Source organism: Tachypleus tridentatus, chromosome 3 (genome assembly GCF_004210375.1).
Source record: "Tachypleus tridentatus isolate NWPU-2018 chromosome 3, ASM421037v1, whole genome shotgun sequence".
NCBI lineage: Eukaryota > Metazoa > Arthropoda > Merostomata > Xiphosura > Limulidae > Tachypleus > Tachypleus tridentatus.
The window spans coordinates 35989070-36117274 of NC_134827.1; the positions used below are offsets into that span (position 1 = coordinate 35989070).

The window sequence follows — 128205 nt, forward strand, 5'->3', positions numbered from 1 at the left end:
CTCAACCAAAAGAAATGAAACAACTGAGTTTTTTTGGTTATTAAACCTTTGTAAGCTTAGTCTCTTTGCCTTTAATTAGAAATAAATATTAGTGTTAAGTTATCATAAATATTATAATTAATTTCGTGTCAATTTGGATGAATATTTTAGTTTCTGAAGTGACCTCTACTTCATTTTGTTCTTTAATAACAATGATTAATAATTATACGAAGTAAAATTAAAGTAAGTAACTACGTAACATAAAAAAATGGCGGTAGATTTCTGTTGACCGGTCGTTTCTGCTGACAAACTTACCCCGATAAGAAAATCTGTGTTGTAACAGCATATCCGGTGTGTAACCATAACCACAACCAATTTATTAGTGCACAAAAGTCCTTTTTGAACGAATATTTCGCCCGGTAAGGACAATACATTTCTATAAAAATTCCACGAAATGCTAGTTTTCATGTAACACGAGGGCTATCTGCGCCAGCCGTTCCTAATTTAGCAGTGTAAGACTAGAGGGAAGGCAGCTAGTCATCACTACCCACCGCCAACTCTTGGGGTACTCTTTTACCAACAAATAGTGGGATTGATTGTTACATTATAACGCCCCCCACGGCTGAAAGGGCGAGCATGTTTAGTGTGACGGGGATTCGAGTCCGTAGATTACGAATCGAATGTCTTAATTACTTTACCATGCCGGGCCTCACTTGGTTTGAAGGACTGTGGCGCTAAAAATCAGATTTTGAATAAGATGGTGGGTATAGCTCAGACAGATGTTGTATAGCTCTGGGCTCAATAACAATCATTGAGTTAATAATGGCTATTGATGGCAAAGCTAGCTTTTTTCAAGGTTTTAGGGTCAATTTTAATAAAAGTGTTCAATGAATGGTTTAAAATATTATAATAAAACTTTCGAAAAATGAAAAAACATATAACCATTACTTTAAAATTATTAAGTAGATACTGCTTGAATATTTAAACAAAACTGTTAGACATTCACTAGGTATTTTGTTTCAAGTAAACATCATTTCTAACTATAAAAGGCTTATTTCCTTTGTCACTCAGATTTTTGTTTTGATGCTCAACAATATACATTGTCGCTCAGCAACAAAATTACAACTTGATTATTGTTAGGGCAACTATTGTGTTTATGTTGAATGCGCCATATTCGTAACTGTTGTTTTAGGCTCGTTTTAATGTACAGGGTGGCCCCTAAGTCCCTACCCATCTATATATCTTATGTATCCAGTGTATCTGTGTGGTGTCGCCAGTATTCTTGCGCTCATGTACCCACGTACTTGTCACAATACGCTTTTCAAGTGTAAATGGGCTTACATCGGCCATCGAAAAAAAAGAAACAAATTTATAATACATGCGTAATTGAATATAACATAGTAACATATGGATGGGTAGGAACTTACGAGCCACCCTGTATAGAAAACTTCGTGTATAACTAACTACACAGTGCAATATTCGTGGGGATTTGTTAGAAAATGATGTTTTTTTTATTCTTTATTTTGTTTCATAAGTTCGATGATATAACAGTAAAATAGAATCCAAGTTGCGTTTCAGCTAAGCCTTATGTTACGTTTACGTATTAGTCCTAATGCTTAAATTATACTACAGTTAGGCCTACTAATACTAACAGCAGTCAGTGTTTAAGGTTTACGCGGTGAGTAAATGCTAATTGACAAATATTTAGATGTTTTAACAAATATATATTCTACTTGGTTTTAAAACATTAAGAAAAATAAACCTTTATTATTACTAACAATATCTTTTTTCCTTTCTACAGTCGAAAGAGTTGAAAATTTCTGTAGTAATGTCCGCACCAGGTTTTTTAATTACTAAGCTAAAATCCATGAAAAGCACAAGTGTTTTTGTTCATGATAAAATTTATTTTTCCTAAAAATGTGATTAAAGAATTACTTCAAGACTGATGAAATAAGTGAATTATAGGTGCATTTTGGAGGTAGAGACGAATTTGTTTCAGTTGAATTCTATATTTCTATTTAATTATTAATAATTAACCTACTAAGGTAGTATACAACGTGTAACTAATTATTGTTCAAAATTTCCTGAAAACAAACTTAGTTCATCGATGGGGAAGCGGTAAGTTTATGCACTTAGAGTGCTAAAATTCGTGGTTTTAATCACTACGGTGGGCAGAACGTAATTAACCTATGGTGTAGTTTTCCCTAAAAATAAACCATAATTATTTTTAAAGCAAATTCTGCGCCTAGTGGATATCTAGTGAAACATCTAATTTATTGCAGCATTAACAAAATTACGTAGTGAATGTCTAACATATTTATTAAAATATAACAGATGAAGAGATCAAAGAAAATATTTTATAAAAAAATATCTACCAGAATTTAAAAGATCAAAAATAAAATTTTGACAACCAAAAATAACATGAAGGTAATGTGATAAGCTGTTTTGTTTTCATATTAAACATGGTCAGGTGATTAAAGCACTCGACTCGTCATCTGAGGGTTGCAGGTTCGAATCCCCGTCATATCAAACATGTTTGCCCTTTCAGCCATGGCGGCATTACAATGTGTTGATCAATTCCACTATTCGTTGGTAAAAGAGTAGCCCAAGAGTTAGCGGCGGGTGAGTAGTGATGACTAGTTGCTTTCCCTATAGTCTTACACTCCTAAATTAGTGAGGGATAGCGTAGATAGCCTCCGTGTACTTTACCTCGAAAAATCCACGTGCACCTTCCAAGACAAAGTGATTGGTTAAAACATGAGGTTAGCTTAGGGTCTACTTGAAACGGTCTCTCATACAGATCACAATCTCAATACTTACCAATTACAAGTATTTTCAATAGCATTAAACGTTTAATTTAACTAATATTGTCTATATACTGTGAATAATATATATTTTACTGTATTTACTCAGTAGGTTGAAAAAAGTCAAGTCTGTATCAAGGTGTTGGTCGGTGAGTCAAAAAAATATTTTTTCCAAGAATTGTCTTTCCAAAATTAAGGTGCGTCTTCCACGTTGTAACGTCTTAGAAGGCATAAAATACGGTATGTTGTGTTATGTATCCATGACACATACCACTCATGCGCCAGAAACGAAAGTGACCTTATAATGCATTGTCCATTGTTCATTCAGTATTCGGAAATAGGCTTTAAAAATGTGGACAGTATAGACATGTATGTTTTAAAGTACAAAATTCAAACTAAGTAAGAGCTACTTATTTTATCATATACTTACAGAACATCATTTGCTGACCTTTTCAGCCTCCTACTTCTTGAATCCCTAAATAAGCTTTGCTAAACATTCACTGCATACGCTAAGCCTACTTCTCTTAAACTGTTGTTCTCTCGCATTGTTTTATTTTACACACATCTGTTTTGTTCTAATCCCTTCCCAATGACCTTTATTGAGGACACTAACCGGTCACAGAGGTCAAAGCTATTGTCCAGTTAAATATTTGCAATGTACTGCCCTTAGGTAGTTTTTTGGCGCCAGTGATATTGGTCATCAGCCTGGATTATTTAGTAAAGCATGTGGTCAAAGGTTATTATTTTACACTACCTCTTCACGTAGAAAATAGTACAATAGCCCCAGGATAGCATCACGAAGAAAACTGGACACAACAGAGGCTTTTAAGAAAAGCGTGATGGATAGGTACCTGAATTAATCTTTTCACACTTTAAACAGACTGACCGACGTCCACCTGTGTCCAACTGCATTCTTGATCTTAAAAGTGCTCTGAGAAAATATCGAACAACTTACGGATGCACGTGACGCTCTTAGAAATGACATGACGGCTATGAACGGACAAATTATTCACACACACACACAAAACAATAACAGTAATCAGTGATGTCCACTTGAGCATCATAACTGTTCTCAGGACATTTCTTTACCTTCCAGAGCTAGGACAGTAAGTTTTAGACTTAAATGGGATTTTGATATTTCTCACTGTTTTTTTGTGTTTTTTAAACACTCCCTTTCGCCCGCGTGGCCCGGTATCTTTTGACCCCACTTGAAGCAATACACAAAAATAAATGACATTCTGACCACGACACTCAAGTCAGGTTAGTTAATATAAACATCAGTTCGTGTCTCAATTTGTGGTCTTAATACTTAGCTGGAGAATTATGCAAACTTGATCTGCCTGGTGGTCACCTAGAGAAATATCTGATGTGATATAAAGATCAGCTAACACCATGCACGACAGAATAATAAAAACGGCAAATAAAAGCAGTTGAACTGATGGTTGGCCATATATAATATTTATCCATATTAAGAACAAATGTTTTGTCATTATCACCATATATTATTATTATTTTAGCTTCTCCCTAGCTGTTTATGTGAGATTTGTGAAGGCTTATAACGCAAAAACCCGGGTTTCGATATCCACGATGAGCAGAGCAGATACCTCATTGTGTAGTTTTGTATTTAATAACAAACAGACATGCTATTTTTGTTACACAACGTTACACTGTAGTTAAAAAAACTATGTGTTGCCTACCAGTTAGTGTGCTGGGACTGTGAATCCTAGGGTTTGCGGTTCATAACCCGTTGCTGCATAAAATACGCACTGTAGATCTGCTATAAGACTGACGTTAAAATACCATTATTCGATCAGAAAGGTGTAGCCCAAAAATTGGCGGAGGGTGATATTGAGCAATTGCCTTTCCTCCCAGTCTATTAATACAAAGTAGGGAGGGCTTCCCGGTGAAAACTAAACAATTCTGTTTGTTCTGTAGACAAAGCTACACAAGAGCTATCTGTGCTCTTCTCATCATGGGTATCGAAACCTAATTTCTAGCGTTATCAGCCCACTGACTTACCGTTAAGCCACCAGGAGGGATTAAACGTTCTCATGTTATTTTATGAGCGATTAACACATTGTTACTAACATTTTAAACAACCTTGGTTCTAAGGTTTCTTAACTGAGTTTACACCTGCCAATTTAAAAATCAATTTTAAATCACAAATATTGCCTCACATTGAAATACACGCGCGCTTAGTTATGGACGGTGACGTGGTCATATATAACATCTGGTGCACAGTAATAGACGATAAACAAAAACACAGTTACTTAAACAAGCCTAGTATACAAATACAAATAAACAGGTTGTAAGTTTTAGTTCGAAAGGTGAGCTGCGAATACATAAATACGCTTGCAGCTGGAATAATGCACTTTAACCGAAGACATAATTTCAAATACAACTCTGACTTTATAAATTACCTGTACTGTAATAAGGTCTGAAATGTATTTTGTTTGTTGTTCAGCGCAAAACCACACAATGACATTTGTGCTCTGCCCACTTGGGGTATCCCAATCTGAATCTCTATTATTATTTTTTTTTAGCGTTATAAACCATCACGAGGCCTGAAATGTAACTTCTAAATATTTATACTCCGAGAGTGTGCGAGACATTTATAGACGTTATTGTTTGATATTATGTACAAAGATACACAGGGCTGTCTCTATGCTCTGCCCATAACGGGTATCAAAACCCGGTTCCTAGCGTATAAGTCCGCAAACATACCGCTGTGCCACTAGGGGGCAAGACATTTGTAACAAGATAAAAAAAGTCGATAAATGTGGATCTCAACAGCTATTCTTTTAGAAGATTATGAATGACAACAATTCTACAACTTTAGCAAAAAAGTCTGTCTTGATAAAGTCTTAAACATTTTTGTATGTTAGTAAACAAAGATAGTAAGTGTCGGTAACGAACCTATTATCTCAGTAAAAAAAAGTCAGAAACTATCTTAATATTTTATTAAAATCATGTAGAACTATAGAAAGACAGAAACAAAAACGTGTCATTCATTTTATAACTGTTACAACCTTGTTTCTGTCATTCATTTTAATAACTGTTACACACCTTGTTTCTGTCATTCATTTTAATAACTGTTACACACCTTGTTTCTGTTAAACATTTTAATAACTGTTACAACCTTGTTTCTGTCAAACATTTTAATAACTGTTACACACCTTGTTTCTGTCATTCATTTTAATAACTGTTACACACCTTGTTTCTGTTAAACATTTTAATAACTGTTACAACCTTGTTTCTGTTAAACATTTTAATAACTGTTACAACCTTGTTTCTGTTAAACATTTTAATAACTGTTACAACCTTGTTTCTGTTAAACATTTTAATAACTGTTACAACCTTGTTTCTGTTAAACATTTTAATAACTGTTACACACCTTGTTTCTGTCATTCATTTTAATAACTGTTACAACCTTGTTTCTGTTAAACATTTTAATAACTGTTACAACCTTGTTTCTGTCAAACATTTTAATAACTGTTACACACCTTGTTTCTGTCAAACATTTTAATAACTGTTACACACCTTGTTTCTGTCATTCATTTTAATAACTGTTACACACCTTGTTTCTGTCAAACATTTTAATAACTGTTACACACCTTGTTTCTGTCAAACATTTTAATAACTGTTACACACCTTGTTTCTGTCAAACGAAATGTTATTTTAAGCTTACAACAGTTACGAGACGTACCTCGGACTTCAACGTCTAACTTGGCTTCTCTCTATTACAGCTTGACCACTACTTCTGTTATCTATTCACGAACCTGTACGTTCATATAACGAAGAACGGGAAGACTGGACAAGCATTCTTGGTATGGAGGTCACGAAAATTTGTAATAAACAATCTTTAACCTTGATAAGAACACTCTCCAATGAACTGAAGCTTGCATGTGCACGGTAAGTAAAGAAACCGTGGCCTTAAGGTCGTTGGTCAGTGGAGAAAGGGTCAGTTTCAGGTGATTCCACTTACTTTTATTGTAGGTTAGTCTGAAGCCAGAGTACGATGCAGGAAGTTAGTGTCTGTTGGCCAATCTATGTTTGATAAATCTGTCTATGATATAACCGATAAAAATGTTCAGTAGATCAATATTAATTTCTCGATCATGTTCGGTAAATCAGTCTTGTTTGTCATTCTGTCCCCCCCCCCTCCAGTGGCTCAGCGGTAGTTCAGAAGGCTTATAACACTAAAAATCGGATTTCGATACCTATAGCGGGCACATCACAGACAGCCCATCATGTAGCTTTACGTTTAACAACAAGTAAACTTTTTCAACCTTAGGGTTTTGATCAAACAATTTTTTTGGACGCTGCGAAGATTCGTGACGCGTTCGATATCAGAGCTGTTCTACACAACAACGTCGAGTTTTGTGTCAACCGGAAGCCACAATTAAATTACAAAGAAACGACGCTTGAAACCGATCCTGAGTCCACATGCACGTGCAAGTACAAGTGAATTTTACACAACTAGTATTAATTTCAGGATAACGTTTTCTCCTCCAATCAGGTTCAGAGTTACATTTATTACCCACACCGTTTCTCCTACTTATATTATTACTGTTATCTTACTTAATAATTACCTTACCTTACTTAGAATATTCCAGGTTTCCTTCTCGTTCTTTGTAATACTTCTCTCTCACTCTGGACTAAAACCTAGATTCTGGAACAAGAAAAACAAATGAAATTCATGTGTACATGCGTTTCACGTCTTGTAACATTACTTTTTAACATTTGTTCTTGTTCTTCACTCGTTTCATATCAACAAAATAACTGCTTAGAAAAGACGCAGAGTGTTTCCGTAAAAATACCACACTTGCACATGGGAAACCCCAGAATGTTACTATACAAATACCACACTTGTATATGGGAAACCCCAGAGTTTTACTATATAAATACCACCTTGTACACGGTAAACCCCAGAATGTTACTATACAAATACCACACTTGTACATGGGAAACCCCAGAGTGTTACTATATAAGTACCACACTTGTGTATAGGAAACCACAGAGTTTTGCCACAAAAATACCACATTTGTATATGGGAAACCCCAGAGTTATACCGTAAAAATATCACACTTGTACATAGGAAATCCCAGAGCGTTACCATAAAACTACCACAGATAATGATACATCAGAAATACCAAAGTAATGCCATAAAAATCGTAGTGATGAAGAAATAAAAAAAATCCTAAGTGATACCGGTCCGGCATGGCCAAGCGTGTTAAGGCGTGCGACTCGTAATCTGAGGGTCGCGGGTTCGCATCCCCGTCGCGCCAAACATGCTCGCCCTTTCAGCCGTGGGGGCGTTATAATGTGACGGTCAATCCCACTATTCGTTGGTAAAAGAGTAGCCCAAGAGTTGGCGGTGGGTGGTGATGACTAGCTGCCTTCCCTCTAGTCTTACACTACTAAATTAGGGACGGCTAGCACAGGTAGCCCTCGAGCAGCTTTGTTCGAAATAAAAAAAAACCAAAAAAAACCCTAAGTGATACCATGAAAAAGTCATGCCTAGAGAAACTCGGTGTTGCCATAAAGGTCCAAGATTGGCGCCACGAAATATCCGCGTGATACATCAGGATAAAAGAAACATTCACGGTGTTCCAGAAAGTTCAGTTTCAGACCTACGTGAACAACTGAAACTAAAGACCAACTATAGAGAACTCTCAGTTAACACAGAGTGTCTGTAATTCAACTGTATGCGACTAATTAGGCTACTAAAACAACAGACCTCCAGTGGCTTAGCGATAAGTCCGCAGGGCTTAAAACGCTAAAAATCGGGTTTAGATCCCCTCGCTGGTATTCACACATAGCCCATTCAGTAGTTTTGGGCTTAACAGCAACCAACCAAACTAGTAATAATATATAACTAAAAGTGGCTGGAAATTTGAAACTGTGGTTCCAGTATATCAGAAAACAAGGAAGGAAGTGGTCACGTTGAACCTGAATCTTCCAGTTCCCACATCGGACCTAAAGCCAGGAGAGCTGCACATGTCGGAGGTAAGAACAAGGTGTCCACGACTGCGACATCTAGTGACAAACACATTCAGATTAAACGTTTCTTTTTGTTTTCTCCAACATCGTTGTTAGTTACTGTTTAGTGAATTAAACAGAGAAAGATGTAGCTGTTTTACAGCAAGAGCTGACGTCCAAGCTTTGGACTAGTGACCAGAAGGATGGAAACTAGTCTGTGTCACTCTACCATCCTCCGGAATGGCTGTCACTCTTATCACGCAACCACAATTTAAAGAGCGGGAAATATTCTGTGGTATTGTGTGGTGGATCCGAACACGGCTCAATAGTTCCAAATGCCAAAAGCATTATCGCAGAACATATATACCCTCACAAAGGTGTTACAACGTCAAACGGAGATACAAATTTCAAACTGACACAAGAACAGCGACATGGATTTTTTTACCATGAAATACTGAATTTCCTGATAGAAACTTGAAAACCTGAGAACAGACAGAAAATAAAATGAAATCAAAAGTAAAATCGTTTTTAATTTTTTTTAACCCCTGTATCTCCATCGAGTTCTGTCATTTTGAACTAATATTGTTTGCTCCAAAATTTCTAGCAAAGCTACACAAAGATTATCCACACATAACCATACTTAATACTGACGAGAGAGAGAAGACAGCTACTCAACGGCACACACCGCCAACTTTTAGGGTACTCTTAGCTGACGGAATATTTATTATTTATTATTGTACGCCTGCGGTCCAAGAGTTCAAATCGCATGAGGCTATGAATCACGAACCCTGAAAGTTCGCCTTAATAGTTCGAGAACGCCAACCTTTGGGCTATAACCGGGAAGTTAACTATGCATTTTGTTATCGTATATAAACACACACAAACTATCTATCAAAAACACCATTCTACAAAGTATACGAGTTTGTTGTTTTTTTAATGATTACTTTCAAATACTGTAATAAGGTTTTGTTAATTTCTTAAAAATTAATGCCACAAAACGCATGTAAACCTCGTGACTTTTTTCGTTTCTGTTGTGGTTTTAATGGACCGGACTGCTCGTGCTTGCTTCGGCCTTCACACCGAGGCCGGAAACAAGCAGGACCAGCGTATTAAAGACCAGTCCCTCGGGGGAACAGCGGTAAGTCTTCGGATTTACAACGCTAATATGAGGGGTTCGATTCCTCTCGGTGGTCACTCAGATAACCTGATGTTGCTTTGCTATATGAAAAACAGAGAGACAGACATTAAGGACCAAATTCTATCAATGCCTAACGAGAACATATAGCAAAGTTTATCTTTTCAGTAAAAATTATTAAATGTTTCATTATTCTTGCATGGCACTCCCTAATATGTAATAAACAACGAATATAACAAAACGAAAAATATTAAGGCGCGATTGAATAATCTTTAACGAGACTAAAAACACGATAGTAATGTTATGTGAATTTGATAGTATGGTTTAAATTTCGCGCAAAGCTGCACGAGGGCTATTTACGCTAATTTAACAGTGAGAGACCAGAGGGAATGCAGGTCGTTATCACCACCCGCCTCCAACTCTTGGACTATGTTACCAACGAATGGTGAGATTAATCGTCACATTGTAACGATCCCACGGCTGAAAGGATGAGAATGTTTGGCGAGACGGGGATTCGAACCCGCGACCCGAAGCTTGCTAGTCGAGCGTCCTAACCATCTAGCCAGCCCATGTGAAATTGATGTAACGAGATCACACGACAAGAAAACATCATGTTATTAGAATGAAGCATCATGGAAAGTGTCCTTAAATGTTCTTTTGCAATTTCAGCATTTGTTTTCGGGTATTGACCGTTACAAAGTAGGGAGGGCTTTGGAATGTTTTGTAACTGTTTATCCATATTTATGGGTTTGCGTCTGTAGCATTAAAAGATCACCGTGTATTCATTTATGTGCCACGTCCACGACATCTTGTTGGTAGGTAGGCTAGTGATAGAGAAGACATTGAGAGCATGGATTTATGGGAATCTTTGAGCACTGTGTCAGAAATTGGATTAGCACGTGTCAGTCGAATGCAAGCTTCAACTCATCACGGTATGAATATGAATCCAGAGCTCTGTTACGGAGTTGCACGTGCTATTAACATTATTAAGCGACAATCAAAACAAGTTGTTAACCCTTTCCTCCTCTCCCTAGTGAATAGCCACGAGATGTTCTATATTTACGAACAGCGCGTGACGAATGTTTAAAAGCACATGCACGTTACACGTGAATCGAAGTTACCAGAAAATAAAAACATATAATAACAGCAGACACGTGGAGAAGGTGGCCTATCACGAAAAGAAAACCTGAGGGAGATAAGTAATAACTTACGCAAAGAAAACAACAAAATCGTGTTTATTTGGCCTAAGTTCGTATTACGCAACGCGAATAATCGACTAAAACTGAGATGTCAGTTATAGACAGATAGATGGCTGCGGTACCAGAAATACTTTTTATACCTGCCCGAAGGTCATTATTAGCTCGGAAAAATCTAAATTATTTGTTTGTTTGCTTTAGAGCAATGCCACAGTGAATTGCGTTATATGTCCACTGCGAGGAATGGAACCCCGAATTTTAACGTGGCAAATTCGTGGACTTATCGCTGTCCCCATCGGGAGACAAAATGTAAAATAAATAATCAGACTTTACACAAAAGTCCTGCTCTGGTTTAGTTTTAGAGGTAAAAGTACAAGTAGTAAGAGGAATACCTAAGTTTAATAAAAAGGTATTTTATTAACCAAGCGTGAAACTGTAAATATTATTAAAACAGATGGAACAGTTTTTCAGGGTTAGTTTGTTTGTTTGTTTTAAGCTACACAATGGGCTATCTATGCTCTGTCTACCACGGGTATCGAAACCCGGTGTTTAGTGTGTAAGTCCTCAGACTTACCATCTGTGCCACTGGGGGACTTCAGGGTTAGTTTCAACCTTTAACCAGATAGACAGTGAAGTTGTAATTTTAGTACTTTTATTTTTCGTTTAACGTTTGTTTACTTGTTTGAAACTGAGCATAAAACTACACAATGGGCTATGTGTGTTCTATCGACCACGGGTATCGAAACCCGGTTTTTAGCGTTGTAAGTCCCTAAACATACCACTGTGCCATTGGGGGGAGGGGCACATTTTGGGTCGAGGCAAAAATAATAGACATATTAGATTTTTCCTGAGAGTGAATTTTAAAACGACGTATATATATATGCGTGAAACATAGCGTCGGGGAAAGTAAGGAAACATATTTAACACACTAAATTAACGATGAATATCAGAGTGACTCTATAGGAAACATGGGTAAATGTAACACAATGTCCACCAAACCATGTCCAATTCAACAATGACCTTCAACCTTTTAAGTGTTTTTTACTCGAAAGCTGAACGCGGTTATAGTAAAAAGTATTTTGACAACTATAACCGTGTATAAACTATTTATTGTATAAATGTTTAATCTCTGTATAACATGTTGACCATAGTCGCTAACAGACGTATGAGATATCTTTTTATTATTAAATCAATAAGTTTATATTTTTATTGCGAAGAAAAAGAGAAATTTGACTTCAAGTACAGCGAACCATTAATCAAAAGAACGATTCATTAACAAAACACAAGTGTAATATCGTACGTTGAGAAACAAAATTTTGTAGCCATATTGAGAAGAAAAGATAAACAGGTTTCGATATAGGAAAAGGGTAAAAACAAACGATGTTGCTACACATAAAATTGTATAAAAAACAGTACTGAACTTATCCATTGAAAACGGGTGTTCTATACCATCAAAGAATTTATAAATCCCTCTGGTGAGTGGAAGATAAACCAGTCTCTTTATTTGGGCATATAAATCTTTAGTTCTTATCTTTACTAGCCACTGAAGGTATATTGCCCCAAGATTTCCAGAAGGCCAAAACAAATAGTTCTAAACACAACACACCTCTTTACCAAGTTTCAGAAACCAAGTTGTAAGAACAAAACAAATGTTGAAAGGTGTTGCTGGACTGAAAACTCCACATCAGAGCTCTTGAATTTATCAGCAACACGTGTTGTTTACTGCGGAAGGTCTTTAACTGGTTTCGTAGCTGTCGAGATAGCTTCTAAGCCTTACCCACACTTCGGTCGTAAAGTCAGTTCTTGAAACGAAATCCCAATACTGACTCCAGCGATAACTGTGCTTTATATCGCTTTGCGGCAATACAGCACCGGGTTTGTTCGCGCTCGCACTTTATGATTGTCCTGACGACATCTTACCAAAGCATGGAGCGCGTACTACTGCCAGATACCAATGACGTAATATTACGTAACTTACCGTGTTGTTCTCAAGCTGTGTACAAGGGTGTTTTTTTTGTTTTATAATTATCGACAGTATTACCCACAACAAATAACATGTACATTGATGAGGTGGGTAATTAAATCACTTACGGTTTTGAAACACAGATGTCTCTCTCATGTTTCTTCCCATTAACAGTGTTATCAAACAATACAATCTGCCTATAGGTTGGTACGTGGATATTGAATCTACAAGGAGTTTATTATTATTAGCACAGTACATTTAGTTATAATATACTTACAGGTTTGGTTTGTTTTGAATTTCGTGTAAAGCTACATGAGGGCTATCTGCGCCAGCCGTCCCTAGTTTAGCAGTGTAAGAGGGAAGGCAGGTAGTCATCATCACCCACCGTCAACTCTTGGGCTACTCTTTTACCAGCGAACTGTGGGATTGACCATCACGTTGTAATGCTCCCATGGCTGAAATGGCGACCATGTTTGGTGTGACGGGGATTTGAACCCGCGACCCTCGGATTACGAATCGAATGCCTTAACCATCTGGCCATGCCGGGCCACTCATATAGGAATATGGTGGTAGAAGTGTAGAAACAAAACATCACGACCACGTGGAACCATTATTGCAGCTACTAAAAATAATTTAGTAAATTCACCAGAAAAATGCAGAAGTTGTATGCATAGTTTATGAAATTATTAATAAGACCTTGAATCCGAATACATACTGGAACAGTTACGACAGAAAGTGTTCGTACCTTTGCTTCCCGAGTAGTTTTTTGCTCATAACTTAAAAAGTATCACGGTTAGGTTAATAGATGTATGGTATATTATAAATATCTACATAAATTTTTATGCAAATTGAACGACAAATAAACTGTTTATAAACAAATAACCAAACATAGGAGGGGTAGAAAGTGTTCGTGCGTCTACTTTAATGGTCAGTAGTGTAGCCTTTCAGGTGAATTACTTAACACAATCTCTCCTCATGATCGTTTAACAGTACTCGACTGGTATTTTCTTCCATTCTTCTTTACAGAAGGCCTCCAACTCTTGCAAGTTTTTCGGATGACGCTGATGAACCCTGGTCTTCAACTCATGCCAAACGTTTTCAATTGGGTTGAGATCGGGTGACTACGATAGCCATTCCAGAACGCTTATATGGTTCCTCTGCAACCAGGATTGCACATATTTCGATGTGTGCTTAGGGCCATTGTCGTGCTGGAAGATCCAACGACGCCCAAGCCGCAAGTTCCGAGCATCATTCTTGATATAAGTACCTAATATATCAACGTACTCTTCTTTTTTCATGATTGCGTTGACGCGGTGAAGGCTGCCTACACCAAAAGAGCTGAAGAAACCCCATAACATGATCGAGCCACCTCCGAGTTTAACTGTAGGGACGGTGTTCTTTGGAAGATTTCGTTCTCCCTTCTTACGGAAAATATAGCGAAAATCACTGTGGCCGAAAAACTCGATTTTAGTCTCGTCTAACCAAAGAATACTCTTCCAATAGGTAAACGGTTTATCTACATGCTTTCTTGAATACCTCAATCGTGCTTCTAAATATGGAGTTCTGCGAAGACGACATGTTTTGAACCCAGAAGAGCGTAACATGTTCGTAACTGTAGAGGTGCTTACTTCAACCCCAGTTTCTGTATATAATTACGTGTTAAACGAAGGTTCCTACTAACCTCTCTGAGAACCTTCCTCTTGGTTCTCTCTGGAATTTTGGTTGGGCGTCCGGAACGAGGGAAGTTAGCAGTTGATCCTGTAAGCTTAAACTTGGCAATTATGTTTTGAACAGTAGATTTCGGCACATGAAGTTGTGTAGCAATACCGAAAAGAGACACACGAGACTTGTATTTTACAATAATTCGGTTTTTTAAATCACTGGACAGTTGTTTCCTGTTCACCATGATGACCAAGCAGATAAAGACGGAGACGGCGCTAAATTGTCGGAAGTACATTTTTTTGGTGGCTAAATTCCAATAATTATGAACCCAGTGTCTGGTTCTGGAATGGTATAATGTAGTTTATTCACCAAACTAAACACAATGTTTACAGGAATATCAGTTTTTTTCACACGTTCTGAACTGTACGAACACTTTCTGCTCCTTCTATTTTTGGTTATTTGTTTATAAACAGTTTATTTGTCGTTTAATTTACACAAAAATGTGTGTAGATGTGTGTTAGTATAATATTTATAATATACTGTACGTCTATTAGCCTAACCGTGATACCTTTTAAGTTATGAGAAAACTACTCGGGACGCAGGGGTACGAATACTTCCTGTCGTAACTGTACATCTGTAATTATTTTGAAAATTAAAACTTTTATGTCTATGTTGGGGCGGGAGATATTTTGTAATTTGGTTTAAGAATTTCGTACAAATCTACGAACGGGCTATTTGTATATAGTCATTCCTAATTTAGAACTGATGTTCTAAAGGCAAGAAGACAACAGCATCTCTCTCCCCCCCCCCCCCCGCTAAGTTTTGCCCCATTGTTGTCCACGAAATAGTGATATTTGACCGTAACTCATATGTCAGGTAAATGGTCGCAAAGTGCAGAGTGCATTTAACAGCAACGGAATGTAAACTATAAATCGTCGAATTTGTAGTCCACGTCCGCTACAAATATTATAAAAAATTAACAGATAAATAAAGTTATAACAAGCACACACAAGAATTGTTTGTTCGTTTGTTGTTAAGCGCAAAGACACGCAATGGGCTATATTTGTTGTGCCCGAAAAGGATATCGAAACCCGATTTTTAGTATTTTAAACTTTTAAAATTACCACTGCGGAGTCAGCGGCAAGTCTGAGGGCTTACAAAAATAAAATTTGGTTCATGATACCCCTGGTGGGCGCAGCACAACTAGTCCATTGTGTAAGTGTGATGTTAGTTACAAGCTAACTTATAGACGACCCATCGGGAAGCAATTGAAAACAACGACACCAAACTGGAATTGATCAAAAACAACATGAAGACGTTATGAATATTTATAAAGACGAATAATGGACAGCTGTGATTGGATGAGACGATGAGACAATTCCCATGACGAAATATTTGATTGGTGACGTCACATGTTTAACAGATAACACTCGTGATTACTGATTCTGACAAGTTATTTATTAACAACAGTATCAGTTCCCACGACACAATGCCACAGTTGTGTGTTTTTAACACATACGAAAATACCATCGTATCTATCAAGTTGTTGAAACCCGTGATACGAAACGACAGCACCAACAATATATATATATTTTTTGTTAACGTGGTTTTCTATTTTGTTGAATATTTCTACGACAACAAAGACACGACCCATACTTGCCAAAATGATTTTTGGACTTTCTAGAAGCTTATTCTGGGGTGGACATTGTACCTAACTACGTGATGACCTTGGTTTACAGAGCGGACACATTTAACTTTTTCTATACAGATAAAGACTCGACTAAAAATAAGTTTATTTGTTGAAACGTCTGAACCATATTCACAAGAAATGTCTCTCCAACAACCGATAACTTATCATTACAATTCTAGTATGTACAACACCACACCACAGATCTGGTATCCAACATCAAATCTAATACTTACAACGTTATTTCTTAACATGTTTTAAAGACATGTTTTGAGTAAAGTTTATTAAAACTAATAGAATAAGATATTTCATAAAAGGGCAGATAAAACGAATTATAATTATACGTAAATGGATAAATTTGCTGCAAGTTTACATGAAGTTTATTTAATGGTAAAGAAAACAAAACACAGATATAACCTAGTTAGTGTCAATGTAAATATATAAATTTGTAACAATTTATTTGTAGAAATACAACAAATCATACCTCAGATTGCAGATGTCGCCACAGAGCCCTGGACGCGTGAAACTTGTTTGACGAAGTGGCACTTATAGGGCATTTATAACGAATTAGTTAACAGTATACCTTTAGTTTCGCTATTGTTTATCTCTTATTACCATGTTATACTGCGACAGGCTTCATTCCTCGTTACAACCGGTGTTAATCCTACGAATTTTATGGAATCTCTTAACCCTACAGTCCACACTGTGTCTATCAAACAATCGTAGACTTCTGTCAAGCAAATCTGCTGCTAGCGTGGCTGGTATATGATCCGCCCACTGTGTGGCGCTACCCGTAAGAATCTTGAACTATACCACAGAAACACTCACAGTCGTTCGAACATGGGTAAACAATTCACGAAAACAGCTGATTGGCAAAAGGTATTTCATCTTATTCTGATTGGTAACCGCTGAATGGAGTATATGACGTTAAACGCGCGCGCCTGTACGCAGGTTTGCAACTTGGGAAAACAATGGCTTTTACAGTATAATATATTATATTAAATTTACAGGAAAACGCAAAATTATCTTGAAATAATTCGAAAAATGTTTTTATTATTACATCAATATTCAACACAACGAACATTAAAGTTAAACCATCTATTATGGTAAAGAGCTAACAACGAAGATTGGATAATTCTATTTAGGCTATTATACAAGACTAATTATTTACTGAGTTAATTTATGGTTCTAATATGTCGAAGCAAGCTGCTTACATATAATATTATATATTTGTAACGTTTTGAATTAAAGATTTTCGTGAGACAGTTTAATCCGTGTTACTCAGAAGAAAGGCTTAGAATTGCTGAGAAATTAAAATATAGAGATTTTAAATTACGTATGTAATGAGTACAAAATATTAAAGGTTTTTATTATATTAAAATATGATTGTAGTGCAAGAAGAAGGAAGTTAAACAGGCTATAGAATCAGGTGATACCTGAATGGAACAAGTTAGTTTAATATTAGTCAGATGAGAAAGTATTAAGTTACACAAGTAGTTGTCAGATAACTTGATAACAAGTTAAGTATTTATTAGTAATTAAAAGGTATGCGATAGTCAGATGTTTGTCAGAATGATAAAGTAACAAGGTAGTCAGGAAATATGTGGATAAAGAAACAATGTGACACTCAGACAACAGTTAAATAACTAATGTGATAGTGAAACTTTGGTCAGATATGAGTATATATGATACTATATAGTATTGGTCAGGTAATATTTTTATCGTCAGATATTAGGAGTCAGGTAAAATGAGGTTATAGTCAGATATTGGGCGTGTAGTAAAGCAATGCTAAAGATAATAAAATAATGTCAAAGTTGTATACTGATCAGATAATAAAACAATATAAAGTCAGATTTTAGTAGTTCAGCAACGTAACTGTCAGATAAGAAAGTCATGTGGTAGTCAGGTTATGGTCTGATAATAATTTTAATCAGTGATGTCGAGAACACTCACTTGTAGAAAAAATATATATCTAAAAACGGCTCGTTTGGGTTGTTTACATATGTATGACAGTAATTTTGTATAGTAATGTAACGTTGTAGTCTGAAAATGTTCAGATAAAAAGTAATGGTGTAGTCAGAAATATGATCAGATAATAGTAATGGTGTAGTCAGAAGTTGGTCAGATAATAGTAATGGTGTAGTCAGAAATTGGTCAGATAATAGTAATGGTGTAGTCAGAAATTGGTCAGATAATAGTAATGGTGTAGTCAGAAGTTGGACAGATAAGAAAGTAATGGTGTAGTCAGAAATTGGTCAGATATGAAAGTAATGGTGTAGTCAGAAATTGGTCAGTTAATGAAGAAATGTTAACGCTAGATAGTGGCCAGATCAGAAAATAACATGATATTGAAGCTTCTTTGAGACGACGTCAATAGTTCATGTTCATTTTAAATTTTCGTTAAATAAAATATTTTATTTCCCTAACTATGAGCCATGAACGATTTGTTTTACTACTTTACATGATACCGTGAACCATGAAAGAGGTCGTATCCTACCCGTGCAGTCCCTGTAGCTCTTACGAACTTCTAACATCACTCTGTACATATATAATTGTTTTTGAGCGTGACGAAATAAAACTCGTCTTGATTATTTGTCAAGATAAAACGAAACCGAACAGCGATCGATGCCATTACCCATGACCCAGTGAAGATGGGATTCCTGGATGGAGGGGTTTACGAGGGAAAACGTGCCTCAATCAGCCATGCATGCTGTTACTTAGTAAAGGGTGACTGTTACTCAATAAAGAAAGAGTGTCTGAGCTCGTGCGTGCAGGAGGACATGCGTATTAAGTATATAGTATTCACAAGTACTTTAATGAGAGAAAAAAATAGGTTTGGTTTGAATTAAGCACAAAGCTACACAATGGGCTATCTGTGCTCTGCCCACCACGGGTATCGAAACCCGATTTTTAGCGTTGTAAGTCCGCAGACATACCGCTGAGCCACTGGGGGGCGGTTTGGTTTGAATTTTGCGCAAAGCTACACGAGGGCTAATTACTATAGACGTCGGTAATTTTGCAGTGTAAGACTAGAAGGAGTGCAGCTAGTCATCACCACCCACCGCCAACTCTTGGGCTACACTTTTATCAAGAAATAATGAGATTGACCCGTGGCGTTATAACGCCCTCATGGCCGGAAGGGCGAGCATGTTTGGTGTGACGGGGACTCGAACCCGCGACTCTCACATATGAGTTAATAAAACAAAAAAGAAAAACAACAACAAAAACAAAAACAAAACGCGCCCCAATCTGAAGTGTAAGAACTTGAAACTTAAACTAACACAGAGGTAACTACTGCACCACCTCCATTGTACTGTAAATTAAAACATGTTATCTTACGTGTGATAATTTTATATTGTAATTAATATGAAAATTCTGCCTTTCTAACATTTTAAAGGTTGAAAAATCTCACCATCCTGGCTTTAAAAAGACTAAAAAATCTTTACGCTTTTGCCGTTATAAATACTGGAAAAGAAACTGTTCTATAGTATTTGTAAAAAAAGAGGCTCACAATACAGGTTAATCAACTGGTCTTTAAAAGGTGTGAAAGAAAAGGTTCCTAACACAGTTTCATCAACTGTTCCATAGTATGTATGAACGAACAGGTCCACAACACAGTTTCATCAACTGTTCTATACCATGTGTGAAAAAAACAGGATCACAATACAGTTTCATCAACTGTTCTATAGTATGAATGAAAGAATAGAATAACAACACAGTTTCATAAACTTTTTATGTTATGAATGAAATGAAAGGTTCACAATACAGTTACATCAACTGTTCTATTATATGTATGAAAGAAGAGGTTTACAAAACAGTTTCATTAAATCACAGTGATGTCGAGAAACCCACTTGTAGAGAAATTTATATGTAAAAACGGCTCATTTGGGTTGAGAAAATATTTTACATAGAAGAGCGAACAACGTTTCGACCTTCTTCGGTCATCATCAGGTTCACAAAGAAAGAGGTAACTGACCGGAAGCTGACCACATGTTTGAAAGGGGTTGTGTAACTGAGTGTCGGAATGTAGAGGGCGGTGTTAGATGTTTGAATATATAATTTTATTTATTTTATTATATTAATATAGGTATAAAGGCGTTCCTTTATATTGGTTTATTTTGGGTTTAAGTTGTTGTATAAGTAAGGCTTCTCTAATTTTGCGTTTGTTTATGTTTGTTTCTTTATTTAGTATTTGAGTGTTTTCTATGGTTATGTTGTGTTTATTTGACTTGCAGTGTTCGAAAACGTGTGAAGGTGACTTTTTATGTTCTTTGAATCTGGTTTCCATTTTCTACTTGTTTCTCCAATATAGAAGTCGTGGCAGTTATCACATTGTATTTTATAAATAATGTTGGTGTGGTGTTTGTCAGTGTAGTTTTTACATAGTATAGACCTCAGTTTTGTGCCTGGTTTTTGAATAAATTTGGTATTAACTGGAATGTCATATTTTGTTACTAATTTTTGCCAAATGTTGGTTATTTGTTTGCTGATGTCAGGAATATATGGTATACAGCAGTATATGGTTTCGTGATTTTTTGATTCGTGAGATATATTTACTTTAGTTGGTTGATTTTGCTTTCTGTCTAGGTGTGTGCATATAATGTTTTCTACAATTTGTGGAGGAAACTTATTGATGTTGATGAAGTATTGTTTTATTTTGTCTAATTCATCGTTAATTTTATCTGGTGAGCATAGTTTTATGGCTGTGCTTATTTGGTTTCTTAGGATGTTGGGTTTTTGTTTTGTTTCATGTGCTGAGTCCCAAGGAATGTATAGTCCAGTAAGAGTGATTTTTCGGTGGATTTCTGTTTTGAATTGTGTGTCAGTTCTTGTAATTTTGAGGTTAAGAAATGATATTTGATTGCTTTCTTCCTGTTCACATGTGAAGTTAATGTTGGGATGTATAGAGTTAATGTGATTGAAAAAATTCAGTATGTGTTCTGTAGATTTGAATCCCGCAACCGTGTCATCTACATATCTGTACCAGTATAGTGGTGGATGTAATGCTGTGTTAATTGCTTGTGTTTCAAATCGTGCCATAAAAATATTGGCTAGAACTGGTGATACTGGGTTGCCCATGCTTAGGCCATTTGTTTGTATATAGTTTTGGTTGTTAAACATGAAGTTTGTCTTTATCGTGGTGAATTCTATGAGGGTTGCTAATTGGTTTCTGGGAATGTCTATTGTTGGGTTAGGGTCTCGGATATAGAGTTCTAAGGCTATCTTGCAGGCTTCAGTGGTTGGAACTTCTGTAAAGAGGGATATAACATCGAAACTGGCCATTAAGGCTTTATGATTAAGTTGATTTAGATTAGACTTGAAATTAAAAGAGTCTTTGATGAATGAGCTGGCTGATGTTACATATTTGGAGAATGCCCATGCTATGTATTTACCAAGATTGTAATTAAACGATTCATATGTGGACATTATTGGTCGTAATGGACAATCTGGTTTATGAGGTTTGGGGATGCCGTATATTTGCGGTGTGGGTGAGTCGGTTTTACGTAGGTAGGAATAAAGTGTTTGTGAAATTGTGTTGGCTTTTTTCATTTGTAGTAGTAATTTGTTCAGTTGCGTTTCGTGTGTCTTTGTTAGATTTGTGTGTATTGGTTTAAATTTGTTCGTGTCTGATAGGATGTTATTCATTTTTTGGATGTATTCATTCGTGTTCATTATGACTATAGCGTTACCTTTATCTGCTTTTAGAATTTTTATGTTTTTGTCTTGTTTCAGGTTTTTAATGGAATTAATGTCTGAAGAATGTATGTATGAAGAACAGGTTCACAACACAGTTTCTTCAACTGTTCGATAGTAGGAATGAAAGAACAGGTTCACAACACAGTTTCTTCAACTGTTCTATAGTAGGAAAGAAAGAACAGGTTCACAACACAGTTCCATCAACTGTTCTATAGTATGTATAAAAGAAGAGGTTCACAACACAGTTTCATTAACTGTTCTATGGTATGTTTGAAAGAAAAAAATTCCCAACACAGTTTCATCAACTCTTCTATAGTATGTATAGAAAAACAGGTTGACAATACAATTTCATCAAGTGTTGTATTGTATATATAAAATAAGAGGTTCACAACACAGTTTCATCAACTGTTTCAAAGTCTGTTTAAACGAACAGGTTTAGAATACAGTTTCATTAACTATTCTATAGTATTTTTGAAGGAGGAAGTTCACAACACAATTGCATCAATTGTTCAAAAGTATATGTAAAAGAGGAGGTTCACAACACGGTTTCATCAACTGTTCTATAGTTTGTTAAAAAATGAGGAATTTACAACACAGTTTGATCAATTGTTTCATAGTCTGTATAAAAGAACAGGTTCACAATACAGTTTCATCAACTATTTTGTAATATGTGTGAAAGAAGACTTTCACAACACAGTTTCATCAACTGTTCTAAAGTCTCTGTAAAAGAACAGGTTTACAATACAGTTTCATCAACTGTTTTTTAGTATACTTGAGAGAAAATGTTTAGAATACAGTTTCATCAACTTTTCTACCGTATGTATGAAAGAATAGGTTCACACCACAGTCTCATCAACTGTTCCATAGTATGTATAAAGAATTGGTTCACAATACAGGTTGATTAACTGTTCTATACTATGTATGAAAGAAGATGTTCACAACACAGTTTCATCAACTGCTCTATAGTATGCTTGAAAGAAAAGGTTCAGAATACAGTTTCATCATCTGTTCTATTGTTGGTGAGTTAATTGTTAGTGAGTTGTAGTGCTAGGTTTAGTATGCTTGTGTTGTCATGTTAAATATTGGTAAGTTGTATTGCTTGGTTTAGTATGCTTGTGTTGTCAGGTTAATTGTTGGTGAGTTGTAGTGCTAGGTTTAGTATGCTTGTGTTGTCATGTTAAATATTGGTGAGTTGTAGTGCTAGGTTTAGTATGCTTGTGTTGTCAGGTTAATTGTTGGTGAGTTGTATTGCTAGGTTTAGTATGCTTGTGTTGTCAGGTTAATTGTTGGTGAGTTGTAGTGCTATGTTTAGTATGCTTGTGTTGTCAGGTTAATTGTTGGTGAGTTGTAGTGCTAGGTTTAGTATGCTTGTGTTGTCAGGTTAATTGTTGGTGAGTTGTATTGCTAGATTTAGTATGCTTGTGTTGTCAGGTTAATTGTTGGTGAGTTGTAGTGCTAGGTTTAGTATGCTTGTGTTGTCAGGTTAATTGTTGGTGAGTTGTATTGCTAGGTTTAGTATGCTTGTGTTGTCAGGTTAATTGTTGGTGAGTTGTAGTGCTAGGTTTAGTATGCTTGTGTTGTCAGGTTAATTGTTGGTGAGTTGTAGTGCTAGGTTTAGTATGCTTGTGTTGTCAGGTTAATTGTTGGTGAGTTGTAGTGCTAGGTTTAGTATGCTTGTGTTGTCAGGTTAATTGTTGGTGAGTTGTAGTGCTAGGTTTAGTATGCTTGTGTTGTGAGGTTAATTGTTGGTGAGTTGTGTTGCTAGGTTTAGTATGCTCGTGTTGTCAGGTTAATTGTTGGTGAGTTGTAGTGCTAGGTTTAGTATGCTTGTGTTGTCAGGTTAATTGTTGGTGAGTTGTAGTGCTAGGTTTAGTATGCTTGTGTTGTCAGGTTAATTGTTGGTGAGTTGTAGTGCTAGGTTTAGTATGCTTGTGTTGTCAGGTTAATTGTTGGTGAGTTGTATTGCTAGGTTTAGTATGCTTGTGTTGTCAGGTTAATTGTTTGTGAGTTGTATTGCTAGGTTTAGTATGCTTGTGTTGTCAGGTTAATTGTTGGTGAGTTGTAGTGCTAGGTTTAGTATGCTTGTGTTGTCAGGTTAATTGTTGGTGAGTTGTAGTGCTAGGTTTAGTATGCTTGTGTTGTCAGGTTAATTGTTGGTGAGTTGTAGTGCTAGGTTTAGTATGCTTGTGTTGTGAGGTTAATTGTTGGTGAGTTGTATTGCTAGGTTTAGTATGCTTGTGTTGTCAGGTTAATTGTTGGTGAGTTGTAGTGCTAGGTTTAGTATGCTTGTGTTGTCAGGTTAATTGTTGGTGAGTTGTATTGCTAGGTTTAGTATGCTTGTGTTGTCAGGTTAATTGTTGGTGAGTTGTAGTGCTAGGTTTAGTATGCTTGTGTTGTCAGGTTAATTGTTGGTGAGTTGTAGTGCTAGGTTTAGTATGCTTGTGTTGTCAGGTTAATTGTTGGTGAGTTGTGTTGCTAGGTTTAGTATGCTTGTGTTGTCAGGTTAATTGTTGGTGAGTTGTAGTGCTAGGTTTAGTATGCTTGTGTTGTCAGGTTAATTGTTGGTGAGTTGTAGTGCTAGGTTTAGTATGCTTGTGTTGTCAGGTTAATTGTTGGTGAGTTGTAGTGCTAGGTTTAGTATGCTTGTGTTGTCAGGTTAATTGTTGGTGAGTTGTAGTGCTAGGTTTAGTATGCTTGTGTTGTCAGGTTAATTGTTGGTGAGTTGTATTGCTAGGTTTAGTGTGCTTGTGTTGTCAGGTTAATTGTTGGTAAGTTGTAGTGCTAGGTTTAGTGTGCTTGTGTTGTCAGGTTAATTATTGGTGAGTTGTGTTGCTAGGTTTAGTATGCTTGTGTTGTCAGGTTAATTGTTGGTGAGTTGTAGTGGTAGGTTTAGTGTGCTTGTGTTGTCAGGTTAATTGTTGGTGAGTTGTAGTGCTAGGTTTAGTGTGCTTGTGTTGTCAGGTTAATTGTTGGTGAGTTGTAGTGCTAGGTTTAGTATGCTTGTGTTGTCAGGTTAATTGTTGGTGAGTTGTAGTGCTAGGTTTAGTATGCTTGTGTTGTCAGGTTAATTGTTGGTGAGTTGTAGTTCTAGGTTTAGTATGCTTGTGTTGTCAGGTTAATTGTTGGTGAGTTGTAGTGCTAGGTTTAGTATGCTTGTGTATGTTGTTTCTATCTACATCTCGTCCTCCTGAAACGAATATGGCGTCCTTTCAAAAAAGAAAAAAAAGAAGATTTATATCAGCCATAATTCACACTACTTACTGATACGACAGAGATTCGAGCGTGTGTTATCGACTTATGGGGAAGACAGGGCTTAAAAAACATGGGTCGTGTCGCTTCACTTCGCCGCCAGCTTTGTCATTGAAATAGATAGCTTCCAAAGCTGGCGAACACTGGTATGTCCACGTTCGCATATTAAACGTGATTCATATTTACCGAACGTATCCCAGCCCGTGTGTTCACATTAAAGAACACTATGTAAGGCAGTAAAATATTTATAACAGTCAAATTTTTAGTGGAACAGTGTAGTTCTCCCCAACAACAGAGATGTCTTCCATTAACTTTATTACAGGGTTAGTAGATCGTACATGAAGATGGAGAGAAACAGCGGGTGACCTCAATACAAACGATATATTCATAATTTCAGTTTCCTAACGGTGTCTGAGAGAACCTATATTTTAAAAAATATTCAAACTAATGAAGGTAGAAAGGACCTTATTAGACATAATGAACTCTCATTGTGATCAAACGGCGAGCTTTCCTTGTTCTATATAAACTAAACCTCGAACAACGGATTTAGGCTTTCGTAGGATTAAACAAACGATTGTTTGTCTAGATTTGTAAAGAAAAGCTACGAAACTTGGAATTTGCACTTAAAAACCTATTAATATGTTAATCCTATTAATAGGGCGGATAATGAAGACTTCTTTGTGTTATTTGTTTGTTTCTAAAATTTCGCGCAAAGCTTCGCATGGGAGGGCTATCTCCGCAAAGTAATCCCTAAACGTCAGCTAATAAAGTATAGAGAGAGCACAGCTAATTCACAGCACTCACCGTCGACCCATCTTTTCTCTTACCGAATAATGAAACATGATCGTCACTCGCATAATGTAACTACGGTCCTCAAAAAGTGCGGAGCACGTTTTGTTTTTACAGCATCGGGACACGAACCTCGAACTCTAGGATTCACAATCTGGACACACTAACTTTTGGGTCACACCCGCCAGAAAATAAGCGTAGCACTGGTCCTGTATCCGTCCGTTTTTAAACTAAGTTCGATGCCAAATTTTGCTCCAAGTGAAGGTAAGCTGATATATTTTTTTGGAAGATTTGAACTTGACACATTAAGATATCTGTTGAAAGTCAGAGTTCAAGATTAGTTTATAATCCTGGATATAAATTCACGTCCAGCAAATTTATATCCAGGATTATAAAATATTTTTAATGACAATGTAGTTTCAGTAGCCATTTACAGAATAGAAGCAAATAAAAACACGCGGTACCCCACACTACTCTACTGCATACCATTATAAATCCACATCGATACTCCAGGTGGAGCTTCCATTAGTCATAAAGTTACATAGATTCTGTCCAGAGAAGCGATACTCCAGGTGAAGCTTCCATTAGTCATAAAGTTACATAGATTCTGTCCAGAAAAGTGATACTCCAGGTGGAGCTTCCATTAGTCATAAAGTTACATAGATTCTGTCCAGAGAAGCGATACTCCAGGTGAAGCTTCCATTAGTCATAAAGTTACATAGATTCTGTCCAGAGAAGCGATACTCCAGGTGAAGCTTCCATTAGTCATAAAGTTACATAGATTCTGTCCAGAGAAGCGATACTCCAGGTGGAGCTTCCATTAGTCATAAAGTTACATAGATTCTGTCCAGAGAAGCGATACTCCAGGTGAAGCTTCCATTAGTCATAAAGTTACATAGATTCTGTCCAGAGAAGCGATACCCAGGTGGAGCTTCCATTAGTCATAAAGTTACATAGATTCTGTCCAGAGAAGCGATACTCCAGGTGAAGCTTCCATTAGTCATAAAGTTACATAGATTCTGTCCAGAGAAGCGATACTTCAGGTGGAGCTTCCATTAGTCGTAAAGTTACATAGATTCTGTCCAGAGAAGTGATACTCCAGGTGAAGCTTCCATTAGTCGTAAAGTTACATAGATTCTGTCCAGAGAAGCGATACTCCAGGTGGTATTAAATAAAATGACCGAGATATTATTTACGTATTGTACGTCAAACTGTTCGTATTTATTGTGTTCAGTATATCAAGTGTTTTGTTTACTAAGGACTAACCACACTATGTAACAACAGTCCATCTGATGGCCAGGGATATGCTCTATTACCACAAAAAGTTTCTGGAAAGGTATACAAATTGAATGATACACTACAAATCTTGACAAATGTTTCACAAACTGTGGACGTCGGCTTCCATCTTCAAACTAATACAAATCCATTAGAGTTACAACAGGGAAAACAACCCCATTGAAGCTGCTTCAGGAAACTCAACAGACGCGAGTGAGGTGTCAGTTTCTTCAACCATTTTTTTTCATGGAAACAGCTGTCGATTACAAGGTTTGGCTGGAAACTTACAAGAATGTTGGCTTGTAGCGTATTCGTCACTTGTAAGTTCTAGTTAACAGTACAAAAGAATATATGTCATTCAGATTTGTTAGGGGTGTGATTCTGGATCACTCTTATGTGCGAATTTCTCCATTTCTACGGTAAGGACTGGAGGAATTATTTTAACATTTTAGTCATACCCTACAAATCTACGTATGGCATCCTAGCATGGCTTGGGTGTTAAAAAAATTCAGCTGGTAAACTAGGAGCTGTGGGATCGAAACTCGTTACCCAACAAGTTCACCCTTTCAGTTGTGGGTACCTTATAATGTGACGACCAATAATATTGTTCGTTGGTAAAGAAAAGCCTAAAGAGTTGACAGTGGGTGCTGTTGACTATTTTTCCTCCATCTTGTGTGTCATCTAAACGTTATGAACGTCCATTACAATTTGTGCTCGAATAGCTTTCCATGACATTCATCACACAAACAAACCACCGGTAGCAACATTGTACAATCTAATGGGTTGGAATCCGCTGTGAACTAATTAAATATTATTCAAGTCGACCGTGGCGCCACGCCGTGGATCTTTAATGATACTAAGCTGTATTAACATATTGATGTCATTGTTATAACAACTGGTTAGCCATCTGTATTAAATGTTGTAATCCACACAAAATGGTGGTATTTGTTACATATTAAAACTATCAGTACACGAGTGTCAAGCGGGAGTTGAAGATTCAAGGTTCGAGTCTCAGTATGCCAGTATAAATTTGCACCTGTGAAGGTGTTGTAACCGCTACAAGCACACCCATTATTCGGTTACAGATAACCGTGTAGGAATTTGGTATGAGTTTGTTGACCTTACTCTGGTCAGCAGTTCGATGCCTGAACCTTGGGGTCTATGACCAGGTTGTTGAATCCACGTGACACGTAAGGTGTACTTCAAAATAAATCTACCAAACAAGTCATCAATGTTTCAGTGTTAAACTTTTATGAAAAAAACTTAGAACATAAGATAAAAAAAGAACGAAAAACATTCTCATGAATGTGTAACACCGAAACTGTGGTGTCAAACATTCTGGTGAAGACATAACACCAAAACGATAGCAAAAATCACTTCAGTAAAAGGTATAATACCGAAACGATGGTGTCAAACATCCTGGTGAAGATGTAGCACTGAAAAGGTGGCGTATACACAGTGTGATGAAAGTATAACACCGAAACGGTAGTGACAAACATTCAGGAGAAGGGGTAAGACCGAAACTGTGGTGTCAAATATCCTGGTGAAGATGTAACATTGAAAAGGTGGCGTAAAAACAGTGTGATGAAAGTATAACTCCGAAACGGTAGTGACAAACATTCAGGAGAAGGGGTAAGACCGAAACTGTGGTGTCAAACATTCCAGTGAAGGTGTAACACCGAAACGGTTACGACAATAAAGTTTATAATTCTTGATTAAAGACTGTTAATACCAAAATACGTACTTAGTAACCTGCGGTTGTACCGCGTGTAATAACACAAACACGTTTGGTTGTTTGTGTTTCTTGCTTAAATGCGTTTTTAACACCTGAAACAAGCTTTAAGTTTTAACATTCTAGTATTGTAAATTAAGTTTCAGTTTTAGCTGTTTTTGTTTTGTTTTAGTTTCAATTTCGGTTGCTGTAATTTTCCAGATGATTTTTTAACTTTTAATTTTCTCTTTTTTATTTACTTTTGCAGATGTAATTTTCACTTCAGGGTTGAGACTGAACTTACTATCAAGGTTTTGTTAAGATTGTTTGTTTTTGAATTTCGCGCAAAGCTACACGAGGACTGTCTGTGCTAGCCGTCCCTAATTTAGCGGTGTAGAACTAGGGGAAAAAAGCTAGTCATCGCCACCCACCGCCAACTCTTGGGCTACTCTTGTACCAACGAATAGTGGGATTGACCGTCACATTATATAGCCTCCACCACTGAAAGGGAGAGCGTGTTTGGTGTAACAGGGATTCGAACCCGCGACCCTCAGAATAAGAGGGCCAGGCCTTTTACTAAGGAAGATATTTTTTGCTAGTTTTGTTATATAGGCCCCCCCGCTAGTACAGCGGTATGTCTCCGGATTTACAACGCTAAAATCAGGGGTTCGATTCCCCTCGGTGGGCTGAGCAGATAGCCCGTTGTGGCTTTGCTATACGAAAACACACACACATTTGTTATATGTACAATAAATAGGGTGCTATTTTAGAAGTATTAATGTAGGCTTACGAACAATAATACTACCCAACTAGTTGCACGTAAAATAAATTAAATACTTTTCTGTATGTGAACAAAGATTGAATATTTTCTTGTATGTAAACAGAGGTTTAACATTTTGTTATATGTAAAGAGAGTTTGAATATTTTCTTGTATTTAAACAGATGTTGGATGTCTTCGTGTTTATGGGTACTGGGTATTCGTTCTATATAAATAGGGGATGAATATTTTGTTGTGTGTAAACAGAGCTTGAAAGGTTTAGCTCAGTTTATTGAATTTGTTGTTCTTTTTTGACTTCTGTGTAAGTTATTCACTTAGTTTGAACTTGTAAAGACCACATGTCTTTTCTGTACAGCATGTAGTGCGACAAACGAGTTTCTAAAGAGCTTAAAAAGCGTTTATGAAACGTCACTGTTGTTCTTTTCATGGCTTGAAAACGACCAAGTAGATATCACAACTGGCAGAGTTTGGTAGAGCACACTCTGCTTTGTTGGATTTATGTAGGCCTAACTGAGAACGGTATTGTAGTTGTTTTTTAATTGAAATGGCGTGACTAACCAAGATTACCATTAACAATGATTCACTTATATAAAGTCCAACGAAATAATGACCACTTTAACGTAATCATCGTGTTATTCGTTGCACGTGCATGAAGGTTGACAGTGGACACTTCTAAAGTTCCTCATGAGTAAGAGATTACTTCAACATAACTTTCTTCAAAATGGCCGAAACTACTCTTCTTTTATGACCAGTTCCGCTGCAAAACAAAAATTGATGGGTTATTTCTTGGCACGTGACACACTTTCTCCCATCCCTACTGTAGTGGTCAGCGGTCCGTAGAGAGGCAGAAGGAGAGTGATTTGCGTGTGTGACCAATGTCCACTATTTCTTTGGTGCGTGGGTAAAAGAAGCAAGCATTTTACAACTGTGATAGTTAGGCTTGATGACATTACATTAATTTCCCCTTGAGGAAAGAAGATTCGCGGGTTCTGTCACTAGGTGGATGTTATGGTGCACATTTTTCGCCAGGATAAACAAAATATCAAAATTAAAGCTCAAAATTTTAAATTGAACAAGATAGCAGACGACATCTGAACCTATCATACATTGACATTACTTCGACGAATAAAATGTTTTCTGAGTTTTGGAAGGTTCGAGTACGACTTATTGGTTAGTACGCTCGCATAATAAAATCGAGGTTTGCGTCTCTTTGCCACAAATCGTGTGAGACTCTGGATACATTATAAGAGTGACGGTCAAATCTCACTATTCTCTCAGACAAGAGTAGTCCAAAGATGCTGTTAACGAATAGGCTTTCTTCTTGTCTGTTATCTCAAAATTAGGGATGGCTATGCACAGATAACTGTTATATATCTTGTGGTACAAAGACTTTTTTTATGTGATTGCTGGACCTTATTTTATATCTCCACAAATTCAATAAAGATATTTCTGAAAGTTCGCCCACTTACGTGATTCTTGTTTCAAAAACAAAAATTTCCGCACGAGCACCCAGTAAAGCACATGTTCCGCCACGCAGCAGCGATCATATCCGGCGCTAAAAAAAAAATCATAAAAAACCGTGCATTCGTCGTTTTAAACGCACACGAACCAGTTTTGGTTAGGCCCATCAAGTTTTATTAAAATTCGATTATTTTTGACTGGGTTATGGAGCGGAAATAATGTGAACAAATTGGTCACCATTTTAATAAACAGGGACTTCTTTTATTTTCGTGACCTCACAATGTCTTTGAATCTTTGACCTGACACCTCCAAGACTAATCAGTTCTACGTTGGTTCATAGTCCAAATGCATACCAACTTTCTTCAAACTCCATTCGGTCGTTTTCAATAAATCTAGCTGACAAACATACACATACACACAGAGTGGTGAAAATAAATATAGGGGGCGGTAGTGTTTTCTAAAGGTAAATAAAAAGTAAGGATCGTTCCCAATGATTTGTAGCACAAGATAAATAACACGTTACACGACAAATATATGCGGTTTCGTGGAGTCAAAGGACCACTGTGCTGCGTTTAACAAACCTGGCCAAGCGTGTTAAGGCGTGCGATTCGTAATCTGAGGGTCGCGGGTTCGCATCCCCGTCACACCAAACATGCTCCACCTTTCAGCCGTGGAGGCGTTATAATGTGACGGTCAATCCCACTATTCGTTGGTAAAAGAGTAGCCCAAGAGTTGGCGGTGGGTGGTGATGACTAGCTGCTTTCCCTCTAGTCTTACACTGCTAAATTAGGGATGGCTAGCACAGATAGCCCTCGAGTAGCTTTGTGCGAAATTCAAAAACAAAACAAACAAAATTTAACAAACTAGACCCAAGAGTTGGCGGTGGGTGGTGATGACTAGCTGCTTTCCCTCTATTCTTACACTGCTAAATTAGGGATGGCTAGCACAGATAGCCCTCGAGTAGCTTTGTGCGAAATTCAAAAACAAAACAAACAAAATTTAACAAACTAGACCCAAGAGTTGGCGGTGGGTGGTGATGACTAGCTGCTTTCCCTCTAGTCTTACACTGCTAAATTAGGGACGGCTAGCACAGATAGCCCTCGAGTAGCTTTGTGCGAAATTCAAAAACAAAACAAACAAACAAATAAAATTTAACAAACCAGACCCAAGAGTTGGCGGTGGGTGGTGATGACTAGCTGCTTTCCCTCTAGTCTTACATTGCTAAATTAGGGACGGCTAGCACAGATAGCTCTCGAGTAGCTTTGTGCAAAATTCAAAACAAAACAAACAAACAAAATTTAACAAACCAGACCCAAGAGTTGGCGGTGGGTGGTGATGACTAGCTGCTTTCCCTCTAGTCTTACACTGCTAAATTAGGGACGGCTAGCACAGATAGCCCTCGAGTAGCTTTGTGCGAAATTCAAAACAAAACAAACAAACAAAATTTAACAAACCAGACCTGGAACTTTGCTTTCGTAAACCTTGAGGACTATTCTCTCTTTTAAAGACTATTTCATTAAAGTATTTGAAGTTCCAATGTCAGTTGTAGCTGGAACCCCGAAAGTCTTTCTTTTTAATGATCGCTTTAGGAGTTTAATATGTTTGTTTTTAAACTGCACTCAAAGAGTTACTCTCATATTACACTCATATGTACATTTTCAGAAACTGGTTAAAAGTCACTTTAAGTCGCTATCTGTTATGATCTTGGTAAAATCTCAGTCTCCATACACTGATTCCAATCCATATAAAACAACTGTAATTTTCATTGGTTCTGTTATGTGGCCATTTGTAGAATAACTTTGAGTATCCATATTTGAACAAAGTGTCTTTAGAGCACGTCTGGATATTCATCTTTTAATGAGTGTTCTTAGATAAAATTTGAGTCTTCATATCTTATAAAGTGCTCTTAGATCAAATTTCAATCTTCCTATCTTATGAAGTGATGTTAGACCAAACTTACATTTCATGTGTTAAAAAGTATTGTTAGATCAAATCTGACTTGTTGACTATTAAAGAGAGTTTTTAGATCGAATCTCAGTCTTCATACTTGAGTCTTTATCTTTAATAAAGTGTTTTTACACCAAATTAGTGTCTCTGTCCGCATCTATGTTTCAATTTCTGTTGTTTAATCGGAATATTTCGCCAATGGTTGTACTTTTAAAACCTCCATCCCTGAAGAAACTGTATTTTTATATTCGAATGGTAACGTGGAGCACGTTTAACAACAATACGAAGAATATAACTGTTTTTTTCTTTGTTATATAACTGTTTCTTTCTTTGTTGAACTTAGTGCTAAAGTACTTTCGAACTATTTGCTCTAGTTGTTTCTAATTTTGAAATGATAAACTAGAGGGAGGGCAGGCACTCAAAAGTGCCAACCAACACTGCCTGGGCAATTCCAGTCTAATCGTGGGATTTGACTGTTACTTTTATAACTCATTCGCAGCCCCAAAATGCGGTGATCGATTTTTATGCATGTATGTTGGTGAAGAAGGGATGGATATCCACAGGATCTAAGACTCACAGTTCGACACGTTAACCATTGGGCCAAGCTCAGCCGAGAATAATATTTGTGTCTCAGAGTTCATCGTAATAATTACATGTTTAGAAATGAGATATGGATAACCATGAGTCATTCACGTAGAAGTAGGGGAATTCTTATATTTTAAATAGAAATGCAGTCACTGAATAGTTGGAGCAACTGATGTTAACAGGGTTAGTTGTTACAATGAATGCAGTCACTGAACAGTTGGAGCAACTGATGTTGACAGGGTTAGTTGTTACAATGAGAGTGAGCTTTGATAAAACACATTATATTCTGTTCCTAATTTTGATTCACTCCACAGTCTACGTTTGGGGCGTTTTACTTCGCAAGAATAAACGAATGGGTTATATAGAAGGTTATGTCTAGTGACTTGTGGTCTGACCTATACATATAATGTAACGAACCCCATACAGCACTCAGAATTAAGTTATCTATTACATGACAGTATGAAATGCTATGTCCAGTTAGTTTTGAGGTTTGACCTAAGCATAAGGTCATATACATCTCACTGAACTAAATGATACATGGTCATACTTGTAAGGGTTACACCCTACAAGGGTCTATAAACTTCCCCAAATAAACTTAAACTGACCGATAATAGTATGGAAATTATGTCCAATTAACTCGACGTCTCGCCAAAGTAGGAAAGTTTATGAGCTCTCACACAGTACCTAAAACTGAAACATGACCTTATTAAACTCATGCTTCGTTAGCTTTAGGCTTGACCAATGCAACAAGAATTAGGAATTACCTTATGAAATGCTATGCCACATTGGCTTGAGACTTGATCAATACACCCAGGATTAGAGATCACCACGTGGACGTTAAGCCTCATTAGCTTAAGGCTTGACAACAAGAGTTAGAGATCACTCAATAGATGCCATGTATCATTAGCTTAAGGCCTATTAGCAACAAGGGTTAGAGATCACCACATGCTTGTTAAACCTCGTCAGCGTAAGGCTTAGCAACAAGGGTTAGAGATCCCCATATGAATGTTAAGCCTCGTTAGCTTGAAACTTACCAACGTGGATTATAGATCACCATATAGATGCTACGTATCGTTAGCTTAAGGCTTAGCAACAAGGCCTAGAGATCACCATATGGTTGTTGTGCCTGATTAGTTTGAGACCTGACCAATAAAACAAATGTTTTATTGTCAAGTGAAAATGTGTCTGGATCTTGCTTCGGTCTCAAGTATCAACAATAATAAATTGACTGATTTTTTAAATATAAATAATGTTTGTTTGTTTTCGAATTTCGCGCAAAGCTACACGAGGACTATCTGCGCTAGCCGTCCCTAATTTAGCAATGTAAAATCGGAGGGAAGGCAGCTGGTCATCATCACTCACCGCCAACTCTTGGGCTACTCCTTTAGCAACGAATAGTGGGATTAACCGAAACATTATCATGCCCACACAGCGAAAAAGAGTGAACGTGTTTGGTGTGATAGGAATCCGAACCCGCGACCTTCAGATTACGAGTTGAGCGCGCTAACCACCTGGCCATCTCGGGCCAATAAATGTTATTACCTTATATTCCTCTAAACTCTTGGTTTGGAGTGGTGAGCAGAAGTTGGACATATTATTATAGATGTCAATGTTCTCGTACGAACTTCTTTTAAACTGAAGAACTAGAAGACACTCAGGAGAGCAGAAACCTTCGCCACGCAGCATCCATCATATTCGACCCTGACAAAATAAGAAAATCTGTTTCTAGGTCTGCGGTTAGTAACAGATACAAATTACATTCTACACATGCCCACCAAGTTTTATCAAAATTCTATCATTTTTACTGAGTTATAGAGAGAAAAAAAATAGAGCGAAAAATCGGTCCCCTACTTTAACAGATAATATGGGGCCCGGCATGGCCTAGCGCGTAAGGCGTGCGACTCGCAATCCGAGGGTCGCGAGTTCGCGCCCGCGTCGTGCTAAACATGCTCGCCCTCCCAGCCGTGGGGGTGTATAATGTGACGGTCAATCCCACTATTCGTTGGTAAAAGAGTAGCCCAAGAGTTGGCGGTGGGTGGTGATGACTAGCTGCCTTCCCTCTAGTCTTACACTGCTAAATTAGGGACGGCTAGCACAGATAGCCCTCGAGTAGCTTTGTGCGAAATTCCCAAACAAACAAACAAACAAACAAAAAACAGATAATATTTTATCATTATTTTCTGACTTTTGTGGGGCCTTGACCCTACAAAAGCTAGTCACTTCTATGTTGGCCCATAGTACAAATTTATCCCAAATTTCGTCCAAATCCATTCAGTCGTTTTCGAGAAATCTTGCTTATAAAATACACACACACTCACACCGGGCGAAAACATAACCTATGTCCATCTTATTACTGAGAACAATGGTTGGTTGTTTTCCATCGTTTGAAAATGGCCAATGGAAATGTCTATAGCTTAAGATGGCCCAAGCTATTTGGATGAAAATGGAAGACGCTGATTTGATATATTTTCCAATCGAAATATTGTATGGTGTCAGTGGTAAATTCTAATCGCCTCGAGATACGTATGTTTTTTTTTTTACTTTCCTTTTCAGTTAAAACTTCCTACGAATGAGTTTTAGCCTAAGTTACTTTTTTAAGTTCAAAGTCTGTTCATAACAATGAAAGACTGTTTGTTCTCTGTCTGAGCTTCTCTGTATTTTAACAGATTAATTCGATCTGACAGTTTTAACCTTGTATCTGATAACAACTGAAAAGATGGATCTTTACTGATAAAATCGAGTTATCTACATAGACCAAAATTAAAACTAAACCTGCTTTAGGTTATAACTAATGAAATATACTGTTTTTTTACGTTGTTTCTTAAGTTGTGTGCTCGTATTGTTAACAACGAATCTGATTATAATATCTAAATAAATTTATCTTAAGATTATTGAAATGTTTCATTTTGTGCTGTAAGAAAATGCACAGCAATTTCAAATAAAATATTTCATATTTAGATAAATGTTTGCTTAGAATAATTCAGGGTTTCACAATATTACAGATAACTGGAATAGTAATAATTAATTAAGACGAGACACCAGATTTGTTTCGTTTGTTTAATTACACAAGGGTTATGTATAAATAGTCTGAACTGGCAAACTAGAAAGAAGGAAGCTAGTCAGTGGTACCCATCGCCAACTCTTGGGCTCAGTAAATGATCTGACGACAACTCTTATAACACAGCCCTGTCCTAAGTGCGAACCGTGACATTCGAGTTCAGGATACAGAAACGTTAACCATTAACCTACATTTGACTCAAAGCACGAGATATTTAATTAATTTCACAGAGGTCACTAACTTCTAGAGGGGCGGTCCTTTCATTGCTGTTTATATAATTTTCTCGACAAACTAAAATAATTTATTTGTGTTTGAGAGTCGACTAAGAGCGACTCAAGGCGTTCTAGCCTTTAACACTTGTATAAATAACGTGAACGTATAGAAGGATAGGTACTACTTCAAAAACGTATTCATAACCATAGAGGCGTGTTTGATAGTCAGAAGAAGAGACATTACATTAGAAATAAATCGTTGCCATAGTAACATGTTTGAAAGTCAGAAGCAGTATCACATTAAAAATAATCCGTAAAGATAGTAACGTGTTTGACACATGGAACAGGCACTACGTTAAAAATAATCCGTAACCATAGTAACGTGTTTCACACATAGAACAGACATTACGTTAAAAATAATCCGTAACCATAGTAACGTGTTTCACACATAGAACAGACATTACGTTAAAAATAATCCGTAACCATAGTAACGTGTTTGACAGACTTGAGCAGAGGTACTAATTACACGATTGGTATAAACCAAAGTGTTACCAGGAGTTTCGAGTGCTATCTATAAACCAAAGTGTTACCAGGAGTTTCGAGTGCTATCTATAAACCAAAGTGTTACCAGGAGTTTCGAGTGCTATGTATAAACCAAAGTGTTACCAGGAGTTTCGAGTGCTATGTATAAACCAAAGTGTTACCAGGAGTTTCGAGTGCTATGTATAAACCAAAGTGTTACCAGGAGTTTCGAGTGCTATGTATAAACCAAAGTGTTACCAGGAGTTTCGACTGCTATGTATAAACCAAAGTGTTACCAGGAGTTTCGACTGCTATGTATAAACCAAAGTGTTACCAGGAGTTTCGAGTGCTATGTATAAACCAAAGTGTTACCAGGAGTTTCGAGTGCTATCTATAAACCAAAGTGTTACCAGGAGTTTCGAGTGCTATCTATAAACCAAAGTGTTACCAGGAGTTTCGAGTGCTATGTATAAACCGAAGTGTTACCAGGAGTTTTGAGTGCTATGTATAAACCAAAGTGTTACCAGGAGTTTCGAGTGCTATGTATAAACCAAAGTGTTACCAGGAGTTTCGAGTGCTATGTATAAACCAAAGTGTTACCAGGAGTTTCGAGTGCTATGTATAAACCAAAGTGTTACCAGGAGTTTCGAGTGCTATGTATAAACCAAAGTGTTACCAGGAGTTTCGAGTGCTATCTATAAACCAAAGTGTTACCAGGAGTTTCGAGTGCTATGTATAAACCAAAGTGTTACCAGGAGTTTCGAGTGCTATCTATAAACCAAAGTGTTACCAGGAGTTTCGAGTGCTATGTATAAACCAAAGTGTTACCAGGAGTTTCGAGTGCTATCTATAAACCAAAGTGTTACCAGGAGTTTCGAGTGCTATGTATAAACCAAAGTGTTACCAGGAGTTTCGAGTGCTATGTATAAACAAAGTGTTACCAGGAGTTTCTGAGTGCTATGTATAAACCAAAGTGTTACCAGGCTTTTCGAGTGCTATGTATAAACCAAAGTGTTACCAGGAGTTTCTGAGTGCTATGTATAAACCAAAGTGTTACCAGGAGTTTCGAGTGCTATGTATAAACCAAAGTGTTACCAGGAGTTTCGAGTGCTATGTATAAACCAAAGTGTTACCAGGAGTTTCGAGTGCTATGTATAAACCAAAGTGTTACCAGGAGTTTCGAGTGCTATGTATAAACCAAAGTGTTACCAGGAGTTTCGAGTGCTATGTATAAACCAAAGTGTTACCAGGCTTTTCGAGCGCTATGTATAAACCAAAGTGTTACCAGGAGTTTCTGAGTGCTATCTATAAACCAAAGTGTTACCAGGAGTTTCGAGTGCTATGTATAAACCAAAGTGTTACCAGGAGTTTCGAGTGCTATCTATAAACCAAAGTGTTACCAGGAGTTTCGAGTGCTATGTATAAACCAAAGTGTTACCAGGAGTTTCGAGTGCTATGTATAAACCAAAGTGTTACCAGGCTTTTCGAGCGCTATGTATAAACCAAAGTGTTACCAGGAGTTTCGAGTGCTATCTATAAACCAAAGTGTTACCAGGAGTTTCGAGTGCTATGTATAAACCAAAGTGTTACCAGGAGTTTCGAGTGCTATCTATAAACCAAAGTGTTACCAGGAGTTTCGAGTGCTATGTATAAACCAAAGTGTTACCAGGAGTTTCGAGTGCTATGTATAAACCAAAGTGTTACCAGGAGTTTCGAGTGCTATGTATAAACCAAAGTGTTACCAGGCTTTTCGAGTGCTATGTATAAACCAAAGTGTTACCAGGAGTTTCGAGTGCTATGTATAAACCAAAGTGTTACCAGGAGTTTCGAGTGCTATGTATAAACTAAAGTGTTACCAGGAATTTCGAGTGCTATGTATAAACCAAAGTGTTACCAGGAGTTTCGAGTGCTATTTGAGTTGTACATGAAAGGATAGATTATGTCAGCTCACATATCCTGTAGTAAAGTGTTCTGAAGTGTTAACAATTATAATATTCAACAAGACAGTTTTGTGTGTTCTACAGAACAGTACCTGTATAACTAACTATACAGTCATGATGAAAGTCAGCTCACATATTCTGTAGTAAAGTGTTCTGAAGTGTTAACAATTATAATATTCAACAAGACAGTGTTGTGTGTTCTACAGAACAGTACTTGTGTAACTAACTATACAGTCACGATGAAAGTCGAAGAGTAACAAGTTACCAGTCTAGAGACATTAATGACTTGAACTCGGGTACGTCAAATATACTGGTTTAAAACATGTTTCATTTATGATAGTAGACAGAGATGGCCTTAGTGTTCTACATTCATAGACAGAGATGACTTTAAAGTTTCAGGTGCGTAAACAGCGATCACCCTAACGTTTCAGATTAGTAAACAGTGATGACCCTAACGTTTCAGATTAGTAAACAGTGATGATGTAAAAGTCATAGATGTCTATTATCATGAATGACACAATGATCAAGTTTTAAAGCTACACAACAACAATCTGATTATAGCTGTCTCTATAACTGTAAGTAGCACAGGCCACACAACAACAATTTGATTATAGCTGTCCCTAACAGCAAACAGCACAAGTCAACAACAACAATCTGATTATAGCTGTCCCTAACAGTAAACAGCACAGGTCACACAACAACAATCTGATTATAGCTCTCTCTATAACTCTAAGTAGCACAGGTCACACAACAACAATTTGATTATAGCTGTCCCTAACAGTAAACAGCACAGGTCAACAACAACAATCTGATTATAGCTGTCCCTAACAGTAAACAGCACAGGTCACACAACAACAATCTGATTATAGCTGTCCCTAACAGTAAACAGCACTGGTCAACAACAACAATCTGATTATAGTTGTCTTTAACTATAAATTGCACAGGTTACACAACAATATTCTGATTATAGCTGTCCCTAACTGTAAACAGTACAGGTTACACGACAACAATCTGATTATAGCTGTCTCTATAACTGTAAACAGCACAGGTCACACAACAACAATTTGATTATAGCTGTCTCTATAACTGTAAACAGCACAGGTCATACAACAACAATCTGATTATAGCTCTCTCTATAACTGTAAGTAGCATAGGTCACACAACAACAATTTGATTATAGCTGTCCCTAACAGTAAACAGCACAAGTCAACAACAACAATTTGATTATAGCTGTCCCTAACAGTAAACAGCACAGGTCAACAACAACAATCTGATTATAGCTGTCTCTAACAGTAAACAGCACAGGTCACACAACAACAATCTGATTATAGCTGTCCCTAACAGTAAACAGCACAGGTCAACAACAACAATCTGATTATAGCTCTCTTTATAACTGTAAGTAGCACAGGTCACACAACAACAATTTGATTATAGCTGTCTCTATAACTGTAAACAGCACAGGTCATACAACAACAATCTGATTATAGCTCTCTCTATAACTGTAAGTAGCACAGGTCACACAACAACAATTTGATTATAGCTGTCCCTAACAGTAAACAGCACAAGTCAACAACAACAATTTGATTATAGCTGTCCCTAACAGTAAACAGCACAGGTCAACAATAACAATCTGATTATAGCTGTCCCTAACAGTAAACAGCACAGGTCAACAACAACAATCTGATTATAGCTGTCCCTAACATTAAACAGCACAGGTCACACAACAACAATCTGATTATAGCTGTCTCTATAACTGTATGTAGCACAGGCCACACAACAACAATTTGATTATAGCTGTCCCTAACAGTAAACAGCACAGGTCAACAACAACAATCTGATTATAGCTGTCCCTAACAGTAAACAGCACTGGCCAACAACAACAATCTGATTATAGTTGTCTTTAACTATAAATTGCACAGGTTACACAACAATATTCTGATTATAGCTGTCCCTAACTGTAAACAGTACAGGTTACACGACAACAATCTGATTATAGCTGTCTCTATAACTGTAAACAGTACAGGTCACACAACAACAATCTGATTATAGCTGTCTCTATAACTGTAAGTAGCACAGGTCACACAACAACAATCTGATTATAGTTGTCTCTATAACTGTAAGTAGCACAGGTCACACAACAACAATTTGATTATAGCTGTCTCTATAACTGTAAACAGCACAGGTCACACAACAACAATCTGATTATAGCTCTCTCTATAACTGTAAGTAGCACAGGTCACACAACAACAATTTGATTATAGCTGTCCCTAACAGTAAACAGCACAAGTCAACAACAACAAGTTGATTATAGCTGTCCCTAACAGTAAACAGCACAGGTCAACAATAACAATCTGATTATAGCTGTCCCTAACAGTAAACAGCACAGGTCAACAACAACAATCTGATTATAGCTGTCCCTAACATTAAACAGCACAGGTCACACAACAACAATCTGATTATAGCTGTCTCTATAACTATAAACAGCACAGGTCACACAACAACAATCTGATTATAGCTGTCTCTATAACTGTAAACAGCACAGATAACACAACAACAATCTGATTATAGCTGTCCCTAACTGTACACAGCACAGGTTACACAACAACAATCTGATTATAGCTGTCCCTCATTGTAAACAGTAAAAGTTACACAAGGACCATCTGCTTACAATTGTACATAAATGTAAACTGCCAACGCTTCACAAAGACTAGTTGTCTATAGCTGTCCCTAGTATTAAGCAGCAAAAGCTACACACGGACTATCTCTTTGTTTGTGTTTGTATTTTAGAGTTTCGCGCAAAGCTACTTGTGGGGCATCTGCGCTAGGACCATTTGTCTGTAGCTATCTATAATTTTAAACAATACAAGCTATACAAGGACCATCTGCCTTTAGCTGCTTCTAATTTTTAAGAGCACCCTACAAATAGCTCTTGAATTATGGTGTTTCGTCTGATCGAATATTTTGAGGCAACGGGTTGCGAACTTCAAACCCTAGAATTCACAGTCTGAGCATGCTAAACATGCTCCGAAGCCCAGCTCATTATGTTATGACAGAAGGGACGTTAGAAAGGCCGTCGAAATGTATTTAAAACTAAATATTTCTTAATTTGTACACAAGTGTTTAGATTATTTTCCCAATCATTATTTGTTTTTTATTTTGTTTTGCTCCGACTTAACAAGAATACGTCTTTGATAAATTAAGCTACGTGGGTCTTAACCCGTAACTGATAAACATTGGGAACCAAGTTAGGGACACTTTAATAATAATAAAAGTAAAGGAAAGATAACAAGTGTTTACACAAATCTTTAGTGCTAACTACTGAAACCAAACAAACTGGCATCGTTTTACTGCTAAGGTTATGCTAAGTACGCTATGAGAATGAACTAATTCGATATAGAAACCTGTTGTATGTTATCTAGGTATATCTCAAAATTTAGAACCGTTAGCTAATGAACACTTCTTAGCGATTATTGAAACAATCTATAAGAAGTCTGCTGAGATGGGTAAATATATCGAACATAAAAAGAGCTGCAATAGTCTGAGAAAAGATGTGCTATAAGAGTGACAGTCAATCCTGTCACATAAGAGTTAGCAGTGAGTGCTAGTAGCTGACAACGTTTCCTCTAGTCTGTCAGTCCAATATCATGGACGATTATTACTTTCTACTTTAGATACAACAGAGTAAGGCTTGATTTAGTTCATGCATACAGAATATTCCTTTACAAAGTGGACACTTCACACTGGTTTACTTGGAGCAACTTCTTTATAAAATGGACACTTCACACTGGCTTACTTGGAGCAACTCCTTTACAAAGTGGACGCTTCACACTGGCTTACTTGGAGCAACTTCTTTATAAAGTGGACACTACACATTGGCTTACTTGGAGCAACTCCTTTACAAAGTTGACACTTCACACTGGCTTACTTGGAGCAACTTCTTTATAAAGTGGACGCTTCACATTGGCTTACTCAGAGTAACTTCTTTACAAAGTGGACACTTTACACTGGCTTACTTGGAGCAACTCCTTTATAAAGTGGACACTACACATTGGCTTACTCAGAGTAACTTCTTTACAAAGTGGACACTTTACACTGGCTTACTTGGAGCAACTCCTTTATAAAGTGGACACTTCACACTGGCTTTACTCAGAGCAACCCCTTCACAAAGTGGACACTTCACATTGGCTTACTCGGAGCAACTCCTTCACAAAGTGGACACTTCACATTGGCTTACTCAGAGCAACTTCTTTATAAAGTGGACACATCACACTGGCTTACTCAGAGCAACTCCTTTATAAAGTGGACACTTCACACTGGCTTACTCAGAGCAACTCCTTCACAAAGTGGACACTTCACATTGGCTTACACAGAGCAACTCCTTCACAAAGTGAACACTTCACACTGGCTTACTCAGAGCAACTCCTTCACAAAGTGAACACTTCACACTGGCTTACTCGGAGCAACTCCTTCACAAAGTGAACACTTCACACTGGCTTACTGGAGCAACTCCTTTACAAAGTTGACACTTCACACTGGCTTACTCTGGAGCAACTCCTTCACAAAGTGGACACTTCACACTGGCTTACTCGGAGACAACTCCTTCACAAAGTGAACACTTCACACTGGCTTACTCAGACAACTCCTTTACAAAGTTGACACTTCACATTGGCTTACTCAAAGCAACTCCTTCACAAAGTGAGCACTTCACATTGGCTTACTCAGAGCAACTCCTTCACAAAGTGAACACTTCACATTGGCTCACTCAGAGCAACTCCTTCACAAAGTGAACACTTCACATTGGCTTACTTGGAGCAACTCCTTCACAAAGTGAACACTTCACATTGGCTTACTTGGAGCAACTCCTTCACAAAGTGAACACTTCACATTGGCTTACTTGGAGCAACTCCTTCACAAAGTGAACACTTCACATTGGCTCACTCGGAGCAACTTCTTTATAAAGTGGACACATCATTGCTCTACCCATAACAACTCATTTACAAGTTGGACATTTAAAACTGATTCACTCAGATTAGTAAGTTAAAATCAAGCAGTAACCTTAATGTTCACACTTAACATTTAACACAGTTCAACCAGTACACTGTCTCTCAATACACCGCTAAATTCTCAGTTTAAACTGCGGTTAAATTTCCGACACCCTGAGAAACACACCCACAACATCATATGTTTGTTACCAAAATTTTCGTTTGCTTGTATTGGTAACTGTAATTTGTAACCATTAAAGTTTGTTTGTTTGTTTTATAAATTTCGTGCAAAGCTACACGAAGGCTATCTGCGTTAGCCGTTCCTAATTTAATAGTTAAGGCTAGAAGGAAAGCAACCAGTCATAACCATCAACTGCCAACTTTTTGGCTACTCTTTTACCAAGGAATAGTGGGATTGACCATCACGTTATAATGCCCCCATGGCTGAAAGGGCAAACATGTTTGGTTTGACAGGGATTCGATTCCCTGACCCTCAGATTAAGAGTCGAGCGCCGTTACTAGCTGGCCATACCGGACTACCAATAACATTTCAGTGGCAATATTCGTCTCCAACCTACGTAATACAGTATATACATATATATATATATATATATATATACAGTCATGTTATTATGTGAAGAGCAAATTCTGAAACAAACAAACACAATTTGTGTCTTAAGTATCCAAGAAGTATCTGAAATCTGTGTTTTTATTAAAGCATCGTCCCACGTTCGAATCGTAGTCGGACTGTTAGAAACTGGTGAAGGTTTCTAGCTTTAAAGTGCGCGAGTTTTGCAATCACAGATTTCCCGTTTTTATCAACATCACGCGATGTTCTTCTTGTGTTTCGAACAAACGTAACTAGTCAAAATTTCCTATAACGTAACAAAATCACTGAAATCTCTTATCTACACACTTTCTTCAAGACAGACAGTTTTAATTATTACACTAACAAATCCAACTGCTTTGTAAGAAACTGTGTCCTTTACGGATTCAGAGAATACACTGAAATGTTCGGAGCACAGTGTGTGAGATTTCAAGGGACCTCCTCAGTGGCTCAGCGGTAAGACTATAAAGGTTTATAACGTTACAAAATCTGGTTTCGATACCAGTGATGGCCAAAGCACGGGTCTCTTATTGTATAGCTCTGTGTCTAACAAGAAATAGTTCCTTTGTTTTGTCTGTAAATCTACAGGAAGTGTTACGCTGAAACGACAAAAAATAAATTCAAAACTTATTTAAAATAAGGAGAATACATCAAGTTGCATCATATATTTCGGTGGTCTTACGTAAAATAACTTAGATCAAATTTAAAAACAACGACCTGGTACACACACAGTGCAAACGAGATGTTACTTAAATGTTAAAATTGTTTTATGTTTCATCAAATATATTGTGAGTGGTTATAAAGTGAGAGTCATTTTGTGTACGACTAGATGTAGTTGTTCCATAATGGTGTACGTTTTCTCTTCTTTTCGTTTGATAATCTGACGAAAGCTGGTAGGTAAAAAGAAGGACATGAGCCTTACAAACAATATCCAAAGTTCCACGAAACTCATACTATCTAGTTGTAGGTTCTGTGAGAAAAGTACGAACTTAACACGTTCTAAAGGTGGCGCTGCTGTAGAAATTTATTGTCAGATTTGATTTTTTCAGCTTAATAGTTCCCTTTTTTAAGCATACGATTTGTTTTTAATTACAACATATCGAAGACAAACTCTGTAATGAAACCATCCAATAATTACAGTTTTTACACAGGTTTTATTCATCTTAGAGAGTCATAAACGAAAGGTATGAGTTACACACTTAGAGAGTCACGTCCTAAAGGTATGAGTTACACTCTTACAGAGTCACATTCTAAAGGTATGAGTTACACTCTTACAGAGTCACATTCTAAAGGTATGAGTTACACACTTAGAGAGTCACATCCTAAAGGTATGACTTAGACTCTTAGAGAGTCACAAGCTAAAGGTATGAGTTACACTCTTAGAGAGTCACATTCTAAAGGTATGAGTTACACTCTTAGAGAGTCACGTCCTAAAGGTATGAGTTACACTCTTAGAGAGTCACAAGCTAAAGGTATGAGTTACACACTTAGAGAGTCACAAGCTAAAGGTATGAGTTACACTCTTAGAGAGTCACATTCTAAAGGTATGAGTTACACTCTTAGAGAGTCACATTCTAAAGGTATGAGTTACACACTTAGAGTCACAAGCTAAAGGTATGAGTTACAAACTTAGAGAGTCACATCCTAAAGGTATGAGTTACACTCTTAGAGAGTCACATTCTAAAGGTATGAGTTACACACTTAAAGAGTCACGTCCTAAAGGTATGAGTTACACTCTTAGAGAGTCACATTCTAAAGGTATGAGTTACACACTTAGAGTCACAAGCTAAAGGTATGAGTTACACTCTTAGAGAGTCACATTCTAAAGGTATGAGTTACACTCTTAGAGAGTCACGTCCTAAAGGTATGAGTTACACTCTTAGAGAGTCACAAGCTAAAGGTATGAGTTACACACTTAGAGAGTCACAAGCTAAAGGTATGAGTTACACTCTTAGAGAGTCACATTCTAAAGGTATGAGTTACACTCTTAGAGAGTCACATTCTAAAGGTATGAGTTACACACTTAGAGTCACAAGCTAAAGGTATGAGTTACAAACTTAGAGAGTCACATCCTAAAGGTATGAGTTACACTCTTAGAGAGTCACATTCTAAAGGTATGAGTTACACACTTAGAGAGTCACAAGCTAAAGGTATGAGTTACAAACTTGGAGAGTCACATCCTAAAGGTATGAGTTACACACTTAGAGTCACAAGCTAAAGGTATGAGTTACACTCTTAGAGAGTCACAAGCTAAAGGTATGAGTTACGAACTTAGAGAGTCACATCCTAAAGGTATGAGTTACACTCTTAGAGAGTCACATTCTAAAGGTATGAGTTACAAACTTAGAGAGTCACATCCTAAAGGTATGAGCTACACTTTTAGAGAGTCACAAGCTAAAGGTATGAGTTACAAACTTAGAGAGTCACATCCCAAAGGTATGGGTTACACTCTTAGAGAGTCACATTCTAAACGTATGAGTATCAACTTAGAGAGTCACAAGCTAAAGGTATGAGTTACAAACTTAGAGTGTCACATCCTAAAGGTATGAGTTACACACTTAGAGAGTCACATTCTAAAGGTATGGGTTACACTCTCAGAGAGTCACGTCCTAAAGGTATGAGTTACACTCTTAGAGAGTCACGTCGTAAAGGTATGAGTTATACTCTTAGAGAGTCACGTCCTAAAGGTATGAGTTACACTATTAGAGAGTCACAAGCTAAAGGTATGAGTTACACACTTAGAGAGTCACAAGCTGAAGGTATGAGTTACACTCTTAGAGAGTCACAAGATAAAGGTATGAGTTACACTCTTAGAGAGTCACATTCTAAAGGTATGAGTTACACACTTAGAGTCACAAGCTAAAGGTATGAGTTACACTCTTAGAGAGTCACAAGCTAAATGTATGAGTTACAAACTTAGAGAGTCACATCCTAAAGGTATGAGTTACAAACTTAGAGAGTCACATCCTAAAGGTATGAGTTACACTCTTAGAGAGTCACATCCTAAAGGTATGAGCTACACTTTTTAGAGAGTCACAAGCTAAAGGTATGAGTTACAAACTTAGAGAGTCACATCCTAAAGGTATGGGTTACACTCTTAGAGAGTCACATTCTAAAGGTATGAGTTACACACTTAGAGTCACAAGCTGAAGGTATGAGTTACACACTTAAAGTCACAAGCTAAAGGTATGAGTTTCAACTTAGAGAGTCACAAGCTAAAGGTATGAGTTACAAACTTAGAGAGTCACATCCTAAAGGTATGAGTTACACACTTAGAGAGTCACATTCTAAAGGTATGAGTTACACTCTTAGAGAGTCACAAGCTAAAGGTATGAGTTACACACTTAGAGAGTCACATTCTAAAGGTATGAGTTACACTTTTAGAGAGTCACAAGCTAAAGATATGAGTTATACACTTAGAGAGTCACATTCTAAAGGTATGAGTTACACTCTTAGAGAGTCACATTCTAAAGGTATGAGTTACACACTTAGAGAGTCACAAGCTAAAGGTATGAGTTACAAACTTAGAGAGTCACATTCTAAAGGTATGAGTTACAAACTTAGAGAGTCACATCCTAAAGGTATGAGCTACACTTTTAGAGAGTCACAAGCTAAAGGTATGAGTTACAAACTTAGAGAGTCACATCCTAAAGGTATGGGTTACACTCTTAGAGAGTCACATTCTAAACGTATGAGTATCAACTTAGAGAGTCACAAGCTAAAGGTATGAGTTACAAACTTAGAGTGTCACATCCTAAAGGTATGAGTTACACACTTAGAGAGTCACATTCTAAAGGTATGGGTTACACTCTTAGAGAGTCACGTCCTAAAGGTATGAGTTACACTCTTAGAGAGTCACGTCGTAAAGGTATGAGTTATACTCTTAGAGAGTCACGTCCTAAAGGTATGAGTTACACTATTAGAGAGTCACAAGCTAAAGGTATGAGTTACACACTTAGAGAGTCACAAGCTGAAGGTATGAGTTACACTCTTAGAGAGTCACAAGATAAAGGTATGAGTTACACTCTTAGAGAGTCACATTCTAAAGGTATGAGTTACACACTTAGAGTCACAAGCTAAAGGTATGAGTTACACTCTTAGAGAGTCACAAGCTAAATGTATGAGTTACAAACTTAGAGAGTCACATCCTAAAGGTATGAGTTACAAACTTAGAGAGTCACATCCTAAAGGTATGAGTTACACTCTTAGAGAGTCACATCCTAAAGGTATGAGCTACACTTTTAGAGAGTCACAAGCTAAAGGTATGAGTTACAAACTTAGAGAGTCACATCCTAAAGGTATGGGTTACACTCTTAGAGAGTCACATTCTAAAGGTATGAGTTACACACTTAGAGTCACAAGCTGAAGGTATGAGTTACACACTTAAAGTCACAAGCTAAAGGTATGAGTTTCAACTTAGAGAGTCACAAGCTAAAGGTATGAGTTACAAACTTAGAGAGTCACATCCTAAAGGTATGAGTTACACACTTAGAGAGTCACATTCTAAAGGTATGAGTTACACTCTTAGAGAGTCACAAGCTAAAGGTATGAGTTACACACTTAGAGAGTCACATTCTAAAGGTATGAGTTACACTTTTAGAGAGTCACAAGCTAAAGATATGAGTTATACACTTAGAGAGTCACATTCTAAAGGTATGAGTTACACTCTTAGAGAGTCACATTCTAAAGGTATGAGTTACACACTTAGAGTCACAAGCTAAAGATATGAGTTACACTCTTAGAGAGTCACAAGCTAAAGGTATGAGTTACAAACTTAGAGAGTCACATTCTAAAGGTATGAGTTACACACTTAGAATCACAAGCTGAAGGTATGAGTTACACACTTAAAGTCACAAGCTAAAGGTATGAGTTACACACTTAGAATCACAAGCTGAAGGTATGAGTTACACACTTAAAGTCACAAGCTAAAGGTATGAGTTACAAACTTAGAGAGTCACATCCTAAAGGTATGAGTTACACACTTAGAGAGTCACATTCTAAAGGTATGAGTTACACTTTTAGAGAGTCACAAGCTAAAGATATGAGTTATACACTTAGAGAGTCACATTCTAAAGGTATGAGTTACACTCTTAGAGAGTCACATTCTAAAGGTATGAGTTACACACTTAGAGTCACAAGCTAAAGATATGAGTTACACTCTTAGAGAGTCACAAGCTAAAGGTATGAGTTACACACTTAGAGAGTCACATTCTAAAGGTATGAGTTACACTTTAGAGAGTCACAAGCTAAAGATATGAGTTATACACTTAGAGAGTCACATTCTAAAGGTATGAGTTACACTCTTAGAGAGTCACATTCTAAAGGTATGAGTTACACACTTAGAGTCACAAGCTAAAGATATGAGTTACACTCTTAGAGAGTCACAAGCTAAAGGTATGAGTTACAAACTTAGAGAGTCACATTCTAAAGGTATGAGTTACACACTTAGAATCACAAGCTGAAGGTATGAGTTACACACTTAAAGTCACAAGCTAAAGGTATGAGTTACACACTTAGAATCACAAGCTGAAGGTATGAGTTACACACTTAAAGTCACAAGCTAAAGGTATGAGTTACAAACTTAGAGAGTCACATCCTAAAGGTATGAGTTACACACTTAGAGAGTCACATTCTAAAGGTATGAGTTACACTTTTAGAGAGTCACAAGCTAAAGATATGAGTTATACACTTAGAGAGTCACATTCTAAAGGTATGAGTTACACTCTTAGAGAGTCACATTCTAAAGGTATGAGTTACACACTTAGAGTCACAAGCTAAAGATATGAGTTACACTCTTAGAGAGTCACAAGCTAAAGGTATGAGTTACACACTTAGAGAGTCACATTCTAAAGGTATGAGTTACACTTTTAGAGAGTCACAAGCTAAAGATATGAGTTATACACTTAGAGAGTCACATTCTAAAGGTATGAGTTACACTCTTAGAGAGTCACATTCTAAAGGTATGAGTTACACACTTAGAGTCACAAGCTAAAGATATGAGTTACACTCTTAGAGAGTCACAAGCTAAAGGTATGAGTTACAAACTTAGAGAGTCACATTCTAAAGGTATGAGTTACAAACTTAGAGAGTCACATCCTAAAGGTATGAGTTACACACTTTTTTTTTTCCTATTTTTGAGCTCAAACCACCCGTCTCTCCGTGAACTCGTGAATTGAAACCACACAACTGTTTAGATAGAAGAATGTAGAGGACGATAGAACATATAAGTCGACGTTTTGAATACGTTGTTTACTAAAGTATTTGTAGACCAAATTGGGCGTGGACACAACTATCTACGTTAGTTTCAAAGTCATTAATAATTGGTGAACCACACATACACGCGAAATATAAGCAAAAATGTTACCACATGCCCTCATATCATTTATGTATTCCACAAAGAAAACGAGTGATTTTAATCAGTACTTGGTTCGTTTGTTTCTAATTTCGCGCAAAGCTACACGAGGGTTATCTGCAGTAACTGTCCTTAACTTAGAAGTGAAAGACTAGAGGGAAGGCAGCTAGTCATCACCACCCACCGCCAAATCTTGGGCTACTCTTTTATCAACGAATAGTGGGATTGACCGTCACATTATAACGCCTCCACGGCTGAAAGGGCAAGCATGTTTGGTGCGACGGGGATTCGAACTCGCGACCCTAAGATTACGAGTAGAGCACCTTAACCTCCTGACCATGTCGGGCCTTTATCACTTCTTGTCACTAAGTTTCGTAACAAGCAATAAAAGTTTGAAATTGCACAGTATTGTGACATTGACGGTACCAAGGTGTACAGAGATGTAAGTTGTTGTTTTTATTTTCATTGTAACTTCTTAAACAGCTGTTTATCGAAAATAAGAAAACAAATACGAAAAAGTGAATTACGTATCATAACTTCAGTACAAAGACGAGTGAACTCAAGCCCTGTAAACACCTGTTTTAACTAGACTCTGTAATCTCGAACAAAGAGCAGCGGTAACCATGGTTTTGGTTTCACCCGCTGAATGGATTTTTCAGTTTGGATCAAAACTTCCGTTCCAGTTTCGTTTGCCTGCGTCTTCTGAGAACTGCCTGTGTGAGGGTGGGGCGAAGAAAGTCAGGGTGTAAGTAAAGAAGAAAGGAAGTGGATTCGGAAGTTCCATGTACACTGTCCGGTGGGGGTGGACTGAATAAATACACACGTTTCATAAGCTTTGAGCTTAAAACCATTAAACTAACTAAGATGTAACCCTCAGTGAACACATCTTGATATAAACCTTGAACTCACCATGATGTAAGCCTCAGCGAACACATCTCATATAAACCTTGAACTCACCATGATGTAACCCCCTCAGTGAACACATCTCATATAAACCTTGAACTCACTATGATGTAACCCTCAGTGAACACATCTCATATAAACCTTGAACTCACCATGATATAACCCTCAGTGAACACATCTTGATATAAACCTTGAACTCACCATGATGTAACCCTTAGTGAACACATCTCATATAAACCTTGAACTCACCATGATGCAACCCTCAGTGAACACATCTCATATAAACCTTGAACTCACCATGATGTAACCCTCAGTGAACACATCTCATATAAACCTAGAACTCACCATGATGTAACCCTTAGTGAACACATCTCATATAAACCTTGAACTCACCATGATGTAACCCTTAGTGAACACATCTCATATAAACCTTGAACTCACCATGATGTAACCCTCAGTGAACACATCTCATATAAACCTTGAACTCACCATGATATAACCCTCACTGAACACATCTTGATATAAACCTTGAACTCACCATGATGTAACCCTTAGTGAACACATCTCATATAAACCTTGAACTCACCATGATGCAACCCTCAGCGAACACATCTCATATAAACCTTGAACTCACCATGATGTAACCCTCAGTGAACACATCTCATATAAACCTTGAACTCACCATGATGTAACCCTCAGTGAACACATCTTGATGTAAACTTGAACTCAGTATCACACAGACCTTGAATGTATTATGATATAATACATACCTCAATGAAATCACCATGATACAAATATTTGATATAAACCTCAATGAACTCACCATGATATAAATATATGATATAAACCTCAGTGAACTCACCATGATATAAATATTTGATATAAACCTCAAAGAACTCACCATGATATAAATATTTTATATAAATCTCAATGAACTCACCATGATATAAATATTTGATATAAACCTCAATGAACTCACTATGATATAAATATTTGATATAAACCTCAATGAACTCACCATGATGCTACTGTTGTTTAAAGTGATGTAATTCTATTTTGGGTGACTCATTATATGATTTATATAATTTAAAGATTTATTTTAATAATAACAGTGAACATACACAAAGAAAAGCACTGTCTCGAAACCATTAACGTGCACGGTCGTTAACCTAACAAACAGCCACGTACAGTTGTTGTGTATGATAAACTAACCTAACAAACAGCCACGTACAGTTGTTGTGTATGATAAACTAACCTAACAAACAGCCACGTACAGTTGTTGTGTATGATAAACTAACCTAACAAACAGCCATGTACAGCTGTTGTGTATGATAAACTAACCTAACAAACAGCCATGTACAGTTGTTGTGTATGATAAACTAACCTAACAAACAGTCACGTACAGTTGTTGTACATGATAAACTAACCTAACAAACAGCCATGTACAGTTGTTGTGTATGATAAACTAACCTAACAAACAGTCACGTACAGTTGTTGTACATGATAAACTAACCTAACAAACAGCCATGTACAGTTGTTGTGTATGATAAACTAACCTAACAAACAGTCACGTACAGTTGTTGTACATGATAAACTAACCTAACAAACAGTTATGTACAGTTGTTGTGTATGATAAACTAACCTAACAAACAAACAGTCATGTACAGTTGTTGTGTATGATAAACTAACCTAACAAACAGCCACGTACAGTTGTTGTATGTGATAAACTAACCTAACAAACAGTGATGTACAGCTGTTGTATGTGATAAACTAACCTAACAAACAGTCACGTACAGTTGTTGTGTATGATAAACTAACCTAACAAACAGCCACGTACAGTTGTTGTATGTGATAAACTAACCTAACAAACAGCCATGTACAGTTGTTGTACATGATAAACTAACCTAACAAACAGCCATGTACAGCTGTTGTGTATGATAAACTAACCTAACAAACAGCCACGTACAGCTGTTGTGTATGATAAACTAACCTAACAAACAGCCATGTACAGTTGTTGTATATGATAAATTAACCTAACAAACAGCCATGTACAGCTGTTGTGTATGATAAACTAACCTAACAAACAGCCATGTACAGTTGTTGTACATGATAAACTAACCTAAGAAACAGCCACGTACAGCTGTTGTATATGATAAACTAACCTAACAAACAGCCATGTACAGCTGTTGTGTATGATAAACTAACCTAACAAACAGCCACGTACAGCTGTTGTGTATGATAAACTAACCTAACAAACAGCCATGTACAGTTGTTGTATATGATAAACTAACCTAACAAACAGCCATGTACAGCTGTTGTATATGATAAACTAACCTAACAAACAGTGATGTACAGTTGTTTTGTATGATAAACTAACCTAACAAACAGCCACGTACAGTTGTTGTACATGATAAACTAACCTAACAAACAGCCATGTACAGTTGTTGTACATGATAAATAAACATAACAAACAGTCATGTACGGCTGTTGTGTGTGATAAACTAACCTAACAAACAGTGATGTACAGTTGTTGTATATCATAAACTAACCTAAGAAACAGCCACGTACAGCTGTTGTGTATGATAAACTAACCTAACAAACAGCCACGTACGGCTGTTGTGTGTGATAAACTAACCTAACAAACAGCCACGTACAGTTGTTGTATATGATAAACTAACCTAACAAACAGCCACGTACAGTTGTTGTGTATGATAAACTAACCTAACAAACAGCCACGTACAGTTGTTGTATATGATAAACTAACCTAACAAACAGTCATGTACGGCTGTTGTGTGTGATAAACTAACCTAACAAACAGTGATGTACAGTTGTTGTATATGATAAATTAACCTAACAAACAGCCATGTACAGTTGTTGTACATGATAAACTAACCTAACAAACAGCCACGTACAGTTGTTGTACATGATAAACTAACCTAACAAACAGCCATGTACAGCTGTTGTGTATGATAAACTAACAACAAACAGCCACGTAGAGCTGTTGTGTATGATAAACTAACCTAACAAACAGCCACGTACAGTTGTTGTGTATGATAAACTAACCTAACAAACAGCCACGTACAGTTGTTGTACATGATAAACTAACCTAACAAACAGCCATGTACAGCTGTTGTGTATGATAAACTAACTTAACAAACAGCCACGTAGAGCTGTTGTGTATGATAAACTAACCTAACAAACAGCCACGTACAGTTGTTGTGTATGATAAACTAACCTAACAAACAGCCACGTACAGTTGTTGTGTATGATAAACTAACCTAACAAACAGCCACGTACAGCTGTTGTGTATGATAAACTAACCTAACAAACAGCCATGTACAGCTGTTGTGTATGATAAACTAACCTAACAAACAGCCACGTTCAGTTGTTGTGTATGATAAACTAACCTAACAAACAGCCACGTACAGTTGTTGTACATGATAAACTAACCTAACAAACAGCCATGTACACGGTTGTTGTACATGATAAATAAACATAACAAACAGTCATGTACGGCTGTTGTGTGTGATAAACTAACCTAACAAACAGTGATGTACAGTTGTTGTATATCATAAACTAACCTAAGAAACAGCCACGTACAGCTGTTGTGTATGATAAACTAACCTAACAAACAGCCACGTACGGCTGTTGTGTGTGATAAACTAACCTAACAAACAGCCACGTACAGTTGTTGTATATGATAAACTAACCTAACAAACAGCCACGTACAGTTGTTGTGTATGATAAACTAACCTAACAAACAGCCACGTACAGTTGTTGTATATGATAAACTAACCTAACAAACAGTCATGTACGGCTGTTGTGTGTGATAAACTAACCTAACAAACAGTGATGTACAGTTGTTGTATATGATAAATTAACCTAACAAACAGCCATGTACAGTTGTTGTACATGATAAACTAACCTAACAAACAGCCACGTACAGTTGTTGTACATGATAAACTAACCTAACAAACAGCCATGTACAGCTGTTGTGTATGATAAACTAACCTAACAAACAGCCACGTACAGCTGTTGTGTATGATAAACTAACCTAACAAACAGCCACGTACAGTTGTTGTGTATGATAAACTAACCTAACAAACAGCCACGTACAGTTGTTGTACATGATAAACTAACCTAACAAACAGCCATGTACAGCTGTTGTGTATGATAAACTAACTTAACAAACAGCCACGTAGAGCTGTTGTGTATGATAAACTAACCTAACAAACAGCCACGTACAGTTGTTGTGTATGATAAACTAACCTAACAAACAGCCACGTACAGTTGTTGTGTATGATAAACTAACCTAACAAACAGCCACGTACAGCTGTTGTGTATGATAAACTAACCTAACAAACAGCCATGTACAGCTGTTGTGTATGATAAACTAACCTAACAAACAGCCACGTTCAGTTGTTGTGTATGATAAACTAACCTAACAAACAGCCACGTTCAGTTGTTGTGTATGATAAACTAACCTAACAAACAGCCACGTACTGTTGTTGTATGTGATAAACTAACCTAACAAACAGAGAAAGGACGACATGATTTATGCGACTTAATATATAAAACAGAAATATACAGAAGATACTCTGGATGCACATAAATTCACTTTTCAGTTGAGACTACGAATGTACATAAACCCCGTGTTCACCTGAGACAGTAATGTACATAAATCCAGTGTGTGTTATACCACAATTAATATGATACATGTAAACAGAATGAACATCTTTTGAGTGGTTTATAAAACAGGAGAGCCAGTCTTCTCACAAACTTCAGAACTGTTCTGATTTAAAACCACCTTTCAATAATTGTTGTTTTTATAAGCTATTTACGTCCAAGAACCGCCGAGTAAAGTAAAGTTAGGACTAACTTTTAATACATTTGTTCTTTGAGTGAAGCGCCTCCTACCGGTAACAACAACCTTCTTCTAAACCACGCAGTGAAAGTTACAAATGGATTAAAACGAGTGTTGTAGGGTCAAAGCAATTCATTGCCTGCACACATTGCGAAGACACGTGGTGAACACGCGTGAGTTGCCCTGTTTTATGTAAAATTTGCCCTACGCTAGTTTCTAGTGTCACCCAGCTGTTTATAGTCAGGCACGTGAAAGACAGGTGCGGAGGTGACGTGGTTGAGAGACGGAAGTGAGAAAACGTCTGTTTAATGGCCTCACACAGTTTTAAACATGTCATAATTATATTCAGTAGAATCTAAAGAGTTTTTCTTTGCTTTGATAAACTAATGTTTATTAGAAATATTATTAGAAGAAATATTTTTCTTCCAGAAACCTGTAAGAAGAGTAAGTTATTATTACTTGAAGATGACCTTTGTTAAATTTCTTTCTACAGCTTGACGAAAGTTGAGTTTCGTCTGTAAGATAAAGAGATTTTACTTGATTTAGTAGTTCTACAGAGGTATGGTAATGGGTAGTTGTTCTACAGAGGTATGGTAGTGGGTAGTTGTTCTATAGAGGTATGGTAGTGGGTAGTTGTTCTATAGAGGTATGGTAGTAGGTAGTTGTTCTACAGAGGTATGGTAGTGGGTAGTTGTTCTACAGAGGTATGATAGTGGGTAGTTGTTCTATAGAGGTATGGTAGTGGGTAGTTGTTCTATAGAGGTATGGTAGTAGGTAGTTGTTCTACAGAGGTATGGTAGTGGGTAGTTGTTCTACAGAGGTATGGTAATGGGTAGTTGTTCTACAGAGGTATGGTAGTGGGTAGTTGTTCTACAGAGGTATGGTAGTGGGTAGTTGTTCTACAGAGGTATGGTAGTGGGTAGTTGTTCTATAGAGGTATGGTAATGGATAGTTGTTCTATAGAGGTATGGTAATGGATAGTTGTTCTATAGAGGTATGGTAGTGGGTAGTTGTTCTACAGAGGTATGGTAATGGGTAGTTGTTCTATAGAAGTATGGTCATGTATAATTCTACAAAGGTATGGTAATGGATAGTTTTATAAAGGTATGGGTTTTGTTATGGATAGTTCTACAGAGGTATGGTACTTCTACAAAAATATGGTAATGGGTAGTTCTACACAGGTATGGTAATGTGCAGTTCTACACAGGTATGGTAATGTGTAGTTCTACACAGGTATGGTAATGTGCAGTTCTACACAGGTATGGTAATGTGTAGTTCTACACAGGTATGGTATTGTGTAGTTCTACACAGGTATGGTAATGTGCAGTTCTACACAGGTATGGTAATGTGCAGTTCTACACAGGTATGGTAATCTGTAGGTATAGTAATGTGCAGTTCTACACAGGTATGGTAATGTGTAGGTATAGTAATGTGTAGTTCTATACAGGTATGGTAATGTGCAGTTCTACACAGGTATGGTAATCTGTAGTTCTACACAGGTATGGTAATGTGCAGTTCTACACAGGTATGGTAATGTGCAGTTCTACACAGGTATGGTATTGTGTAGTTCTACACAGGTATGGTATTGTGTAGTTCTACACAGGTATGGTAATGTGCAGTTCTACACAGGTATGGTAATCTGTAGGTATAGTAATGTGCAGTTCTACACAGGTATGGTAATGTGTAGGTATAGTAATGTGTAGTTCTATACAGGTATGGTAATGTGCAGTTCTACACAGGCATGGTAATCTGTAGTTCTACACAGGTATGGTAATGTGCAGTTCTACACAGGTATGGTAATGTGCAGTTCTACACAGGTATGGTAATCTGTAGGTATAGTAATGTGTAGTTCTACACAGGTATGGTAATGTGTAGGTATAGTAATGTGTAGTTCTACACAGGTATGGTAATGTGTAGTTCCACACAGGTATAGTAATGTGCAGTTCTACACAGCTATGGTAATGTGCAGTTCTACACAGGTATGGTAATGTGTAGTTCTACACAGGTATGGTAATGTGCAGTTCTACACAGGTATGGTAATGTGGCAGTTCTACACAGGTATGGTATTGTGTAGTTCTACACAGGTATGGTAATGTGCAGTTCTACACAGGTATGGTAATGTGCAGTTCTACACAGGTATGGTAATCTGTAGGTATAGTAATGTGCAGTTCTACACAGGTATGGTAATGTGTAGGTATAGTAATGTGCAGTTCTACACAGGTATGGTAATCTGTAGTTCTACACAGGTATGGTAATGTGCAGTTCTACACAGGTATGGTAATGTGCAGTTCTACACAGGTATGGTATTGTGTAGTTCTACACAGGTATGGTATTGTGTAGTTCTACACAGGTATGGTAATGTGCAGTTCTACACAGGTATGGTAATGTGCAGTTCTACACAGGTATGGTAATCTGTAGGTATAGTAATGTGCAGTTCTACACAGGTATGGTAATGTGTAGGTATAGTAATGTGTAGTTCTATACAGGTATGGTAATGTGCAGTTCTACACAGGTATGGTAATCTGTAGTTCTACACAGGTATGGTAATGTGCAGTTCTACACAGGTATGGTAATGTGCAGTTCTACACAGGTATGGTAATCTGTAGGTATAGTAATGTGCAGTTCTACACAGGTATGGTAATCTGTAGGTATAGTAATGTGCAGTTCTACACAGGTATGGTAATGTGTAGGTATAGTAATGTGTAGTTCTACACAGGTATGGTAATGTGCAGTTCTACACAGGTATGGTAATCTGTAGGTATAGTAATGTGCAGTTCTACACAGGTATGGTAATGTGTAGGTATAGTAATGTGTAGTTCTATACAGGTATGGTAATGTGCAGTTCTACACAGGTATGGTAATCTGTAGTTCTACACAGGTATGGTAATGTGTAGGTATGGTAATGTGTAGTTCTACACAGGTATAGTAATGTGTAGGTATAGTAATGTGTAGGTATAGTAATGTGTAGTTCCACACAGGTATGGTAATGTGTAGGTATAGTAATGTGTAGTTCTACACAGGTATGGTAACGTGTGTAGGTATGGTAATGTGTAGTTCTACACAGGTATGGTAATAATGTAGGTATAGTAATGTGTAGTTCTACACAGGTATGGTAATGTGCAGTTCTACACAGGTATGGTAATATGTAGGTATAGTAATGTGTAGGTCTACACAGGTATAGTAATGTGTAGTTCTACACAGGTATAGTAATGTGTGGTTCTACACAGGTATGGTAATGTGTGGTTCCACACAGGTATAGTAATGTGTAGTTCTACACAGGTATGGTAAATGTGGTTCTCCACACAGGTATAGTAATGTGTAGTTCTACACAGGTATGGTAATGTGTAGGTATGGTAATGTGTAGTTCTACACAGGTATGGTAATGTGTAGTTCTACACAGGTATGGTAATGTGTAGGTATGGTAATGTGTAGGTATGGTAATATTCCTTGTTTTTGAAGAAAGAAAGAAACAGACAAATATTACTGAAATTCTATAAATTATCTGTGAAACTGAGATGATTAATAGAATTAGTGATTACATTAGAACAAAAATACATCGTTTCTAGTCGGTAAAAAACATTTAACAATGGGACCCACAGGTTATAAAACTGAAAGTTACTGATAGCGTAAGTTGGATGGATTCAAACTGTAACACTGAACAGTAATATATATCTTTTAAATAGGATCAAACTTTAATATTTGATCAAATCGAGTGCTGCTCTCAGAATTCTAAGTGTTACAAAATGTTGTAGGCTCGTTAAGCTGTGAAACCGTAGCAGTGAGCCATTTTTTTAGTATTGTGCTATGAAACCTTATGGGTTTTATTACCCAACTATATTTAGCATCATTGTTCGTATAAACAGAAGTTGTTTATAATATTGATTGTTTAATATATTTCATTTTAACATGTACCACAGATCTGTGTTTACGTTTCACACCTGGTTGGCAAATAATTAAGTCGTACTTATGATTTTTCGTTTAGAAGTGATAGTAATTCTGTTCTTTATAATATATTCAGTATCTAGATTTATTTGAAATACATGAAAACAGTCAATATATATAATGGATCTTAACAATGTAAAACATTCAACATCTACAGAAGTTTCAACAATGTAAAACATTCAACATACTAAGAGGTTTTCTACAATGTAAACATTCAACATCTACAGAAGTATTCAACAATGTAAAACATTCAACATCTACAGAAGTTTTCAACAATGTAAAACATTCAACATACAAAGAAGTTTTCAACAATGTAAAACATTCAACATACAAAGAAGTTTTCAACAATGTAAAACATTCAACATCTACAGAAGTTTTCAACAATGTAAAACATTCAACATCTACAGAAGTTTTCAACAATGTAAAACATTCAACATCTACAGAAGTTTTCAACAATGTAAAACATTCAACAACTAAAGACGTTTTCAACAATGTAAACATTCAACAGCTGTAGAAGTTTTCAACAATGTAAACATTCAACAGCTGTAGAAGTTTTCAACAATGTAAAACATTCAACAGCTGTAGAAGTTTTCAACAATGTAAAATATTCAACAACTAAAGAAGTTTTCAACAATGTAAAACATTCAACAACTAAAGAAGTTTTCAACAATGTAAAACATTCAACAGCTGTAGAAGTTTTCAACAATGTAAAACATTCAACAACTAAAGAAGTTTTCAACAATGTAAAACATTCAACAGCTGTAGAAGTTTTCAACAATGTAAAATATTCAACAACTAAAGAAGTTTTCAACAATGTAAAACATTCAACAACTAAAGAAGTTTTCAACAATGTAAAACATTCAACAGCTGTAGAAGTTTTCACCAATGTAAAACTTTTCAACAATGTCTATCATTCAACAGCTGTAGAAGTTTTCAACAATGTAAAATATTCAACAACTAAAGAAGTTTTCAACAATGTAAAACATTCAACAACTAAAGAAGTTTTCAACAATGTAAAACATTCAACAGCTGTAGAAGTTTTCAACAATGTAAAATATTCAACAACTAAAGAAGTTTTCAACAATGTAAAACATTCAACAGCTGTGGAAGTTTTCAACAATGTAAAACATTCAACAACTAAAGAAGTTTTCAACAATGTAAAACTTTTCAACAATGTAAAACATTCAACAGCTGTAGTTTTCAACAATGTAAAACATTCAACAGCTGTAGAAGTTTTCAACAATGTAAAACTTTTCAACAATGTAAAACATTCAACAACTAAAGAAGTTTTCAACAATGTAAACATTCAACATCTACAGAAGTTTTCAACAATGTAAAACATTCAACATACAAAGAAGTTTTCAACAATGTAAAACATTCAACAGCTGTGGAAGTTTTCAACAATGTAAAACTTTTCAACAATGTAAAACATTCAACAACTAAAGAAGTTTTCAACAATGTAAAACATTCAACAGCTGTAGTTTTCAACAATGTAAAACATTCAACAGCTGTAGAAGTTTTCAACAATGTAAAACTTTTCAACAATGTAAAACATTCAACAACTAAAGAAGTTTTCAACAATGTAAAACTTTTCAACAATGTAAAACATTCAACAACTAAAGAAGTTTTCAACAATGTAAAACATTGAACAACTAAAGAAGTTTTCAACAATGTAAAACATTCAACAACTTAAGAAGTTTTCAACAATGTAAAACATTCAACAACTAAAGAAGTTTTCAACAATGTAAAACATTCAACATCTACAGAAGTTTTCAACAATATAAAACATTCAACAGCTGTAGAAGTTTTCAACAATGTAAAACATTCAACAACTAAAGACGTTTTCAACAATGTAAAAGCATTCAACAACTGAAGAAGTTTTCAACAATGTAAAACATTCAACAACTAAAGAAGTTTTCAACAATGTAAAACATTCAACATACATGAAGTTTTCAACAATGTAAAACATTCAACAACTAAAGAAGTTTTCAACAATGTAAAACATTCAACATACAAAGAAGTTTTCAACAATGTAAAACATTCAACATACAAAGAAGTTTCAACAATGTAAAATATTCAACAACTAAAGAAGTTTTCAACAATGTAAAACATTCAACAACTAAAGAAATTTCCAACAATGTAAAACATTCAACAACTAAAGAAGTTTTCAACAATGTAAAACATTCAACAACTAAAGAAGTTTTCAACAATGTAAAACATTCAACAACTAAAGAAGTTTTCAACAATGTAAAATATTCAACAACTGAAGAAGTTTTCAACAATGTAAAACATTCAACATACGAAGAAGTTTTCAACAATGTAAAACATTCAACAGCTGTAGACGTTTTCAACAATGTAAAACTTTTCAACAATGTAAAACATTCAAGAACTAAAGAAGTTTTCAACAATGTAAAACATTTAACAACTAAAGAAGTTTTCAACAATGTAAAACATTCAACAACTAAAGAAGTTTTCAACAATGTAAAACTTTTCAACAATGCAAAACATTCAACAACTAAAGAAGTTTTCAACAATGTAAAACATTCAACAACTAAAGAAGTTTGCAACAATGTAAAACATTCAACATACAAAGAAGTTTTCAACAATGTAAAACATTCAACAGCTGTAGACGTTTTCAACAATGCAAAACATTCAACAACTAAAGAAGTTTTCAACAATGTAAAACATTCAACAACTAAAGAAGTTTGCAACAATGTAAAACATTCAACATACAAAGAAGTTTTCAACAATGTAAAACATTCAACAGCTGTAGACGTTTTCAACAATGTAAAACTTTTCAACAATGTAAAACATTCAACAACTAAAGAAGTTTTCAACAATGTAAAACATTCAACAACTAAAGAAGTTTTCAACAATGTAAAACATTCAACAACTAAAGAAGTTTTCAACAATGTAAAATATTCAACATACAAAGAAGTTTTCAACAATGTAAAACATTCAACAGCTGTAGACGTTTTCAACAATGTAAAACTTTTCAACAATGTAAAACATTCAACAACTAAAGAAGTTTTCAACAATGTAAAACATTCAACAACTAAAGAAGTTTTCAACAATGTAAAACATTCAACAGCTGTAGACGTTTTCAACAATGTAAAACATTCAACAACTAAAGAAGTTTTCAACAATGTAAAACATTCAACAACTAAAGAAGTTTTCAACAATGTAAAACATTCAACAGCTGTAGAAGTTTTCAACAATGTAAAATATTCAACAACTAAAGACGTTTTCAACAATGTAAAACATTCAACATACAAAGAAGTTTTCAACAATGTAAAACATTCAACAGCTGTAGACGTTTTCAACAATGTAAAACATTCAACATACAAAGAAGTTTTCAACAATGTAAAACATTCAACAGCTGTAGACGTTTTCAACAATGTAAAACTTTTCAACAATGTAAAATATTCAACAACTAAAGAAGTTTTCAACAATGTAAAACATTCAACAGCTGTAGACGTTTTCAACAATGTAAAACTTTTCAACAATGTAAAACATTCAACAACTAAAGAAGTTTTCAACAATGTAAAACATTCAACAACTAAAGAAGTTTTCAACAATGTAAAACATTCAACAGCTGTAGACGTTTTCAACAATGTAAAACTTTTCAACAATGTAAAATATTCAACAACTAAAGAAGTTTTCAACAATGTAAAACATTCAACAGCTGTAGACGTTTTCAACAATGTAAAACTTTTGAACAATGTAAAACATTCAACATACAAAGAAGTTTCAACAATGTAAAATATTCAACAACTAAAGAAGTTTTCAACAATGTAAAACATTCAACAACTAAAGAAATTTCCAACAATGTAAAACATTCAACAACTAAAGAAGTTTTCAACAATGTAAAACATTCAACAACTAAAGAAGTTTTCAACAATGTAAAACATTCAACAACTAAAGAAGTTTTCAACAATGTAAAATATTCAACAACTGAAGAAGTTTTCAACAATGTAAAACATTCAACATACAAAGAAGTTTTCAACAATGTAAAACATTCAACAGCTGTAGACGTTTTCAACAATGTAAACTTTTCAACAATGTAAAACATTCAAGAACTAAAGAAGTTTTCAACAATGTAAAACATTCAACAACTAAAGAAGTTTTCAACAATGTAAAACATTCAACAACTAAAGAAGTTTTCAACAATGTAAAACTTTTCAACAATGCAAAACATTCAACAACTAAAGAAGTTTTCAACAATGTAAAACATTCAACAACTAAAGAAGTTTTCAACAATGTAAAACATTCAACATACAAAGAAGTTTTCAACAATGTAAAACATTCAACAGCTGTAGACGTTTTCAACAATGTAAAACTTTTCAACAATGTAAAATATTCAACAACTAAAGAAGTTTTCAACAATGTAAAACATTCAACAGCTGTAGACGTTTTCAACAATGTAAAACTTTTCAACAATGTAAAACATTCAACAACTAAAGAAGTTTTCAACAATGTAAAACATTCAACAGCTGTAGACGTTTTCAACAATGTAAAACTTTTCAACAATGTAAAATATTCAACAACTAAAGAAGTTTTCAACAATGTAAAACATTCAACAGCTGTAGACGTTTTCAACAATGTAAAACTTTTGAACAATGTAAAACATTCAACATACAAAGAAGTTTCAACAATGTAAAATATTCAACAACTAAAGAATTTTTCAACAATGTAAAACATTCAACAACTAAAGAAATTTCCAACAATGTAAAACATTCAACAACTAAAGAAGTTTTCAACAATGTAAAACATTCAACAACTAAAGAAGTTTTCAACAATGTAAAACATTCAACAACTAAAGAAGTTTTCAACAATGTAAAATATTCAACAACTGAAGAAGTTTTCAACAATGTAAAACATTCAACATACAAAGAAGTTTTCAACAATGTAAAACATTCAACAGCTGTAGACGTTTTCAACAATGTAAACTTTTCAACAATGTAAAACATTCAAGAACTAAAGAAGTTTTCAACAATGTAAAACATTCAACAACTAAAGAAGTTTTCAACAATGTAAAACTTTTCAACAATGCAAAACATTTAACAACTAAAGAAGTTTTCAACAATGTAAAACATTCAACAACTAAAGAAGTTTGCAACAATGTAAAACATTCAACATACAAAGAAGTTTTCAACAATGTAAAACATTCAACAGCTGTAGACGTTTTCAACAATGTAAAACTTTTCAACAATGTAAAATATTCAACAACTAAAGAAGTTTTCAACAATGTAAAACATTCAACAGCTGTAGACGTTTTCAACAATGTAAAACTTTTCAACAATGTAAAACATTCAACAACTAAAGAAGTTTTCAACAATGTAAAACATTCAACAGCTGTAGACGTTTTCAACAATGTAAAACTTTTCAACAATGTAAAATATTCAACAACTAAAGAAGTTTTCAACAATGTAAAACATTCAACAGCTGTAGACGTTTTCAACAATGTAAAACTTTTGAACAATGTAAAACATTCAACATACAAAGAAGTTTCAACAATGTAAAATATTCAACAACTAAAGAAGTTTTCAACAATGTAAAACATTCAACAACTAAAGAAATTTCCAACAATGTAAAACATTCAACAACTAAAGAAGTTTTCAACAATGTAAAACATTCAACAACTAAAGAAGTTTTCAACAATGTAAAACATTCAACAACTAAAGAAGTTTTCAACAATGTAAAATATTCAACAACTGAAGAAGTTTTCAACAATGTAAAACATTCAACATACAAAGAAGTTTTCAACAATGTAAAACATTCAACAGCTGTAGACGTTTTCAACAATGTAAACTTTTCAACAATGTAAAACATTCAAGAACTAAAGAAGTTTTCAACAATGTAAAACATTCAACAACTAAAGAAGTTTTCAACAATGTAAAACATTCAACAGCTGTAGACGTTTTCAACAATGTAAAACTTTTGAACAATGTAAAACATTCAACAACTAAAGAATTTTTCAACAATGTAAAACATTCAACAACTAAAGAAGTTTTCAACAATGTAAAACATTCAACAGCTGTAGAAGTTTTCAACAATGTAAAATATTCAACAACTAAAGACGTTTTCAACAATGTAAAACATTCAACATACAAAGAAGTTTTCAACAATGTAAAACATTCAACAGCTGTAGACGTTTTCAACAATGTAAAACTTTTCAACAATGTAAAACATTCAACAACTAAAGAAGTTTTCAACAATGTAAAACATTCAACAACTAAAGAAGTTTTCAACAATGTAAAATATTCAACAACTAAAGAAGTTTTCAACAATGTAAAACATTCAACAGCTGTAGACGTTTTCAGCAATGTAAAACATTCAACAACTAAAGAAGTTTTCAACAATGTAAAACATTCAACAGCTGTAGAAGTTTTCAACAATGTAAAATATTCAACAACTAAAGACGTTTTCAACAATGTAAAACATTCAACATACAAAGAAGTTTTCAACAATGTAAAACATTCAACAGCTGTAGACGTTTTCAACAATGTAAAACATTCAACATACAAAGAAGTTTTCAACAATGTAAAGCATTCAACAGCTGTAGACGTTTTCAACAATGTAAAACTTTTCAACAATGTAAAACATTCAACAACTAAAGAAGTTTTCAACAATGTAAAACATTCAACAGCTGTAGACGTTTTCAACAATGTAAAACTTTTGAACAATGTAAAACATTCAACAACTAAAGAATTTTTCAACAATGTAAAACATTCAACAACTAAAGAAGTTTTCAACAATGTAAAACATTCAACAGCTGTAGAAGTTTTCAACAATGTAAAATATTCAACAACTAAAGACGTTTTCAACAATGTAAAACATTCAACATACAAAGAAGTTTTCAACAATGTAAAACATTCAACAGCTGTAGACGTTTTCAACAATGTAAAACTTTTCAACAATGTAAAACATTCAACAACTAAAGAAGTTTTCAACAATGTAAAACATTCAACAACTAAAGAAGTTTTCAACAATGTAAAATATTCAACAACTAAAGAAGTTTTCAACAATGTAAAACATTCAACAGCTGTAGACGTTTTCAGCAATGTAAAACATTCAACAACTAAAGAAGTTTTCAACAATGTAAAACATTCAACAGCTGTAGAAGTTTTCAACAATGTAAAATATTCAACAACTAAAGACGTTTTCAACAATGTAAAACATTCAACATACAAAGAAGTTTTCAACAATGTAAAACATTCAACAGCTGTAGACGTTTTCAACAATGTAAAACATTCAACATACAAAGAAGTTTTCAACAATGTAAAGCATTCAACAGCTGTAGACGTTTTCAACAATGTAAAACTTTTCAACAATGTAAAACATTCAACAACTAAAGAAGTTTTCAACAATGTAAAACATTCAACAACTAAAGAAGTTTTCAACAATGTAAAACATTCAACAGCTGTAGACGTTTTCAACAATGTAAAACTTTTCAACAATGTAAAATATTCAACAACTAAAGAAGTTTTCAACAATGTAAAACATTCAACAGCTGTAGACGTTTTCAACAATGTAAAACTTTTGAACAATGTAAAACATTCAACAACTAAAGAATTTTTCAACAATGTAAAACATTCAACAACTAAAGAAGTTTTCAACAATGTAAAATATTCAACAACTAAAGAAGTTTTCAACAATGTAAAACATTCAACAGCTGTAGAAGTTTTCAACAATGTAAAATATTCAACAACTAAAGACGTTTTCAACAATGTAAAACATTCAACATACAAAGAAGTTTTCAACAATGTAAAACATTCAACAGCTGTAGACGTTTTCAACAATGTAAAACTTTTCAACAATGTAAAACATTCAACAACTAAAGAAGTTTTCAACAATGTAAAACATTCAACAACTAGAGAAGTTTTCAACAATGTAAAATATTCAACAACTAAAGAAGTTTTCAACAATGTAAAACATTCAACAGCTGTAGACGTTTTCAACAATGTAAAACTTTTCAACAATGTAAAACATTCAACAACTAAAGAAGTTTTCAACAATGTAAAACTTTTCAACAATGTAAAACATTCAACAACTAAAGAAGTTTTCAACAATGTAAAACATTCAACAACTAAAGAAGTTTTCAACAATATAAAACATTCAACATACAAAGCAGTTTTCAACAATGTAAAACATTCAACAAATGTAGAAGTTTTGAACGAGGTAAAACATTCAACATACAAAGAAGTTTTCAACAATGTAAAACATTCAACATACAAAGAAGTTTTCAACAATGTAAAACATTCAACATACAAAGAAGTTTTCAACAATGTAAAACATTCAACAGCTGTAGAAGTTTTGAACGAGGTAAAACATTCAACATACAAAGAAGTTTTCAACAATGTAAAACATTCAACAGCTGTAGAAGTTTTGAACGAGGTAAAACATTCAACATACAAAGAGGTTTTGAACGAGGTAAAACATTCAACATACAAAGAAGATCTGAACAGCTTACGACATTCTGATCAATTTGGTAGATAGATTCACATTGTAGTAAAATGTTTATTATGTAGAGATTTGTTCTGCTGTGTGTAAAACGTTTTTTACATTTAGTGAGAAAGTTGAATTCAGTAGAACCTTCCCCATCTAGAATAGGGTAGAATAGAGGAAAGCAAAATAATACTAACTCGATGATTCAAGGTAATGAGGTTAAACGAATGTAACACAAGGTTGTGTCTCAGAACGGTTGGTATGGGTATTAACACCTTTTATTGATAGGGAGAAAACAATGTTTGAACCTTCCTAGGTCACCTTTAGGGTAAGGTTGAAACCTTTTTTCTATTCTCATCAATAAAAAGTGTTAATACCCATACCAGCCATTCTGAGATACATTTTTATTTCAAGTGGGTTCTCGTCATAGAGGAACACGAGGTTAGCAAGTCACCCTCAGCGGCGTACTAATAAGTTGGAACGCTAATAACTTCCATAGACTTCCGAGGAAACAAATAGAGCAACTTGAACATCTTAGAAAGCTGACTTGACGTTACGGTAGCGATTAAAACAGATAAAACGTAAATTCAAAATGAAAGGACTTTAGAAATTTTGCTTTGGAGATTACTTTATTTCTAGCCCCTAAAGCAGTAGTAACAGTACGTTGTCTAGTTAATTAATTTGAATAGTCTACGATACGTTGGTCTCTGATTATCAGTGAAACGTGTTAATACCAGTCGCTCTGAGATATACATTTATTTCAAGTGGGTTTCTCGTAAATAAGAGTCTACAATACCTTATTTGTAGCATCGCTCTCTGTGTATCTCTTAAATGTTAACAGCAAAATACCATAATAAACTATTACCAAATAATTTGTTCCTAAGGTTCAAATTGTTTTCTTTAAAATGCGACTTGGATTTGTTTATCTGGTTGTTTTACTTCTTCAGAAAATAATTTCTAGATATAAAAGATGAACTACGTGAAGTGAAATGTGGTCCATTTATCCACACATTTTACATCCATTCTCACTTTCGACTCTAAATAGAGACAAGTATTACAGTAAGACTGTAAGAAACAGTGTAAGCCATTAGCACAGTATTGGCCAATTTCAGTATATTAATTCTGGTCTGACCAGTGTAGATGTTTTTTAACTTTTCGTTCACATTATTGTCGTATTAACATTCTAGTGACTGTAACGACAAGCCACACGCTGTGTTCTGAATTTGGTAAAGAACTTTTTTACAAGTTAATTTTCATTGGCTGTTATTCCTGATGACGTATATTCACAAGAAAACAGTTTGTGATCTATATATTTTTATCGAGAGTTCGAATAAAGTTTCTCCCGTTGTAAGACTAATCCATGTTCGAGTTTTTCTTTTCTACCTTCTACTCACTTCCGCTTGACCAGGGGCAGTGTGAGAGATTTGGTTGAAAATGAACTCCAGCCCTTTCACATTCATTTATCTTTCCGTTACCATGGAAACTTCTAGATTCCTATCGTCTCCAGTGTGGTCAGTGGTTGCGATTCACTTGCTCACGAAGAAAGATGGAAGATGGCAGAATGTCGGTTCGTAAAGTGTGATGAATCTTAAATTGACTGTGAATTAATACCGATCTTTATAAGGGGTTCCCCGATAGAACAGCTGTAAGTTTACGGACCTGTAACACTAGAATCTGGGGTTCGATTCTTCGTGATGCACATAGCAAACAGATGCACGAAGAAAGATGGAAGATGGCAGAATGTCGGTTCGTAAAGTGTGATGAATCTTAAATTGACTGTGAATTAATACCGATCTTTATAAGGGGTTCCCCGATAGAACAGCTGTAAGTTTACGGACCTGTAACACTAGAATCTGGGGTTCGATTCTTCGTGATGCACATAGCAAACAGACCAATGTGATTCTGCTCCAAAATCACACATGTAAACACACTTTACCAGATAAATACACACATAGTGTGGTAGGATTTCACATATTGTGTTACAAGATGACAGGTGGAACGTTGAACGTAACACAAAAAGCGTAATTTGATAAGTTACACAAATATACACAATAAATATAAACCAGTTCAGACCTCAGATGTGAAACACATGATGTACATAGTGATAAGTTACACAAATATACACAATAAATATAAACCAGTTCAGACCTCAGATGTAAAACACGTGATGTACATAGTGATAAGTTACACAAATATACACAATAAATATAAACCAGTTCAGACCTCAGATGTGAAACACGTGATGTATATAGTGATAAGTTACACAAATATACACAATAAATATAAACCAGTTCAGACCTCAGATGTGAAACACATGATGTACATAGTGATAAGTTACACAAATATACACAATAAATATAAACCAGTTCAGACCTCAGATGTGAAACACATGATGTACATAGTGATAAGTTACACAAATATACACAATAAATATAAACCAGTTCAGACCTCAGATGTGAAACACATGATGTACACAGTGTAATAGTTAAATATAATATAAAAACTTGACATATACATTGTAAAAGATAAATATAGTATAAAAGCTTGACGTACAGAGTGTAATAGTTAAATATAATATAAAAACCTAAAGTAACAATAAGATTTAATATATAACTTGTGTACTCAGGGTAAAGGTTCAACATAATGTAAAACTTCTACACAGAGTAATAGTTTTACATAAAATAAGATCTTGACGTACAGAGTGTAATAGTTAAATATAATGTAAGAACTTACGTAGACAATGTAATAATAAAATTTAATATATTACTTGTACCCAGTGTGATAGTTAAACAGAAAAAAACTTGTACCCAGTGTGATAGTTAAACAGAAAAAAACTTGTACCCAGTGTGATAGTTAAACAGAAAAAAACTTGTACCCAGTGTGATAGTTAAACAGAAAAAAACTTGTACCCAGTGTGATAGTTAAACAGAAAAAAACTTGTACCCAGTGTGATAGTTAAACAGAAAAAACTTGTACCCAGTGTGATAGTTAAATAGAAAAAACTTGTACCAGTGTGATAGTTAAACAGAAAAAACTTGTACCCAGTGTGATAGTTAAATAGAAAAAAAACTTGTACCCAGTGTGATAGTTAAATAGAAAAAACTTGTACCAGTGTGATAGTTAAACAGAAAAAAACTTGTACCCAGTGTGATAGTTAAATAGAAAAAACTTGTACCCAGTGTGATAGTTAAATAGAAAAAAACTTGTACCCAGTGTGATAGTTAAATAGAAAAAAACTTGTACCCAGTGTGATAGTTAAATAGAAAAAAACTTGTACCCAGTGTGATAGTTAAATAGAAAAAAACTTGTACCCAGTGTGATAGTTAAATAGAAAAAAACTTGTACCCAGTGTGATAGTTAAATAGAAAAAAACTTGTACCCAGTGTGATAGTTAAACAGAAAAAAACTTGTACCCAGTGTGATAGTTAAACAGAAAAAAACTTGTACCCAGTGTGATAGTTAAATAGAAAAACTTGTACCCAGTGTGATAGTTAAATAGAAAAAAACTTGTACCCAGTGTGATAGTTAAATAGAAAAAAACTTGTACCCAGTGTGATAGTTAAATAGAAAAAAAACTTGTACCCAGTGCAATAGTTAAATAGAAAAAAAACTTGTACCCAGTGTGATAGTTAAACAGAAAAAAACTTGTACCCAGTGTGATAGTTAAACAGAACAAAACTTGTACACAGTGTGATAGTTAAACAGAAAAAAACTTGTACACAGTGCAATAGTTAAATACAATATAAAAACTTAACGTACTCAGTGCAATAGTTAAATACAATATAAAAACTTAACGTACAAAGTGCAATAGCGACATATGATATAAAAATATAACATACACAGTGTAATAACTAAATATAATATAACACCTTGGTGTACAAAGTGTAATAGTTAAATATAATATAAAATTTACACGTACATAGTTACGTATAATAGTTATACGTAATATGAGATCTTGACTTACAGAGTGTAACAGAAAATACTGTATAAAACAATGATGTACATAGTGTAATAGTTAAATATAATAAACAACCAGAAGTGGACAGAGTAATACTTAAATACAACATAAAATATTTAAGTACAGAGTGTAATAGTTAAATATAATATAAAAACTTGACGTACATAGTGTAATAGTTAAACATAAAAACTTGTATGCAATGTAATAGTTATATATAACATAAGAACTTGTTGTACACAGTGTAATAGTTAAATATAACATAAGAACTTGTTGTACACAGTGTAATAGTTAAATATAACATAAGAACTTGACTTAAAGAGTGTAATAGTATATAAAATCATGACGTACCCAGTGTAATATTTAAATATAATATAAAACCTGGCATATATAGTGTAATAGTTAAATATAATATAAAAAAACTTAACTTACACAATGTTATAGTGAAATATAGCCTGAAACCAGACGTGCACAGAGTAATACTTAAATACAATATAAAATATTTAAGTACAGAGTGTAACAGTTAAATATAATAGCAGATGTAGAGTTAAATATTATATAAAAACGTGGCGTACACAGTGTAGTAGCTAAATATAGTAAACACCTGAAGTACACAGTTAAATATAATATAAAATATTGAGGTACACAATGTAATAATTAAATATAATATAAAGTATTGACGTTCACACTGTAATAGTTAAATATACTATAAAGTATTGACGTTCACACTGCAATAGTTAAATATACTATAAAGTATTGACGTTCACACTGTAATAGTTAAATATACTATAAAGTATTGGCGTTCACACTGTAATAGTTAAATGTAATATAAAAACTTGATGTATACACTGTAATAGCTAAATGTAATATAAAAACTTGACGTTCACACTGTAATAGCTAAATGTAATATAAAAACTTGACGTTCACACTGTAATAGCTAAATGTAATATAAAAACTTGATGTATATAGTGTAAGAGTTAAATACACGTCTAAAAACTTGATGTAAACTAACATAAGTCTAGTACAAGCCTGAGGGAAGATGAAATACGAAAGTAACATATGAAGGTAGGGATAAGATGAAATACGACAGTAACATGATTCTCTAGACAATAACTACGATAGTAACATTAGATGTTGGAGATAAGATGAACTACGACAGTAATACATGAAGCTGGAGACAAGAGGAACTACGACAGTAATACATGAAGCTGGAGACAAGATGAACTACGACAGTAATACATGAAGCTGGAGACAAGAGGAACTACGACAGTAATACATGAAGCTGGAGACAAGAGGAACTACGACAGTAATATATGAAGCTGGAGACAAGAGGAACTACGACAGTAATACATGATGCTGGAGACAAGAGGAACTACGACAGTAATATATGATGCTGGAGACAAGATGAACTACGACAGTAATACATGAAGCTGGAGACAAGATGAACTACGACAGTAATATATGAAGCTGGAGACAAGAGGAACTACGACAGTAATACATGATGCTGGAGACAAGAGGAACTACGACAGTAATATATGATGCTGGAGACAAGATGAACTACGACAGTAATACATGAAGCTGGAGACAAGATGAACTACGACAGTAACATATGAAAGTAGAGATAAGATGAACTACGACAGTAATACATGATGCTGGAGACAAGAGGAACTACGATAGTAACATACAATCTTGAAGTACAAAGTGTTATACTTAAATATAATAAAACATCTTGATGTACACAGTGTTATAGTTAAATATAATATAAAACTTTATCTACACAGTGTAATAGTTAAATGTAATATAAACACTTGTAGTACACAGTGTTATAGTTAAATATAATATCTTGATGTACGCAGTGTGACAGCTAAGTATGAAACTAAAACATGACGTACACAGTGTAATAGCTAAACATAATATCACACTTTGATGTAGGCAGTAGAATAGTTAAAAATAGTATAAAAATTACTGCACAGTGTAATAGGTAAATATACCATAAAACATAAAGTATTACCACATTGTGTTGTAACCAGTAAAGACTGATGAATCGTTACAATGGTTTATTTCGATGAACAGGATAACGTCACAACACACTAATCACCTAAGTCCATAACGTCACACGAACTGTTTAGTGTACTAGATGTTTATTCTTCTCTCTCTCAGATGGTCGTTGTTAGTGTTAAAACTTCAAGAAAGCTTCGTTTATTAAACTATAGCGGATCCCTTCTAGTGCCTCTGTGCTGGAAATGCTTTATTAAACAAACTAAACTATAGCGGATCCCTTCTAGTGCCTCTGTGCTGGAAATGCTTTATTGAACAAACTAAACTATAGCGGATCCCTTCTAGTGCCTCTGTGCTGGAAATGCTTTATTAAACAAACTAAACTATAGCGGATCCCTTCTAGTGCCTCTGTGCTGGAAATGCTTTATTAAACAAATGCGTCAGAAAGTTTCTGATCTGTCAACATTTTCCTTCCCGCATCACGATCTAACAAATTCGCAGAACAGAAGCTAATTACCAGACTCGTGAACATCGTCTCCCAGGACGAACTAACTGCGGACTTCGATTATCTAAACGCCTCGCAGACAACAAGCACATTTCCGTAAATGTTCGTACGGCGGCTCGGCAAGTGTCAAGGTCTTGTGTCGTTAGGAGTTGATTTACGTCAATCTAATGACCGTCTGGTATATTTTGGCAGAGAAAGGGATATGAACAAACAAACAAGCATCTTTAACTGACCACACTGCCCCTCTCGCACGTGCAAACTTGTAGAATAAGACAAAGATATCCACTTTTCTTTATGGACATTAAAAACTGCTTTATTTAAGCTATGTGCAGCCATTGAGACTTGCTCATAATTCACTCTCTGGGGAAATATAGCTTCTTTAAAAAGACACAAAATTCACTCTCTGGAGAAATATGGCTTCTTTAAAAAGACACAAAATTCACTCTCTGGGGAAATATAGCTTCTTTAAAAAGACACAAAATTCACTCTCTGGGGAGATATAGCTTCTTTAAAAAGACACAAAATTCACTCTCTGGAGAAATGTAGCTTCTTTAAAAAGACACAAAATTCACTCTCTGGGGAGATATAGCTTCTTTAAAAAGACACAAAATTCACTCTCTGGAGAAATGTAGCTTCTTTAAAAAGACATAAAATTCACTCTCTGGAGAAATATGGCTTCTTTAAAAAGACACAAAATTCACTCTCTGGGGAAATATAGCTTCTTTAAAAAGACACAAAATTCACTCTCTGGAGAAATATAGCTTCTTTAAAAAGACACAAAATTCACTCTCTGGAGAAATATGGCTTCTTTAAAAAGACACAAAATTCACTCTCTGGGGAAATATAGCTTCTTTAAAAAGACACAAAATTCACTCTCTGGGGAAATATAGCTTCTTTAAAAAGACACAAAATTCACTCTCTGGGGAAATATAGCTTCTTTAAAAAGACACAAAATAGTTTCTGTCTTATAAACCAGTTTTATCCCTTCCACGTGTGGTTATACTTGAAGGACAGGTTTTCAGAGTTACGTTTCAATTCTGTTTATTTTACCTAAAGAAATTCATTCCCTTTGGGATTTACCTGTATGATTAACGTCGTTAATTTGAAAACAAGAGTCAAAACGAAACACAGTATTTGTAAAGTCGTAATTCAAATGGGTCAAACACGCCTCACTTTGGTCATTTTGTTACATTCTGACGAGTTAAACACGGTTAACACAGGTCGTTTAGTGTTATATCCTGACGAGCTAAACACAACTAACATTTGTTGTTTTGTGTTATATCCTGACAAGTGAAACACAATTAACATTTGTCGCTTTGTGTTGCATTTTGACGAGTTAAACAATAAAATGTGATTGTTTTGTGTTACATTCTGACGAGTTAAACAATAAAGTGATCGTTTTGTGTTACATGCTGACGAGTTAAACAATAAAAAGTGATCGTTTTGTGTTACATTCTGACGAGTTAAACAATAAAAAGTGATTGTTTTGTGTTACATTCTGACGAGTTAAACAATAAAAAGTGATCGTTTTGTGTTACATGCTGACGAGTTAAACAATAAAAAGTGATCGTTTTGTGTTACATTCTGACGAGTTAAACAATAAAAGTGATCGTTTTGTGTTACATTCTGACGAGTTAAACAATAAAAAGTGATCGTTTTGTGTTACATTCTGACGAGTTAAACAATAAAAAGTGATCGTTTTGTGTTACATTCTGACGAGTTAAACAATAAAAAGTGATTGTTTTGTGTTACATTCTGACGAGTTAAACAATAAAAAGTGATCGTTTTGTGTTACATGCTGACGGGTTAAACAGTAAAAAGTGATCGTTTTGTGTTACATCCTGACGGGTTAAACAGTAAAAAGTGATCGTTTTGTGTTACATCCTGACGGGTTAAACAGTAAAAAGTGATCGTTTTGTGTTACAATCTGACGGGTTAAACAGTAAAAAGGGATCGTTTTGTGTTACATCCTGACGTGTTAAACAGTAAAAAGTGACTGTTTTGTGTTACATGCTGACGGGTTAAACAATAAAATGTGATTGTTTTGTGTTACATTCTGACGAGTTAAACAATAAAAAGTGATTGTTTTGTGTTACATGCTGACGGGTTAAACAATAAAAAGTGATCGTTTTGTGTTACATCCTGACGGGTAAAACAGTAAAAAGTGATCGTTTTGTGTTACATTCTGACGGGTTAAACAGTAAAAAGCGATCGTTTTGTGTTACATTCTGACGGGTTAAACAGTAAAAAGCGATCGTTTTGTGTTACATTCTGACGGATTAAACAGTAAAAAGCGATCGTTTTGTGTTACATTCTGACGGATTAAACAGTAAAAAGCGATCGTTTTGTGTTACATTCTGACGGATTAAATAGTAAAAAGCGATCGTTTTGTGTTACATTCTGACGGATTAAACAGTAAAAAGCGATCGTTTTGTTTTACATCCTGACGGGTTAAACAGTAAAAAGTGATCGTTTTGTATTACATCCTGACGGGTTAAACAGTAAAAAATGATCGTTTGTGCTACATCCTGACAGATTAAACAGTAAAATGTGATCGTTTTGTGTTACATCCTTATGGGTTCAACAGTAAAAAGTGATCGTTTTCTGTTACATCTTGATGGGTTAAACATATTTAAAGTTTTCTGTTCTATTAGAAAAATAGTCACGATTTTCTGATTAGACATATTTTTTTCTTAAAGGTTAACCAATTTTTGTGAAACAATAACAACTACTTTATTTACTTTCCTAAAAGTATGTGTTTTTGCTAGTGGTTTAGTTTAAAAAATCAAACAGAAACATGCTATGTTTTATTTAAACAAAAAACTATAATTGTTTATCACTGGATTCTTCACGTGCCCTTTGAGCCGGAAGTGGTGAGGCACGTGCCAGAAGTGTGAGCACGTGTCGTTCAGAGCCCTCTTCTAAATGTAAACCCCATTTAAAACAAGCATCTCTCCCTGGTTAGATACCAGTCTTTCCAAAGATGGCTTTCCACACCAGCATATCTCAACACGTTGTATAATAAAATATAAACAATCACCTTAAATGTGAATGTATATATACAATTTACAGACACACACACACGTGGTTAGACTTTCTAATTCGTACACGAATCTGTTTGTCTTTCCATCCATCTAACGCCTGTGTTTTTGTTGCAGTACAATGATTGAAAATAACTGGCACATGTGTTTTAGTTGTGTTAGAAATGAGCTATTATCAAATATGGTTTTTAACTGTTTCAGAAAGAACATGAACCGAATTGTTATTTCTATCAGTATGAAAAAGGAAATTTCAAATCAGTTTAGATATGTCGGATTATTGTCTGGATGAAGTGTCAGTTACAAATCAGTTTAGATATGTCGGATTATTGTCTGGAAGAAGTATCAGATACAAATCAGTTTAGGTACGTCGGATTATTGTCTGGAAGAAGTATCAGATACAAATCAGTTTAGGTATGTCGGATTATTGTCTGGAAGAAGTATCAGATACAAATCGGTTTAGGTATGTCGGATTATTGTTTGGAAGAAGTATCAGATACAAATCAGTTTAAGTATGTCGGATTATTGTTTGGAAGAAGTATCAGATACAAATCAGTTTAGGTACGTCGGATTATTGTTTGGAAGAAGTATCAGATACAAATCAGTTTAGGTATGTCGGATTATTGTCTGGAAGAAGTATCAGATACAAATCAGTTTAGGTATGTCGGATTATTGTCTGGAAGAAGTATCAGATACAAATCAGTTTAAGTATGTCGGATTATTGTTTGGAAGAAGTATCAGATACAAATCAGTTTAGGTACGTCGGATTATTGTTTGGAAGAAGTATCAGATACAAATCAGTTTAGGTATGTCGGATTATTGTTTGGAAGAAGTATCAGATACAAATCAGTTTAGGTATGTCGGATTATTGTTTGGAAGAAGTATCAGATACAAATCAGTTTAGGTATGTCGGATTATTGTCTGGAAGAAGTGTCAGATACAAATCAGTTTAGGTATGTCGGATTATTGTTTGGAAGAAGTATCAGATACAAATCAGTTTAAGTATGTCGGATTATTGTTTGGAAGAAGTATCAGATACAAATCGGTTTAGGTATGTCGGATTATTGTTTGGAAGAAGTATCAGATGCAAATCAGTTTAGGTATGTCGGATTATTGTCTGGAATAATATCAGATACAAATCAGTTTAGGTATGTCGGATTATTGTTTGGAAGAACTGTCAGATACAAATCAGTTTAGGTATGTCGGATTATTGTCTGGAAGAAGTGTCAGATACAAATCAGTTTAGGTATGTCGGATTATTGTCTGGAATAATATCAGATACAAATCAGTTTAGGTATGTCGGATTATTGTTTGGAAGAACTGTCAGATACAAATCAGTTTAGGTATGTCGGATTATTGTCTGGAAGAACTGTCAGATACAAATCAGTTTAGGTATGTCGGATTCTTGTCTGGAAGAAGTATCAGATACAAATCGGTTTAGGTATGTCGGATTATTGTTTGGAAGAAGTATCAGATACAAATCAGTTTAGGTATGTCGGATTATTGTCTGGAAGAAGTATCAGATACAAATCAGTTTAGGTATGTCGGATTATTGTTTGGAAGAAGTGTCAGATACAAATCAGTTTAGGTATGTCGGATTATTGTCTGGATGAAGTGTCAGATACAAATCAGTTTAGGTATGTCGGATTATTGTCTGGAATAATATCAGATACAAATCAGTTTAGGTATGTCGGATTATTGTCTGGAAGAACTGTCAGATACAAAAACAGCGACAATATATTTCGCAGCTTAAATCAATCAAAAAGACAATGTTATATGATCTTTCTAAAATAGTAAAATCACTGGGCTAAACGAAACGACGGTTTAAAACTATAATAATACCCTGAAAATTCATGGTTTATTATAGGTCAAAATATTGTAAAAAATTCATCTTTACGAGAGTTGTATTTTCTGTGTAATGTGCACATTACAAGTTTGAAGGGCCTGGCATGGCCTAGCGCGTTAAGGCGTGCGCTTCGTAATCTGAGGGTCGCGGGTTCGCGCCCGAGTCGCATAAACATGCTCGCCCTCCCAGCCGTGGGGGCGTTATAATGTGACGGTCAATCCCACTTTTCGTTGGTAAAAGAGTAGCCCAAGAGTTGGCGGTGGGTGGTGATGACTAGCTGCCTTCCCTCTAGTCATACACTGCTAAATTAGGGACGGCTAGCACAGATAGCCCTCGAGTAGCTCTGTGCGAAATTCCAAAACAAACAAACAAACAAATACAAGTTTGAAAACTGATTGTTTTAAGCCTTTTTCCAAAAGACTTATTATGTTATATATTGTATATATAAATAAGTAAATTGGCGACCTGAACGAAACTCGTAAGATAATAATATATTCCATATATCAGTTTGTAATCATTGGTTTGAGATTCCTGGTTGTGGATAAAGAGAAATCGAAACCAAAACTTCTGCTTGTTTTAATTCGTTTATGAGTGTCACGTGTCTTTGGTTACAAGGTCGTGCATAACCCTGTAGAAGATATTGTTTCTTTTGTTACAACAACTGTGACAAACCTTGTAAAAAATTTAAGTAAAAACACAAATTATAACTATTTGTCATTAATAGTTTTTGTATTCATAAATAAGGTTCTTGATAGATGAACTTACAACAGTATTTTAATATTTCTTCTCTTACAAACTGAACAGGTCCTCATTTTCAGTCATATTATTAGGTACTTGTTTAATATTACGGCCCGGCACGGCCAGGTGGTTAAAGCATTCGACTCCTAATCCGAGGGTCGCGGGTTCGTATCCTTGTCGCACCAATCATGCTCGCCCCTTTTGGCCATGGGGGCGTTATAATGTTACGGTCAATCCCACTACTCGTTGGTAAAAAAGTAGCCCAAGAGTTTGGGGGTGGGTGGTGATTACTAGTGCCTTCCCTCTAGTCTTACACTGCTAAATTAGAGATGGCTAGCGTAGATAGCCCTCGTGTAGCTTTACGTGAAATTCAAAAAACAAACTTGTTATAACACATTGATTCTGTTGGAACATAAATAATTTTTCTCTCTCCCTAAATATATACAAAATTGTCCGTGATTCATTTATTAAGATAAATGTTTGTTTACCGATGATATATTCCAATATCTGTGTTGTAGATTTTCTTCATAATTCCAAACGTGTTTTTTTAAATCTCACAAGTAAAGACGAAACTGCTACGCCCCCGACTACTCGTAGTGTCAGCAGGTTGCTGCCACAATAAATCCGTTAAGTTATTCCAAAGTTTCCACGACAAGTTATCAGTGTAAAGTATGCTGGCTCAATATATTTTACTACACATAATAACGGTTGGCTGATTCGTGGAACGTTTTGTTCCTCACTTCCATTTTATCAGAGATCATTTACAACAGGTCTTGTTGGCGTCGCAAAACACTCGTGTGATTACAGTCCTTGTGACCCAGGCAACAGTGGAGTTTGCTGTGGATAATTCTACTCATTCTGTGCGTTTTATTCGAGGGAAGTACAATTTTTACGCGTTCCTGTTTTATAACACCAGGAGAGGGGAAGAGCCATAAATCATAAGGGCTGGCTTAGTCCTATTACAATAATAATGTATCGTCACTGATGGCCTAGAGATCCACTTTTCTGTTGGTCTGCTCTGCTCCGATTGGCTAACTATGAACGGCCAAACTTGTATGAAAGTATCTATATTTGTAAGCTGCAGAATACTGACAAATTTTTACATTCGTATTACAAGGAAAGAATCACATAAATATCTGACATACGTGGGTCATTTTCTCATCTGTAGTAGTGTGTCAGTCTCTGATGGGTAGTGGTATTTCAGTCAATCTGTGATCTGTACTAGTCTTTCAAGATTTAATCTGTATCAATGTGTCAGTATTGCCTTTAGAATGTCTGGGCTCGATGTACTCCAATTCCTTAGTTTAATCACAGAATTATAAAAGAATACATAAGCGACGTTTGGCGTGTCCAACAGTAAACATAAACCGATGTTTGTACAACATCTATATCACTGGTTACCAAACTCTTGTAGTCTGAGACCTCCCTTGATGTGAATAAAAAACGTTTGAACCTCTCCAAACCTATAACGTGGTGTTTGAGAAACAGTGCCGTATTAAAAACAATAACATCTCCTACAGAATTAATTAATTAATTTAACACAATTCTTATCTACATTTTGCTTAATTAGAATTTAAATTAATTCAGCATCGTTGTTTACGGCCCGCTACAGACACCAAGTTAAATGATATAAAAAGTACAAACATGATTAAACGGACATGCTTGAAGCAAGTCACCATGTTATCTTCGTTTTTAACACGGAAGTTAAAGACAAAGTAGTCTGCGTGTTTAAATGTGTTTAGTGTGGAACAGATGATAAAGGCTAGTTGTGTCTATGTGTTTAGATCTGTTTAATGTGGAACAGATGATAAAGGCTAGTTGTGTCTATGTGTTTAGATCTGTTTAATGTGGAACAGATGATAAAGGCTAGTTGTGTCTATGTGTTTAGATCTGTTTAATGTGGAACAGATGATAAAGGCTAGTTGTGTCTGTGTGTTTAGATCTGTTTAATGTGGAACAGATGATAAAGGCTAGTTGTGTCTGTGTGTTTAGATTTGTTTAATGTGGAACAGATGATAAAGGCTAGTTGTGTCTATGTGTTTAGATCTATTTAATATAGAACAAAGAATGAAGGTTAAATTAATGGCCTGTGATTCAGTCTGTGTCATAAAAATGTTGGCTAGAACTGGTGATACGGGATTCCCCATACTTAGGCCGTTTTTTGTCCACCATGACCCATAATGTCGACCTATAAATTATTTAACTACAACCTCGGTAAATATAGTGTGGGAATTTTCTAAATATGTGACATCAGCTGGCTCATTTTTCAATAACTCTCTTAACTTTAAATATATTCTTAATCAACTAAACCATAAAGTCCCAACAACTGAAGCCTGCAAGATAGCTTTAGAACTTTATATCCAAGACCCCAACCCATTGGTACACATCACCAACGACCAATAAGCAACCCTTATAGAATTCACTACCACCAAAACTAACTTTATGTTCAATAACTAAAACTACCTACACATAAAAGGCCTAAGTATGATGAACCCCATGTCACCAGTTCTAGTCAACATTTTTATGACACAGATTGAATCACAATCGATCAATTCAACCTTATAACCACCACTGTACTGGTACAGGTATGTTGATGATTGGTAAAGGCTAGTTGTGTATATGTGCTTAGCTCTGTTTAATATGGAACATAGGTTAAAGACTGATTGTGTTTATATTTGTTTATCAAGGAGAACACAACAAAATTCTATTCCGTTAAACATGTCTACGTTTAACATATGTACATCATAGATGGCGCTATTTACACGTGTGAAGATCTATATTTCATATGCTGAAGCTGAAATTCGTAAGTCTTCATATTTAAGTCCACCCTTTCAAAACGCGCATGCGCTACATCGCGTGTTATAATGTCACTTATACTACGTATTTCGTTCTTTGTAGGTAAAGTGAAGAATGATTCATCATGCTCGTAAAAAACAAAAAACGAACCATTAAAATACAAGTATCTATTAGTTATCATACTTAAGCCGTTTGAGAACTGGTTACAAAAATCACACAAGGCTAACCATCAGTTTTGGATATATAACCACCAATCACATGTATTACTTAACTACGACGTAAAAAAATTGGATTTCGATACGTGCAGAGATCAGAACACAGGTAGTTCTTTGTGTAGCTTTGTGTTCAAAGTCAACCACACAAACTCGACGTAAAACCCTGTAACCTTGTTTGGTAACCTTTATAACCTTTGTTATAAAATATAACTGGTTGTTGGTGTTTAACAGTAAAGTTATTACAGTCATGTTTACAGTTTAATAGTAAAGTTAATACCGTTATGTTTACAGTTTAATAGTAAAGTTATTACCGTTATGTTTACAGTTTAATAGTAAAGTTAATACCGTTATGTTTACAATTTGATAGTAAAGTTAATACCGTTATGTTTACAGTTTAATAGTAAAGTTAATACCGTTATGTTTACAGTTTAATAGTAAAGTTAATACCGTTACGTTTACAGTTTGATAGTAAAGTTAATACCGTTATGTTTACAATTTGATAGTAAAGTTAATACCGTTATGTTTACAGTTTGATAGTAAAGTTAATACCGTTATGTCTACAGTTTGATAGTAAAGTTAATACCGTTATGTTTACAGTTTGATAGTAAAGTTAATACCGTTATGTTTACAATTTGATAGTAAAGTTAATACCGTTATGTTTACAGTTTGATAGTAAAGTTAATACCGTTATGTCTACAGTTTGATAGTAAAGTTAATACCGTTATGTTTACAGTTTAATAGTAAAGTTAATACCGTTATGTTTACAGTTTGATAGTAAAGTTAATACCGTTATGTTTACAGTTTGATAGTAAAGTTAATACCGTTATGTCTACAGTTTGATAGTAAAGTTAATACCGTTATGTTTACAGTTTGATAGTAAAGTTAATACCGTTACGTTTACAGTTTGATAGTAAAGTTAATACCGTTATGTTTACAGTTTGATAGTAAAGTTAATACCGTTATGTTTACAGTTTGATAGTAAAGTTAATACCGTTATGTCTACAGTTTGATAGTAAAGTTAATACCGTTACGTTTACAGTTTGATAGTAAAGTTAATACCGTTATGTTTACAATTTGATAGTAAAGTTAATACCGTTATGTTTACAGTTTGATAGTAAAGTTAATACCGTTATGTCTACAGTTTGATAGTAAAGTTAATACCGTTATGTTTACAGTTTGATAGTAAAGTTAATACCGTTATGTTTACAGTTTGATAGTAAAGTTAATACCGTTATGTTTACAGTCTAATAGTTCAAAACTGAAGAACATTATATGGGTCCTTAAAAACAGAGATAACAGAATGTTTGAAAAGAGAATCATCCAATCAGAGTTAGCAGAAGAAAACCAATGTGATCGAGAAGGTCAGCCCTAAAAACGTATTACGTAATTACAGCACAGGAAAGTTTCTTCCAATGGCATGCAAGTATAGAGAAACTCAAAATGAACACGTTGTTATTTAAAAATACAGTTCATAATTGACAGTATAATCTGGTTACCATAGCGTCGGACATTAGAGTCTTTTGATTGAATAAGGGAAAACAAAAAGGTACCAGAAAGTCGTGTATTCATGGTTTGTGTGTTGGTGGTAATGTTGTTTATAATGTATAAACTAACGACCTGTATCGACTACTGATACCACAACATGGTGGTAACGTTGTATTATAATTTAAAATAATTCTTCTCCGTTTGTTGTTTGTTTAAACAAACCCCCCGAGTATTAATATTAACCAACGTTCTAACTCATGGTTAGTGTCTGGTTCAACGTGGACTTTGTGTTTAATAAACAGAACTAAACACTTAGTTATCCTTCATACAAATAACCATATCTTACCGGTGTTCCACTCAACGCCACATAGTACTGACACTGTAGAAACACAACACACGTTCTACTTTCCTTCCACAGGGGTGGATCACATTCCATACCGCAGTTGAACCTCTGCCTCCGAGCACCTCTTCTTCCAAGTCCACCCACTCCGTAATCTTCTGTTATCAGGTGGCGCTACAAGCAAACACTCACGGTGCTTGGAATACCACGTCACACGCGGTGATTGGCACGTTTTGCTCATCGATTTCTGATTGGAGCCGAAACTCGTTCATCTAACTCCTAATAAACTGGCAGCGCCGGAAAACAGATTCGTTATGTTCCCATATGTAAAATGAGTGTTACAAAACACACCTAATCTTTACCCTATTCCTCATACACGTAGCTGGGTCCAGTCATACTTATCTTCCGTGATGGGCCGGCCATGTTTAATAACTCTAAAGTTAAGTTCTCAAAAATACAGAATGCACATATGATCCAGGAAACCCCCATCCTCTGCCTGGTAGCTTCTAAACAAATTATGGACTATCGTGAAATAATTTTAGCGATATTGATGTCAGCTTGCGATCATTTACGATAAACGTGCACAAGTGTTATTTGTATTCAGAAATGACGTCACAATATTTGCTTCGTATTGTTTGCACTCGAGAGAAACGTGCCTTTAACGCGAAATCCGCGCGAAGGACGTGACCGGAGACGTTCGAAAGATTGTATTGTAGCTCGAGAGTCATAAATGACCATGTAAGTGTACATAACAGTGATCAGTAGTGGGACAGATGAGAGAGTTATTACCTAATCTGGTCACAGTAATGTGGTAATTAAAATGAAGGTCAAACAAACCTGATCTTCTGACTGACAAGTAAAACTCATAATGTAACGCTAAGGCCCCCTAGCGGCCTGATGGTTTAATAAAATGATAATTTCGATGGTGAAGAAAACTGAGTTCAGATATCAACCGCAATTCTTGGAAAGTTACAGTACAACGAAATGAATTAACTCGTGATCTCACGTATTAATTTACATTTTAATTAGGTAAATATGAGAACCTTAAGTTACATATGAAACACTGGAAGAAATATACACACAACTTATACCAACAACCAAACTTACACCAGTGGCGCTGTTTAATGATCATAACATAGGTAAACTAATGTATAAATTTACACACGGACCATTTTCTACGTTGAAAAATACCGCCAGCTTTCAGTCCCTTCAACGGAACCTTCACGGAGTAACAGACGGACTCGAAAATGAAAGTAATTTAACGTAGAGAAAAGTCCGTGTAATAGTTCGCACACTTCTCGAACATTCCTAGTTTAAACTAGAAGTAACTGTGATATGTAATACTCTAACTTACTAATACCTCCTTAGAAGTTCATAGTTTTTAAAGAAACTAAATCTAAGGAAACCTCTTATAAACAGCTTATGTATGGGTTTAAACACACTGACTTCAGCCACTGATATACGAAACTACCAACTTGAGTTAAAAACAACAGCAAAAAAGTTTACCAAACTTAAGTTCTGATAAGAACGGAATTAATTACGAAAAATAAAACTCGCAGGACTTACGAGCAAACAGAAATTTTATCAATGTGGCTCAGTTTATCTTTGGTTTATCTTTAGTTTATTGTTTTTTCTTCATAGTTAGAACAATGGGCTATCTTCGTTCTGCCCACCACGATAATCGAAACTCGATTTCTAGCATTATAAGTCCGCAGACCTACCTCTGAGCTTATAGAGGGGTCGCTTGTTTATGATTAATATGATACATTATTTCAGAAATTATAAAATAGCTCTCAAGCATTTTGTATTTGGTTTTACCCCAAATATATCTTAAATATAATACTTATATGTAACGGAAAAAAAATTAAATATCCCAGACCGTAGCTTTGAAGTTCCAAACAAACATTACAATCAGTTGGTAGATATTTATTTATACCCTACTAGGTGGGGTACCTCTACTATGGATGGAAGATACGTAAATTCATGATTAATTGGTCATCATGGAAGGCCAACAATCAGTTGGTAGATATTTATTTATACCCTACAAGCTGGGGTACCTCTACTCTGGATGGAAGATACGTAAATTCATGATTAATTGGTCATCATGGAAGATTGGTTATCTTAGGACATGCAAAATTTGTTTCTCTTACATATAATTTTAAAAAAACACACTCGTGAAAACAGCTAAACACAAAATGTGAAACCGTAAATATGAATGTATCTCCTCATGGACCCAAAAACCTTCATGCCAAATTTTGTGAAGTTCCGCCAACAGGGGCGAAGTAGTGGTTAAAAAAAAAACTTACCAAAACACACATCAAAATCGCTAAATGCAAAACTAAAAATATGTGCGTATTTCCCCATAGACCTAAGGAACCTCTGTACCAGTTTTGGTGAAGATCCATTCAAACCCTGCGAAGTATTTACGCATGCGTAAAAATGTATAACGTATTGCTCAAACATAAAATAACAGATCTTACCAGAAACAAGGTCGTCTGGACCAAAGCAATGAAACTATTAGGCCTAATAATAGTAATAAAATTTGCTTTAGACTTCTATCGTAATTTTTCTAAGCCTTTTTATCAGTCAATAATGAATTGCAAACGAGAAGCGTGTAATAAACAGAACTAAACAATTTATTATCATTCTTACAAGTAATCGGTAATATTTTGAACAGGCTAGCTGACGAGTTCTGAAATTAAATTTGGAAAAAGCACTTTGGGCACTTTCATGTAGCAGATCAGAAATGAATTTAAAATATGATTTCTACGTGTCTCAAACTTAAAATTCGTTATGGAGTAACTGAGATGAAAATGTGAAATTATATTCCAGTATGTTGTGATTTTGACTGCTATTCTTAGGCCTACTGGTGTTATTGTATGCTGTTATTAGGCCTACTGGTGTTATTGTATGCTGTTATTAGGCCTACTGGTGTTATTGTATGCTGTTATTAAGCCTACTGGTGTTATTGTATGTTGTTATTAGGCCTACTGGTGTTATTTTATGCTGTTATTAAGCCTACTGGTGTTATTGTATGCTGTTATTTAATGCAAAGAACCTATAAGAAAAATATGTGATAAAATTAAATAACCCTCAAACGGGATGGCAATTTTTTTTCCATTCCTGGTTGTAATCTGTTTAATATTTCCTAAGCAAACTATGCGTATATTTATACATATATAGCAAGGACTTATCTGGTTATTTGCTGTATGTATCGAACTCCTGATTCTAGCGTTGGAAATCCATAGACTTATTGCTATCCCATCGGAGGACTTGATTAAACCACCAAGTTTATCTGATTTTGGTTTGAAGATAACTTTCAAGTGTTATTTGACAGGGTCACCCCCTGGTGGTTCAACAGTAAGCTTGAAAGCTTATAACGCTAAACACCGGGGGTGAACCCTGCTGTCAAAACGCAGATATGCCATTGTACAGTTCTGCACATATCAACAAACACAGATAGAGTCATCTCTTCTGGGTAACAGTTAGGGTTAAAGAACTTGGGGCACAAGAAGCGAAATATTGGATAAACAGTCTTAACCCATCACGATAGTGGGACTCGATTTCGCGTCAACAGGACGAAGAAATTGATAATAATGAAATTACGTGAAGATGAAATATTAGTTTCTATGGTAACACATTACGACACATTAATACGAATAAACTCGGCTGTTGCGTTGATAAATTCATCAGAAACATACTGTTTAATGAACAGATGGAGGTCACAGGCTGATATACAGAAATGATTGTTCGGCCAATAGATGTACCACAGATAATACTATCTAACTTTACTCAAATATTTTACACACATACGAAAGATTTGTAGAAAACGCACAAACACACTATTTAAAACCAACAAAAAACTTTTGTAGTGAGTGTTTTCCCAAGTGTTAGGTGCTACTCCCCTGCCCTAGAAGGACCCAGATCATCTCTTATAGGAGTGGCGAACGATTAGGGTAGAGTCTATAGTGTAATAATGCAAAGTGAAGCATTTAAATACGTTTTTATTGGTAACATATAGTAAGTGATTACTATAACAGATGTTGTATTTTAATGTGTATCACTCGTTTAAATTTAAAAAAGTCAAACTTAAGTCATTTGATGGTTCCCATTAATCTTTTTCTTTTATTAACAGGCAAAAATAACTTTCCGTGTGTCTCAGTGGTGTAGGAAGGAACAAGGAAGCAAGATTTGAAGTCTATTTCTGTTCGACCTATCGAATCAGTTTTAACGTTAAGAAACTGATTACGTCAGGAGATTTAACGTCACAAGACCAACAACCAATCATGCTCTGTTTTATTAGACGTCTTGATCACAGTACGACGTGCTGCTACTTGAATCGTAAAGGTCCCACGAAATCAACGCTAAGGTAACTGACAACACATTTAACACTTATTTCAAAACGATTAGTGAGTAATGATTATGTATTTTACACGTGCATTATAAACAGAAATATTAATTAAGCTACTTAAGAACGAAAGTGACGTCATGTTGTATCGTGTTAATGTTTCCTACTGAAAGACGCGGGGCGGTTGTTGTAGTAATTTTATTTGGGGTGAACTTTGAAAACTGCGTTTGTGGACAGAGCGGAATAACGTTCTTCGGTGCTGGACTTTATATAATAGATTATCATATGTAACAGAATTAAAGTCAGTTTATGGTGAGTGTAGTCCAAATTTTCCCATGGCTCTGTGGTAGGTTAAATGGCACAATGACGTGTCAGCCACCCCATCTACTCCAAACAGACTTTGTATCAGATGTGACCAAAACGTTATCAAGGTCCGACAGTTTGTGCTGTTGGTCAGTGTAATGGTCAAGATTTATAGTTCTTTCCTATAACGTACTGACTTCCAGTCTTCCGGTGTAGAAGCATTATCATTATGTGCCAGCTATAGTTGCTGGTACTTCTATCATACTGGCCACTGGTCAATCCAGATGATCACGTCACCATGCGGGGGTGAATTAGCATGATTTGTGTGGGACAGAACGTTCACTTTGTGCGGTAAAGCAGGGTCTTCATACCGTAGAACAAGGTTTGTTAAAATGTCCTAACTAGCCTCAATAGGTCTTCTGTAGTGTTAGTGCCAATTTTAGCCAACAAAGGGTCATGAGTCATCTTCCATTACAAATGGCGGACTTCAGGCGACTTAGGTAAATATTATAAATATTTACGTTAGTTCCTGACTTCTAAGAGTAAACTAACAAAAAAAACAAAAGAGAATGAATATTGGAGGCAGTGCCATAAGAGAAAGCCGGAGAAATGTCACTGTGACTCGAAAGGGATTCCATACCCATTTTAAAATTTACTAAACAAGTTTTCAACGTTTCAAACAGGCCCAAGGCTAACAATGTATTCTAATATATATATTTGATTAGCTGTACTGATGGGCTGATTAACTTTAACTATTTGGACCTTACTTGAACCGTAAGGTATTATTATTAAAACCACTGAATATTAAAACTATTCTTATGAAACTGGCAATAAATAAATAAAACTATTTCCCAGGAACATGCTATATAATGTTTCATAATCCACTACAGATAACAGAGTAAACATGCTGTATAATGTTTCATAATCCACTACAGATAACAGAGTAAACATGCTGTATAATGTTTCATAATCCACTACAGATAACCGAGTAAACATGCTGTATAATGTTTCATAATCCACTACAGATAACAGAGTAAACATGCTGTATAATGTTTCATAATCCACTACAGATAACAGAGTAAACATGCTATATAATGTTTCATAATCCACTACAGATAACAGAGTAAACATGCTGTATAATGTTTCATAATCCACTACAGATAACAGAGTAAACATGCTGTATAATGTTTCATAATCCACTACAGATAACAGAGTAAGCATGCTGTATAATGTTTCATAATCCACTACAGATAACAGAGTAAACATTCTGTATAATGTTTCATAATCCACTACAGATAACAGAGTAAACATGCTATATAATGTTTCATAATCCACTACAGATAACAGAGTAAACATGCTGTATAATGTTTCATAATCCACTACAGATAACAGAGTAAACATTCTGTATAATGTTTCATAATCCACTACAGATAACAGAGTAAACATGCTATATAATGTTTCATAATCCACTACAGATAACAGAGTAAACATGCTGTATAATGTTTCATAATCCACTACAGATAACAGAGTAAACATGCTGTATAATGTTTCATAATCCACTACAGATAACAGAGTAAACATGCTGTATAATGTTTCATAATCCACTACAGATAACAGAGTAAACATGCTATATAATGTTTCATAACCCACTACAGATAACAGAGTAAACATGCTATATAATGTTTCATAATCCACTACAGATAACAGAGTAAACATGCTATATAATGTTTCATAATCCACTACAGATAACAGAGTAAACATGCTATATAATGTTTCATAATCCACTACAGATAACAGAGTAAACATGCTGTATAATGTTTCATAATCCACTACAGATAACAGAGTAAACATGCTGTATAATGTTTCATAATCCACTACAGATAACAGAGTAAACATGCTATATAATGTTTCATAATCCACTACAGATAACCAAAGTAAACATGCTGTATAATGTTTCATAATCCACTACAGATAACAGAGTAAACATGCTGTATGATGTTTCATAATCCACTACAGATAACAGAGTAAACATGCTATATAATGTTTCATAATCCACTACAGATAACAGAGTAAACATGCTGTATAATGTTTCATAATCCACTACAGATAACAGAGTAAACATGCTGTATAATGTTTCATAATCCACTACAGATAACAGAGTAAGCATGCTGTATAATGTTTCATAATCCACTACAGATAACAGAGTAAACATGCTGTATAATGTTTCATAATCCACTACAGATAACAGAGTAAACATTCTGTATAATGTTTCATAATCCACTACAGATAACAGAGTAAACATGCTATATAATGTTTCATAATCCACTACAGATAACAGAGTAAACATGCTGTATAATGTTTCATAATCCACTACAGATAACAGAGTAAACATGCTGTATAATGTTTCATAATCCACTACAGATAACAGAGTAAACATGCTGTATAATGTTTCATAATCCACTACAGATAACAGAGTAAACATGCTATATAATGTTTCATAACCCACTACAGATAACAGAGTAAACATGCTATATAATGTTTCATAATCCACTACAGATAACAGAGTAAACATGCTATATAATGTTTCATAATCCACTACAGATAACAGAGTAAACATGCTATATAATGTTTCATAATCCACTACAGATAACAGAGTAAACATGCTATATATTGGTACTATTGGATAAAATTTTAAACCATACGATTGTATATACACGAATGCACTTCCGTGTCTTCCATCACGAGAGTTTTCCCGGCTTATTTTCCGTATTATACCTAGCCTGACGTCATAATGATGTGGATGATGTGGTGCAACACACAACGCTAAGCCTGATCTGATCCTGGGAATTCCCTCCTCAACAGGCTTTTATACAGCAGAAAAAGTCCCGAAATATAGGAGTTATGCTTATGCTAAGGAATAAATTCAACTAAAATAAAAACGGTCAATCAAACGAGGAAGTATTATAGAAAAAAAAAGTAGAACTGGACTCTTGTAACTCACGAGATTCAGAGAAACCGAGTCTGACCAACACTTGACTTTCATAAATGTTAATGATAATTAATAACTGGCACAAAATAAGAAATAAATTTACAAACATTCTATGGTTTGTTCTCAAAAACAATATGGTTGTAAAACCAACAAAATTTCAATGATTGGTTGTTTCTGCTACATGATAGTAAAACTAAAACCTTTATACAAGTATTTCTTTAGTGTTCCTATACGTCCCCAAGTGACTCACAGATAAATCTGAAAACATACAACGCTAAAACCGAATTTTGATACCCGCGACGGATATTACAGACGATTAACAACAAAGAAATAAGAACAGAAAGTGTTCCTGTACTACACGCTTCCAGTAAGGGGAGATGCGTTTTATAATAAATTTAAAGAAATGAAAACAACCTTTATTCTCCAAGTAATAATAAACAAGAGGGAATCCTGAATAGCCGCGACACTTCAAATTGTTTTTAGGCAGCATTAGACTAAATTAATCTATGACAACGTTTTTTCTTTTCATTAATTATATTTTTGTGCACCACCAACATCAAGCGTGGGTGCGCGTGAACCTGAATACTTGATTCACCATCAGGACCTCGACCAACCTACTCTCAAATTGAAATTATTTTAAGCAAGATTGGATTAGGATACTCTATACGAACTTGGGCGTGGTCCAATACATCAAACGAAAAGGTTTGACCTTCTGAGTCCAAAACTGTAATTAGATCTCAAATCGGTTCAAAGATGAGAGAGCTATGAACTAGAGGTTTATAATTAAAAATCAAGAACAACAACAAAGATACATTAAAACTCAGAACCATTATATGAACCAATATGTCGCAAGTTAAAAATGTTTCAGCCAACATTTCGTCTTCACGGCTTTTTCAGCTTTTTTACAACAATAGTGAGATACAGTGTGTTGTATAAATTACAAAAATAGTGAGATACAATATATTCTGTAGAATTACAACAATAGCGAGATACAGTGTATTCTGTAGAATTACAACAATAGCGAGATACAGTGTGTTGTATAAATTACAACAATAGCGAGATACAGTGTGTTGTATAAATTACAACAATAGCGAGATACAGTGTGTTGTATAAATTACAACAATAGCGAGATACAGTGTGTTGTATAAATTACAACAATAGCGAGATACAGTGTGTTGTATAAATTACAACAATAGTGAGATACAGTGTGTTGTATAAATTACAACAATAGTGAGATACAGTGTGTTGTATAAATTACAACAATAGTGAGATACAGAGTATTGTATAAAATTACAACAACAGTGAGATACAGTGTATTGTATAAAATTACAACAACAGTGAGATACAGTGTATTATATAAAATTACAACAACAGTGAGATACAATATATTGTGTAGAATTACAACAATAGCGAGATACAGTGTATTGTATAAAATTACAACAACAGTGAGATACAGTGTATTGTATAAATTAAAACAATAGTGAGATACAGTGTGTTGTATAAATTACAACAATAGTGAGATACGATATATTGTGAAAAATTACAACAACAGTGAGATACAGTGTACTGTATAAAATTACAACAACAGTGAGATACAGTGTATTGTATAAATTACAACAATAGTGAGACACAGTGTGTTGTATAAATTACAACAATAGTGAGATACAATATATTCTGTAGAATTACAACAATAGCGAGATACAGTATATTCTGTACAATTACAACAATAGCGAGATACAGTGTGTTGTATAAATTACAACAATAGCGAGATACAGTGTGTTGTATAAATTACAACAATAGCGAGATACAGTGTATTGTATAAATTACATTAATAGTGAGATACAGTGTTTTGTATAAAATTACAACAACAGTGAGATACAGTGTATTGTATAAAATTACAACAACAGTGAGATACAGTGTATTGTATAAATTAAAACAATAGTGAGATACAGTGTGTGTATAAATTACAACAATAGTGAAATACGATATATTGTATAAAATTACAACAATAGTGAGATACAGTGTATTGTATAAATTACAACAATAGTGAGATACAATATATTGTGTAGAATTACAACAATAGCGAGATACAGTGTATTGTATAAAATTACAAGAACAGTGAGATACAGTGTATTGTATAAAATTACAAGAACAGTGAGATACAGTGTATTGTATAAATTACAACAACAGTGAGATACAGTGTATTGTATAAAATTACAACAACAGTGAGATACAGTGTATTGTATAAAATTACAACAACAGTGAGATACAGTGTATTGTATAAAATTACAACAACAGTGAGATACAGTGTATTGTATAAATTAAAACAATAGTGAGATACAGTGTGTTGTATAAATTACAACAATAGTGAGATACGATATATTGTGTAAAATCACAACAATTGCGAGATACAGTTTATTGTATAAAATTACAACAACAGTGAGATACAGTGTATTGTATACAATTACAACAACAGTGAGATACAATATATTGTGTAGAATTACAATAATAGCGAGATACAGTGTATTGTATAAATTACAACAATAGCGAGATACAGTGTATTGTATAAAATTACAACAACAGTGAGATACAGTGTATTGTATAAAATTACAACAACAGTGAGATACAGTGTATTGTATAAATTACAACAATAGTGAGATACAGTGTGTTGTATAAATTACAACAATAGTGAGATACAGTGTGTTGTATAAATTACAACAATAGTGAGATACAATATATTCTGTAGAATTACAACAATAGCGAGATACAGTGTATTCTGTAGAATTACAACAATAGCGAGATACAGTGTGTTGTATAAATTACAACAACAGTGAGATACAGTGTATTGTATAAATTAAAACAATAGTGAGATACAGTGTGTTGTATAAATTACAACAATAGTGAGATACGATATATTGTGTAAAATCACAACAATTGCGAGATACAGTTTATTGTATAAAATTACAACAACAGTGAGATACAGTGTATTGTATACAATTACAACAACAGTGAGATACAATATATTGTGTAGAATTACAACAATAGCGAGATACAGTGTATTGTATAAAATTACAAGAACAGTGAGATACAGTGTATTGTATAAAATTACAAGAACAGTGAGATACAGTGTATTGTATAAATTACAACAACAGTGAGATACAGTGTATTGTATAAAATTACAACAACAGTGAGATACAGTGTATTGTATAAAATTACAACAACAGTGAGATACAGTGTATTGTATAAAATTACAACAACAGTGAGATACAGTGTATTGTATAAATTAAAACAATAGTGAGATACAGTGTGTTGTATAAATTACAACAATAGTGAGATAATGATATATTGTGTAAAATCACAACAATTGTGAGATACAGTTTATTGTATAAAAATTACAACAACAGTGAGATACAGTGTATTGTATACAATTACAACAACAGTGAGATACAATATATTGTGTAGAATTACAATAATAGCGAGATACAGTGTATTGTATAAATTACAACAATAGCGAGATACAGTGTATTGTATAAAATTACAACAACAGTGAGATACAGTGTATTGTATAAAATTACAACAACAGTGAGATACAGTGTATTGTATAAATTACAACAATAGTGAGATACAGTGTGTTGTATAAATTACAACAATAGTGAGATACAGTGTGTTGTATAAATTACAACAATAGTGAGATACAATATATTCTGTAGAATTACAACAATAGCGAGATACAGTGTATTCTGTAGAATTACAACAATAGCGAGATACAGTGTGTTGTATAAATTACAACAATAGCGAGATACAGTGTATTGTATAAAATTACAATAATAGCGAGATACAGTGTATTGTATAAAATTACAATAACAGTGAGATACAGTGTATTGTATAAATTACAACAATAGTGAGATGCAATATATTGTGTAGAATTACAACAATAGCGAGATACAGTGTATTGTATAAAATTACAACAACAGTGAGATACAGTGTATTGTATAAAATTACAACAACAGTGAGATACAGTTTATTGTATAAATTACAACAATATTGAGATACAGTGTGTTGTATAAATTACAACAATAGTGAGATACAATATATTGTATAGAATTACAACAATAGCGAGATACAGTGTATTGTATAAAATTACAACAACAGTGAGATACAGTGTATTGTATAAAATTACAACAACAGTGAGATACAGTGTATTGTTTAAATTACAACAACAGTGAGATACAATATATTGTGTAGAATTACAACAATAGCGAGATACATTGTATTGTATGACTTAATTTCTATAGTAATTTATAAATGTTTCCAATGGTATTTCGATATCGGAACAATAATAATAAAAGCAATGATTATTTTTAAATTCATGTCTTTTTGGGATGAGATGTCAGACCAGGGGCTCCTTCACCTCAACACAGATGCTGCTGTTCTGAGAAAACAGTGCTCAGCTAGTGAGTGAACTCGTGCAATATTATTTGTAAAGATTTACAGCCGGAGATGAGTTTTGATTATCTGAGAACCAGATATATTGTTTGATTACCTGGTGATGCATGAGTCGTAGCAAGCCATTAGAAGATCATATTTGTGGGAAAATATGTAAAATAAAACGCTTTTGTAACCAGTTAAAACTACAGGAAAAAATTATATTAATAATTCTTGTCATCTTGTATATATATATTAAGTTAGTGTGAACAAACTAAACGGAAGTGTGGTCCTTCTGGAATTATGGATTGAAAAGTGAAACATCTTCGAGAGATGAGGTTTTACTGAGCAGTGTTGCAAACTCAGTAGTGTATAAATTGTATACTAGTTCTACCTTATAAAGAACGTTATAAAACAACGATTTATGTGCTCTGTTCATCGCGAGTATTGAAGCCCGACTTTTAGTGTTTTACGCTCTCAAACATACCGCTCAGCCAGCGAGCTATCAATCTGAAACTTGTGGGAATTCGGAACAATGATTCGATTATTTCGCGAATTATGGATAAGTAGAAATTTCAGATTTCCTATATAATAAGTAGTCAGGATATAATGAAACATGGATTAGTGTTATGCATATTCTGCGGACATCTTAGGTGAGTGAAACTCCAAAAATACTCTTGCAAATTTTAGTCTACGTATTTTAACAAACAAACAGTAAAAAAATCTTTAAAAACTTGGAACGTTGTACTACATGTGTTGTGTGGAGAAAACATATCAACAAAATATTATATCTGAAGAGAAGACAGTGTTAAGAACACAATAAATATTTTGTAATCTTGGAACGTGTACTACATGTGTTGTGTGGAGAAAACATGTCAACAAAATATTATTTATGAGGAGAAGACAGTGCTAAGAACACAATCAACATTTTGAAAACTTGAAACGTGTACTACACGTGTTGTGTGGAGAAAACATATCAACAGAATATTATTTATGAGGAGAAGACAGTGTTAAGAACACAATAAACATTTTGAAAACTTGGAACGTGTACTACACGTGTTGTGTGGAGAAAACATATCAAAAGAATATTATTTATAAGGAGAAGACACTGTTAAGAACACAATAAACATTTTGAAAACTTGGAACGTGTACTACATGTGTTGTGTGGAGAAAACAAGCCAACAGAATATTATTTATGAGAAAAAGACAGTGTTAAGAACACAATAAACATTTTGTAATCTTGGAACGTGTACTACATGTGTTGTGTGGAGAAAACAAGCCAACAGAATATTATTTATGAGAAAAAGACAGTGTTAAGAACACAATCAACATTTTGTAATCTTGGAACGTGTACTACATGTGTTGTGTGGAGAAAACAAGCCAACAGAATATTATTTATGAGAAAAAGACAGTGTTAAGAACACAATCAACATTTTGTAATCTTGGAACGTGTACTACATGTGTTGTGTGGAGAAAACAAGCCAACAGAATATTATTTATGAGGAGAAGACAGTGTTAAGAACACAATCAACATTTTGTAATCTTGGAACGTGTACTACATGTGTTGTGTGGAGAAAACAAGCCAACAGAATATTATTTATGAGGAGAAGACAGTGTTAAGAACACAATAAACATTTTGTAATCTTGGAACGTGTACTACATGTGTTGTGTGGAGAAAACAAGCCAACAGAATATTATTTATGAGGAGAAGACAGTGTTAAGAACACAATAAACATTTTGTAATCTTGGAACGTGTACTACATGTGTTGTGTGGAGAAAACAAGCCAACAGAATATTATTTATGAGGAGAAGACAGTGTTAAGAACACAATCAACATTTTGTAATCTTGGAACGTGTACTACATGTGTTGTGTGGAGAAAACAAGCCAACAGAATATTATTTATGAGGAGAAGACAGTGTTAAGAACACAATAAACATTTTGAAAACTTGGAACGTGTACTACACGTGTCTTGTGAAGACACATCTATAAAATGATATTTACAAGAGGAAAACTTTAATGTCTTTCATAAAGTTTTCAGAGTATTGTATAAGAATACAAGCCTAATAAGAGACTATTTCTCAAACTTGTCGTAAATCCAAAGTTTTAACCGTTGTCCCACTGGGGTTTCTGGTTCTCAAGTGAAGACTGTTAAAATTCTGTACAGGCTTTTAAGTTTAACTGTATTCACTGAGATAAGCGAAACGATAGTGATGTAGAAGCTATTTAAAAGTTTGATTTTTTGTGAAGTGATTTAATAAAAAAAAATTAATTTTGTGCCGTACGGTATATTTGGATAACACTGTACACATTTGTTTCTGAATTCAGATGTTTTATTAGTTCAGAATAACTTGAGTGTGGTTAGTTATTTCTGTACCGTGTACACAATTGTGGACGTTGGACAGCTGTGGTCAATAATTGTCCCTCGCCTCTCTGTGTTTACAAAATGCTATCAACAGAGCATTTTGTCAATACTCCATGCACTTTTAACCCTGCTTAACTTTGGACATCAGACGTTGTCGCACGCACCCGCCACGGGGCACGAGCTAAGTAGCTTCCCTTTCACACCTTTAGGGACAAACACTTTCACCAGTGAGTTAGTGAAAATAGTGCAGGCGTTAAGCCTATTTTAACACCTTGTTCCAGCACTTGAACTAAGAGGTCTCACCAACCAAACTGTCCAGATGTTGGTCTGATGTACAAAAACAAGACCTTTTTTTTTTGTTGTCTGTTTCTCACATGTTACTTTCGAACGATTACAATCTACAGTGAGTGGAAGTATATGAGAAATACTATTTTATTTTAAGAGCTTTATTTATACGTAAAAGGTTAGAACATCTAAGCACGTTCATTTAAGCCAAGTACAATAAACATAACAAACCAACGCTTGTTACAAAAGCTACAGACCTCTTTGAAACCAATTCGAGAAATCAACAACAATATAAATACGTGTATTGGTGAAAATTATAAAAATTCAAGGAAATCAGCCTTTCCCAATGTCCCTCCCGCGGGTCTTTAGTTTGAATAAACCACATAAATCAGACACAAAAAAGGGCGGGAAACATTTATGCCGTAGTATACTATGCTTCCATATTTTTCCAGTGTCATATTTCCTCAGCCTTTAGTTACTTTCGTAAATACCGGAATATGAGACGAGACATAACATAACTGTCCCGTCCGGTCTCAAACAGCACCAGGAAGCCGAGTATTAGCGACTGTAATAAATCTCCGTTCCTTCTGCCGTAACTCACCACGCGAGGAGCTGGAGCCACGCGCCACGCATTTCTAATCCCGTGGTTTTGAAAAGACGACTGTCATTCGACCTCGCTTTGACTAGGATGACAGGTAATCTTTAAAATATGGTTCTGTGCTGGAAACTGTGCACATAAATTACCTTGGACATTTTATTGTTAGTGTTGGTGTAAATGTTGGCCGTGTGGTTTTCGCCGCATGTTCAATCCGCGCACCAAGGTTTGTTCAGCCGTTAGAAAAAGCCATTTTAAATAAAAAAATATGCACATGTTAGCAACACCGAGCACGCTATGCTCGTGAAAACTGCTCAGCACGTAAAGTAAAAACAAGAAGTAGACATTACTTCATTTTGTTATATTATTTACAGGCAGTTTCGCTTCCGGTATCTTTCGAAACGGACGGGAAAACTGATGTTTTAATGCTCTGGTCAAAATAAAACCAAAACTAACTTATACACTTTATAACGTATACAATTTGAACCGTTTCGGGTTTGTTTTGTTTCAGACTTACCGTGTTTTATTTCACGTGCAACAGTAGATAATATTTATCTGAAAATATCAAATAATAAAAGTTACATGACAAGTAAACACGTAAAGTGTTTTAGTATTTTGTTCAGAACCGTTCTATCAAAGGAGGCATTCAGGGGCTGTCCAGGGAGAAAATCAGCCCCTTGTAAGAAACACTCCTTCACAGCATTACTTCAATAAACAACCTATTACAGTTTTTGTATAACAAACAACCTTTTACAGTTTTACTATAACAAACAACCTTTTACAGTTTTACTATAACAAACAACCCATTAAGTTTTATCATAACAAACAACCCATTACAGGTTTGCTATGACAAACAACTCATTACAGTCTTACCGTGACAAGCAGCCCTGATGGTATTCTAAGAAACAGTCCAACATGGAATAACTGTAATTTACAGACGATCCACTGGATCATAGTGCATAAACTGTTTTATTTTAATTTTCATAATTTGTTTGATGTCAAGACGTGATTGGCTAATGTTCAATCTCTTCTTTACGTGATTCCTGTTTATCTAATGTGTTAGTTTAAATCGTGTCTTTAAACTTTTCCTTGTCCGCTAAGGTAAAAAGAAGAAAACAGAACTAAGGAGTTTTACACGAAAGGTCTCATCGGCAACACTGGATATGGCACATATGGTGCAGCTGACATAATGCATATATTTTTGTTTGGATAATAAGTTCATGGAATTACTCGTTTTGTTCTCCTACTGACATTGTGGCTGTTTATTGTTTCTAGAATAAGACGTTTCCTTGTTCGATTGTTCTTTCGAACAATAACACAATTAATTCAAACAATAATGGCATAAAATGGTATTACAAATAAATAACATTGTGCTATTAAATGGTATTACAAATAAATAACATTGTGCTATTAAATGGTATTACAAATAAATAACATTGTGCTATTAAATGGTATTACAAATAAATAACATTGTACTATTAAATGGTATTACAAATAAATAACATTGTGTTATTAAATGGTATTACAAATGAATAACATTGTGGTATTAAATGGTATTACAAATAAATAACATTGTGGTATTAAATGGTATTACAAATAAATAACATTGTGGTATTAAATGGTATTACAAATAAATAACATTGTGGTATTAAATGGTATTACAAATAAATAACATTGTACTATTAAATGGTATTACAAATAAATAACATTGTGTTATTAAATGGTATTACAAATAAATAACATTGTGGTATTAAATGGTATTACAAATAAATAACATTGTGGTATTAAACGGTATTACAAATAAATAACATTGTGGTATTAAATGGTATTACAAATAAATAACATTGTGGTATTAAATGGTATTACAAATAAATAACATTGTGATATTAAATGGTATTACAAATAAATAACATTGTGCTATTAAATGGTATTACAAATAAATAACATTGTGTTATTAAATGGTATTACAAATAAATAACATTGTGGTATTAAATGGTATTACAAATAAATAACATTGTGGTATTAAACGGTATTACAAATAAATAACATTGTGGTATTAAATGGTATTACAAATAAATAACATTGTGGTATTAAATGGTATTACAAATAAATAACATTGTGCTATTAAATGGTATTACAAATAAATAACATTATGGTATTAATTCTTACCATAATTCTGAATTATAATAACTTAAACAGACTCTGATGGTAATCACATCTCGTTTACTTAACCCAGTTCAAAGCATAGCTATTGCTAATTGTAAAAATTGTATTATAGATATTGTTTAGATGATTATGGTACTACTTACATGCCAGCTGGTATCAATGAATCCTAGAATGAAACAATATACTTCGTAAGCACATGGTGTGCAAAATGTGTTGTAGGTGTTTTTATTTGTTCTTCATTTGTAAGTTAATAGAATAATTACAACGGAATATGATTTTTGTTTTATTCAAAAAGATAACTACTTTGATAAATTTTCAACTAAAATAGAAAAAAATATTGCTCGTTTCGGAATTTTCAAGCGGAACTACGCAAGGGACATCTGTGAATATATATATTCGTATTTTGAACGGGCAGGCTAGATGGAAGGCAGCTGGTCACTAGCATCCACCCACAACTTTTGGGCTACTCTTATGTGGTCAGAGAGTGGAATTTGCCAATCATTCTTACACTGACAGCCTTAAACAGCGAAGCGGATTTCTGCGTTTTCGTGCTGTAAACCATGAACCCCCGGGTTGCACAGACCAAGCACACTAATGCTCTAGATCACTCCCTATTTTAATAACAGAAGAAAGGAAAATAAATTTATTATTCCCCCTACAGAGCTGGAAGTATCGTGGTATATTACTAGAAAACAATTATTGAAAAGATATTTATCTATTTATTACTATGAAAGCCTTTGTAGTTATTGTGCCAAAGTTTTGATTTACGCTAATTGTTAATTTATTATTCAGATCCTACTTAGCCTGTCACCATAGTGATTCGGATGATGTGGTGTCAATACTATGCCTGGTCTGGACCCAGGAACTCCTTCCTTGACAGGCTTTTACATAGCATAAAAAGTGCCAAAACTTAGGGCCTATTTAGTCTGTGTTAGTGTTTAAATTGAACTAAACAAGGAGCATTGTAGGGTAAAAAGTGAAATTAGATTCGTGTAACTCACGAAATTTGGAGAAATCGATCGTGTCTAACTGACTGCCCGATCACCATTTGGCTTTTGTATATATCTGTTGTTTATTATTTTCTTAAAGATAAAATAAAGTTGGTCCTCTTATTATTGTATTTAAGAACATAGATTTCCATGTTTATCCGAGATTAAATATTTTAATAATGCAAAAGTAAGGTGGAAACTTTCTCATAATTCATTTGACGACAAAAATGTAGATTACTAGAACTTTTTTGTTACACGGTAAATAGATCTTTTATTATTTAAACTTTGCTGTTTAAATAAATAAATAGTATTTTCGAAAAAAAAATCAAAATAATCGGAACATATAAATATCTGGTCTTAAAGTGACCAACACCACACCATACTAAAACATATAAACATCTGGTCTTAAAGTAACCAACACCACACCATACTAAAACATATAAATATCTGGTCTTAAAGTAACCAACACCACACCATACTAAAACATGTAAATATGTGGTCTAAAAGTTACCAACACCATCACACAAAAACATATAAATATGTGGTCTTAAAGTAACCAACACCACACCATACTAAAACATGTAAATATGTGGTCTAAAAGTTACCAACACCATCACACAAAAACATATAAATATGTGGTCTTAAAGTAACCAACATTACCATACAAAAACATACAAAATATTTGGTCTTAAGGTGACTAACACCACCATACTAATACACATAAATATCTGGTCTTTAAGTGACCAACACCACCATACTAAAACATATAAATATTTGGTCTTAAAGTGAACAGAACGGCTTACTAAAACAAATACAAATCTGATAAGGTTTGCTAAAACAGGGAAATTTTTTATCTACAAGTTACCAGAATGGCTTAATAAAACAAATAAAAGCTGATATGGCTTACTGAAAAAAAAAAAATCCTCTAATTTATAAGTGCCTAATATTGTGGCTTACTAAAACACAGACAAATTTGATCTTTAAGTGACCAGAGTGACTTGATAAAACATGCAAACCTTTGATCTGTAAGCGAACAGACAGATTATCAAAATGCACGTGACATAATCTTCTAAAAGTGACCAGTAGCGTCTTTAAAAACAAGTTAACATCTAGTCCATAAGTGACCAACGATAACTTAAACATTTTAACGATTGCTCTTTAAATAGACTAGTTGACCCCTCCTCTTCCCGAAAAGAGAAGGAAAGTGGAATCCTACAACCGGAAGTAGCCAGGTTGACTGTGACGTATGAGCTCGAGCTGTAATCTGATACCAAACCATTAAGGATCATCCTATACAACAGTTAAACAGTCAGCACATTTTTTCTCCGAAATTTCTCGTACGATAAGAAAAATGGGTTACATCAGAATAAACGGTATTGTAAACTTCATCGCAAATATGATTTAAGTAAAATGAAATATACGGATCTGTTTTATCTATAACTCTCCTCTTGTATTTTATTTTTATGTAAATGAATGTAAGAGAAATGAGAAGGAATACGAAACTTACAGTAAATTATCTGTTTCCTCTCTCGGATTCATGTTCCACGTGCCTAAGTTTCACTGCCCTAGCTAAAAACATTTCTCCGGACGGCCATGACTCCTTCTGTTTAGGTTATAAGAATTTTCTCCATTTGTGCTTCGATCCATCTACACAAACACCGTGACGTGACACTTCTTTTTGTACGCATGCGCATCAACTATTTTTCACAAACCCAGCTCAGCGATTCTCGGAGAAAAATTTCTGAAGAATTCTCACTATTTGAGCTGAAGAACATTGAGACTGAGTCGCAGGTTTCATTTAGGTTTGTAAATTAAGACTCATAAATGTTCCGAATTCAGTAAAGGTTTAATGAAACGATTTATCTACAAGAGCCATCGATTTCGGTATATACAGAATTTCCACAGTTCTCTTTCGCTGAATTTGGAGCTTATATAGAGTTTGACGGAGTTTCATGATCGGAATGTAGAGTTTCAAGAAATTTGTGGATTTGGTTTAACTTCTAGTATTGTTTCATGACTGGGTATTTGGGTTTCAAAAGTTTTGTATGCTTAGGTTAAATTTTGACCGAGTTTTGTGACTGGGTGGGTATTGATTTTTAAGAGTTTTGCACACTTGGCCATACAATTGATAGAGTCTTGTGGTTGGGTATTGAGTTTCAATAGATTTGTATATTTCGGTGAAATTCTGATTGGGGTTCATAAATGGGTATTACTTTAAAAGAGCATTGTGTATTTGGGTAAGGTTTTGATAGAGTTTTGTGGCTAGATTTATAAACAAAAAAACCCTTGTGTAACTTAGTTTTGTTTGAAATCTAAAACTTTTTAACAATTATATGATAGCACTCGCTAACAAAATGGTCTAAAGAGGTTTTTTGTTGTTGCGCGAATACTAAGAAATGTTTTTAAACGTAAAATGGTAAATATAAAACATGATCAAAACATTTACTCGAAGTAGAACCAAATCTACTTTAATAATAGATGTCATGACAGTTGGTTACTAATACCTCTAACATTTATAAAACTGCAGATTAAACTTAACCAAGAAAACTATGCCTTTCTGTTGAAACAGGTCATAGCAGTCTTAAAGAACTGTGGTTCTCACTTATATCCACTTGGAGAGGTATAAGGTGAGTATGTCATTCTCGTTGGAGAGGTTTAAGAGGAGTATGTCCATCTAGTTGGAGAGTTTTAAGGGGAGTATGTCCATCTAGTTGGAGAGTTTTAAGGGGAGTATGTTCATCTAATTGGAGAGGTTTAAGTGGATTCTGCCCATCTTGTTGGAGAGGTTAAAGTGGAGTATGTTCGTTTAGTTGGAAAAGTTTAAGGCTAGTATGTCCATCTAGTTGGAGAGGTTAAAGCGGAGTATGTCCATCTAGTTGGAGAGGTATAAGGTGAGTATGTCATTCTCGTTGGAGAGGTTTAAGAGGAGTATGTCCATCTAGTTGGAGAGTTTTAAGGGGAGTATATCCATCTAGTTGGAGAGTTTTAAGGGGAGTAAGTCCAACTAGTTGAAGAGGTTTAAGTGGATTCTGCCCATCTAGTTGGAGAGGTCAAAGTGGAGTATGTTCGTCAAGTTGGAAAAGTTTAAGGCTAGTATGTCCATCTAGTTGGAGAGTTTTAAGGGGAGTATGTCCATCTAGTTGGAGAGTTTTAAGTGGAGTATGTCCAACTAGTTGAAGAGTTTTAAGTGGATTATGCCCATCTAGTTGGAGAGGTTAAAGTGGAGTATGTTCGTCTAGTTGGAAAAGTTTAAGGCTAGTATGTCCATCTAGTTGGAGAGTTTTAAGGGGAGTATGTCCGTCTAGTTGGAGAGGTATAAGGTGAGTATGTCATTCTCGTTGGAGAGGTTTAAGAGGAGTATGTCCATCTAGTTGGAGAGTTTTAAGGGGAGTATGTCCATCCAGTTGGAGAGTTTTAAGAGGAGTATGTCCATCCAGTTGGAGAGTTTTAAGGGGAGTATGTCCATCTAGTTGGAGAGTTTTAAGGGGAGTATGTCCATCTAGTTGGAGAGATATAAGGTGAGTATGCCATTCTCGTTGGAGAGTTTTAAGGAAAGTATGTCCATCTAGTTGGAGAATTTTAAGGGGAGTATGTCCATCCAGTTGGAGAGTTTTAAGGGAAGTATGTCCATCCGGTTGGAGAGTTTTAAGGGGAGTATTTCTATCTAGTTGGAGAGGTTTAAGGGGAGTATATCTTTCAGTTCAAGCAAGTTGCACAGAACGACTAACAATGCGTTTATTTTTAGAATCGGAGAAAAAATTTGTTAGCTGTTTATTCTTTTAATTTTCATCAGAAACTATGAGAGTGTATTATAAAAGCGGTTTTAATAACCACTCCCTACCGACTTTGAAATCGTCTTACACAAATAAGAATAACTGAAATACAAAACTTACCACGCGCATCACTTCCTTCTTTAATTACGTGTTCCGAAGTGCGCGTGCCTACCATAACCCTTTCACTACGTGACTCACAGTGCGCGTTCCAAACAGATTTTACTTCAGTTCTGTGAGCTGAATCATCACCGTGAAAGTGTAGTAAACAGACTAGCCAACCCTTCCCTCCCGTCTGTGACCACTTGTCCAAACCTTTCTTTGACCATCAATCACGTGTGCTGTCCAAATGGTCACTCTGATAAAGCCTGTGATGAACTACCACTCGTCTACGACGTTAATAGCCAAATTCTATCAATAAAACATTGACTGCTAGTCACCGGAGATTTTAATGAAATCCGATGGTGAAAGTGAAATAGATTTTTCCTAGATAGATGATGACGAACCAGTTGGAACTTTGCAATTCTAGAATATCCCAGAACATTCACGTGAAACAAGAATTCGGCCTTCTTCATATTCGAACAGTGGAATTTGAGATACCAAAACCAAAACCAAAACCCAAGCGTCTTTCCTTTGACGTCATACAGTTTACCAGTTCGTAAATTTACAACCACGTGGTATCCAATGATTCAGCTGATTAAAATGTCCATGTTTTGTTTTCAATAAAAAACAATCTAATAAACTAAAATGTTAATTAGCATAATAGCTGATACTTTCGTTGGATTGCTTGTTGTTAAACTCAAAGCTACACGATGGGCTATCTCTGCTCTGTCCACCGCGAATATCGAAACCTGGTTTACGCTCGTGGCATTTAAACACATCCGTAGTGAATTAAATCAAACGGACAAAGTCCTTTTTAGACAATAATTTCGTAGACAATGAATGTTTAATTAGTCATATGTTGGCCCAAGCGTGACCCAGTAGCTCGTGTGGTGAACTGTAGATGTGTGTGTCCCAGTTTCTCGTCTCTGTTAACACTGACAAACAAAACATCGCGATTCGTAGTTTGGAACACTGTAAAAATGAGAATCGCGCCCAGCATGGCCAGGTGGTTAAGGCGTTCGACTCGTAATCCGAGGGTCGCGGGTTCGAATCCCCGTCGCACCAAACATGCTCGACCTTTCAGCCGTGGGGGCGTTATAATGTGACGGCCATTCCCACTATTCGTTGGTAAAAAGAGTAGCCCAAGAGTTGGCGGTGGGTGGTGATGACCAGCTGCCCTCCCTCTAGTCTTACACTGCTAAATTAGGGACGGCTAGCGTAGATAACCCTCGAGTAGCTTTGCGCGAAATTCAAAACAAACAAACAAAAGCCCAAAGGTTGGTGGTGAATATTGTTCTTTAACTGCGTTTCCTCTAGCTCAAAATTAGGGATGGTGGATGCACTGAATAACTTTGTGCAAATATTCAAAACAAACAAGGAGAAAAAAATTGAGATAAAAACTTAAAATCAAACAACTTAGAAACATTAAGTATAGTGCCGAATACGACGAAGTCTGATTTTCAAGACACCCGGACGCAAAAAACTGGCCTAAAATTTAGGGGAAAAAACCGTCAGAGCCAAAAAACGGATTGGAGGCGCCAGACTACATAACCATAATTCAATAATATAATCTCAAAATGTTTCTTCTTCCAATTAAAAAAAAAATATACTGATAAGTGAAGATTGTAAAATGTCTTCTCAGAAACATAAATACGGGAAGAAAGGTTTGGTTTGTTTTAAATTTCGCGCAAAGCTACACGAGTGATATCTGCTCTAGCCGTCCCTAATTTGGCAGTGTAAGACAAGAGTGAAGGTGGCTAGCGAGTCATCACCAGCCACCGCCAACTCTTGGGCTACTCTTTTACCAACAAATCGTGGGATTGACCGTCACTTATAACGCCCCCACAGCATGTTTGCTGTGATGGGAATTCGAACCCGCGACCCTCAAATTGCAAATATAGGGCCAGAAATAATAACTGTAATTTAACTGTCTGTCTTTTTATTGAAAAATATGTTTTCATCATAGAAAAATAACTTTCCGGATAGTTTTTATTTGAATCTCGTAACACGGGGACCAACAAGTGAAACAGTTATCAGTTCTTCCCGTTAAAATCCTACAATTATTTAAGATTAAACGAAAGTTAAGACGATCAGAATATTTGTAAATGATTTCCAGTTGAAAATATAACAACCATTTATTTATTTGTGAAGACAGAGAAACTTGTAAAAAACAACAACAACAAATACGTCGTATCAAAATTAGACAATACAGAAACAGCTCAAGGAAACAAAACTGTGCTGGTATTAAAACATTTAAAATAGTCATGTGCTAGTTATTGTTTATTACTCTTTTCACAAGTTACCATGGTAATTTACGTTTGTTCGTTGCAGAAAACTGAGCCACGTTGCCTTGTATAACAATCTAAAACGTTGTCCAGTTTTATTCAAATGTTTTCTGTTGGGAAATTGATAAGATTTAAAATTTGTAACACTAAAATTCTGGATTCGATTCTCTCGTAAACACAGAGTATATCCCATTCTTTAGTTTTGCCTTAACGTCGACTGGTAAATGTCTTATTAAACAGAAAAACATAATTAAAGATGTTGATATCTCGAAATATTCCTGTGAAAGTTCAAGTGTAGATTAGACGACTTGCAACAACAAGATTCGAAGTTTGACACCCGCGGAGGGCACAGCACAAATAAGTTACTGTTAAGCTTCATGCCCACGAAGAAAACGTATCAAACTAAATGTATAGCATCAGATACATTGACTGATAGCGCCATCTATAATGTTTTTCAAACTTGAGACCGCACAAGAAACAATTCACCATAAATGAATATATTCAAAATACATAAATACTGAGTTAGCAGATACAAACCACTATTTATTATAATATTTGTTACTGATGACTGAGTTACATAGAAAAGATTTTAATAATAAAATTAAAACCATCTACTCGACAAACAATTCAACATCACTTCTTACATCATGAACTTTATACAAACAACATCAACATCACTCCATCACTTCTTACATCATGAACTTTATATAAACAACATCAACATCACTCCATCACTTCTTACATCATGAACTTTATACAAACAACATCAACATCACTCCATCACTTCTTACATCATGAACTTTATACAAACATCATCAACATCACTCCATCACTTCTTACATCATGAACTTTATACAAACAACAACATCACTCCATCACTTCTTACATCATGAACTTTATACAAACAACATCAACATCACTCCATCACTTCTTACATCATGAACTTTATACAAACAACATCAACATCACACCATCACTTCTTACATCATGAACTTTATACAAACAACATCACTTCATCACTTCTTACATCATGAACTTTATATAAACAACAACAACATCACTTCTTACATCATGAACTTTATACAAACAACAACATCACTTCATCACTTCTTACATCATGAACATTATACAAACAACATCAACATCACTTCATCACTTTTTACATCATGAACTTTATATAAACAAACATCAACATCACTCCATCACTTCTTACATCATGGACTTTATACAAACAACATCAACATCACTCCATCATTCTTACATCATGAACTTTATACAAAACAACTTCAACATCACTCCACCACTTCTTACATCATGAACTTTATACAAACAACTTCAACATCACTCCACCACTTCTTACATCATAAACTTTATACAAACAACAACATCACTTCATCACTTCTTACATCATGAACTTTATATAAAACAACATCAACATCACTCCATCACTCTTACATCATGGACTTTATACAAACAACATCAACATCACTCCATCACTTCTTACATCATGAGACTTTATACAAACAACATCAACAACAAGCATCCTCCATCACTTACTTACATCATGGACTTTATACAAACAACTTCAACATCACTTCCATCACTTCTTACATCATGGACTTTATACAAACATCAACATCACTCCATAACTTCTTACATCATGGACTTTATACAAACTCCCAACATCAACATCACTTCATCACTTCTTACATCATGGACTTTATATAAACAACATCAACATCACTCCATCATAATTCACTTACATCATGGACTTTATACAAACAAATACATCAACATCATCATCCATCACTTCTTACATCATGGACTTTATACAAACAACTTCAACATCACTCCACTTCTTACATCATGAACTTTATACAAACAACAACAACATCACTCCATCACTTCTTACATCATGGACTTTATATAAACAACATCAACATAAACCTCCATAACACTTCTTACATCATGGACTTTATACAAACAACTTCAACATCACTCCATCATTTCTTACATCATGGACTTTATACAAACAACATCATCTATCACTCTTACATCATGAACTTTATACAAACAACAAACATCATCACTTCATCACTTTTACATCATGAACATTATACAAATAACACAACATCACTTCTTCTATCACTTCATCATACATCATCATGAACTTTATATAAACAACATCAACATCACTCCATCACTTCTTACATCATGAACTTTATACAAACAACATCAACATCACTACTTACATCATGAACTTTATACAAACAACTTCAACATCACTCCATCACTTCTTACATCATGAACTTTATACAAAACCAACATCAACATCAACATTCATCACTTCTTGAACATCATGGACTTTATACATCATGAACTTTATATAAAACAACATCAACATCACTTCATCACTCTTACATCATGAACTTTATATAAACAACATCAACATCACTCCATCACTTCTTACATCATGAACTTTATACAAACATCAACATCATCAACATCATCTTTCACTTACATCATGAACTTTATACAAACAACATCAACATCATCTGCATCACTCAAACATACACTTCTTACATCATGGACTTTATACAAACAATATCAACATCACTCCATCACTTCTTACATCATGGAACTTTATATATAAAAATAGCATCAACATCATCTTTATCAACATTCTTACATCATGAACTTTATACAAACAACCATCAACATCACTCCATCCAATCATCACTTCTTACATCATGAACTTTATCAACAAACAATACTATACATCATCATCACTACTTACATCATGAACTTTATACACAAACAAACTCATCATGAACATCACTCTAACATCACTTCTTACATCATGGACTTTATACAACAAACAACATCAACCATCATCACTTTTACATCATGAACTTTATACAAATAAAAACAACATCACTCCATCACTTCTACATCATGGACTTTATACAAACAACTTTCACACATCATCCATCACTTCATACATCATGCACATTATATACAAACAACAATCATACATCATCAATCATACAACTCACACGCATACATGAATCATACAAACAAATATCACTTCATACACATCATACATCATCATACATACAAACATCATCATTCATACGCATACATACACACACAAACAAACAACATCACTTCATACATCACACACATACAAACAACATCACTTCATACATCACACACATACAAACAAGATCACTTCATACAATATACACATACAAACAACATCACTTCATACAACACACACATACAAACAAGATCACTTCATACATCACACACATACAAACAAGATCACTTCATACATCATACATCACACACATACAAACAACATCACTTCATACAATATACACATACAAACAACATCACTTCATACATCACACAGCATACAAACAATCACTTCATACATCATATGCAGTTACCAGACAAACGTCACTCATCACTTCATATCATCACACACATACAAACAACATCACTTCAACATCACGCACATACAAACAACATCACTTCATACATCACGCACATACCAAGACAACGTCATTTCATACATCACACACATACAGAACAACATACTTCATACATCCGCACACATACAAACACGGATCACTTCGTACATAATACGCATACATACAAACATCACTTCGTCATACGTCACGCATTACAAGGGCAATCACTTCGTACATCACACACATACCAAAACAACATCACATTACCATACATCATATACACATACAAACAACATCACTTCATACATCGCACGCATACCTGGACATCGGCTTCGTACATCGCGCGCATTACAAACAAACATCATGCCGTACGTACATATGAATACACAATACAAGCATCATCACTACTCATACATCGCCATACGCATAAACAACATCAGGCTTCATACGTGCCGCACGCATACAAACAACATCACTTCATACATCACACACATACAGAACAACATCACTTTCGTACAATATATGCGCATACAAACAACATCACTTCATACATCACGCACATACAAACAACATCAGCTTCGTACGCACACACATACAAACAACGTCACTTCATATGATATACGCATACAAACAACGTCATTTCATACATCGCGCACATACAGAACAACATCACTTCATACATCATACACATACAAACAACATCACTTCATACAGTACCGGACGCGCATACAAACTGAATGACGTCACTTCTTTACAATATACGCATACAAACAACATCATCATTTCATACATCGCACGCATACCTGAACAACATCACTTCGTACCAATATAGTACACATACGCATACAAACAACGTCACTTCATACATACGTCGCACGCATACAAACAACATCACTTCGTACATCACACACATACAAACAAGCATCAGCATCATTCGCATCACACGCATCATACATACAAACAACATCACTTCATACATCTTTGCGCACCGCATATACAAACAAGGATCATCACTTCATACAATATACACATATACAAGACAGGGATCACTTCATACAATCACACACATACAAACAAAGCGTCACTTCATACAACACGCACATACAAACAACAATCACTTCATACAAACGCACGCATACAGAATAAACAATCACTCGGCATGATATACACATACAAACAACATCACTTCATACATCCTCACACGCATACAAACAAACGTCACTTCGTACATCACACGCATACACAACAAACATCACTTTCATACATCACGCGCACGTACAAACAACATCACTTCATACATCATGCATCGCACGCATACCGAACAAGATCACTTCATACCATATATACGCATACAAAGAATAGGATCATTTCATACAACACACACACATACAGAATGACGTCACTTCATACGACGCACGTACGCATACAAACAAGCGTCACTTCATACAACGCACGCATATACAAAGCGTCAAAATCACAGCGTCACGGCAACAACACGCACATACAAACAGGATCACTTCATACATCATACACATACAAACAAGGATCACTTCATACGTCGTACGCATACAGACAACACAACATCACTTCATACATCACGCACATATACAAAACAGGATCACTTCATATATCACGCACATACAGAATAAGATCACTTCATACATCACGCACACATACAAACAAGGATCACTTCGTACATCATACACATACAAACAACATCACTTCATACATCACACACATACAAAACAACATCACTTCATACATCATACGCACATACAAACAACATCACTTCATATGCACGTCGGACGCATACAAACAACATCACTTCATACAACACACACATACAAACAAGATCACTTCATACATCATACACATACAAACAACATCACTTCATACATCACACACATACAAACAACATCACTTCATACAATATACACATACAAACAACATCACTTCATACATCACACACATACAAACAACATCACTTCATACATATACACATACAAACAACATCACTTCATACATCACACACATACAAACAACATCACTTCATACATCACACACATACAAACAACATCACTTCATACATCATCACACACATACAAACAACATTACTTCAATACGTGATTTTCTTGAAGCTGATAATCCCACATTACAATAAACCAGAAACACGTTTTGTAAATAATGATATCTTTACGTTTTAAACACACGTGGAATTTAATAAGTGAATTACATCATTAAAAGAAAATAAATTCGAATAATCAAATTTTGGGAGTTTATTTTGTTATGTTTCTTTAGGTTATATATAAAACTTTTAGTTTCACATGTTGAAACACGTGTGTAGTTCTTTGAGCAGTCAGCTACTGTGATTGTTTGATAACTGTACGCTGTTTTAAACCCGTTTGACGTCACGAGCCCCCTTGTCACTTTCACAAGAGAAAGTAAGGTATTATTCATTGTGTATAGAATTAGAATGGCGCCGGTTTCCGTCGCGTGCGAATTGCCCTAGTGAGAGAAAGAGGAATTAAAGATTTATTTGTAGCTTGGAAAATTAACGATTTGCGTTCGAATAAATCAACAAAGTTTGCAAAAAAGATTCTAAAGACGTCAAACTCTATCTATAGAACAGATGGCCATTAAGTATCAAGCAGTCAACTGACCAGCGAATGACCACCGTGTTCTCCACCCCCGCGCTCAATACCAAACAACACATTTTATATATAGATGTGAATCCAGATGGCCGTTTTTATGGAAGAAATTCAGTGAAACCTTTCACCCATTGTGCCCAGTGTGGTTAGGTCAGTAACCGACCAACTAAAAGTTCCAGTAACCCTGTTATGTGAGTGGGTGGGCACCTGGTACGTGAAATTATAACGGTACCCTTGGAAGAGCGATGAACAATTGAGTGTCTTTTTCATGGCACGTGACCGGCAGGGGATCCATTTCAGTTGAGATGGCAGAAAACTGGAGAATAAAAAGCATGTGTGGTACGACTGTCCACGTACCTCTATGGTTCACCGCTACACCTGGGAGCTCGTGCATAACACGAAGTTGTGGCTGCGCACGAGACAAGATGATAGTTCAAGACCTACCTAACTTTTTGTGACTGAACAACTTTAAGAGATATGATCTCTTGAAAAGACGTATTTTCTGCTTGGCAACAACAACCAGCTGTGTTTTATAGAACAGTGGAACTGTTTGTAGGAACAAAAAGACATTCTCTGGCTGATCCGCGTTTCACGAATAGACTTGTGCATTCTGTCACGTTCGGAAGATATATGTCAATCAAGGCTGGGATGTTTTGTGATTGGTTCGTTTAGGGACTCGACCCAATACTACGTGTTTCATCTGCTTAAATTAACCGGTGAAAAGGATGAAGTGATCTAATCTCATGATTTTAAACTCCAGGTGACAAACTAAACTCAACAATACATACTGTTATTTATCACTAACACCAAATCAGATTTCTCTTCAAAAAGTCATAAGGAACCGTTAAAATAGGCAAATTATATCACTATACGAAAGCAGAAAGAAACATAAAATCACGATATAGGAAAAACTAGCTTGTGTTTGCTATGTAATCTATTATTAGAAACATCAAACCATATCAAAAATAATTCATCTATTCCAAAAAAATACCAAAAAACGACGACACCCACATCTGACTAAGGTATCCCCAACATTAACAATATCCATAGCTCACTATACTGATCCAAAATAATAAATATCTAGCTAATCCAAAAATAAGTATACCATACCTGACCAAGATACCACAATAGCAACAACATCTATAGCTTACCAAGTTTATCCAAAAAGAAAGACATCGATACATACTTTAATTAAGTCAGTAATAACTAAGAACGGTAGTGTTTGGTACGTTGGGAGAGGGCACGAACAAAATGGCTGCCAGTCTGTTACGTTATGAATAAGTGCTAAAGTTAAGTTATTAGCCTTGTTTTAGAATCTAATTTCCATTATCAAGTGTTTTACAACTTGTGAGACTCCTACTGTCATTGAAAAGTATTTTCAAAGTGGAGAACTTGGAACTAGCTGAAGAGCCAACATGGGCATCTTTTCATTTCGAACGCTATCCAAAAAATATGTAAGGTTTTCGGATTGGAAAGGCATTTGAATTTTTTTTTTTTTTGGAATAGCCTATCACAAAGCACGGTAGTTCTTAGTTCTAAGCTAAAAAGTATCGTAATTCTAATGAAAACGATGTTCTTATTACTCCTTGAAGCTAGCTTTTTTACAAAACTTAGTGTAGAGGGTGGAACAGGAATTATCAACCAATAATAATAGATAAACGTTAGATGACTGTAACGTGTAGAATACTCAGTGCTTTGTACACTATACAACTGTTGTCCTTAGGGAGCCAACCAATTCCTATATTATGTATAAAATGAAGTTGTAAAAAAAAATCAGTACACATGATATTAAATTTTGTTACACACATTAATAAAATAGAGTCATTTTTATTCAGGGGAAAACGTCACTCAACAAGTAGTAAATAACAGCTTGTAAATATAAAATGATGTAACGATGGAAGTGCCATAAAGGATGTAGACATCTAAATAGGGATAATACATCTATATTCATACTTTCCAAAGAATAACTTTTATCTACAATTAAATGTCGAGTTCTTGTCAGGTTTGAAGAAAAACATTGAAACGTAATAACCATACGTTTGTAGGTATACTTACTGTCTGAGTACGTTTTAGTATTGCCATTCGCACATCACAGCGAAGTTTTGCAACTAAAAACATCGGTGGGTGTTGAATCAATAATAAAAATATCAAATGATGCTTTAACTGAGTCCATAATAAAAATACCAATACAACTTATTTTGTTTTATCTGTGTGTACGTTAGATAATCAGTTGTAAAGAGTTGTCTTAATGGTCAAACTTATTGTGTTGTACCTGTGTGTACATTAGATAATCAGTTGTAAAGAGTTGTGTTGGTTGTCAGTAACAAACACAAGACTAACACAAGGAAACGGCCGATATACATAAAACAACAGCTAAATGAGCAAGTACACAGACAGACAGGCGTACAGATACTGTGGTTAAGAAACACAATACTAAGGGTGAGTCAGCGGTATAATTTTCCAATAAATTTTTCTCCTCTCCACCGTAGGTGATAAAATCTTGGTTGGTCGTCAAATGTGTTGGTCAGTTGCTAAATCAGACTATGTTCACAGAACGGGAAAAGTGCTTTTGTAAAAAGCGAAATACAAAACAACTTGTGTTTCTTAAGAACCATGTTTTTATCCTACTAAGTACAAACAATAAGCCTGCATACTTATAACGCTAACAACTATAATCCTTTTGAAAACAGTTTAAAGAACTGACTATGTATTTTTTTGCTTATATATTTTTATGTTTTGAATTTCGCGCAAAGCTACACGAGAGCTAGCCGTCCCTAATTTAGCATTGTAAGACTAAAGAGAAGGCAGCTAGTCATCACCACCCATCGTCAACTCCTGAGCTACTCTTTTATCAAAAAATAGTGGGATTGACAGACACATTATAATGCTCCTACGGGTGAAAGGGCGAGCATGTTTGGTTTGGTTTGAATTTCGCGTAAAACTACACGAGGGCTATCTGCGCTAGCCGTCCCTAGTTTAGCAGTGTAAGATTAGAGGGAAGGCAGCTAGTCATCATCACCCACCGTCAACTCTTGGGCTACTCTTTTACCAGCGAATTGTGGGATTGACCGTCACGTTATAACGTCCCCATGGCTGTAGGACGAGCATGTTTAGTGTAACGGAGATTGGAGCCCCGACTCTTAGATTTCGAGTCGAGTGTCTTAACCCATCTAGCCATGCCAGGCCGGTTAAAACAACGAGAAAAACAATAAAAAAGTTCAGACGAAGAAACGTCTGTGGAAACTACTGTGATGTAATCCAAATACTAAACAAAATTCACATTTAATGGCATCACACGCTCATAACTTTAAGAAAGAACTGAACACAGAATATATGTTGAAAAAATTTACATAGTTAAAGACCCAAAACAGTTAGATTCGCGTAACTTTTTCACAAACTAATAAAACATTATTGAAGTCACGTGACTTTTTAAGTGTCAGTAGAATACTTATATTAACTCACGTAACCTCGTTTTCCGAGCGTCAATAGAATATTTAAATTAACTCACGTTACCCTGTTTTTAAGTGTCAGTATAATATTTAAATTAACTCGCGTTACCCTGTTTTTAAGCGTCAGTATAATATTTAAATTAACTCGCGTTACCCTGTTTTTAAGCGTCAGTATAATATTTAAATTAACTCACGTTACCCTGTTTTTAAGCGTCAGTATAATATTTAAATTAACTCACGTTACCCTGTTTTAAGCATCAGTATAATATTCAAATTAAGTCGCGTTACCCTGTTTTTAAGCGTCAGTATAACATTTACATTAGCTCACGTTACTCTGTTTTTAAGCGTCAGTATAATATTCAAATTAACTCACGTTACCCTGTTTTTAAATGTCAGTATAATATTTAAATTAACTCACGTTACACCTTTTTTAAGCGTCAGTATAATATTTAAATTAACTCACATGACCCTGTTTTTAAGCGTCAGTATAAAATTTAAATTAACTGACGTTACCCTGTGTTTAAGCGTTAGTATAATATTTAAATTAACTCACGTTACCCTGTTTTTAAGCGTGAGTAGAATATTTAAATTAATTCACGTTACCCTGTTTGTAAGCGTCAGTATAATATTTAAATTAAGTCACGTTACCCTGTTTTAAGGGTCAGTATAATATTTAAATTAAGTCACGTTACCCTGTTTTAAGCGTTAGTATAATATTTAAATTAACTCACGTTACCCTGTTTTTAAGCGTGAGTAGAATATTTAAATTAACTCACGTTACCCTGTTTTTAAGTGTCAGTATAACATTTACATTAGCTCACGTTACTCTGTTTTTAAGCGTCAGTATAATATTCAAATTAACTCACGTTACCCTGTTTTTAAATGTCAGTATAATATTTAAATTAACTCACGTTACACCTTTTTTAAGCGTCAGTATAATATTTAAATTAACTCACATGACCCTGTTTTTAAGCGTCAGTATAAAATTTAAATTAACTGACGTTACCCTGTGTTTAAGCGTTAGTATAATATTTAAATTAACTCACGTTACCCTGTTTTTAAGCGTGAGTAGAATATTTAAATTAATTCACGTTACCCTGTTTGTAAGCGTCAGTATAATATTTAAATTAAGTCACGTTACCCTGTTTTGGGGTCAGTATAATATTTAAATTAAGTCACGTTACCCTGTTTTAAGCGTTAGTATAATATTTAAATTAACTCACGTTACCCTGTTTTTAAGCGTGAGTAGAATATTTAAATTAACTCACGTTACCCTGTTTTTAAGTGTCAGTATAACATTTACATTAGCTCACGTTACTCTGTTTTTAAGCGTCAGTATAATATTCAAATTAACTCACGTTACCCTGTTTTTAAATGTCAGTATAATATTTAAATTAACTCACGTTACACCTTTTTTAAGCGTCAGTATAATATTTAAATTAACTCACATGACCCTGTTTTTAAGCGTCAGTATAAAATTTAAATTAACTGACGTTACCCTGTGTTTAAGCGTTAGTATAATATTTAAATTAACTCACGTTACCCTGTTTTTAAGCGTGAGTAGAATATTTAAATTAATTCACGTTACCCTGTTTGTAAGCGTCAGTATAATATTTAAATTAAGTCACGTTACCCTGTTTTAAGGGTCAGTATAATATTTAAATTAAGTCACGTTACCCTGTTTTAAGCGTCATTATAATATTTAAATTTACTCACATGACCCTGTTTTTAAGCGTCAGTAGAATATTTAAATTAACCCACGTTACCCTGTTTTTAAGTGTCAGTAGAATATTTAAATTAACTCATGCTATACTGGTTTTAAATGTCACTTGTTTGCAAGTGACAGTGAGGTGAAGTCACGTGACATTCTGACTGATCCACAAGCATCAGATGACCCCCTGTAACCCAAACAGACGAATTGTGTTGTATTTAAAATAAATCGATAAATCAGTTGATAAAATGCATATTATTTTCCAGTATTGATAACATACGGTTTGCAGTGATGTACCACGTTTTTCATCATGTGCCCACCAGTCTCCAAGCAAGTTTAGTTTACTCACTCACGGGCCTGAGTAGGTTAACTAAAGTTACCGTGACGCTAAAGTTCTTCTAGATTTATATCATTGTGGTCTATTTTCACTTGTCCAGTTCAACATCGATCACTCCACAGTCACCTTACCAATAATACTGTCGTAGTGGATCGAACACAGAATTTGGTAAAACTGTTATTTTGAAAAAATATGTTATAAGTAGCTCTCAGTCACGTGGAACTTAAATGTAAGGCTGTCTTTTGTGTCGCCGAAAGCACTTACGGTTACCGTTGTTTACTCAGTCAACATTGTAGAATTGTTTTATATTTCGAAACACGATAAAAAATACGAAATATGCTGATAATTACTGATGTGATGAAGAGCACATTGATTTAATAAAATCAATATAAATATAGTATTAATAAAGTGTATGAATAAACTATAACACGGTTATATGATTACAGGTAGTCCTAAGACACGTAATCTGTAAGACAAGCAAAGAAATGTGGGGGTTCAAGCAGGGTAATTGGTGTAAGTGTAAAATTAGGACCTAGGAGGCATTCAAGTTCGAATACAATAGAGAACAGGAAGTATTGGCAAGTGTAAATTCAGAAGTTATGAGGCATGAGATAGGAGATGCGAACCGGGGCAAAAGAAATCACGTAGGAATTGCAGGATTCGAACTAATGATACAGATCTTGCAAGGATAAATGACCATCAGTTATGGGTGGATAATAATGATAAACAGATAAACAAATCAAGATAGTTGTAACTACTTCGTCTTACTGAACGTGCTCGTCCTTTCAGCTGTAAGGGCGCTATAATGCCTCGGTAGATCCTACTGTTCGTTGATAAAAGAGTAGTCAAGACTTGATGGCGGGTGGTGTCTTACCTTAAGACTATCTCTGCTAAGTTGGGGACAACTTAATATCCCCCGAGTCGCTTTGCGCAAAATTCAAAACAAACCACGCTTGTAATTAAAAATATAGAACAGTGGTGGATCCAAGTTTTTCACTCGAGTGAGAGGGGGAATAGAAAATATTAATTGGACAATAAAGGGGGACAGAAATTGATCTGAATTTAAAAAAAATGATACAAAACGAGATTTTTAAGGGGATCAGGTCCCCTTTGGTTACGTCTCTGATGCGGTGTAACAGATAGTTCTTAAAATAAACAATTTAAATAATATATATGGATAATATTGTCATTCGTTTGTGTAAATTCAACCGTAACTAAAGCTTATTGGAATAATAACAACAACTACAAACTTGGTCATTACCAGAGTTACACAACTCTTTAGACTTAGGAAGTAAACGCACACAAGCCATTACAAAACGATCTCTGAATATAAAAATTCAATGAACAAGAACCAGTACGTGTCCGTTTTGTTGGCGTGACACGTTTCGTAAAACTGATTTCCAATTGTTTCGTGCGACTCCAGACAACGTAGGTTCTGTTTCGAGTCAGACAAAGGAGGCAGGGTTACATTCCACAGCAATTTTACCTTTTGAACGGGTGCCGTTCATGTGAAAATCCTGTGTTTTAGTACTTGACCTGGCTTATTCCATTCAAAGTCGCTTTCAAACAACATTTGTTCGGAATAGACAGCGGTCAATGTCAGGGTGGCGTGTAGTGTGGCTCGTGCCACATGTAGGATGTGGCGCGTGCTGACGATGCCTGAAAACTAGCCGACAGTGACCTGTTCTGAAAACTGCTTCTCTAATGAAAATCCTAAAAATAGGAGTACCAGAGGTCCAGTATCTACTCCTGCTTCTCGTGCTCGGACCTGAAGCTCTAAAACCTGCCCTCACAGCATGCTTCTCTATTTCTTGTTTCAGAGAAACCTTTGTTTCTCACATACAAGCTGCAACTGGGCTCTGTTCACCTATACAGTCATATCCGACCGCCCCCCACCAACCAACATCTCAATAGTCGACGTAAAGCTTTGACGTATCAAATAGCGGATTCCATCTTTGACACGACTCACGTGACTGTTGTGTCTATCTCTAGAATAATAAAACCGAGAACGCCCCCTTTATGCTAAAATTAAGATTTACTTCATAGTTAACTCAAAGCTGCACTTTACGTCTAAGACAAGTTGTAGCGGACCAAACAGCTCCCTCTAGAATTTAATTGAAATAACTAAATCACACAGGTCAAAACTTCTAATCCACAACTAAGCTGCTCAATTGGTCCTCTGTACCGTGCCCCCTACAGGGATCGAACATCGAATTTAAAGCTGTAAAGCCCTCGAATATACCCACTAAAAACCGGGGGGGGGAAGCGCAAACATAACAAAAACATCTAATTCAAGGCACTTACGGACAACCAATCTTGCTGGTTGATGAAACTTGTCCTTATAATTGATAAATATTATTAGATTATCTTTAATCCTTTATAATTCTGTATCCAAAAAATAAAGATTCGTAATAAAATATCTACATTTTGAGAGCTAGAAACAACTATACGATATATCTAAAGGAAAAGATAAGTTTCTGCCATCCTGTTGGCAGTCTTAAAATAATTACACGTTACTGTACAACTGTTACTACACTGACAAGCGGTGTATGTATATTTCTTTGAATATTTTTATACACAACGCCTAACGAAACCGTTCTAAAATTTTGGTATTACATAATGTGCATCATAATGCTTTCTCTATGGTCTTATTACTGACAAGTTAGGGATAGCTAACGCAGATAACACTCGAGTAGCTTTGCACGAAATTCAAACCAAAATTAAACTTACTATACTAGAATGCTGAAACTTAAAACTTGTTTCAGGTGTTAAAAACACACTATTCGTTAGTAGAAGAGTAGCCCAAGAGTTGGCGGTGGGTGGTGATGACTAGCTGCCTTCCCTCTAGTCTAAATTAGGGACTGCTAGCACAGATAGCCCTCGTGTAGCTTTACGTGAAATTAAAAAAAAAAAAAAAAAACTGTTTTAAAGATTTGGCAAACCCGATATGCAACTGGTCATATTCAAATAATGTATTAAAGGTTTTCTGTAACATGTACCTTGGATATTTCACCTGACATAGTAACATGTACCTTGGATATTTCACCTAACATACGTATAGTACCTTGAGCTCTAAAGAGCAGGACGTGATCTTGTGGTTAGCGAATTTGAATATCCGTGGTTCGCATCCAGTTACCACAAAAATGTGCTCCACACTTTCATGGTGTAACTGTGTTAAAAGAGTGACAGTAAAATCTCGCAGATAAGGACTTGTTGACTTCTAATTTATTATTAGAAATTTAGAGATGGTTTTGTTATGCTCAGGTTACCCTTGGTGTGAAAATAAAAATGAAAATTAGGTGTAAAACAGGCCAACAATATTATAAACAAAAAATGAATAATTTATTATTTCTACAACACAAATTATATGAAAGACAAGACCAAAAATATAGTATTTTAGTAAGCCTTTATGTATCCTATATAAAACAGTATTGGAATAAGTCTGTCACACTGTCACAATAACTGGCCAACGATAACACGTGTTAATACACAATGTTGACATGAATGTTCAGATCACATATCTTTGGAAACTCGAAACTGTATTTAAGCTCAGAATTAAATGCCAAATATAAAAACCACAATAAGTATGTTGAAACCTACACGTCTGATAAAACACGAGGCTACGATAAATGTGTTGAAACCTACACGTCTGATAAAACACGAGGCTACGATAAATGTGTTGAAACCTACACGTCTGATAAAACACGAGGCTACGATAAATGTGTTGAAACCTACACGTCTGATAAAACACGAGGCTACGATAAATGTGTTGAAACCTACACGTCTGATAAAACACAAGGCTACGATAAATGTGTTGAAACCTACACGTCTGATAAATCACGAGGCTACGATAAATGTGTTGAAACCTACACGTTTGATAAAACACGAGGCTACGATAACTGTGTTCAAACCTACACGTCTGATAAAACACGAGGCTACGGTAAATGTGTTGAAACCTACACGTCTGATAAAACACGAGGCTACGGTAAATGTGTTGAAAACTACACGTCTGATAAAACACGAGGCTGCGATAACTGTGTTGAAACCTACACGTCTGATAAAACACGAGGCTACGGTAAATGTGTTGAAACCTACACGTCTGATAAAACACGAGGCTACGATAAATGTGTTGAAACCTACACGTCTGATAAATCACGAGGCTACGATAAATGTGTTGCAACCTACACGTTTGATAAAACACGAGGCAACAATAAATGTGTTCAAACCTACATGTCTGATAAAACACGAGGCTACGATAAATGTGTTGAAACGTACATGTCTGATAAAACACGAGGATACGATAAATGTGTTGAAACGTACATGTCTGATAAAACACGAGGCTACGATAAATGTGTTGAAACGTACATGTCTGATAAAACACGAGGCAGCGATAAATGTGTTGAAACCTACATGTCTGATAAAACACGAGGCTACGATAAATGTCCAACTATACGACCTAGAACACTGTTTCAGTATTGTATCTGGAGTTACGGTGAGAATGTCGACAGAATGTTAACAATAGTTTAAAGATGACCCAGAACATTGTTTCAGTGTTGTGTCTGGAGTTACGCTTTGAATGTCGACAGAATGTTAACAATAGTTTAAAGATGACCCAGAACATTGTTTCAGTGTTGTGTCTGGAGTTACGCTTTGAATGTCGACAGAATGTTAACAATAGTTTAAAGATGACCCAGAACATTGTTTCAGTGTTGTGTCTGGAGTTACGCTTTGAATGTCGACAGAATGTTAACAATAGTTTAAAGACAACCCAGAACATTGTTTCAGTGTTGTGTCTGGAGTTACGCTTTGAATGTCGACAGAATGTTAACAATAGTTTAAAGATGACCCAGAACATTGTTTCAGTGTTGTGTCTGGAGTTACGCTGAGAATGTCGACAGAATGTTAACAATAGTTTAAAGATGACCCAGAACATTGTTTCAGTATTGTGTCTGGAGTCACGCCGAGAATGTCGACAGAATGTTAACAATAGTTTAAAGATGACTCAGAACATTGTTTCAGTATTGTGTCTGGAGTCACGCCGAGAATGTCGACAGAATGTTAACAATAGTTTAAAGATGACCCAAAACATTGTTTCAGTGTTGTGTCTGGAGTTACGCTTTGAATGTCGACAGAATGTTAACAATAGTTTAAAGACGACTCAGAACATTGTTTCAGTGTTGTGTCTGGAGTTACGCTTTGAATGTCGACAGAATGTTAACAATAGTTTAAAGACAACCCAGAACATTGTTTCAGTGTTGTGTCTGGAGTTACGCTTTGAATGTCGTCAGAATGTTAATAATAGTTTAGATTCAAGTTAG

The 128205-nt window shown here is 35.1% G+C and overlaps 1 long non-coding RNA gene across 2 annotated transcripts; it reads right to left on the minus strand.

The window, feature by feature from the left end:
* Positions 1 to 35448: 35448 nt before the first annotated feature.
* LOC143246046 (uncharacterized) lies at positions 35449 to 109450 on the minus strand. Of its 2 annotated transcripts, none has more exons than XR_013025740.1 (4): positions 109003 to 109450; positions 104264 to 104286; positions 86653 to 86933; positions 35449 to 35601 (listed from the first exon to the last, which is right to left on the minus strand). It is a non-coding gene; the product is annotated as an uncharacterized LOC143246046 (long non-coding RNA). The 2 variants fall into 2 exon arrangements; XR_013025739.1 differs by lacking the exon at positions 109003 to 109450 and adding an exon at positions 106617 to 106693.
* Between the last annotated feature and the right edge of the window lie 18755 nt (positions 109451 to 128205).